The following is a 114,835-nucleotide window of genomic DNA, read 5'->3' on the forward strand; positions in this document are numbered from 1 at the left end:
CGCAGAAATACGCAGCTGTACAGGGGTGGAAGAGCGACGTTAAGTGTACGTTATATTGGAGGGGATGTGTTTGGTCTGCGGGGATACTTGACGACATTGCTGGAAGTCTTACCGGCTCTTTCTCTCTCTTTCTCTCTCACTTGCTCCTGTACCGCATCTCTGCCTTCTTCCTGGCTCACGCCCTCACCACGTGGGCTTTTCATCAGTACGCAGCGAAAAAAAAAATCAATTAGCCAGCGAAGAGCCCATTCTTGCCCTGTTAGCGAATATGCCTGGGATATAAAAGGGCACGGCGGCAGAGCAGACGGTGCTGTGGCAGCCGCACACATTCACAATCACACACACTACCCTTCATCCCACACACCTCTTCCCGGTCTTCCAGGATGAGTTATACGCTGGAAACGATAGGGAGCCCCTCTTATAGGAGGGTTATGGACACCAGGACTACCTACAGCCGCACCAGCGCCTCCCCATCCAGCGGCTACCGATCCCAGTCCTGGTCCAGGGCGAGCCCGGGCACCTCGCTTACCGCCTCCTACAAGCGGACCTCCAACCTGGCCGTTCCCAGGGCATACAGCTCCACGGTCCTCAGCTCTTCCGACAGCCTCGACTTCAGCCAGTCCTCCGTGCTCAATGGGGACTACAAGCGCTCCAACGAGAAGGAGCAGCTGCAGGGGCTCAACGACCGCTTCGCCGGCTACATCGACAAAGTGCACTTCTTGGAGCAGCAGAACAAGGAGATCGAGGCCGAGATCCAGGCGCTGCGGCAGAAACAGGTGACCCACTCCCAGCTCGGCGATGCCTACGACCAGGAACTGCGGGAGCTGCGCTCCACGCTGGAGCAGATCAACCACGAGAAGGCGCAGATCCAGCTAGACACGGACCACATCGAGGAAGACCTGCAGAGGATGAAGGAGAGGTACGACGAGGAAGCCCGCATCCGGGACGAGACGGAAGGCGCTATCCGGGCGTTGAAGAAGGACATCGAGGACTCTTCGCTGGTCAAGGTGGAGCTGGACAAAAAGGTCCAGTCGCTGCAGGACGAGGTGGCTTTCTTGCGCAATAACCACGAGGAAGAGGTGGGCGACCTTCTCGCTCAGGTGCAGGCGTCGCAGGTCACGGTGGAGAGGAAAGACTACCAGAAGACCGACATCACGGCCGCGCTCCGGGAGATCCGCCAGCAGCTGGAGGGCCACTCGTCCAAGAACCTGCAGCAGGCGGAGGACTGGTTCAAGTGCCGCTACGCGAAACTCACCGAGGCGGCGGAACAGAACAAAGATGCCATCAAGTCAGCCCGGGAGGAAATCGCCGAGTACAGGCGCCAGCTGCAGTCCAAGAGCATCGAGCTGGAGTCGGTGAGGGGCACCAAGGAGTCGCTGGAGAGGCAGCTCAACGACATCGAGGAGCGCCACAACAACGACCTGACCAGTTATCAGGTGGGTGAACCCGGTACTCCCGCAGTTCAGAGCGGCGCATAGCCCTGACAGCACCCCTTCCTGCTCGGGGCTGATGTAGAACTACGATGCGATGCTTTTTTGTGCTCTGGGGCAAAAATTCTCTCCCTGTCTATAGCTCGAAAACAAACTCCACTTGGTTCCGAAACTTTGTAGTATAGTAAGAACGCTTGCAAGTATAGTAACCTCGCTTGCAAGTAACTAAAAACCTGCAGAAATGGATTGGAAGCATCGTTTTGCTCTCGAGCAAAACGCTAAATCTCCCCCTGACCACCTCGACCGCCCGCTCGGCTTATTTCTTAGTAAAAGGGCTTTCTGATTTAGCCATGTCCCTTTGAACTCGCCAGAACTTTCTTTTTATTTTACGCACGTCATATGTATTTTGACATGTAAGCCTGAGACGCGAGTCTAGAGAGCAGAGAAACTTCGCAATGTAATTGAGTGACTAAATTTACAGGAAAGTAAACTGAGAGATTCGGTGAGGTTTCATTAGATTATATCGGATGGGACAGGATTCAGGTCTTCATTTTGGTGTCTTTATTATTATTATTATTATACCCACTTGTGAAATAAATGACCTTGCGTTAGTTACTATTTTCTCAAGACAAACCTCTTAAAACAAGAGTTGTACCTTTGAAAGACGGAAAAAGCGCTGCTTTGCATATTTTGCTGGACCTGAATCAAGCTGCATTCTGCTGAGTCAGCTCTCCGTTACCGCAGATCGATAGCACATTAACTTTCTTCTTGCGTATGCCCAGACAGGAAACAGTTACTACGGTTGGCGGCTCTCTCTCTGTTACACTAATAATTCCCCCATATTCAATCCGTAGACATGATTACTTTTTACATGTGCTTTTCCAACATAGCGGGGCAGAATAAGCACAGGTACAGGAGAAATCGTAAACCGCTGTCTTAACCATTAAATTGTGAGATCGTTGTTAAATCTAGGAAGAAGTCTGTAACGCAGACGTTTCTCGCTGGAACCTGTCTGGGTAACAGTGAAAGCAAAGTTCCGCATCACTGTCGGTGTGTGACTTTCGTTCAAGTGTAAAAGCAGTACTTTGTGTATTGGTGACAGTGTTTATTTCAAGCGATTATGTTAAAGGTTTAAAGAAAAGATCAAAGAGCCCCGCTAGCTGAAGCAGCGAAGCCGAAAACATTCTCCATCTCTCAGCGCTTCCTCCTCTCTTCCGTTTTTAGGAGACAATCCATCAGCTGGATAACGAGCTGAAGGGGACGAAGTGGGAGATGGCCCGTCACCTGAGGGAATACCAAGACCTCCTCAACGTCAAGATGGCCCTGGACATCGAGATTGCAGCATACAGGTATCCGTGACGCGCCGACTGCTGCCTTGAATATTAATACCACTGCAGAGGTAAACCCGAAGCCCTCAGCAAGCTGCGACAGCAGCAAAAACGCCACTGAAAGCGCGCTGCGCGCAGGCGCAGTGCTCCCCCACGTTAGGTAGGGTTCTGACTTTGGGATCTTCTGCAGTAATGCCCTTACTGCGGACGTTTTCAAAATAAGACTTAAATCCTGTAAAGTCGTATACTACGGTAGTAGCAATCTCAGTCCCAATTGTTATTTTGTTCCTGTTTTCGTTGGGGGAAAAAAACTGGATAGGAGAGGAACGTCATAGGTTTTCCAGAAAGTATCGAAACGAGTGGTGATGCCGTTTTTTTGTCCGGATTGAGACTTTTATTCGGCATCTAATGAGGAACAGCGTTATGGCGAACAGTTACAAATTGATTTATCAAGGTAAAGTTTTAAAACAAATCGCCAGTACCGGATATAACTATTAACATGTAAGCAACGTAAAATATCAGTGTAGTAGGATTTGGGGATATAGAGAGCTACAAAACAGAATTATATTTTTAAGGCTTGTTCTTAAAACTGGATGCTTCCTTTCATGACTCCTGGGTAATACTGGGAGATTTATACGGGACGCTTCTTAAGAAAGATTTTTAATAACTCCACTAGCGACCACGAGGATAGAGAGTCAGTTTGAATAATAATACCATTTCAAAAAAATCTGTCGGAATCAAGTCTCTGAGGGGTTGGGGTGGGGGGGTGGAAGTAACTAAAATGATTCACATTGCAAGATGTTCCGTTTGGGAATGACACTAGCAGAGAATGACGCATTGAAGGGATTAAATTAAAGCATATTGCGATATTTTTATGAATGGATTATCAAAACCATTCAGTGCCATTGTCTCACTCTTAGCTCATTATTAGTCAAGGTCTGACAGAAATATAGGTCCGAGAACTGCAGGTGTTAAGTGTCTGTCAGTACTGCGTGTGCAGGCTGAGGCTGAACTAAGTGGAAAAGTACTGCAGTGCGAATTCTCTCAGCTGAGGTGAATTTGCACGTCTGCAGTGCTATTCTGTCTGCCAGCTGCCCTGCACAGTGCTTCATCAGAGGCATCAGTGACGGTGGGGCACCTCCTGCACCAAGCCCTGCTACTGCTACGTCATAACAACAGCTTTCCATTTGAACAGAATTTAAAACGTTTTAGGGAAAGTGGAATAAAAACAAGCCCACTGCATTTTTATAAGTTATGGCATGGTTTGTAAATATACCGCATAGCAGAAAGTTAAAAAAAACACTCCTGCCTGTCGGTCCTGTAGAGATTGTTGACAACAAGCAAGGCAAAAAAGGCTAGGTCAAGTGGCTTGCTTAATGTCTGCTGATTTCATAAGCAATATTGTAATGTGTCAGCTGCATAATGGGTTCACCATTTCTTTTAGTGCAACAGGGAGACCTCAGTGTTGCAAACTTTGCATCATGTCAATGTCGGTTTTGGCTGATGTGTTTTTTTTTTTTTGGAGCAGGACACTGAATTAACAAATCTCCCATCTGTTCTTGGGCTCTCTCCTTCAGGTGGAAGCACTGTTCCAAGTGCTGCAGTCATTGTAGAGGTATAGGTCACACCCTTGCCTCTGTTTGCCTGTGGATAAGAGCATCTAGTGAATGGGCTAATTATTGCAGTAAACTAATGGTATATGGGCATAGCTGAGATAGTTTTTAATTAAAGCACCAACAAACAGATAACTGCTCCTAGAACCAACAAGAGTGGACAGGAACCCTGAGTTCCTTTCTACTGCTCACCCAAGGGTGGTGAAGTGTTTGACATTCCAATCCACTTCACTATGGCTGTTCAGTAAATGCAGCTTCTGGGTGGCTGAACGGAATTCCATATAAGCTAATCAAACAGTTTGGACTGGAATGTGGTGTGCTCTGCTCCACAGACTCATGCAGTGAGGCATGCATGTGCTGTAACTGCTCAGAGGGGGGAGAGTGGGCCCAGGGCCATAACACTGTATACTGGTCACCATTTAGCAGCACACATTAACAACCAAACATGAGAAGAGGGACATAACATGACTTTGTGCCTTGGATAAGTCTGTGGCTTAATGGAACCCAATAGGGTGACTTTCAAAGATTTTTAGTCCAGTTGACCACTTGTCCTACGAACTAAACTATGGTTCAGGATTACATGTGATGTTCTTTATCTTTCGATAGACACAGAAAGGAAAGATATAGACAGATATAGTCATGGAGAATTGAGAGACAGTTCTGCTCGAACCACAAGCTTTGAAAGCCACTTGATTTAATGTATCAGATTGGGATGTCATTCTCAGGCAACCAAAACTCTCTGGAGAGAACAGTAACTCCAACGCCCAAGAGATTCAGAGACTCCACCTCTGATGTGTGTTGCGGGTCAAATGTAACTTCAAGATGATGTTGATGCATATTGCAAGATGCAAGATGCTCTGCAAGATGCATATTGACTTTCAGAGGAAGAGGGTGATATATAGACGTTCTGTAAGATCAGCTTCATGCTTCTCTGCTTCTGTTTCTCTCTCTCATTCGACAGGAAGCTCCTGGAAGGGGAAGAGACACGGTTCAGCTCATTCTCAGGCAGCATCACTGGCCCCTCATTCCCATACCGCCAGCCTGTTGCCCCAGCCAAGGCCCCCAAGGCCAAAGCAGAGCCCCCCAAGCTGAAGGTGCAGCATAAGTTCGTGGAGGAAATCATTGAGGAGACCAAGGTGGAAGACGAGAAGGCTGAAATGGACGATGCCCTAGCCGCCGTGGCCGAAGAGCTGGCGGCTGACCTGGGGGAGGCAGAGGAAGCAGAGGAGGCAGCTGCTGAGGAGGAGGAAGAGGAGGAGGTGAAGGAGGAGGGAGAGGCGGAGGGTGAGGCCGCGGAGGAAGAGGTGGTGGCCGCCAGCAAGGCCGAAGTGAGTGCAGCCGCTCCTGAGGAGGAAGAGGCTGAGGAGGAAGGAGAGGAGAAGGAGGGAGAGGAGGCTGAGGAAGGGGAGGCTGAGGAGGGCAAAGAAGCTGAGGAGGAGGGAGAGGAGGCAGAGGCAAAGGAGGGAGAGGAAGAGGAGGGAGAAGCTGAGGCGGAGGAGGAGAAGGAGGCCGAGGCAGCAGAGGGAGAAGAGGCAGAACAGGCCGAGGAAGGAGCTGAGAGCCCCCAGGCTTCAAAACCAGAGCCCGAGAAAGAGGAAGAGGCAGAGGAAGAGAAAAAGGAAAGCGCAGGCAAGGAGGAGGAGGGAGAAGCAGACGAGGCCCAGAAGGAAGAAGAGAAAGAGGAAGCAGCAGCCAAGGATGAGAAAGTGTCTAAGGAGGAAGAGGAGGAGGCTGGCGACAAGGCAGAGGAAAAGCAGGAGGAAGGAGGAGAGGGGGAGGAAGAGGAGGAGAAAGAGGAGGCCCAAGCCGAAGAGGCAGTGTCCAAGACTGACGCCGCAAAGACAGGGGCCGAGAAAGAGGAAGAGAAGGAGGAGCCCGAGGGCGAAGGAGAAGAGGTGGGGACGGAGGATACTGCTGTGAACGGAGACGTGGAGCAGAAAGGAGACGAAAAGGAGGAAGAGGAGAAGGAGAGCAAGGAGGTGATCACCAACGGTGTGGAGGAGAGCCCCACCAAGGATGAGCCTAGCCAGAAGGTGGTGATCACCAAGACGGTGGAAACCATCACCACAGGGGAGGACGGCGCCAAGCACATCACCAAATCCGTCACGGTCACCCAGACAGTGGAGGAAGTGGAGGAGGTGCTGCAGGAGAAGCTCGTCTCCACCAAGAAGGTGGAGAAGGTCACCTCCCAGTCGGTGAAGGAGGTGACGGAAACCGAGTGAAGCCGACGACAAGACACCCACCTGATCTTTCAAACTGAAGGAGGCAAGTCCTGACGACTTGTTTTCACACAACTAAAAACCGATGAAACAATGGAGATTCACTGCAAAATAGAAATTATAATACTGTAAAAATAAAAAGCATAGAGAAAGCCATATGATACGACAGCTATTAAAACTGCATGTGAGTGAGCTTTAAATGAGCTTTTCGGCAGGTTCTCTTGTATGGGTGGGAGGGAGGGGGGAGGGAGGGCTGACCGGCTCTAATTCATTTTCGTGCAATCGACGGGAGGGGGTGGGCGACTGCATGCGTGCACACAGAAGTACGCCCTCTACAGAGCGGGGGAAGGAGCCACTTCACCTATTAATATACATACAGTAACCTACGGAGTGCATGAGGGAAACAGAATCGCGTCTGGAAAAGAAAAAAAAAACAGGGAATTATTATCGGGGGGGGCAGTGGAGGAGCGTTTAAAGAAGTATTATGCAAAGATTCAACTGAGCCAAAAAAATAATAATACACAGAAACTACAAAATGAAAATTACACTAATAACGATATAAAACAAAAACTTCTAGCCTTAAAATGCTATATGTCGATGTTTATTATGTTTACCTCGAGAGTGCAATTACAAACTATATAATTATACACGTGCATCAGATGGACTTTTGTTCAAGAACCAACATGTTTGGGGGTGCATTGACGTGCCTCCTGTCGCTGACTCATGTAAAACTTTTCAGCAGCAACTGCTCAATAAAGGTCATACTGAAATCTTTGTTCTTGTCAATGCTGGTCTCATTCCTGGGTCATTTCGTGGGTTGGGGAAACGGCCCGTGTCTGTCTCGTCTTTTTCCTTCCCCCTGGTTGCTATGGTTAACTGTGGTGTCAGCGGTTGAATGGAAATGGGAAAGCTAAATAATTACAAAAGAAAACTAAGTGCTTGTTGACATGGAGCCCTGCAGGGAGGGGGAGGGGGGGTCCACGGAAATTTTAATTAACAATCAAGTACAAACAAGCAGACGTATATACCAACTCAAATCCATAGCATTGCTTCGGCTGTCTGCTTACGTTAAAGTCCTTATTTAAATATAGATCCCTTTCCCTTCATCTTTATTTAAGGAAAGGAAAAATAACTTGGAATGACATCAGTTGTGACCGGTCCCGGTCCTGCAGGTTAGATGTGTGATCTGTGGCATTAAGAGCTGATCTGGAAAACAAACTTGCGCAGATACCAGGCCCTCCCTGCCATAGCGACTGTTTTCCCCGAGCGGCAAGAGTTTCAGCACCACAGCTCAGGACAGCTCCCCACGCCAGTGTCGATCAGGATACACCACAACAAAACACGGTATCATTGTCTTCGCCGTCAGACATTTTCCTTTTTTTTCTTCTTTTTAACGTGACCAAACCTCGCATGCTGTCCTGTTACGGGTTTCCTCGAGCTGCCCAGAATACAACTTTGTGTGTGCAAGAGCGACGTGGGTGGGGACTTTAAAACACAATTCCCAAGATAATGTAGCACTGTGTATGGTTCGATTACCGCAAACAATTAGTTTGTTTTTAAACGTACTGTAACGGCACGACTTGAAAAGCGGCGATGTGTGCTGCAGAACTTATTGAAACCTTCGGCTTCAAACCTCTTTACAGCTCCCAGCTCTGCAGAACCTGAAGTAATTGAAAGAAACCAACTCAAACAGTGATGTGTGTTTGAGGGGGGAGGAGGGGAGGGGAGAGGCGGCGGAGCCCTACTTTCAAGCTCCGAAACCGAAGGCAAACGTCCGCTTCTTCATTTGAACGCCCTGGCTCCCTGAAGTCGGAGGTCCTCATTCGGGGGTCGATGCTGTGTTATAGGAGAGGCGGTGGCGATCGATCACCACCATTTGCCTTTCTATCGAACGGCTGAGGACCCTGGCGCACCAATGCAAAGGTTTTCAAAGGGTCGAAGGGTCAGTGAAGCAAAGCGTCACTCTGCTCCCTGTGGTACCCCGTGCAAAAAAAAACAGTGCCACGTCTGACGGGTCACAAATCGGGAGTCTGGAGTGCATTTTAGCTAGGACGTATTAAAAAAGACGTAAGAGTAAACCACTCAATGCGCATTTTTACTGATTTGGGTCCTTCGGGGAGCACAATTACCACCCGTACAAAGCGATTCAGTTTTAAATTGTTAAAAGAAAGGTATATTCACACAAATCCGTGAACTGTTCTTGTCCTCTTGACAAAATTCAAATAACCGGTACGTTACTTTTTGGTGAAGAACTTCATCATTTTCAGATTCACGGTCAGAAATGGGCTTTGCGTTTATCAGACGAAGTTTAGAATAACAGAGAAAAATAAATGCATGTAATGGTGCCAGAAGGTTAGCCCAGCAATTATTATAGGCTTGTCGTTATTACGAATGGATCCTGGGTCACACAGCGACAAACTGGCCTGAACGGGGGATGAACTGGCGTTGCTGCGCAGAGGAAACGAGGCAGTTATCTCATCGATCTGTTCACCTTATCGATCACTCTCCGCCGCTCAGGACAAACGACACGAAGGCGAACAGCAATGTCGATATCCCTAGTACCAACACACAAGAGCTGGGCTGCTAAAATACTCTCGGGTTTTTTTTAAAGGTGAGCTTTGCTTGAAGGTCAATTATAATCATCATCATGATTACAATCATACTACTACTAATAATAAACCCTTCTCACATTTATACTGCGCTTTTGAATCCAAAGGATCACATAATGTTTTACCCACATGATTTACACCAGTTCACCACCCGACCTTGAGAGACTGCTCCTTCAATCCATTTCTTTTGTAACCTCGGGAAAGCCTGAATGTTCAAGCCCAGAGTGGAATTCTTCTGAACAGTGCCCCGGGGTCTTTAACGACCAAGGAGCCGGGAGCTCAATTTAACGTCTCAGCCACAAGTGGCGGCACCTCCTACAGTACAATGTCCCCGGTGACCATACTGGTCCTGATGGAAGAGCGCCCCCTACCGGTCCACTTACAGGAGCGACTTCCTTTTCTTTGGAAGTCTTCCGTCTCGGTAAAAAATATAAGTTTACATTTTAAGCCACATTTGGCCAAACGTTAACTATTCGCGTTAAATCAACTTTTGCTCTGTTTAAATTATTATAGCTAAAAACTTTGTGAACTAATTCAAGTTTGGTATGTTATACAGCATAGATGAATTCTTCTAAAAATTAAATCACACTGTGATCAAATGTATTTAATATCATTCAGTGAATAACGTTGCAAGCGGACAGATCGCAAAGTGCCGATTAATTATAGCTGACAGAACTAACTGTTCTTTGATTCTTTGTAAACATTCTGTATTATTTTTGTCATTATTCCCTGACAGACTTTCAAGTAATTCTCCCTGTCTCTGTGCACTAATTTGTGCTCGATCGATAATTTCACGCATGTAGGTTCGTTGCAGTGACGTATTTTACTTACAGCACGGCATTTTTTCTACGATATCGGTAGCGTTATTATTTAAAAACACAAGATTTAACAAAAGCATAAATTAACCGATTATATAATTTAGGGATTGTTTTCTCTCTCCTCTGCTCAAGTCATGAATTTTAATATTTTATTCCAGTTTGTAACTACAGCACCTACTGTAGCTACATTATCTGCGTTATTCGTCAATTTCAACACCAGCTGCGCCTGTACAATTATTGAACTACTAGCTCCACGTACTGATTGTCTCTTAATTTGATTTTGGGCTAAATTGAGCTAACTCGCTTTCAGAGCAGTAATCTTGCAAAGGTTTGTTGATGTAAATCGAGGCCAAAGAGGCAGCTGAAAACAATTTACGTTCACAATACAGTGTTCTAAACCAAAAAGTAGTGGGTGGAATTTGATATGAATTCTTCACTGCCGTGAAAAACAAAAGTTGTTTTTTTTTTAACAAAAGTGAACTCGGACTAAGAGACCAACTCATAAAACTCCTTCTGTTTGTGATGTGCGGGTGGACTCACAACCGCGGGTCGGCCGGGCTCGGGTTTTAAAAAGAAAGATTTTAGATCTGGTCAGGCGGGTGCGGGTTAATGTCTTACAACCGCGGGCGGGTGCGGGTAAAAAAAAAACCGACCCCCGCAACACTACTTTCCGTCATCAGAAATAACTCCGGAGCTTAAACACGAAAGGCTTGATGGCTTGATGGCCTTTAGGGCTCTAGTACAAAAATACAACACTTAAACGCTCCTGTGAGCCGATCTTAACAGGCGCCCCAAACTGAAGTCATACCCAGGACCCAAGAATCACACTGCTCTTGCTACGCCAACCATCACACGCCCTCGCGTCAGATTTTTATGAGTACATTTTGCTTTTCAATGGCCAGTGTGGCTTATACAATTTACCGGGTGTGCATATGTCATGACCACACGAAATGTCTCAACTCTTGTTGTCGCTTCCGTAGGCAGAATCGACAGTCCGGCCGATCTGCAGTAGCGCGGCAATTCAATTCTATCTGGAAAGTGAGATTGGAGGCAAAGGTCAGCCATAGAACGTCTACCACAGGGATCGAGGCCACATTAAGACGTCGGGGAAACATATCGAGTTCGTGTGAATTCACCGCCACACTAAAGCTCTCATTATTGACCCCCTCATCTCCTTAACCTTTGCTCTCGCGGCAGCAATCTCGTTAAAGAATGAATTTCAGAAGAAAATACCGTTATTTCTCTGACAGCTTAGTCCGAGCTTGAACGCAGAGCCTTTTTTAAAGGAATCGATTATCGTCTGCCTAATGGTCAGGCCGAAGTCAACTTAACCTAAATTCATTTTTCAATCTCACACGTCAGGAGATGGTGAAACGCAGATTTTATCATGAGAATCCATCAATATTTTGTTGTCAGTGTAGTGGTGTGGGCTAGCAGAAATAAATATGAATGACTTACAGTATTTATTTCGAGAACGGAGATACACCCAAGCCGCATTGCTTGAGTGCAGTATTCTGCACTATAAGAGTGAACTTGCCAACAAACATTTATCGTGCTTGCTTTGAGCCTTGTGTCGTGAAAAGCGTTTTAAAAAAACGTTTTGGTTGACACTGCAGTGGCCGTGGAACCAACGCTCTCCGTTGTTTTCCGCAAATTAAGATTAGCATTGTGTACAGTATACAGGTACAGGATTTACTGTACCTCCTCACAAGCATACTGTACAGTAACTAAATGGCAAGCAGTATGTGTAAAACAAATGTGTGTTAAATGGTTTGATTACAAAGCCCAGTAGGACTAGCCCAAAAACCCGACAGTAGAATAAAGATAATTCTCCTGAGCACAAAAAAATGGACAAGAACAAATTATTCACTGTTTTATTTACATATTTGAGCTTATTGCACTTTTTCAAGAGCAGCACGGTAGTACAATGGTTACCTTTGCTGCCTCCTAACACCGGCTTTTTGAATTCAATTCCGGCCCTGAGGTGCTATCTGTTGGGATTTTGTGTGTCTTCTGGTTTCCACCCACAGTAAAACCATACTAGTGCGTTGATTGGCTTTTGGACAAATCAGCCCTGGTGTGAGTATGTGTACGATGTGCGACGAACTGGCGTCCTGTCCAGGGGTACCCCGCTTTTCACCTGTTGCTTGCCGGAATAGTCTCCGGCGACACTGAACTGGAAGATGGGAAGATGGATGGATTTATTTTCCGAGAACAGAGATGCAAAACTCAAAGCCTTGTTCCAATTGTTTGCGGGGTTTCCAAAATCTTGGCTGTGTGAAGATGCCTGTATAACTCGCGGTCAAGTCTTTCTGACTACAGCCTGCCCAGCAGTTTACGTTTGGGCGTTCAATTAGGACTGTCTCTTCCCGACTGTGCCCTGCGGGATCAGGGAACGTCACGACCAAAGTGTGCACTGACCGGTTTTAAAGAGGGTTAAATTATTCAGCATCTAAAAAAGACGAATCAAGCGAGTGCGTCTACAACCTCCCCGAGCCCGAGAAAAAAAATGTGTTTGGAAAAGTTCGGGGTCTGAACAGACCCGTTTAAAACAAAGCTTGCAGCTTCCCAATAAGCTGCAAAAAAGAAATGTAAACGCGCTGTCGTAACCCAAATCCCATGGAATAAGTTCCCCAAGTGGCATAATTGCTATGTATTCTGCAGCGTAATGCAGAGGCTAGCTAATGGTTTAATAAAGAGGGGGCCGGTAGAAGCGTCATTAAGATTTAAAGAATGCAGTAATGCACCACGAGGAGACTGCAGTGCCTGTTTTTTTTTTTTTGCGCTATTGCCTCACTCTGGTGGATCAATAAAATTTACAATGCAGCATTCCAGTCTGAGCGCTCCGAGGAGCAAGTTGGAACACGACGCTGTCTTAAAGTGAAGCTCTTTATAGTTGCTGGTAACCGCAGTCTATGGCCAGGGTATACACGCTTAGCAGGGTCTGTAACAAGAGCTGCTGCCACCGAATCTAATCAGAGCCGGACAACTAAGCTCTGTTAAACACTAAATACTGCAGTGCAAGGTCGCTTTGGGTTACGGGTGCACTGCTTTGAACTGATGAGGCAGTGCTCAGCGGATTGAACACATGGCTCGCTTGTGCCTTAAGAATTTTTTTTTTCCAAAGCGCGCAGTCTTCGGAGAGACTTAACTCGGTTTGTAAATGCACAAGTAGCCAGCTGTAACTATTAAAAACGCCAACTTTTACCCCTAACCGTAGGAGTCCATATAGGAAATGGGATGTTTTGTGCTCAAAATTGTTTTTAGTCAGAGAGCTACCTACTGTAACCATTTTAATTAAAAAAGGCAGGAAAACGCTGTTCTTTCAATAAATACCACACAAAGCCAAACAACTGATATGAAAACGGTTTAAGAAACAGTGTAGAAGTTGAGGCAGATAGTAACCCAGCCGGCCCTCTGATATTGTAAGAGGAGCTACAATAGAGGAAGAAGGGAAACGGGTGGAGAAAGGAGGCGGATGAGGGATCTTAAACGGCCCCAGCTCTGACACGGCTCAGGGACAGACGCAGGCCTGCCTGCCAGAGAGGGGTACAGGACTCCAGAGACCAGGCAAAATTGAATCCGCCGCAATTACCATTATCGCCAAGGGCATGACTGGCAGACACCGTGCATTTTTAAAGATTCCAGACCCTTCGTCTGACCTTTTCTATGATATCTGTAATCACCGAAGGATGAGTGGTACAGTAAAAGGCAGCAGCTGCTGCTGTCTGCTGTAAAGGTAAATGCCCTTGCGATTGGTTCCACAAGATGCAATTTAGCACTAACTCAATTGTGCGCGTGTTACTGAGAGCTGGCTGCCTTCCTGCACTCAGGCTGCCCCAGAGCCGGGCAGCGCCTTCTCCCCCCTTCCCCAGGATGACAGCTCTGCAGTGGGGCAGATTTGCTGCTGACGCAGTGCTCCTGCTTTGAGACAGGGCTGTGCCCTTGCTGGCGCGTCTGTTGGCAATTTCCTGCTTTCGGCCGCGTTCCTGTTTCGGCGTGTTTGTGTGTTCCCCACGGTACGCGCGCAGGGTATTCCCCTCTCACCGTGTTTCCGTGGCTTGGCTGTGGTTGTACAGCATTTGCCGTGGGTGTCTGTACGTCTGTGGTTTCCCGAGTTCCGTATCAGGTTTCACCGTGTGTCAGTCTTCAGCACGATTTGTGTTCTCTCTTTTTTTCACGTTTGCTTTCCTTTTATACAAACGAGCGCCACAGTCAGTCTTATAATAATCGTGTCAGAGTGTGTATAGGATTGTTTCATTCACAAACACTGTTTTATAGTTCCCGGTTAGGTTCCACTCCTAACAACTGGGCCTAATGTGTTTTTTTCTTAGTTCCTCCAGGAGAAGTACTGAAGATCCCTCTGAAACCCGGCTTCGTTAGAACCGACCGTCATTTTATTTACGTCAAGCTATAAGGTGACTTCGAGCGCATTAATTATCAACTGGGAGAAACAAGCTTGTATTCTCCTGGGAAACTGTAACGGTCTCTGTTGTATAGGGCATGTCCAAACCCCGTGAAGCCCATTTAAAGCCAGTTGCGTCTGGGCAAGATAGATAATGACATATCCCCATTTCTTCTGGTCCTGGAGACGCCAGGGTCTTCTGGTTTCCAGTTCAACTGGAACTTGTTGAAACTCCCATTTTTACTTATGGAATTCGGCTCATGGAGGAGCATAAATGGCGAGAGGAGCTCCAGGAAGAGGGGAGACAGGTGTGGAAAGGAAGGGGCGGATGAGGAATCCTTAAGGCCTCCAGCTCTGATACTGCTCAGGGACAGACGCAGACATGCCTGACTTTATTATACTTTTTGCAATGTTTAATTATTACATTCCGCTCATTAAGCTTTTGAAATTGACTATTTGCTTGCACATTTAAAACATTTTCAGTCCTTAAAGAGTATAACAAGGGTAGAAATTAGCAAGAAACCTGTGCCAGATGCTGAGTTCCTAATATCCTCTTATGCAGGTTTCTTGTCTCATTGGCCTGGTTGAATCTAGACCAATAATCCCATATGGCACTAAAATCATTTATTATGAGAGTGTTTGACAGTGCCCACCTGTGCCTCCACACATGAGTTGGTAAACAATAAACAAGGCTTGGAAAGCTAAGGGGAAACAACAACTTTAACAGAGTTACTCACTAATTTTCATGGAAATGACGCACATAAAAGAGATTGTGAGATTAATCCCTGAGTGCAGAAGACTGTTAAAAAATCAATCAACATGTTCAATTAAGCATTCAATAAGCTTAACTGCTTAAGAGCTTAGCTGAAGTGAAAACCGAAAGACACAGGGGCACTCCCAGCTCAGGAGTCATATACAATTGAGTTAATTTAATAATCTGCAGAACATATTGCTGTAGGCCATGTCTGGACGGTAAGGATCTAGTGGCATTCTGGGTAAGCACCAGTGTGAGTGTAGTTACTCACGAGCCCTTCACTTTTTCACTCTGAAGTTCCAGCAAACCATTCCACCAAAAACAACTTTCCCATGATCGAGGTTGATGCTGAGGGAGAGCAGGGATCTCTTTAGCTTTGCAAAGAACTTGTTCCATTCAAAATGTTCAAAATGGATCATTCCTACAGTATGTGCACACAAAAAAAGATAATTTTTTCCAAGCTTATTGGCAGGGTAAAACCTCTTGAGGTGCATCATCTCATTTTCAAGAATAGAATACATACTGTACTGTATACAATACTTATACAAAAACAGATAAACAAATCTGAAGCAGCCACTAAACTCGTAACTGTTTGCCTCATATCCTATAATCTTATTTCCATAATACCCTGGCTAAATGTAAAATACAATGATCTTTAAAGCACATGCCCTTTCACTAAATAAGCTATTGAAAAGCATTTGCACCATTTAAGGCTTGCGTTTTTTATCAGCTAGGAGGTTTTAATTGTATTTCACAGTGTCTTGCATTGTGCCTACACTGCAGAATCACGAAGCTATTTTAGTACTTGCAGGTCATTTTCATTTATTTCATTCAAACTCATTTTTCAAACCCTGACTCCACCTAAAGAGCTTTTTTTGGCATGGGTCAGCCTTCTAATTGGCTAATTAAATTTATATCTCCTAAAAGGGGATGATCAATAATCACAATCTCGTTATCAATACCGTCCCTGAGGCCTGGCTAACTTTATTGTGTCCTCCAGGGCCCAGTATTATTGATAGAGGCAGACATGGACGCTTTGACCCCTGCAGTATTAATGGAGCCCATGATTTTGCCTTGATTGGTGATGTAGATTTTATGGATAAGTGTACTTCCAAGGTCTGGGGATTGGCATTTCTTTTCAAAGGGACAAAATAAGCACATTGTTCAAAATAAAGAGATAAAGGTATGAAAAAGGATCAGAAAAATGAAAGTGATAATTGTTTTTCGGCACCCAGGAGGGTATGACAGTGCAAACAAGTGTCATCTTTTTTTATTCTGCAGTCTTTTTTTATAATATGAAATAGAAGATGAAAGAGGCTGTCTCCTTGGATAGCTATAGATACAATCTTGCATCAGAAAATAAGGGCAGGGCTTTCCTTGATCGAGACTATCGCCACCACAACTCCGTCAGAAAGACTACAGAACATGATGCATAATAAACAGAGATCAAACTAAAATTTCCCATAACGATAGCAAGACCACTGTTGCTGAGCTGAGCTGAGATTATATAGAAGTGCTTGTGAGCTCTCTGGCAGGAGATGTCTCCTTTGATTTTCACCTGACATCTCTCCCTGGAGCTCTGATCTTGACTTTTGGATGACAAGATGTTTGTTGCAAATAATTGTGTACCTCTAATGTTACTTTCACAGATGGTTGTAAAGGATTGTGTTTGTTGTGATAGTGTAGTCTTCATGAAGAAGTTCTCATGGTGTTGATTAGCCTCATGAAGATAAAGCATGAATACATTTATAAAGGTTGTATTTTCCTCACATGCCAAGCTTCAGTAAAATTCAGCAATGTATCACCTCCCTGGTCCTGAGGTGTGTACCTTCTCAAAGCAATGTTGGGCTAAAACTAAAATAACGACACAACAAAAGTCTTACGAGCAGATCTTCAATCTTTATTCACATCAACTGCAGGAACCCACAGCGTAAATTGAGTAAGGATTTTAACATTTCAAGTGGTCATTTGTATTCTTGAAGACACTCTTGTGTTTAATTAGGCGCATTTCGGTGACACATACAGTACAGTAAAGTGTTTAATTGCATTGAGTTCTGCAGACTGACACATAACTTGTGTTCTGTTCCACACACTCGCACGCACACACATACAGAGGCAAACATGACCATGCTAATTCTACAATATTCGCTCGCTCTTTTTTGTATTTAGCAATTTAAGGATCTTTTGCAAGCAATCAAGGGTCTCTTTTTTCTTTCGATTGTACTGATCTATTATTTATTTTTTTGCATAGAGCACCATCTAGTGGCTAGCACGCGTGTGAAGTCAGTGTCCGTTGTGGTGGGGAGTTCGTTCGTTGGCTGGAGGTCGGTTTCTCAGTTCTGGGCTCAGTCCTTCTTCTCCTCTGGCTTTTTCTCCTTCTTTTCTTCTTCCTTCTCTTCCTTTCCCTCCTCTTCCTCTTCTTGGGCCTCCTCTGCATCTTCTCCTGCCTCGGCTGTGGCCTCCGCCTCTCCTTCTTCAGCCTCTTCACCTCCTTCTCCTTCTCCCTCTCCTTCTGCCTCTGCCTCTCCTTCTCCCTCTGCCTCAGCCTCTTCCTCTCCCTCTCCCTGTCCTTCACCCTCACCCTCATCCTTCTCTCCTGCCTCTTCCTCTCCCTCTTCCCCAGCTTCCTCTTTCTCTGCCTCCTCGGCCTCCTCTTCCTCACCGCCTTTGGGAACAACGACAAAAACAGGTCAATGTTAAGAATGATGGGAAATAGAGGCTCTGCACCGTCTGAAAGCCCTGAAGAGAAAGACTAGCGTCAGCTGTGTCTTAAATCAGTCTTCCATGTGCTTTCCTCATCACATCGAATCTGGGATACCCAGAAACCTGGATCCAGACTAAAAGACAGTGAGGGAACTCTCTCATATGTTCTATCCATGATCCATGACATGCTGGTTTTAATAGGAATTCAAATTGAATATCATTCTAACCCACACAATTCCTCATTTCCTTTTACGTATTTGTGCAGGCCTGAAAATATTTAATATGTTTTACTTTGAAGTGGGTCTTTTAAATTATCACCTTTAAATGGCTATGAAAAGGAATCATACGTGTCTTTGAGCTCATTAGGACCATTATGGTAATGTAGAAGCTTAAGGGGAGAGGAACAATAGAAACCTCTCATACTGTTTTTGTTTTTTGGGGGGGTGGAGAATGAAAAAAACAGAGTGCAGCCAATTACTTCTAGAATCCCCAAATCTAGAATAGTCCAATTCTACAGGTTTTTATGCAATCCTGGAAAGGATTGGGTTGGAAAGGAAAGGATTTTAATTTCCTTACCCTAAACCACTAAAAGTGCAGTTGACCGAAAAAGGCAAACTTGTTCATTACTGTGGGACAAACCTTCCTCGGCAGCCTCTTCCTCTCCCTCCTTCTGTTCCGCCTCCTCCTCCGCCTCTTCCTCCTCTGCAGGCGGGGCTGCTTCGGCCTGCTCTGATTGGCTGGCCTGGATGACTTCCTCCACCTCCTGGGCGTGGCTGGCAGAAAAGGCGGAGCTCAGCAGACGGCTGCTCAGCAGGTAGGGGGCGCTGATGCTGCTGGCCGAGCTGCTCTGGAGGGAGAAGAGCGAGCGGCTGAACATGGGGGCCGCGCTCTGGGTGAAAGTGCTCGCCATGCCTCCAACGCTGAACCGCGTCTCCTCCCCTTCCAGCAGTTTCCTGAGGGAGAGAGAATACGAGACCCCACGTGAGCTGAGCAGATAAGAACAGATACCCACAAGAGGAGACCCATCCAGCCCATTAGGCATCATTTCCCCCCAAAAACAGGGTACTGGCTTCAAAACAACATGGCTGGGTATGGGAATTCACCATACAGAAACTCCATATAGTCAGCAGTGTATTCCCCATACATCACTTCCTCTAGTTGCTCTAAAAGGCCTGCCCCCATTGATGAATAATTAACTATTTTTCGTTGTCCTTTGGAGCTCTATCAGTACAACAAGTGCACAATGTGCCCTTTTACATCAGCCTAGAGGATCAATATTGTCTGCTTGTCAAATGAATGCCAGTTTTTTACCCTGGGGAGAACCTACCCACTTTTTGCTGAAGGCTGCTCTTATATCCCATGATCTGCACTGGGCTCGGTTTAGAGGCAAACATTGGCCAGGTGATCTAACACCAAACAGCCCAAGAGCCGTGTGACCTTCCGAAATTCAGAAATGAAATTACTGTACCTGTAAGCTGCGATTTCAATATCCAGAGCCATCTTCACATTGAGCAAGTCCTGGTACTCCTTCAGGTAGCGCGCCATCTCGTTCTTAGTGCTCCTCAGCTCGTTCTCCAGCTGGCTGATGGTTTCCTGCAGAAGCAAGGAAGAAGAGTAATTCCAGGAGCTGCCAGGGGCCGACTGGTAGAGGCCGAGGAGTTTCCTGAAAAGTTGGAGCGTTAATGGAATCCTGCCTTTTAAGAGAGGCGTTTGTTATTGTGCTTGTTAACCAGCCTAAAAAATATTCTACTCTCATATTAATATTCTGTTTTCTCCCCTGCAACTGAAGTGCTGGCCAGGTTCTATGAAGAAAGAACTGATGTCATTTCAAAGCTGAAATCCACTGAGCAAAGCCTGACACAAGCCCTAGTCTGTAGATCAGTTGAATTCTGGGATCTTTTGTTTAGTGAAGGAGGAGAGGGCATTAGGAATTTCTGTGTAGCGCTAATATCACTAAAGAGTTAGTATGCAATGCCCGTTGAAAACGAATAAAATGCTACAACTGCCAGGACAGATCTCAAATTGGGGACTGCATCCATTTTCAGACTGACTGTTCAATCGCTGTGCTGGCATTTTCTCGGCTTTAAATCACATTTGTTGGCAGCATTCAAATGGACCATAATAATAACAGGAAAGAATACAGATCGCCATACTGCAGGCAAGCCATGAGGAGCTTTGGGATCCTGCCACCTCAAGGATTAGCAGAGCAGATCCCCCTAGGGAAAGAGACACTGATGGATGGTGTTCTGGGAAATGCCAGCAGCGCTCATGAAAAGTGCCAAGAGTGTGCATTTTGATTTTTTCCTGTGTCGCTTTCTCCCTGTACAGGATTTGCAGAATTGGCAGTAGGGGCCAGTGGTGGAGGTATAGGGCTGTATCAGAACCAGGAAGGTCATGGCTTAAGCTCCAAGCCTGCCAGAGTCCACCACTGGGGTGGTATGTAAAAGAGATTGCCTAGAGAGTGTCACTCAGCAGGTAGTTGATGTTTTTATCACATCCTATCCTGTGCAAGTTAATTGGAATTAGAGCATCTGCTCAGTAACTATCATTAGTTCTTTAGTGTCCTGTACATACAGCATTAAGGATGGACAGGCTTTGCTCTCAACTCCTCCACTTTTTCCTTTTCCTGTGTTTTGTCAATGGCTTTGTATTTCGACTGCAGAAGACCTGTCACTCTGCAGGCTTGCTCTCCAGTAACCAATTCATTTTAGTGTGCTGTGAGCCCCGGGCGTCCGCAACACCGCAGAGGAAGCTGTCCCTGCCTGCAGCATTCTCCTGGTGGAAGACATGCAAAGCTCACTCGACAATGTGCTAGGCACAATTGAAAGCACTCAAACCTGTCTCACGAAAAGAAGAAGCTCCGCTCCTGTTCAGCTACTGCAATCGTGTGCTGAATAAAAAAAATATTATTAAGATTATAAGGGAAGCTCCTCTCACAGCACCGCACATCTCCGGTAAGCAAAAAAGTCTCTGCTCTCTCTCTTTTTTCAGCTGTCATCAACAATAGCACCGTGTGCTGTGAGTGATCTTTTTATCAGAGGGCTGTACAATTGACTCTGGGCAGTATGAAGACAGCCTGCTACTGCTTCTGCAGAAGTGCAATGTGCAGTACAAACTTCTCAAAGAACTCTCTAGATGTTTGGAGATTTTCTAGTCCATCTATCGCAGATGAACCATAAACCGTCAGATGGATTTAATGTGAAACTAAATACAGAACTGAGTGTCTCAGCAAAAGTCTGTAGACATCTCTAGTACCTCTCTGGAACGGCTGAGAGATTTTTCTTTTCCTGGTCTCGCTAATGTGTCTCTGGCCCTGGTCCACTTTTCTTCTCAGTAACAAAGAACAAGAAACATAAAGTGTGGAGCAATCCCAATTAACCCTTTCTCTGCAGCTGTTCTGTTTCTCTGACATCTGCCATTTCAGTTTGGGATATAGTCGGTTTTAACTCTTATTGATCACGACAGTAGAGAGACGGATACTGCAGTTACTAACTCTCCATTGAGTAGATGCCATGAAGTTTCATTCCCCTGGCTGACCAGACAGAGAAACGGTCAAATACAATGCAATCTTCCTCTGTTTTTGTGCCTATCGTATTGGTTACAAAAACTTGCATTAAAGGCAGGCAAAGGCTAAGATAAAAAAATCTAGATAGAATTCTAGCCTGATCCCAAAGATCAGATTACTGATCTGTTTTAGAAATTGGAGAGATTATGTGGATATATAAAGTATATACAACTTAACCATGGAAGAAATGACAGTAAAAGTTGTATATGGAAGTTATACCCTCCACTTGCACTACAAACACTGACCTGAAGAGCGGCGATGTCAGCATTCTGCTTCTCCTCCAGATCCTGCAGCTGTTTCTCCAGGGCCTCGTTCATGCCCCGGCACGCCTCGATCTCCAGGCTGCGAGCCTTGAGCTGGCGCCGGTATTCGCCCACCTCGTCCTTGGCGTTGCGCACAGCGTCGGTGTTGCGGGCCGCCGTCTCGGTCAGCACGGTGAACTTGCTCTTGAACCAGTCCTCGGCGGCCTGCATGTTGCGTGCGGCCAGCTTCTCGTACTGGGAGCGGATGTCGCGGAGGGCAGCAGACAGGTCGGGCTTGGCCACCTCCATCTCCACGGAGATCTGGGCGTACTGCACCTGCGCCTGCAGCTCGGCGATCTCCTCCTCGTGCACCCGCTTCAGGAAGGCGATCTCGTCCAGCAGCGTCTCGGCCCGCTTCTCCAGCTCGGCTCGGCCGAGGGCAGCCTCGTCTGCCACCTTGCGGGTCTCCATCAGCCGTCCCTCCGCTTCCTCGCGGCTCAGCACTTCCTCCTCGTAGCGGCTCTGCAGGCCCCGCAGGGCATCCTCCAGGCCGTCGCGCTCGTTCTGCGCCGCCTGCTTCTCGCCCCGCGCCTCTTCCACGGCGGCCCGCAGCTCCCGGATCTCGTGCTCGTACAGCGCCTGGAGCCGGGAGGGCTCCACGTGCTTCTGCCGGAGCACCAGCAGCTCAGCCTCCAGCACCTTGTTCTGCTGCTCCAGCTCGTGCACGCGCTCGATGAAGCTGGCGAAGCGGTCGTTCAGCTCCTGCAGCTGGGCTTTCTCCTGGGTGCGGACGGTCTTGAACTCGCTCCCCACCTGCGTGGCCTGGCTCAGGTCGAAGTCCGCCGCCATGAGGAGAGAGGAGGCGGAGGAGGCGGAGAGGCCATAGGGGCGGTGGCGGGCTGTGCCCACCGAGGTGGACAGCGGAGCCGAGTGGCTGGAGTAGACCGAGCGGGCGCCCCCGTATCCTGCGCTGCGCACCCCGGAGATGTGCACCACCCTGGGGCTGCTCTCCACATATCGGCGCTTGTAGGAGGTGAAGTAGGGGTCGTAGCCAACGGAAGTCATGGCGGCGGGAGGGCAGGGGAGTTCGGTTGCCGTGTGCACTCAGTGCTGTTACCGCGGCGGTGCTGCCTTTATACCCCTGGCAGGGCTCTGACGCAAGCACTTTTCCACTGACAGCGGCGATCAATAGCTGAGCTCTCAGCCAAAGCTTAGCTTGCAGATGGAGAGAGAGAGAGAGAGGCAGGACTCTGTTTCTGCCTGGAGAGGAGGGAGGATTAGAAGGAGGGGGGAGAGCAAAGGAGAAAAGGAAGGGGCTTTTTTTCCTTCCTTCCTGCAAGGGAATTTGAATTCAAGTCTTCTCCTGTGATCCGACTTTTACTTTGGCTCTTTGGGAGTCTCACAAGCATGAGAGGATGAGTGTGAGGCTCGTGCGAAGCCACATTCATGCATTTCAGCTGTATTGCTTTCTTGAAATCATGTCACGACTGTGCAGTCATGTAAATTAGGGCCATGTCCCGAGCTGTCACTCTGGGATTGCAAGCGCTACGAAGTTGTCACTAAGCAAAGTGAAATGGCTCTGGAGGCGCGTGCCAGTTTTTAAGCCGCAGGAACAAAGACATTAAGACACTGAATGGAAATTTCTAAAACATGAACCTGTCTTTATCATAGCTCGGGATATTGTACTTATATAACAGCATTTACAGCCCAAGCCTGTTCTAGATAACACTCCATTTATAGATTGTAGAACAGTAAGGGCAGGTATCATTGTCCTGTAATAACAATAACAGTATTTAGGTATAGACTGCAGGAGCAGGAGACTCAGGTCAGTGTGTGAAATGTGAAATTGAGAATCTGGGGCCCATTCACTTCAGTGTCTCACTATTGTAATAGTAACTACGGCAGACGATGCAGTGTCTTGGCTACAGCCAAGTACTTAAACAGATGGCTTGTGCTGCACTCTGCAGAGTACAGCAGCAGGTAGCGGTGATGTGTAGACCGAGCAGTCTCAGGGCGGACGCAGGAGGCTAGATGCTCAAACCTGGGAGTCTACAGTCTGGGTGGGAACGTGTCGCAGTCAAATTGGGGGGTGGAGTGTAACTGAGTAGCCGCTGTAGCTGTGCAATTCGTTTTCAGGCACAGTCCTCTGCTCCCTGGAGTCTTAGATCATCTCAGCCACCCTTCAGATCAGCATTTGTAATTGACAGTGCCGACGATTGTGTAGCTATCAACAGAGGTTATTAAAAGAAGGCATTTATCACTGAGGTCCACTAATGATTAGCAAACTGCTCCTAATAGTTTGCAGACTACCTCTGGGGATAAATGCATAGCTCCTGGCTTATGTCATATTTATAGCTTGTGTGCAATTTTAAAGTGTCATTTCCAGCACCAGGAGATGGTAAACGTTACCTTTCCATCGTGGGTCTTTGGGATTTGAAGGAACTTTGTGCTTATCTTCCAGTTGTCTCTGTCAGTCCGGATCTTTTCAACCAGTCCGGTGATTGCAATGTTCTTAGTTAAATGTTTTAGCTGGCGCCTGCACGAACACAATATTTCAAGATCAATATATTGCAGAAAGTGCAGTTTTGAATTTCTCTTATTTCCTCATTCCTACCCAGAAATATTCTGTTTTTAAACTCCTTGGCAGGGAGGAAAATATCTCTCTTTGCACAGGCGCTTGAACCATTTCAGGTTTTACAAACTCAAAGCTCTTCTGTTTGAACCAGTAGCAAGTGCTGGATCACTTTGGCTTCTTGCCTTATTAGCAGGACATTTGCATAGGCATTTAGAATTATCTTAGATCAAAAATACATGCAAACATATGTGCACTTCACTGGAGTACTGTACATCTGGTAAAATCTATAAAGGATAAAACTGCTGTACATTGGAAACCGTCATTATATTTTAATATATAGTATATGTATAATTCCTCTATGATAAGCCCTGGTTGTTTGGTGGGTCTAACAGGCTTTCCAATAGGATTTTTGTACAGTACAGAAACACTGTTGTTCCTCTTGCCACCTCAGATGCAGAGGGAAGGAGCATTGTGTTATTCTACCAGATGAACACACTAGGAGCCTGTTTTTCCCTGTAGTCCACAAATGACCATGTGATTCATTTATTCTGGAGAGGGCCATTTGCCCACAGTTTAAGATCTCCTTTCTGACTATCAGACAATCTTAATCTCTAACATTGTATTTTACAAGTGTGCGTTAAAAGAAAAAAAATTATGGCCTTGTTATTTTCTGAGAGGGATATTACTGGCATGTGTGAAAAATGTGAAACATTAGGCTGTAGAATCAAATTTGATAACTGTTTGCAAAGCATGATGGGTCACAATGAGTAAAAACAGGGGACATTTAAATAGGGCCTATAGAGTTAAAGAAAACAGAAGCAGAAACATTTTAATTAATACGGTTTTATGTGATGCTACACTATCAATGAGAAAATGTTGCTTTTCAGCAAGGACAATATCTCTGAGAGTCATTCTGCTCAGTCAGGGTTTGATCAGCGATCTCATGACTGCAGGATTACATTAGTTAGGCTCAGTTAGCATCTTTAGAAATCAAGGACCAATTAGCAAGGCAGAGAAGCCGCTGTGGTGTTATCTGTCGATTAGCTCTTGCTGGTCTCTTGTAGGAAGCCTGTTTCAGTGATCTTCCACTGCCCCCACACAGTTCCCTCTCGGTATCTTTCTTTCAACTGATTTAATTCCATCTCTCATCTTCAAGCTCAGCGCTTTGACAGCTGCTCTGTGTGTACCTCTCTCTCCTATTTAGTAAAGCCTAGGGAAAATAATTGATTTAAGATCTGAGTGAATGTGTGTGAGCGAGTGGCCCCAGTTTACTTATAGACACTAAACTTAAATTTAAACTTTAAATGTTACTGTGAATTTAAAATTTGTAAATCATTCTTAGCCATGAAAGTGATAACATAACTCAATATGTTCTGGACTGGACTTTTAGAACCCATTAATCATCACTGAGTGAAAAAAACTTTCTGTGAATTGTCATCATTGCTTGTTGTAATCCAGTTGTTGGCGAGTATACAGTATCTTAAAATTTTAAACTAGGTATAGGAACTAGCAATACAGCAGGCTTCCCCTAGTCATTTCCTCTGGTGTAATTTATTTCCAAAGCTAAGTTTGCTGGAACTGTTACCCAGCCTGTCAGCATGGAAAAGTTGGTCTTTGTTGAGATAGAATCATGCAGTGCTCCTGTAGCAAGATAGTGTAATGAAAATCACAGAAAGTGTAGATCCCATGAGTGGTAGGTACTGTTCCCTTAAATCTGCTTTTTTTTTCTTGAGTGATTGTCCTCTGGCCATCAAAATCTGGAATCCAGCCAACCCCAGTCCCTCTCATCTTCTGCCTTGCAGATTGCTGCACAGTGGAGAGTGTGGGGACTGGTTTACTGCAGTGTGCTTGTGAGCTACGACATCGATCTTGTGCTAATGAGCTGGGAGGAGACAGCAGAATTACGCTGTGGGGCCAGTGGGCAGAGAGAGACAGATCACAGCAGGATCACAGAGGGGCTGTAAATCACAATGGCACAGATTTAATTTAATGACACAGTCTCTAAAGAGATGGGTGGTCTTGCAGATACAGTAGTTACTCACTGATGTGCGGTATTTTGTATCTGCCCCCTTTCTCCTTCTATAGGCACCTTCAGTCAGAAGGAATTAATTAAGACTGAACTTAATTGAACTAATTAAGCCAATAATTGGTTCAATCAAGAAATTGAGACCTGGAGTATAAGGAAAAGCAGAGTTTTGGAGTTCAGGACTAGGGCTGGAGACCCTTGAAACCGAAGATTCAATATGAAACATAGCTTTACATTACTCCCTGGCACCCAATTACCGGAATTTCTAATTGAATTTGTAGCAGGGCGGGTCTTTAGGTCGATCATCTGATTTATTAGATTACTGAAATCACATTTCTTATTGAACAGCTGTGCTGTCTTAAGAGCTGGCTGGGCCAACATGCCCAGAATGGAAAACAATGGATTGAAAAGGCTAGTAAATCAACTGCCTCTGTTCTGCTCCGTTCCAGTCCAGGTCTTTCAACAAGCGCCCCGTTAATTTAATTACAAATTAAATTAGTTCTAATGAAATACTGATGAAACGTGTTGGAAGCTTTCTCACTTTCGAAGCAGAGATCAGTTCAACTAAGGTGGCACGTCAGTCAAAAGGATCACATACTGTACGTTACAGCAGGTCAGTCCTTGGAGCACGTGACTTGGACGTGGCTACATTTGACTGGACACAGTTAGGTTCCCCTGTGCATGGAGGCATGGCAGGTAGCATTTTTGCCTTAGCTCCTGCTCTGTAACTCCTGTGTTCCATTCTGGCGTGGGGTGCATTGTGTGTGGTATTTGCATGGTCACTCTATAGTAACATTGAGGTTTCCTCCCACAATTTAAGGACGTGCTGCCTAGGTTAATTGCAAATGTGTTTGCACATCTTGGGATGGATTGCCAACCCATTGAGGCTGGGTCCTGCTGTCCACCCACAGACCTCTAGATGGGGGCTTCACCCTGTCTCGGACTCAGCTTGCAGATTTGGAAGCCTGGTTGTGCAGCCTGTCATGATCAATGAGCAGGGCGTTAGAAAGCTAAAGCTAACTCCTCCTAATTAAGCACTTTGGCTCACCAGGAACAAAACCTGAACCAGACTTCAGGACTAAGCGGTTAATGAAGGGTGGATGGTCATTCTCAAGCTAAAGATGTTGCGGCTCAAAGTAATTCATTAGAATGGAACCATTTTAACTTGAATGTGCCATAGCTGGTCAGACATCCAGTGCTTTTAGCTCAGTGCTGAAGCTTTATTGATACCACCCATGTAGAGAAAAGCAAAGCGCTGAATAACTCGCAGTCATGTATATACTGCCCACTAGTGGTGGGAATGCAGTATTACATTATGACAGACAAGTGCAATCTAATTATGAGCATGTACAAGTGCTTGACGACCAGAGACGCAGTCAGACATTTCCTTAGCCCCATCACATAGTGCAGTGGTTTTCAGTCCTGGTCCTGGGGGACCCCTGTGTCTGATGCTTTTAACATGAATGACTGCTGGTAGAAGCTTGTTATCAGTTTGTGGCCAACATCCCATTTCCTTAAGTAAAACTGGAGAAATACCTCCAGTACTGATGGTATATCTAAAGCACCTTTAGGATCTGTAACACCTCTGCCTCTTCTGCTAATATTATTTAATACGTTGTATGCATGTTCAGTCTATTTCTTCCTTGGTAATCACCAGACTGTCATTTAATAATAATAATAATCATTGCTTACACTTATATAGCACTTTTCTGGACTCCCCTCCACCACCACCAATGTGCAGCCCCACCTGGATGATGCAACGGCAGCCATGGTGCTCCAGAACGCTCACCACACATCAGCTATCAGTGGGGAGGAGAGCAGAGAGTAATGAAGCCAATTCATAGATGGGGATTATTAGGAGGCCATGATTGGTAAGGGTCAATGGGAAATTTGGCCAGGACACCGGGATTACACCCCTACTCTTTTCGAGAAACTCCCTAGGATTTTTAATGACCACAGAGAATCAGGACCTCGGTTTTACGTCTCATCCGATTTTTCATTTAATACATCAGTTCTTTCCTTTTCATTGTCTAAATGTTTACTAGGATTACAATGGGACATTCAAGCTTTAAACATAATTATTTGGTTAAAATGTAGGGTTAGATAAATTGTGAACTGTGCACATGGAACACTGAATTCTGCATTCAACTAACAGCATAACTAGCATATGAATCTGTTTTTAACGGTGTGTAAAAAGCTGTTCAACTACCTTACCAGTTTTTCTGCACAGATTTACACCAAGCATCAGACAATCAGTCTCAACCTATTTTTACATGCCCCTTTTAAGAAGAAATGAAGTATACAGATTTTAGATATTGATTATGTTTTGCTGTCATTTTTAATCATTGGACATTTATGACCGCCCATGATGCACTGGAGTGACTTGTGTCTTGCAGAATCACTCCGTTACCTCATTAGCAAGAAAGGTCGTATAACCTGGTGAGTGTCAAGGCTGGGTGAAAATCGAGAAAGAGAAACACAATAACGCACCAATAGGCCTCTCTTTTCAAGAGGCATCATGCCTTTGTGCCATCAGTATGTTAGGGCAGCAGGTCAGGTGGACTCGCCAGCAGTCTGGCCCGGTCCTCTTCAGAGACGACTCAAGGTGTCGGGCTGGACAACCAGATGGACAGCAGTGAGAGTGACATACAGACGTACAGAACAATGCTTCTCGTGTATGACAGATAAAAACAGTGGAGGGAATGAAGAGGAGCAAATGTGATTGTCCAGGAAGGAAGTGACAATCGGATGTCAGGGTCCTCGCATGCTGTCCTTCCTGAAGTGACAACGTTCCTGTTGGACAGCGCAGGCCCTCACTCTGCTCTTGGAACAGCTGCGCTCTTGCAAGATGAGAATTGAGCATGTGACAGGTGTGGATGCTCTACCCTCCAGGTATGGGCCCCAGACAACATGTGTGGGATGTTCTGGGACATCTGTGTGACACCTAGGGCTCAGAGTCCAGGGAACAGGCAAATACTTGTCCAGGAATGGGAGAGAGTAATGAGTCAGAATCCCACAAGACAACATCTACAACCTGCTGTAAAGCGCATGTCACAGATGTACAGCCACACATGCTCCTAGCCTGTGACTTTCACCACAGACCCGCATTGATCAACCTGACTGGTGACAAATGTTAATCGGCGTAATGAACTACAATGAACATAATTACTACGTGTCTTGTCCGCTCAATAAAATGTCAGTGTACCTGCTACAAATTGATTTTTTAATTTTCCTGGAAATACATTTGCAGATTTGTTGCAGGTGTAATTGATGTGTGTCTGTTGCTCAGAATAGTTATGTTGACACAGAAAAAGCTCTCAGCAAACCCCTCTGCCAATGGAATTATGTCCAAGACATCATGAACTAAAGCTTTAGATTTCCTCTCCTGGAGCCTGACTCAGATAGTGTTCCAGATGTGGCTGGAATATATTCACATTGTGTCTGTACCCACACATTATCCTTCCACTTGCCCTGTTGAATCTCACTGCACTGACACAGAGTGGTGCACAAAATTATTGGACAAAATTATCCCTGCCCCAGATGTCGACGAATTATTATACCCTGTTCATGAGGACGGAATTACTGATCACTCCTTGTTTGTCCATTTTCAAGTGGGGCTCATCTGCAGCTGAGGATGGGGGTCTCCTGTCCCTGATTGAGGTCATGATCAGCACTGGGAAACATCTGCCAGGGTTGGAGCTGATTCTTCTGGGTCATTATGGGAAATATCAATGAATGGATTTTTCAAGTGTGTCGGGTGTTTCAAATTGGAACAGGAAGGACTGATTCAAACAATTAACTACTGCATTTCTGGAAGAACACAACTCGAAAGACAGTTTGTCACTTCCTTCCTGGACAATCACATTTGAACCTCTTCATTCCCCCTCTCTTGAGTTTAACAGCAGTGCCTGCAGTGCTTCTCCAGGTCAATAAGTTACAAAACACCTTGTTACTTATGTGCAATGCATTCCTATATTTTATACTATATGTATACATCCATTATACGTAGGTTGTATTTTATACATCCCATTGATGGTACCCATGTATACAATACATGGATTTGTTGAAGCACTTAGGGTAAAGAACTGTACAACCAAGGACACAACAACACTGCCTCACATGGGATTTGAACCTGTGACCCTCCATGGTCTAGGAGCCTTGAATCCAAGCCATTTCACCACACTGCTGCTCCTCTTAGCATTTCCCTTACATTATATTCTTATTGAGACCGAGCCCTTTAATGAAAGCTAACATTAAGTTGGTGTGCGTCACTGTAAACTGCTCCCCATTGCATGTTCAACCAGAGAAATGGCAGGCCTCAGGAATGACAGGTGTCAAGTGGGCTCTCAGAGTTTGAATGAGTAAACAAAGCTGCAGGGAGAGGGGAAGGGGACTTTATTACAATGGTACGTCTCTCCCAGTGGGCTTCAGACTATTGCACCACAGTTATTATCTTTCCCCACCCAGTAGGATTAAAGTGGACCGTTTCTAAAGATGTAATCTTCTTCTTACTGTGGTGTTGGTGTTGGTGTTATTCTGTGATAATGATATTAATAAAATTGTAATGATATTTATTATTTTTAGTTTATAACCTCATCTCTTAAAGAGCTTTGAGATTGTTCTTACCTTGCTATTGGATGTTTAAAGGGCAAATGTAGATATAGTAGCAATAATGCAGGAATATTTTCATGAACTGTAATGACAGCCAAGCACTTGACACACACTGCTGCCTAATAAACAGGGGTACCGCACATGTCTGTGCTGCTGATGCTGGCAGAGGGAGCTGCAGCTTTCCTCATAAGTGTAGGGGGCAGTGTGCAGCAGGAGTGAGAGGTGTTGTCTGCCGCAGTCTGAGTCACTGCACTGCACACAGGCCAACGACTGCTCGGCTAGATCCTTCCCAGTTCTCTCTCCCCCTTTTATTTCTGCCCCGTTCCCTCTCTCCTTCCCTTCTCCCTGCATTTCCCTCCCTCTCTCCCTCTCATTGCTTTTAGTTTCTTCTTCCTATCCATCGTCTCCCTCCCTCTCTCTCTCTGCCACTGTCTCTCTCCACTCCCTCTCTGCTGCTGCATTGTGATGAACAGAGCTGGGCTAAAGCTTTTTTTTTTTTCCAAAAAGCCTTCTTGCCAACTGGCTTTTTGCCCAAAGTCCCATTTACCTGCCTCTCCTGCCCAGAGAGAGCGAGCCAGCAGGGTTCAAAGGCACAGAGCAGGCTTTTCGGTGCCATTTTTCTCACCCCTCTCTCTGTCTCCCTGCCACCCAGGGGCACCAGGCCTGCGACATGCGGACTGCGCAAAAACGCCGGCCAAGTTTGCTTTCAGCCCGGAGGGGTAGTTTCATTTAATCTCATACCTCGACGTTTCAGTTTTATGCCTTTTTTTATGTTCTCACGTTGCCTGCTGCGCTCTTTAAAGGGCAAGGCGGCTGTGGTGCAGTGAGGCAAAGGGAGAGAAAAACATCGCGAGGGAGACAGAATGCAGTCTGTCGTGCAGACTGTAGTCATGCTGAGGATGAGAACGGAGAGATGTGGTGTGTGTTTGTGTGTGTGTGTGTGTGTTTGCCTGTATGTGTGTGTGCGTGCGCTTGAGAGGTAAAGATGCTGTGAACAAATTGTGAACGAAGAGTTTAAAATAAAAATCCAAGCCTTGGAGGAACTCCTGTGACTCTGAACTTTCTTTCTGCCCCGTCAATCACATTGGCTGGCCCTCAGAATGCATGTAAATGAGTAAATATATAATGCCTCTCCAAAACGTCAGAGGTTTTCAATTAAAATAAGCCTTAACATCCATCAAATAGTTGGCGCCATGTCGGGTTGTGAAAATAGCCAGATCAGCAGAAATAATTGGGAAGGGCGGAAAAGAACCTGGTAGACTCGCAGACTCATGCTTTTTACTTCCAGATCGAATTGGATGATCGTGATCAGAATCCCATTGCACAGCAGCTGGGTCCATTTCAGGTTTTACCGGCAGCAGGCATGTTTTAAGCTTGGTACATTCCAAGTGGACGTGCTGTATATGCAGCTTTAAAACAGGGACAATTACACGGCCTCCCTCCTTCATCAGTGTAATTAGTTCTAGACAACAAAACTTGAAATGGATCAAACCGCCATACAGAGGAAGTCTAACTGATTTCCCTGTGAAAATCTACGTTAATTCAGCATTAGGAGTATGGAAGGAACTGCAGAGGCAGGGTTTTCTGCGTCTGTGACAGCTCTATCCCTGACATTACGAGGTTAATGGCTCTGTTGTAATATATCTGAGTGCTGTGCACAGCTTTATTGATTCCCATCTACTCTAGAGATGCATGTGGGCAATGTCTGTCTATGTTGGGGAGGGGATTAAAAAAAGGCAGCATAAGCTAGCGGGGTTAATAAATTTTCCTTAGAGGAATAGTGCTGATGAGGAGGAATATTGATGCTCAGAGAAAATCTCCCATTACACAAATAGGCTGAGATGGAGAGATACAGTCAGCTGTATCATCGCTTTACTTGGCTGGACAGGACTTTGCAAATGTCCTGATTTTTTATTTTAAATTGGTTAACCCATCTGCATTTCTTCATTAAACGCATTGGGCAGCGGTATCACGGTGCCACGCACTCCTTGTTCAAGCGCCGGTTGATCTTGGGCAGTCAGGTGGCCTCGAACGCACGAAGGTAACCTAGACAACATAAGTCTTCTTGCAACAGTGATACCTGTGGCTTTTGGGGGCACTTGTATTGCTCTGTCAGCCAGCGCTACCTCTGCCAGGGGCACACTGCTGCAGGGAATTATGGGGAAAATAGTGCTGATGAGAGCAACCTTCCACTGTCCATATCTCATGCTGGAAGGAGGGCAGCAGGAGTAAAAAGTAATTAGTCAGCCACCAAACTCCGCTCAGGCAAGGATGTAAAACTACAATACAGCTCTGTCAAGAAACAAATAAACAAAACCCTCAGACATGTCAACAACAGCACCCCAAAATTTGCTCACTTTTATAAGGGCAACTCAGCGTGTTCAGAGCTGACGCTTCAGGTGTCCCTTTGTGCAGAGGTGTTAATTGCCTGACTAATTTAATTGATTTCTTTGTGGAACAGACACTGTCACCTTCCACCCAGCAGAGGAAAGAAAAGAGCTAAGCATGAAATCTAACCACAGACTCTGTATAGAACGGGCTGCTTGACTGCTTGCGCTTGTCTAGTGCACCTAGGTGCTATTTTCCTGTGCATAAGCAACCAATGACAGGATGCAGCAGAGAGGTCATTCTGGCCATCTAGCTTGTTGGGTTGCTGATTGACCCAGAGGTCTCACCCAGCTTCCAGATCTCACAGACACGTTCCAAGTGTCACGCCCTCTGCAGCCAGAGGGCGCTCCTTCTCTGTCCTGTCTCTTGTTTCCAGTGCTTTGCTGTCCTTCCGGTGTCTCTCTGTCTGGAGCTATATATTTCTGGGTCTTTCATTTGCCTTCGCTCAGCATTGACATTCGGATGCCCTGAGACCCGCCTAGCACCAGGTCGCCCCACGTCCGCTACCTGAGGGAATAGGTTTCTATACGGCATTCCCTGAAAAGCTGAGCCCGGGTTAACCCCCGTCTCGCCGCTACGCATAGGGTCTTTTACGCTCTCCTGCCATTCCACGGTTCATCCTTTCCGACATCCATGACACCAAGAGCATTTGTCCAATTCTACACATCATCCCACACAAACCTAGGCCAGCTGACAGACTGCCCCTCCAGCTCAAACACAGCAGAGGCATGAACCATGTGCAGGAAGTACAGATCTCTGGGTCCTGCAGAATGACCTTTGATAGGATTTGGGGTTTTTATTTTGGAGTGGGTAAATAATCTATCTGCATCAAAGACATCAGTCTAAGCACTTACAGAGGACGGAGAGACAGAGCATTTACTGTTTCTTCATAGCTGGACAGCTTTATCACGTGGCTCCACCTCCATCTCCTGGTCACAAATTAGAACTGCAAAATCCACAACTTCTTTGTTTTTAGAGGGTTTTCAGTCCAATACTGAATCCAACACAAAGTAAGAGTTTTATGTTTTCTAATAAACGGTTCATTTTATAAATAAGAAACACATATGGGCATGCTAAAAATAACAGAGTTGTCAACATCACTATATGTATGAAAGGCATTTTCTGCTTGAGTGGCTTTGTCAGGCTCTGCATGACAGAACAAGGACAACGTGCTGGTACTGTTGTGTTAGTGTCTGCTCCGTTTTGTGGCTGGTGTTTTGCCACAGTTGCGTTCTCTTCGTGTCAAGGCTGCAAGTTGTAAGCTTATTTATGTGGAACATAAATATTACTCTTGTTTCAAGGGTTTAAACGCAAGGAAACTTTTTGTTTTAATTTTTTTGGGGGCAAGAAACAATGAACTATAACAATATAAAAAGGATAATCTACTTTTCTCCCATACTGTCTCCCCATGCTGCAATAAACAACAAGACACTAAACCAAAAAGAACTTATTCTGACACCACCTTCACCTCCTTTTCTTGTCTGCTTATCTGTAAAGCCTTCCCAATGTGCTGAACAACACCACTGATATAAAACATAGTTTGTTTCACACTTTAAATAATAAAATAATAAAATTCAAACCAAATGGGAATTTGCAATGAACATTTGGACAATTGCACTACAATGGATGAGTCTGAGAGCAGTGCCTTCCTGATAATAATGACATGACTAGTGTGTGTTTGTGTCCGTGTGTCCTAATGGATTAGGGTCCTGTCCAGGGTGTGACCTTGTAATGGATCTGGATAAAGCAGATAGAAAATGGATGGATGCATAGTACTGTAGCCTAAAGATGGGCTGGTGGCTTAATATAGTCTGCTACAGCCAAAACTATTAAAATAGGGATTTAGTGATTTAATCTGTGCTGAAAGAAGAGAAGACATGACCAACCACAGCTGATTTGCTGCCTCCCTGTTTGTACCTTAATTGCAAAACAGCACTTTGAGCACCAAAGTCAGCAGACATTTCATCATAATAAGAGAAATAAGAACTTTAAAAACAAACTGCTATGGATCACAAGGACTAATATACTGTACTTCAAACTTTGCACTTACTGGATTTTTGATGCCCATGATATTCTTGATTTTTTTAATAGATACCATCAAGTTTGTAAAGTATGAATTACAAGTGATCTGAGTGTATATTACTCACTAACTACTAAAAACACAGATTTAAATAAAGGTGTATTGGTCCCTCTTCAGTCTGCGTGAGCACAGGGCCTGATTCACAGTTCCTCACTCTAGTAAAACATTTTCCGTGCAGCCATCATGCTCTGATCTTTAGACTTTATTCCTGGGTCTCAGTTTTAAAAGTCAAGTTGCTATTTTCACCCTCACAGCGACCTCTGCCCTTTCCAACTGAGACAGAGCCCTCCCCCTTGCAGAGCTCCACACCTAGTAGGTCGATTTCAGCTGCCCGCTTTCTAGGCTGGGACCTCTGATTGGCCGGAAGATGAAAAAGAAGGCAGCTGACCAAGTTGGGTATTTGCTATGTGTTATATAAAGATTGAACCACTTGTTGCAGCAGCTCACTGGCAGTTTGGAGGTCAGTGCCTTCTGGGAGGTGGGACAGCTCTGCAGCACGTTCCAAGAAATTTGAAAAAACACAATTCAAAACGTCCCTTCTCTTTAGCAAAGCAAAATAACCAAGGAACATGGCGGCCGCCCACCGTTTGGTCATTGTTCGTCACGGAGAGAGCTCCTGGAACCAGGAGAACCGGTTCTGTGGCTGGTTTGACGCGGACCTGAGCGAGAAGGGGTTGGAGGAGGCCAAGAGGGGAGCCCAGGCCCTGAAGGACGCTGGGTACAAGTTCGACGTGTGCTTCACCTCCGTGCTGAAGAGGGCCATCCGCACCCTCTGGACCATCCTGGACGGCACTGACCAGATGTGGCTGCCAGTCATCCGCAGCTGGCGCCTCAACGAACGGCACTACGGGGGCCTGACAGGGCTGAACAAGGCGGAAACGGCCGCCAAGCACGGCGAGGAGCAGGTGAAAGTCTGGAGGAGGTCCTTCGACATCCCCCCTCCGCCCATGGACAAGGACCACCCCTACTACCAGATCATCAGCCAGGTGAGGCCCCCTTAAAGCTGATCCCCATTCCAGAGCAGTTTGATCCACTCCAGGTTTAACTTGCTGCTGGTCCTTGCATATAAGCTAACTTAGGATACCACATATTTCCAGGTTTCTATGTTAAGTTTATGCATTTAGATGCAACAAGACATGCAGCTGAAGTAATATTCAAATATATCATTGGTTGCTCTCTGTGTAGTGTGTACAAAATCCCCAAACATATAGATATTTTCATTTTTTAACCAACAGGCTTTTAGATATGTTTTTCTCATACGGACATATTTTAGAGAAAATACAAAGCATAAGACAGAGCTGACACAAACATCCACATTTCTTGGTCTTATGCATCTTGTAAACTGCAATGGTGGGCTTTTGCATTTATACCACTGCTGCTGAAGGTACTGAGTACTGAGAAGATCCCTTTCTTTCTAGGGTCAAGTTCGCTATGACATGGTGTGTGCCTGTACACTGGGCGTGTGGTGTGATGCTTATTACTTCATACAATTTATTCTGTGTTTCTGGTGGAAATATTTGGCTCAGGCAGAGGATCTGTGCATGTGTGAATGATTCAGTGATACACTGAAGACGTCACTGCAGGTTCTGAGATTTAACTTCTGTAGGGTTGGAAGTGATGCAGAAACTGCATGTGTGAATGCACTGCACACTGCTTATGGTGCATTATGGTGTCCGTTGCTCAGTCTCTGGCCTTGATTCAGCTGCAGTACAGTGGAGCCCCAAGCCAGTGAAGGTGTCTGACGGCAACTGTTCATCTGCAGGGCAGCATCATGGTGACACAGGTGCTGCCATCACTTAAGCCTGCAGCACCTTCATATTCAGACAAGACCAGCCTTCAGACAAGCTGGGGCCATTTGTTAGGATGGCACCAGTTTAGTGCTTATAACAACCTTGAACACAGTCTAATAAGCCGGTGATTCACAGTCAGTATACCAGCTTTCACATAAAAAGCTAATATATGATTATTTTAACTTCTGTGACTTCATTTTGCCCTTCAAGACAGTAACATCATGGGTGCAAACTAGCGGTTTTAACATGAGCAACCTTTAAGAAATGCTAAGAGATATGCTGAGCAAACTGCATCAACACACACCTGGCAGCCTCCTATTCCAAACTCCTCCAAGTGACACTTGAGGCATCTGAGCTGTATGTGTGGATCTATTGGATGAAATAAATGTCCGGGCTGCAGGAAAGACAAAAGACGTGTTTCTCGAAGGCAGGGGGGTCGTGCTGGGTGTCCATGATGTGAATTTTGAATTCTCACTCTGGGTGTGATGGTGTTCTCCCCCCCCTAGTCGAGGCGCTACGCTGGCCTGAAGGAGGGAGAGCTGCCCACCTGCGAGAGCCTGAAGGACACCATCGCCCGGGCCCTTCCCTTCTGGAACGATCACATCGTCCCCGAGATCAAAGCCGGAAAGAACGTCCTCATCGCCGCCCACGGCAACAGCCTCCGGGGCATTGTCAAGCACCTCGAGGGTGAGTGCTTCAGTGTAGGGGGGCAGATTTTATTGTCAAGTATCCCATCTTCTTGCCCAGAAGCAGATGGAGTGCAGGTTTAATCCTGACTAATTTCGTCAATATTTGGTCCATTTCCCTTCTTTCCTGCAACAGCGCTAGGCCAGGTTTCCAGCAGGATAATACCCACCTGTGAACATCACAAACATTAGCAGCAACAAGTGATCCAAGAAGAGTGTGATCCTGTTGTCCAGCAGTGTCCACTCCCCGGGGTGCAGCATGCCCCTGAGACATCCAGCCTGCACATAAAGTGGACAGTTCCCACAATATGCTCAAGGTGCCTGTTCAGATGTCTGGAATCTCATTGCAAACCAGCATTTAGATTTTTCATACAGATTTGCTGTTACAAGACACACTGAATTTCGTGTTTCGATTGCAGTCAAGTTTTTATGTTCTGACCATTAAGAAAATATCGTTCATGGTGTTTCCTACATCTTTTCTTTGACGGTAATAGGCAATAATCAGCTATCGTTATCTGTTCATCCAATGTGTAAAAAGCCCAAATAATGAGTGTGAGCGAACTCACACCACATTTGGTCAGTGGGTGAGGTCTTCCATGTCGTAAAAGCAAGACAAACCATCCCTGGCAGCTGCTGTCCTCTCCTCTGTAGCGTGACCCTGCTGCTATGCTTTTCAAAACTCATACCCTGGAAGACAATGTTACAAACCTGTGCGCTGCAGTCAGGAAGGGTGTTTAGGATTCCAGTTCAGAAATATCAGGCAGCTGAACCACATAAAGCAACTGTTTAGATGGTGTTTACTAGGAAGATAAAAATGGTTGTGCTCTAGCCCCACTAGGTAAGTATTTTCATCTCTAGAACTACCTGGAAATACTGTAGAAAGTTATCTGAAAAAGCAGAGAGATATAGAGGCTCTTGAGTTTGTGTGTGTGTCAGTGCGTGCACAATGCTCCACTGCTGCCTTACACATTCCAAGCTGACTGTGGGTCTATAAATACCCGCCCTTGCTCCAGCAGAAACTGTCTCGGGGCACTGAGGACTCTGGTTTCGCCAGTGGCCTTTCCCCGGAAAGGTCACAGATTCAGGGTGGGTCAGGCAGGGCAGCTCGCCTGGGTCTAAGAATGTCCCCTCAGGAGATAAAAAAACAAGCTGCACATGAACTGTTAAAATAGCCAAAACTAATCTGGCTGCTTATCAAACATGTTTGTCATAAAGTTATTTTTGAACTCCCTGCACATGCATTTTATACTGAAAAGAATATTAATAAAGATGTTAGCATGTTTATCTAAGAGTTCAAAATTGCAAATCCACATCAGTAAAAAAGGACACTGGAGGCTAATTTAAGCAACTGCAGTAACAGAATGCAAGCTGCGCAGTATCAGTAAGCACCATCAACCCTCAAATCAAATTATAAATAAGGTGAAACAAATGCAATTACAGTATATGATTGCACTGATGTAGTGTTGTTCTTCCCAAAGGTTCCAAAAGCTCTTTATATATAGGAGTGACTCACCGCAGTGCAACACCAGCCTGATTAACATAAAGGAGCCATTATGCGCAGACAGACTCAATGCACTGCAGATCTGCTAAAGAAATCCAGAGAGGTCAGATTAGGCAAATCCAGAGTGCGTTTTAACCAGAACACTGGGATTAACAAACTCAGTCTTTGTGTCATGTAATCCTTGATAATCGGGTAGTCAGAACCTCAGTTTAACGTTTGAATCCAAAAGAAAGCACCTCTTATAGCACAGTGCCCACTACTGGTCTGCCAGCACCACTTACAGCAGTAACCTGTGTATCCCTGGAGTCCTTCCAAGTCAGTACTGACTGGGCGTTTGATTCTGTTGGTGTTGACGTCTTGTGAATTGAGATATGGGTAAGGTATGCCTGACTGACTATTAAGTCATCTCTGATTGTAACCTTTAAGCCTTGTGCACATCATACGTATTACAAAATCAGAGAAAAAAAGGTTGAAGTCTCGTACATGTTTAAGAGCTGAAAACAGTGAACCAGTTTACATTAATCCAATTATTAAGTCAATTAAGGGTCCTGTTGCGTAACAGAAAGCTGGGCTGGACCATAAACCAGCAAGTTTCTGGGCATCCATGCTCCAGCCAGCTTCCATGTAAAGAACCATCTCCTATTTCCTGCCTTGATTGCTCCCAGTCTTCATTGCCTCCTGCAGCACCCACCTTCCCAGTATCACTGACATGTGTTCCCCGTTGTGCCCAGGCATGTCCGACGCTGCCATCATGGACCTGAACCTGCCCACCGGCATCCCCATCGTCTATGAGCTGGACAAGGACCTGAAACCCATCAAGCCCATGCAGTTCCTGGGAGACGAGGAGACAGTCCGCAAAGCCATGGAGGCAGTGGCCGCACAGGGGAAAGTCAAGAAATAATGGGAACCACAAGAGCTGGGAAAGCAGAGAGCGTGACTGGGGTCTCCCTCCCTGGTCCTGGAGAGGCCCAAGCCAGTTCTACTTATTGATTACCCTGAGTCACCTGTTACAGAGAGACTAGGAGCACTCGTCTAAGAGAATGATCAATTAACCCCTCTATGAGGGGATGAAGAATATTCTGACTTTAGTTCCAAATGATCTACAGTATGTTACTTACTAATTGAGCACCTGTTTAATTGATCACAGTTAAACCGTTCCTGGTCTTTAGAAATTGGTGACTTGAAGGCTGCCTATGACTGTTGCTGGACTGGGTTTCTCCAGGACTAGGGTCTGAGACCTCTGTTGTGTGAGAAAGGAAGAGACTTTTTTCCAGTGGGTAGTCAATGACTGCACTATCTAATCCATTCTGCCGAAGGATTCCCACCCAGCCTGGCTCTTTGGTAGTCTCATGGATGGGTTAAGAACATAAGAGCAATTGAAAATGAGAGGGGTCCACTCTTCTAGCCCAATAGGTAGTACATCGCCAATGGATGCAAGGATTCTGTCGCCTTCTGAAGGAAGCCAGGGCATCATCTTCAACAACATGGCTGGGTACCTTGTTCCAGGCTCCCACAACCCTTTGTGTAAAGAGGCACCTCTTGTTCTCAGTCTTAACTGCACTTGTCATTTCCACCTGTGTCCTCTGTTTGTAAGGACTAACGTGCATCAAAGACATACTCTAGAATGGATTGTAAAAATCAGTAATTGACTGCTGCTGGTTGCATATATTAAAAAGGGTAGGTAAACTTATACAGGAATTGTGGTCTCTCTCCCACCCTCCTTTGCCACAGGTTTACTGTTTAAGTTACTGTAGCCAAACCATCAAGCATAGAAAAATCACATTCTTTTTTTGGGGGGATTTAACAAAAAAGTGACTTTTCTGCTCCAATAAAACCTAAAGTCTAAATCTTGTAATGCAATAAAAAAGCATTAAGTCTGTACACCTGCCTTCTAACCCACACCAGGTTTGGATTGCTCTCTGCTCTTGTGTTCTGTGCTGGAGCCAGGTAAAGGTTCTGCCCAGGAAATTCTGCACTAACAGCTCTGAGGTTCTAAGGTTCACTAGTCATGATTTTTGGGGCCAAACCAAATCAAGTGAAAACAGGTGCATAGTGATGTGTTCTCTGATTTGTGTTCTGGGCTTGAGGGAATGCTCATTCTTTTTCATCGACTTTTTTTCCTGCTAGGACCACCCACACCAGTGCCCCATGCACACACCAATCAAAACACCCTGCTGTGCAAACCGATGCAGCTCTCACTCATAACAATGTTAGTCTCACTAACAGCTCTCCAGTTCCGGAATCTCAGGTCAGCACAGGCCTTGTAAAAGAGCCTGTGCCACCTTTGATCACACCTAAGCACTTTGCCAGCTAAGAGAGCTGGCCAGGCTCTCGCCAGTGATGTCTGCTGATCTCGACAGCAGTCGTGCAGCTGTAGATCCCTTAAGAAGCTCCTGAGTGACCCATTTGAGTCTCCCCATTTGAGGTTTTGATGCAAAAAGCCAAGAACAAATTAATGACATGCTTCATGCCTTTCTGTGCTGCCGTAGTTGACTGAACCTCTTCCATGTCCACGTCTGGCTACACATTGCAACGTTCAGGTTTTGACACAATACACGAAGAACTTACTTTTACAACCAAAAAAGAAATGATCTGATTGCTTTTCACTGCCCACCACAAACACACACAAATTATTCTGCATCACCCTTCAATGGATTTCCATTTCTGCAGTTCAGAAGCTCTAACTGGAATGCAAACCAGAGCAGAAGACACGGGTCACATTGAAACTTGGCAGCCGCACAAGAGGATATCTGTCTCTGCACAGTCTCAGGCTGCACTAAAAGAATTTGCGCTCCTGGGGTTTGAAGAGATGATGGGGCTGGTTCGTTTTAATTTAATAAGTGCAGATGAGCCATAGTTCTGAGAGCATGACCCACACTAAAGCCCACTCCACAATCAATGAAATAGACCTGCATTTTGCCCACAATCTGCTCAAATGGAAAATCAGGCCCATTGTCTCTTCTTACTATATTTCCCGATTCATTATTTTTACCAAGCCTATCGATTTTTTCTCAGACTCAAAGTGCGTCCGACATCATCCGATGCGGTTTCTGCTGACCTTATTTTCTTCCACACAAATTACGTGTGCGCAGTTCGCGACAAATAATTTTACTTAAAAGTGTTTTACTATTTTTTTTGCTCGTGGAATTTTTAAAACAAAAGAAAAAAAATACGATTAGATAGGGGACGCCAAGAGTTTTGTGTATGATTGAATATTTAAACACAACATCTTCTCTGACCTCATCTACTGTAAGTGTACTGGAGAGCGTACAGACCAAGGTGAGCACACCTTAATTGAGTTAGTGACTTGACCCGTATATTAATGAATAAAGTGTTTTGAAGAAATTAGACTTTATATTAAAAAGGTTTACCCGTCTTCAATGCTTTTAATAAAAAAAACCGTGGTGGTTCAGTAGCATCCGCTTCAGAAGTCTTTGTCTTCCTCGCCTGTATCTACAGTTTATAAATTAGTAGCAAAGTTTCACGAAACTGGAAACGTCACCAGGTTGTGTGAAAAACGAGTTCAGATGTCAGACGGTAACCTTACGTTACTACGTAGCCGGACACTGTCAGAACGTAGGGTTCGTGTGTTATTTTTCCTGGTGCGATCTCATACAGGACACCAATACCCCTGGAGGTCTCTTGTCTGCCTTTATCGCGGAATACCCATTTTAAAATAAATCGTTTTGCAGTGGTGTATCTTAAATCCTGTTCTCCTCGCAATTAATTGAATATTAGGATAACGAATGTCATCCATTTTCTACAAATGGACAAAATCTATTCATTATTCATGTTAATTCAGTATTTCACAGGTTAATAGAATACTTGTGGTATCTACAGCCACTGCATTCTCCAGTGCATATTTGTGCACTACTCTTTGCGCTCTACATAACGTCGTTTATTAATCTCTGCGCTAATTGGTGTCTCTGCAGTTCTTCTATTTTTTCCTGTTTGTCATTGGACAATACAAACCCTGCCCCCTTGAGGACGTTCTATTGGTCAGCGACGGGTCATTTTGTTCAAGATAAGGTATTTGATTGGTCTACAGCTGTCTCTCTTACTGATTGGTGGAGAGTAAGAGTTCCGCTTCACCTTGCAGGCCTGGGATTGGCTGAAAGTGGACATGTGACTGTTAAGTGTTTTGTGTTTGAGAAACATGGAGGTACAACTAGGTACAACAGGAGAAAGACAAAATACCCAATTTAAAATAATACAATTTATATAAATAATTAAGAGCGATAATAACATGAAGAAGAATATTCTTCTAGTGTGTCCGATTCTCCCATCTGCTGGGGTTCCATGGGATTTCTTTTTGATTTACAGATAAACAAGTACGTTTGTAGTTGTAAACAAAGTCATCTTAACTGCCTACCTGGATTTGTTTTCGCGGAAAGAGAGATTTTGGTTTGGGAAAATAAATCGCCAGTTGTTTTTTTTTCCACGGGACAGGTAAGGGTGGTGTCTGATTCGTTGTTATTTGATCTTTTGACTTTGTCGTCGGCGTAAAATGCTCCCTTAACGTACTGCAAACCACCTTCTTTTTACTTTGAAAGTCTTATAAAACACATAAAAATGATTTGTATATGTTAATTACCGTCTAAAATTAACGTTTATGTAGTGGTAAAGAAAGACCTGGTGCCCCTTACTTTGTCGTCTTGGGATATCTTTACGAAAAGGTTATGCACGGCCTCAATTTGTGTATCCTTCGGGGGTTTTAAAGTTATATCACAGTAGCAGCTAGAAAATGGTGAAGTGTAAGGATTTATACACAAATTAGTTAAGAAGATGGCAAACAACCACAAAAATCCGACACGTAGGCAACCCCAGTACTGTAAAGGCACAGTCCAGCACGGACATACAGTACTAACAACGTGTAGCTCTCAAGGACCAAGGAACCTCTCAAGGAATGACGTTAGTCATTCCGGACTGAAGTGAATTAATTTATTTACTTCTATTCACTAGAACTCGCACGTCCTACATGTCTTTACGAATCTAGAATTTGAGCGTGCACCCTTGCAGCAGGTCACCCAACACCTTATTTATGAAGCACCTTTCCCAACCCGAGGATGCTGCATGGAGTAATAAGTAATAACAGGAACATACAGGTTTATGCAGATAGAATGTAGGGCAGTTAGACAAAGCTGTAGTAAAAAGGTAAGTTTTGAGTTATATCATCCATAACAAAAGACCAGCGACGGCAGGCACAGTGAGCACAAGTCCTGGATTTAGTCCTGGGTACAGTGGAAGTGCCGGAAGGAGATCAGTAGTTTCTGACCATGTGTGTGACACGATCTTGCTGTTTCCAACTAAGCGTGTTGAACTTCCCTCATTTCTCTCCTGTCTTTGTTTTCTTCCTTCTTGACCCTGTTTTGGTGTCTAGTCCTTCTCCTTGCCTGTCCATGTCTTATCTTAACTCGGTTTACAGTGATGTCTTTCTGCACCAGGGCTTGCCTCCTGCTCATATGCAGCTTCTCCAAAAGCTGCCTTCTCCAAAACCAGCCTACACTCCTAAACAATGTTAGTTTGTTTTATCCAAAGGTAATGCAAGTCATTGCAGGTCTTAGGAGTATAACGGTGTATCACAATAGTAGTCTGGATTATAAATTCAGTCATTTAAGCACTAGATCACTGTTGAACTCCCGGGCATGAGTTTGGTTCATGGTCGTGGTCTTCCAGAGCAGCTTCTGAGAGCTCGGCTGTGCAGATTCTGTGCAGATTTCAGCAGCTGGAGCTTTATGACCTCACACAGTAGCCCTAAAAGAACAGTATCTGGGCAATACAGTGCAGACCTGAGCAGTTGGAGCTTGGTGACATCACAAAGCAGCCCTAAAAGAACAGTACTTGGGCAATTACATGCGGACCGGACCAGTTGGAGCTTGGTGACATCACACAGCAGCCGTAAAAGAACAGTATCTGGGCAATTCAGTGCAGACCTGAGCAGTTGGAGCTCTGTGACATCATACAACAGCCCTAAAAGAACAGTATCTGGGCAATTCAGTGCAGACCTGAGCAGTTGGAGCTTGGTGACATCACACAGCATCCCTAGAAGAACAGTATCTGGGCAATTCAGTGCAGACCTGAGCAGTTGGAGCTTTGTGACCCCACACAGCAGCCCTAAAAGAACAGTAGGCAATTCTGGGCAGAATTGTACTGAGATCATTTGCACTTCAAAGACACCAGCTTTGTCTTTTGTCTCCTTGTCCTTTCTTCCTGTCACTTTTGGCTGGCTGTGGTGCTCCTGGCCCTTTCCAGAGCGAAAAATGGGGGGTCTGAGCAGCAGGCTGGGGGCGTCAGCGGTTGGGAGGCCAGGGGGTGCCGTGGAGTCGAGGCACAGCTGCGAGTGCAGGAAGAGGAAGCGGAACATGGGGTGCCAGTGTGACAGCGATGGGGAAGAGGACCCGGACCGCCTGCTTAACACGCCACGCAGGTCAGGGATCCCCAGCATCTTGTCACTGTTTCAGCTGGATCAAGTGTTTGCAATGCACCCTTCCTATCTCCACTGCCAGACGTGGGGGCAGTCGGTGTTCTGTCTGGTTAAGCAAAGCTGAGCCTTAATTAGACAATTGACCCTGAAGCTTGAGATACTTAAGGTGTAGTGAGAGAAGTACTTTTCCAGAAATGAAACTATTAAGCATTGCCTGTTCATTAAATTTAGTTAAAAAAATAAATTATACCTGGATCTTGTGCACTTGTGACCCCACTTAAACTCCTTACCTCACACAGAATGTGGCACTCCACTAAATCGTGCCCTCCTCACTTTTTGAGGCAGAACTGTCACACATCCTGACGCATTCAAGCTCTTCTATCAGACACTGATGGATGAGGATGGAAATATGATTTAGAATATGTATCCTAGTCTCAGGTATCACTTTGCAGTTTTCAGCATATTTTATGGGGTGCAAGATCCTGCAATGCCCATATTCCATAGATGAAGAAGGCAAGTCCGTTTCATGTTGTCAATAAGTATTTTTTCAAAAATGCTAAAAACCCACAAAACATTTTATTGAAAATTTTAATACGTTTCACTTGAGGTTTAATGGCTGGATTGTTTGTTCTGTACTCCCATATCTATTATCGTTTTTAAATGCACTTTTCTCGTAGATTAAAATTGGCTTTGAAGAAGTCCATTGGGTTGACTCTCAATTCCTATCACGATTCTGAATACTTGAATCATTTAGTCCATTTTCAGACGTCTCTATTTAAGGCAAAAAAAAAAATATTTTACTCTGTCACTTTAGGACAGTACCTTAAGCCTGGGAACATATCTGGGTACCAGTGGTCTCTGAACTAATTGCAGAGAAGCAATTTTTTGTTACATGGGGACCATTTGTATATATAGTATTCTAAATCAGGTCTTTGCATTGTAGACTTTTAGCACAACATCTCTTGATATAAATTCTCTGCCTTTGATTATAATTTAATTATATGTCCTAACACTTTGTTTGTTTTGTCAAGAAAATGATTTTCCAACCTAAAACAATAAACCTTTTCATAGGTAGATATTTTCAAGTCACCTCTTTTCTCTCCATCTCATTTTGCCTCTTGCTGCAGGAAGAAGCTCAAAACTACATCGAAGTACATTTACCAGACCCTGTTCCTGAATGGAGAGAACAGTGACATCCGTATCTGTGCTCTGGGCCAGGAGTGGAATCTCCATAAGGTCTACCTCTGCCAGGTGAAGCTGGACAGCCCCTGAGCTCTTCAGTATTGAATAGAGCCGTTGTGCCAGAGAGCAGGGCTGCCCAGCCCTGACGTTTGGGATGTCTGTCTTCTGCTGTCTTTTTTTATCCCTTTATAGCTGCACTCTCAAATACTTGGATGTTATTTTTCATTGTTTATAGCCATTAAAAGTATAAAAGGTCTGAGATAAACCTTATAATTTACAGTAGTTCTGACATGGTAGGTGTTTTGTGGTGTTCTGCCCAGTGCATGATTTAAATGCAGCTGACTGATCGATATACTACTGCTAAAAAGATTATAGAAAACTGTACAGTTCCACTGTGTTTGGGGAATAGTATCAAAACTGTACCATTACCTACATTCTTCTTGTTGTCTCTTTTCACTCTCTCACTCCTCCCTCCCTGTGCTTTTCTGTCTTCTCTCACTGCAGTCGGGCTATTTCTCCAGTATGTTCAGTGGCTCCTGGAAGGAGTCCAGCATGACCGTCATCGAGCTGGAGATCCCAGACCAGAACATTGATACTGAGGGTGAGTACTTGCCCTGATCATCACTGCCCTGAGTCCCAGATCGCTGGGCACTAGTGTTTTTCTCCCATATTTTTGGAAATCCACAGCTTCAGGCCAGGCTACCATCCATTAATGGGCTTGTGTTGACCTCAGGAGGGCAGCACTGACATCACATGTATGCACGTGCTGTCAGAGAAGCAAGAGTCTTCAGGATGACATGTATTTTTTTCAGTGCACTCTCAACTTCGTCCCATTTGCGTTTTTTTTTTTATTATTTGTAAGCAGTTGCTCTTTTTGTACATCTCAAATTAAGTTTGCAATCTGGTAATTGACGTGGCTTAACATACTCTTGTCTTCCTCCAAAACTACATTGTCAGAGTCATCTGCCAGTTCTGCAAATCCCGCAGTGCCTACAGAAGATTTAACCTCAAGTTCAGGAACTCGGGCATTCCCAGCTGTTGTGCACCACTGTGGACATCCCAGCTGCTTAGTCAAGAGTCTAACTGGTGTTACCTGGATCAGATTGATTATAATTTAACACCTCCAGGCACGAAAAGAGTTTTGACAACTGCTGCTACACCTCAAGTTTAGATAAGATAAGATCACTTTATTAGCCATATTCAATTTCTTGCATTAGGAATTCGTCTTTTCTCATACCTCAGCTTGCTCTCTATGAGACACAGACAGGGAGAGAAGCTAGGGGTCAGAGCGCAGGGTCAGCCATTTATACGGCGCCCCTGGAGCAGTTGGGGTTCAGGCCTTGCTCAGGGACAAGGTAGGATTCCTCTGCCAGAGTAAGATTTGAACTGGCAACCTTCCAGCCACAGGCGCAGATCCTTAGCCACAGTGCCACTGCTTCGCAATTTTAGATAGGCTTTTAATTTTAAAAGACTATATCTCAAATATATTTCATATGTCCATTTGAGCTATCCAGTCAGTTCTGTTAAGGGTTTAAATTGGAATATGAAGAGGTTCCTGCAGTCCTCCAGGAGCTGAGGTTGGCTGTCTCGTTATAGGTAGTGGATTACTACCTCAGTGAGAAGTTGGAGTGGCTGTGTATGTAACATACAAGTGCATGTCGAGCCTGTCATTATTTTGATGTGCATGCATTTCTATGAATAACCACACAGAGGGTTGACTGATCACCTTGTGCAGCTCTGCAGGTGGCGTTTGGGTCTTTGTACCGAGATGATGTTCTAATCAAGCCCAGCAGAGTGGTCAGCATCCTGGCAGCAGCCTGCATGCTTCAGCTGGTCAGTGCCACAAAACGTGATCTTTTAACTTTGAGCAATTTTTTTTGCTTTGCATTACTAATAATGATGCATCTTATCCCATCTTTCTAAATATAAAGATCTACAGCTTTGAAAATCCCAAATGTTGCATTAGCTTTTGCTGAAAGTAAAACAAAAAAATTAAGCAGGATTGAAATGAAATGAATTCCTGTAGTATTGTAGTATGAGCTATTGAACATTTTTTAAGCTCTAGGCAATAATGTATAAACCAAAGCAGGCTTTTTTTTTGTTATAGACCTACCCACTTGCCAATTGTTCAGACATTTCTCTGTAATAACTACTCCCATCCCTCTTGAAAGACCGACAGCAGGATGAGAGAGAGAGAATGAGACCTGCTGCACACTCCACAGTGCCTGATGGGAGGGTTAGCACTAATTGGAGGAGCAGTGCATATCTGATGTCACTGCAAGCCTGCAAATGCTTGTCAAGTCACAGGGATGGCCATTTCCCAGAAGGGCAAGAGAGCCCTAACTTACTGATCCTACAGCTTGGTTTCGGTTTTGCTCTGCCTGTTGGGCATCGCCTCTTAAGGGGTCTCAATCATAGTTGGTTAGTGATTTGAGCCAGGATTAAGCATTGCTTTCACTAAATTTGCAACAGAAGTAAGCAATTCCTTATTCTGCTTCAGTACATTTCATCAATACATTTTGTACTAAAGTCTGCAGCTCATAATATCTGAAATACCATTGGTCCGCTTGTTTAATTAGTGCGATTTTAAAGAACATGATAGTTTTCTCTTGAACATAGATAGAAGTATCCACAGTTAGAGAAAGCTTCTTATCCTATTAAGGGCAGTGGTAAATGAAAAATACTCAATAATATGATTTATTGGTTGAAAACTTAATTAATGATTTTTAAGTCTCTTGAAAACAACCTAAACAAGACCATGTCAGTCCATTTTCTCAATATTTCTTTAGATCTGGTTAAAATAGAAATGTTAATTAGCCAAGAGTTCAGGCCTCGAGTTTTTAAAGTAGTGACCTTTGCAGATGAGATTCTAGCCTGCAGTTCAATTGTTATCCAACAGGTGTCCCTGTAGACACACTAATCTCTGCAATCATTAGGTAATCAGCACAGAAACATTGATTGATATTACAGTTGGGAACTAATTATGATGAGGTTATTGGTACAAATCAATAAAGACTGACATTAAACTGTAAAAAATGTATTGTACAACAAATGTAATTTTGTTTTGGAAAGCCTACTCTTTATCATTGAACTGCACTGAAAAGATAAGAATAGACTGGCATTTAAAATCACAAAAATACACAAAATAGAAGGCATTGTGAGCGGTACTCGTCTTTAAAAAAACTTGGAATGCAGACATGGTAATTTACTATTAAGTATAGGTTTTCTGTCTACGTTAATATTATCATGGAAAAAGTTGAACATCCCAAGATATGTGTTTCCAATAAACACAAATGATGGGACAGTTCCTACAGCAAATCAACTGAGAAAGGAGTTTTTACTGAAGATTGAATTACGCAAAAACAAAAAAGTGATCATAACATCTGACGCTACTGACAAGTCTACTTGTGTAAGCCATTACTATGTTTAGCACATTTTGTATTACAAGGACAATGAAGCACTATTGAACTGATGATTATTCTAGCAGGTTATCTGCAATCTGAGAATTACTCCTCAGTGCTACTGAATATCATGACATCTTCAAAATGCATTTGAAGTGCATTTCAAAAAGCGTGACCAGGCTTGTCCTGGATAAATTTAATTACACAATCAAGGCATACAGTGGCATTTTTCTAGGCCTATTGCCAAATTCAATATGTCTGACATGTGGTGTCCAGAGTAGCTATCCACAGTATAACATGGGCGAATAATGTCTACATTTGGGAAAATCTTCTTGGAACCATGAAAAAAGCTGGAAAATACATTTTAAAGAATACATGAGAGATATCGTGAAACAGAAAGGCTATATTCTACCAATAAGGCCATCTCCATAAACATGCAATAAAATGAAAGACTTAATAAATACTTACAAAGTACTGGCACAACACCAGCAGAATAATGAACAGACCTGACATCATGAGACTGACCTGCTGTAATGAATTGATCAGTGTATCAACCTCTTGTTGTTGGAGGACTGACAAGCATTGCTGCCTGTTAGTACTGGGGCCCTGCCTTCCAGACCTGGGGTGCTATCTGTGTGGAGTTTGTATGCTCTCCCCATGTTCGTGTGGGTTTCCTCACACAGTCCAGAAACATACTAGTAGGTTAGTTGGCTTCTGGGAAAACTGGCCCTGGTGTGCACGTTTGCGTGTCTGTGTCTGCCCGGTGAGGGGCTGCTGTCCTTTCCAGGGTGTACCCCACTTTGCTTTGTGGGGTAGACTTTGTCTCCCCCATGTCCCCAGATTGGTTGAAGCATTTAGAACATGGATAAATTGTTTTGTTCATCAGTGTTTTCTTAACTACCCTTTTTTTGGTGGTTTGACATTTTGAAGTTTTCAGGTTTGATGTTGTGTAAGCATGAAACACAAAGGTAGGAACTGATGTAGAAAGTCTTTTTTTGGGCTAAAGTGTCAGTGTGTTTCTGTGTAGGACGGGCTGATCCAGCAGTGTGGGGAGACGATGAAGGAGACCATCACTGTGAAGACTGTATGTGGATATTACACATCTGCTGGGACCTACGGCCTTGACTCGGTTAAGAAAGAGTCAGTATGTCTACCACACTGTCTGCCAGCCGTCGTTCTGAAAAGCCTCAGTGCTGCAGGTTCAATAGCGGCCTTTAGCCCACATGGGTGCAGTCAAGTACCAGGCCTTCAAGTCTTTACGAACACAGGGCATTGTCACAACTCACTGCACATTAAGTCACTTAAATAATTTTCCATTCATTGCAAATGTTCTGCCCTAGAATAGACTGGCAGGCATGCTGGACTAATGAAGTCTGAGCCAAATGTCAGAATGTGTTTATCTGTAGCATTGATCTCTAATCTTGATCCTGGAGAACTCCATTGATCCGAGTCTTACAGAAGTCTTTGTAGCTGAAGATCATGTAGGGTTTGTGTAATGAAATTGATTAATGGATTAATCAAGCATGACATGAGAGCCTTCTGTTCGGGTTTTATTTCTGACCATATGGGATCAATTGTGTTCCAGGTGTTTGGAGTGGCTCCTCAACAACCTGATGACACACCAGAGTGTGGAGCTGATGAAGGAGCTCAGGTAAGGGTGCTTATGGCTGAAGTCCATTCTGAATACTCCCTTGTAATACTGCTTTGCAATGCAGTGCAGTTTTCCATTAGAGGATCATGTGACAGGCTCAGCCAGTGCCTCTCATTTCCCTCTTGCATTTAGAAAGATTTTGTATTCGTAACTATGATTTCAGATGTTGTACCTATATTTAGCTTACAGAAGCATCTCTCTTCTTTTTAAATTGAATATTTATTAGGGCATTTTGTTTAACAGCTGGTGAAAATAATTGACCTATAACCATACAAATGTAGGTTAAACAGGTTCTGCAGTGCCACCTGTAAAATCCTTTGTGGGCTGAAGTTTTATTTAAAGAAAATGAGTTGTTAGTTTTGTTATACCCACGTGATTTAGAATTGCCAGTTGTATTTCTCGTATCTCAGCTTGCTGCTACAAGCCTATGATCTGCCCACCTTTTGAGCTCTTCGTCTCTTAATACTTCAAGCAGCACATCCCCATACTGGAGATTTGGCACAAATTGCACAAGTATGGTGCTCCTCACAATTGCACCTCATATCTGCAAGCACCCAGGAGGCCATAGTGGTCATTGTCTCACTGATTTATGAGAGCACCCTGGCCTTCTTATCCCAGATTAGGGGATTCCCGGTCACAGTCCACTGTCACAGTTACACACAGGTCACAGTCCACGGTCCAGGCGATGTGATCCAAGGTCGAACCCACAATCACAGTGCTCAGCTCGTGCTCAGGCAAGCACCTTTAGCGGTTGAGCCTCCAGGGAAGGTCCCGAGCTGCTGATTATTTGGGAAACTGAAATAAAGTTTATTTTTTCTCTTCTAACTCTGGTCCTGAAGAGTCCCACTCCAGTAAGGCTTTTAACAGGCTTACATGTTTTTAAACACTGGCAACACCAATCATCAGCTGGCGAATCATGCAAGTAGTCTGTTCAGTTAAGAGAACCCTGGAGCACAGAAGAGTACTTAGATTCTAGTCCCAAATCATCCTGAAATTAATGTAACAAGCCTCTTGTTTGTTTAATCACAGTGGAAATGTTCCATATATGTATGTGCTGTGGCTGACTTGGTGTCTTTTTCTTTTTCAGCACAGGGATGATGGAGCAGCTGGTTAAGTCACCTGATCTTTTTGTCATGCAGGTGGAGATGGATGTTTACACTGCTCTGAAGAAAGTGAGCAACAAGCTTTTCTTGTGTTGTCGAATACCGTTCCCACTATGTTCAAGTGCTGAACTCGGGTGCTTTGCAAACAGCGGTCCATGTCACGTTGGCTAGGTTACTCTGGCAGAGTGTAATCACAGTGCAGCGGCTCCTACTGGCTGTCTGATTCTTTCACAGTCGTCTGAACTAATTTTTAGATTCGGACACTTTTCTGTAGTCTTTAGAAATGCCACCCAGTTTAATGTCTCCAATTGCGTCTTCACATCAGGACTCGGAGAGACATCCGCTGTCTGAGAATGAGGAAGCACAGTCAGGCCCCTCTGAGAGTGATGGGTAATATAGGGGTGATTAATAAGAGTCATTGGATTGGGGCTTGGGGTTGCAGGACCAGGGCTAAAGACCCCTACACCCCTACATATTAGGAAGGTCTAATCTGATTGCGTCTGTCCTGTCTCTTGTGTCATACGGTTCATACAGGTAAAACAGAATTGCTTTGTCCACATTAAGCTATAAGTGAGGAAGTGGTGGTAAGTAAGCACACTGCATTAATGCTTTAAGCATTGCTTCCGAAACAGTTGATGGGAATAAGAAAGTGAAGCCAACGGGATAAAATCTACTATTCCAAAATGGCAGTGTCCTCCAAAGACATGTACAGCTAACTCTACACTCAAAAGATCTAAGGCAGAATTCACTCTTATTTACCATTTCTGGAATGCATATAATGAAAAAGAAAAGCTTTATTTTACATATGCTATACTTTGAGTTGTTAAGGTTTATCAACTCTAGGTAAAATCAAGTCTAAGATCCAGTTTGCATCTGAGTTCAAACTACTTTTTTCCTTTGTAATGAATTGGTGCATGCATGGAAATTTAAAATGAGAATTTAAGTAGGGACTCAGTTTTTCATTGCTTTTTGGCGTCTTCTCTGCACTTCTTAATTTATTTGAATGCTGATTAAACTCCTTAATACTTTAATATTGAAGTATTCTCCTTCTTAAGTATTTCTTAAGCAATTTAAACAGTTATATGAGGGTGGAAATGCATAAATTGATGTAGTATGAATAGAGGCTTAAATTCTCATTGCTAGTGCCTCTCTCTCTCTCAGTGGACATTCCTGCAGCTGCACCCCTCCTGGAACGGGCCTGTTAAACAGCTGCTAGCTGACGCAGATGTCTGGATTGCTATGGAGAAGAAAGGTCTGTGTGCTTTGTGTTCTTTAGATGTAGCGTGCTGTAATGGACATGCATTGTCAGTGTTTTTACTATAGAGCCTTCAGAGAGCACCTGAAGAGAGCAGTGGGGTAAAATGACAAAATTATTAACAGAATGGAATAAAGCTGAGTTTGTGACTTCTACATCTTAAGTTTAGAGGTCCCTAAAACAATGAAATTCCTCATTCCAATGAATGGAATTCAATTTTTGTACTGTACTTCTGCACACCAGTATAAAATCCATTCTGGCTCATGGACACTGGCACTGACCTGATGCACAACTCCAACTCCAGCAACTTCAGTGTGCTTGGTGCTGTAGCAAACCTGTGACATTAGTCACGTTTTCTTATATTGGCAATGTATTCTACTCTGTGGCCCACAAACAGGAGCATGAACTCAGGAAAATGTAGTGTGGAAATTTCTTTGGCTCCCGAGGCATGAATGTCTCAGTTTTCTTACCGACATCAAAGAAATTCTTACACATTTCTTCTGCGTGTCCGTACAGCTCGTGTGCCGCTGGCTGCTGAGAGCCGTGGTAGAGCATGAGTAGTTTTATATGTGTATCCATTCATCACCCCTGAGTGTGCCTGTTCTAGAGCTGGCGGAAGGGATGTCGTTCCTGGACACTCCGGAGGGCATCCCCTTCTTGCCCGTCTTCCGACACGTCCGCCTGCAGTACGTGATCAACGACCTGGCATCGGCGCGCATTGTGGAGCGGGACGCCATCCTGCCTTCCGGTGAGCCAGCGCAGTCCGGGACAAGGCGCTCCGTCTTCCCAAATCCACCTCCATCCCAAGTGCTTTTCCGCGTCACTGCATTGAATAGGAAACAAAGCAGAGGAAACCTATCAGTTGGGTAACTGTTAAGATACTTAGATCCAAGAATTACCGCAGCAGAAGTAACAGAATCTGGAGTTTTAGCATTATTGACTAGTGCATATAGAGTTCTGCAATGGCCCCATCTCAGATACTGTAACAGAGTGGTATAACAATGAATGCATCAAGATAAGTGTGGTGGAACACAATGGCAGACATTTAGGAGCCCTGTTTCTTAGACAATTCACTAAACTAAACATATCGCCCTGCCATATCCGAAATGCCACTTGCTAGTTGTAAAGTGTTAACATTGGCAAGTAATTGATATCTTAAACAATGTTGCAGTTAAATAAAAGCTACTCTATGGTTACAATAAATCCAGATCTCTCAGGACTATACTGAACTGATGAGGTCTGAGATACAGGATGCACCCTTTTCTCACGGGCTTGGTGCTTCATTTTCCTACCCTTGGGCAGGAGGTGGAGAGGGTGGAGTACTGGTGTCACAACGCACAAAAGCAGGTCCCTTCTGCACTAACAGCAGTGTGCTGAGCTGAAAGGATGTGAGTCTCTCTCTGTTGTGTTCCAGAGTGGCTGTCTGCGGTCTATAAGCACCAGTGGTTTGCCATGCTGAGGACAGAACATGACAGTGACACCGGGTATGTAGCTGGAGAGGTGGGGTGGGTCCCGTATTTGTCAATTGTTCAGAAATTGTCTTACTGAATTTCGTTCAGGGCTCGTAAACAGTGCAGGACCTGGTGACGTATTCTTTTTGTACGTGTTGTGTTGTTCATTATTAGCTAATCTTGAGGGAAGGGAACGGATGCTTGGGGGAGGAAAGCATCTAATTTGTATTTTTTCATGTGACTAGCACAGTATTCCAAGGTGACTCATTTAATAACTCTGTGATCCCACACACCAGCCATTTAAAACAGCTTTTGATTACTCTATTTAAATATTGATAGTTTCTCCTCTGGGCATGTCAGTGCAGCTTGTTTCACGATAAAGAGTCTTTTTGTTCTGCAACACTGTGCAATAGCGCGTGCCTGTTACCCAGGCTGTTCTAAAAGAAGGCGAGGGCTCCTGGTTTACTAAGCACTTTTCGGCATGGGGTGTAATTGCAGCGTGATCCTCTAACAACGCCAGAGAGCTCTGGCCTTCTCATTAGAACTCCCCTATTAAGCTTTCATTACAGCTCCAGCTGTCCAGGGCAGTTTCTTAATGAGGCTGGCTGACTCGGATGAGACTGGCAGTGGCTGGATCTCTCTTCTCCTTAGTCTGGTGCTTGACTCTGCTCATAATTGTCCCACTAAATTTATGCGCATACTTATAAGAGTGACTCAGATCTTCCATGGCAAGTTCAGAAGTGAATACTGATATGGAGTCTATGTTTTAAAGCTGAAGAATTAATTGCACTCCTTTTGGATGCTGTTTACAGCACATTCACATCAGGTTTCTGTTCTTCATCTGCATTCATGCACTTCTACCTTTCGATTGACATGTGCACCACCTTGCCTCTACCTCTGTATGCCTTAAAAAATGAAAGCTGTAGTCTGCAGTGTTTCATTAAACTTGGAGATCAGTGTATTAATGTTTTTTAAATGACACGCAGGCAAGCTTTTTTACCTTGACCACTGGAACACCTGGTCTACCACTAATTTCTTAAGGGGGGCAGTTCACATCGAATGTACTCAGACATTTTTTTCCATGCCCCTAGTGTTAGTAACATGACTATCAGCTGCTTGACTTCTCAGAATGTCCTGTACAGGAAGGCTCCGCTTCCAGCAGTCTGAGCTTTTTCTTACGTGCTGCCTATATCTTCCTCTGTACTTGAAATTGATTTCTCTCTCTCAGCCCCCAGGAAGCCAATAAGGAGGAGTTTGAATTGAACAGTATGCGATGTGGAAGAAAGCTGGCCAAGGACGGAGATGTGAGTCAAGCTTATTTTTTTGAGCTGTCCATTCTGAGTAGACATACTGGTTTAGACCCATGACACCTGCTCTTGCTCTTTTAGCACAAGATGTCCAAGGCAAAGATGATTTGCTCTTGAGCTTTCTCTCTCTTGAATATTAACTGATCTACCAAATCTTTTGAATTTAGATGACTTGCTCAGTCATGTTCATCTACATTCAGTAGATTCCTTCTTCATTCTGTTCATATCTTATTGAAGATGCTAAGTGTACAGTCAGGACAGTCTGGAATAAATATTTACATACACCCACTGTATGGTGACCAGGGGCACTGTACTACAGGGGGGTGCAATATTCCAGATGAGATAAACAGGATTCTGACTGGTGAGTCGTTAAAGATCCCATGATGCCCTTAGCATAGAAGTGTCACCCTGATGTACTGGCTAAATTCTATCCTGGTCTTGTGCAATCTGGCTTTTCTAAAGTCCCCCCTGAATTTGACAGGTGAACCACATTTTCACCTATACTGTCTACTGTGATTGCTGGTGCACAGATACAGCCACTCGTCACCCAGTAGTGGATGAAGTGGCTTGCCTCATATATGTAGAAGATCTTGAGATTCTTGTAGATAAAAAACGTTGTAGAAATGCAAAGAATTCTCATCGCGTTCTTGGCGTGCACATCTCCTTCTGTAGTACTGCTGGAGGTGGACTGGGTTCAACTTCGGCTTTGACCTGCTGGTCACCTACACCAACCGCTTCATCGTCTTCAAGAGGAACACGCTGAGCCAGCCGTGTGGCGGCTCGGTCAGCCTGCAGCCTCGCCGCCACATCGCGTACAGGTGAGCTGGAGAGCTCGGAGCTCGGGGGTTCTTTGCCCCAGGTTGCCCATGGAGCCACCTGCTCTGTTTTGCGAGCTCTAACCCTTTTGCTCTTTGCGCAGGCTGCGGCTGGCGTCTTTTGATGGTAGCGGGAAGCTGGTGTTCAGCCGTTCCACTGGGTATCAGCTGCTGGCTTTGGAGAAGGACCAGGTGAGGAGGGAAGGAGGGGCAGGGCTGTGCCTGGAGCTCAGATGGGGTCAGATACCAGTACTGCTTGATATGCTTTAAAGACACATCGTGTGAAAATCCCCTCTGTGTGTTTATTTTTTTTTCCCCCCATAGGAGTACGTGGTCATGAATCTGGACAGTCGTCTCCTGGTGTTCCCCTTGTTTATCTGCTGCAACTTCCTGTACACCTCCCCTCCCAACCGGAGGGTGGACAGTCCCGAGCCAGAGAGCAGCAGCCGCAGCCTGTCCTGAGCCTTGTCCGTCCACCTGCAGGGGAGTCTCGCTCCGCCACCCCGAGGGGCCGGAGTCCTCTCTCTGCCTGCTGCCCAGTGCCGACCGCCGCATTGGAACACCTTAGAAAACGTACTTTCTTTTCAGAAAGTATCAGTGGAAATAAAGGCCAGCAGGACTGTGCACTGGCCACACCGGGGTCCACGAGTCTCAAAGGACTAAAGATTTTTTCCATTTAGTTTTTTTGAATACGAAACATTTGTATTTTTTTACGTAACATTTGTGTAGTTGTCATCATCATAACAGTAATTTGTCTGGATATACCTCAAGCTCAGTTCTCCGGAGTGCTGGCAGCGGAGTTAGTGCAGATAAACCTGTAATGTCTTGAACTGAGAGTTAATGTCCTGGCTTTCACAGAGCACTGCAGGAGTGCTGTAGCTGAAACAGCATTATGGGGCCACTCGGCCACCCAAGAGCCAAACGACCTGTAAGAGAGTGATGCTTTTTAACATTCGATCCTCCAATCCTGTTTAACTTTCTTAACCATCCTGTTAACTGTTATGTCGGTGCTTTACAACTCAAATCTTTGGGGGGCGGGGGCTTTTTACACCCCATTTTTTTTATAAAACTTCTCAGATATTTTTGAGAAGATTTTTTAAACTGGTGATTTACAATGATTTTCTTTTTTGAGGATGCAAGATTGGTGATGCACGCGCATTTTTACAGGCAGTGACATTTCAAGACTTCGGCTACGATCTTTCCTTTCACTGACTTAAATGCCTGAAACCCCTGAGCAGAAGGGTTTAATTTCAGGACAAGAGGGCCTCAGAGTCTTTCAGGTTTTCTTCACTGAGCATTTTAATACCCGATGCAGCTCACTGGACCAATTTATCCCCTTTTCTCCAGACTGAAGCAGGCGGTGATTATATCAGGAAACCTCTAGGAGGTACTGGACTGTGACAATAAGTGAACAGATATAAAGATCACTGCCCTGGGTCCTGCACACCCAATTTTGTTGTTTTTTTTATGACTGATACAAAAATGATACGCTGAAATATTTTCCTATTCAGCAGCTCAGGATTTTTGAAACAAATGTGAAATATCATTAAGTCTTTGTGCATGTGCCCTCAAAGGCTGATAGGTTGGGAAAAATTAATTCCACACCAAAGCAACAATAACCAAGGGACTTTTTTTTTTTTTACAATAACTAAAATGTAGCCCTGTTAATGGTGCTTGCGTTATATTTTTATATTTTTGAAAAAGCTTTGGTCGGGGCTAGGTTAAGGAAAGGAGGTGGTAGGGAAACTTGAATTTCTGTTAAACTGGGGCATGAAAAAATATCCACTTGTTTATGTATATCTAAAATAAATTTTCATGCTTCCCATTTGTGGTGCATGTTTTCAGAGGAAACGTAATACCCTCCATTACATTAGCCTATCATTGTTTGGGTGGAAAACAGGCTCAGAATACTGGACTTCAGCAAGTCCTTATCTCAGGTTCACAGCTCCTTAAGCATTGTCAATTCAGTTCCAAAGCAGAGAGTGAGAATAGATAGCAAATGCCAAATCTTAATGTGGCAAACAAGCATATATTTGTGAAGGCTTGAAGTTCAGTCTCTCTAATGGAGATGAAATGCACAAATGAAGAATCGTTTTTTGATGAGCCAGAAGCAGATGAGTAAAATCATGTTAATAGTTTTATTGATACCAGATCAATAGATTAAACAGAAAGCCTTGCCTGGTAGCGACAGCTCACAGTTAAGGCTTTCTGAAATGCATCCAGTGGGAAATTAAAAGGAAGGACTTAAAACCCAGCGTTGCTTTGAGTTGAGACTTAATTAAAATAGTGCTTCAGGTATAGAGCCCGGTGTGTGAATCAGAACACAAGCAACAAATGAACATCTCAACATTAATGGGCTTGTGTTAAGTTTTTTGTTTATTGAGAGCTGGGATAAAAAGACATTTTAAAGTAACCTTCTTGTTGGACCACCATTTCAAATTATGTCCAATAAGTCAGTCATATAAAACACTCAGATTTCGTTTCCTCTGTGTCAGATGCCTCACAGTTACTGTATTTGCACAGTGGTGAACTATGTAGAAGAATAATTGTAGAAGCTGTTATGTATAGAATAATGGCTCAGTGTTAATATAGAAACAGTTGTTCTCTCTGAATGAGTAGGCCTGTATTGACCTATCTTAGAGTTTGGAAATAAGAGACTATCTTGGTTGCTTTGTTGTTCAGGTATGTTGATCTCTCAGCTTCATCCAGCCATTTTGTGACAGATCCTAGGTCTTCACTTTCAGCTGCTTGGCCTGGAAGTTGGTTCCAAATGTCCACTTTTTTCTGTGCAAAGGAGTATCTGTGACGGTCCGATCTATGTACGCCAGCTCTTAGTTTTCATTTATTTCATTTTCAACAGGACCTTCAACTGCCTGGGGTCTTGTTTTAGTGTTGAGGATAAAGCCATATTTAAATCAGGCTGACTTTCTTTCTAATGTTAGTATCTTACATGCGATGCAAAGCAATATACATTTTGTCTTGCTTGTAGGTCTGGAAGCACTAAGCTACTCATCATGCACTTTAGATTGCAGAATTCTGCTCCACTCACTTTCTTACGTGTGTGGCTGATAATTCGTCAAATGCCTTTGACATTACAAGTCAGGTGTCTGCAATGCAGAGGAGGGTGAGGAGCCCTGCGGTTTCCAGATGCTAGCTGACCGAGCCCGGTGTTCTGCCTCAGTCCTCTGCAGACGGGGGGGGTGGCTCTCTCAGTGGCTGGTCGGGTGGGTGCGGTGGGGGCGAGGCAGCAGGGAGGCGAAGCTCTGGCGGAAGTCACGGCTCATGAAGGCGTACAGGACCGGGTTGTTGAAGGAGTGCGAGAAGGCCACGGCCTGCACCACAGCCAGCCACATCTTCTCCGTCACCTCGTCGCACCAGTCCGCCAGCACATCTGCAAGCAGACGAGCAGGCCCTCAGGTACAGGACACAGCCTTTATATTCACTCTTTCACCTGACTGGACATGGCAGCTCTCCCTTCCTGTATGAGTCTGCATCCATGTGTCTCTCCACTTGTTGATCCATCTCCCCAGTCTGTACATGGGTCTCTATCCCACTTGCCTAGAACCATTGCGAATTGTGAAAATGAGTTTCTATCCCCTGAGGAGGATGCTGAGCCTGAAGAGATATGCTTGGTTTATCATGCGTTCTGCTGTCGGAGGTGACACTCTTCTGTCTCTCCAGCGATGGACAAATCTGTAACAGTGTGAGCTCCCTCTGCTTCATGGGAAAAACCCGGTGTACTTGCAAAGCTTACGAGGTGCTCTGCAAACCCCTGACAAGTACTTTACGCAAGCAGAGTATGCAAGCCAAACTCATGTTTAATTAATAACCAGTTTCTGACCTCGTCTCCTACAGCCATGATAGCCAAGCCCTCAAAATGCTCTTTTTTAAATTAGTTTGAGTTTCTCTTATTCTACTGCTGTTGATGCTGCTTGTGTAAGTGAGCTGGTAGTTAATATGTGACAAAACCTCATGTCTTAATTTTTCCTAGACTCTGTTCCGGTGCCTCTTCCTAAATCCCATTGCCCATGTGTTGCTAACCTCATCAATGAGTCCCTGAAATCTGGCCCTAATGTTAGCAAAAACTTTGCCAGGATCTTCAAGTATTTAACAACTACTGTTCAGTCTTCCAATTTGCCTTTTCTCTAAACAAGTCTGGAATAAGTGGTTATAGTTCAATTACAATCTTGCAGCTAATTAGTTAGCTAACTCTTTCATGCAGTGTTGAGGCACAGTAGTCACAGGGCTGTTTATGATTGGTTTCTGATGGCTTCTGTCTCTGGACCACATTATTTTTTTCCTTCTGGACTGAAGCGTTGCTCTCGATTCCGTATATCGTGGCACCCTACCTGATCAAATGGAAAAGTACATGGGGATTACTGGTACATCTTTTCATTGGTCGGTCTCCTGTGTGGCTAATTCATCATTCACAGCTGATGTTACCCCACTAACTCACTGTTCCTTAAGGGATTTTACTGCAACTTGTCTTTTTAGTATTTACACAATGCTTCTTGGTCAGATCACCACCACTGATTTGAATTTTGCTTACTTTACCGGTGTCCATCTTAATATCAGGCATGGATGCAACAAAACTGTGACCAGACAGAGGTTATGTAAATAGGCTCCCAATATTAGCGTTGCAAAGTGGGTGACCAGTGCTGTACCTGATCGTACTTGATGGAACCCTGATGTTCCACTGGGCCTGGTGGGATCACTTGAAGAGCATGTCAGAAGCATTACAACATCTTACAAATGTGTAACATTGCTAAGACGCTTGCTCTGCCTGTCTGCTGCTTCAGGTTTGATCCACACCAACAAAATTTACTTTAATTCCTTAGTTACCAGCATATCTTCTACTGTGTAGAAGGTACTGTGCAGCCTGGCTTCCAGTGAAATTTGGACTGAATTAGACTGTACTTTTAGGTTCTCCGGCTCACATATGATGCACTGAATGGGTAAACTCCAGGTTGTCTCAAGCACTTATCGCATGAATATAGTCCAGCTCTTAACCAGAGATCTGCTGAGTCAGGCTTTCTTACCAGGCTCCATACAATGAGCAACAGAACATTCTCATGGGCAGCACAACATCAGAGGAGCAAATTGCTCAGGTCGTTTAGAGACTCTGTGACTGTAATTAAATTCCCTTATAGACCTGTCTTTTCACTAAAACTTTTAAAGTACAGTTTAGTTTTACTCTCAGTTTCACAAAGTCAATTTGCTGTGCTGTTTTTCCCCCCCACTTTCTCTTTGTTCATGTTGCAGACCATAAAGTTATAGTGCTATGGGTTTGTTGAAAAGCAAATAAAAAAGCATTGGAATCAGCTTTTAAGATGCTTGGATTGGAAGAGGGTGGATTGGGAAAGGAGAAATGGCTCTGGATAAGGAAAGACAATTACAAAAACGAAATCCATCTCTCGGGGAAAACTCCTCCGCAGAGTGATGCTTTGTTTTCCTGACAGCTCTGACAGTCAGGTTGAGCTTTGAGAGAGGACTCGCTTCAGAGATGGCGGGGGGAAAAAAACCGAGGCCTCCGGGCATCTGAATCTTCTCCCGAGCAGCCATTGTCAGCGTTGCCAGAATGATAAATGTTGGCAGATTTTTTTTTTGTTGTTTGTGGTATTTTTCACATGAAAAGTGATCACAGGGCAAGATTGGCATCAAAACCTCCACATACCTGCCAGTGACAAGTTATGAATTACACTGCACTCGATGGCAGACCTCTGCCCCTTGCTCGGTGGAAATCTGCCATCTTCTGCTGATTTCATTTTCAGTAATGGGTAGGCAGGCCGAGGTTTTGATTAATCCTGACCACAGTCTCCTGGGATAGCTTACCCCGGGTCTTAGCAACAAAGTGCAAATGACCTCTCATTTTCTATAAGACCACAGAACAGCAGCACAACAAACCAAGTAAACTTAAGAAAATATTTTTAGCAAGCATTGCCCTGTTGAATTTGCTTCCAATTGCATCTGTCCTTTCGCTTCATCTGAAAGCACTCAACTGTATAGGAACACATTTTTTCTTCAGCTCTTTGCAATATAAATCAAGATGTACTATATGTACTTGGTGAGATCTCTGGATTTTGTCCAGTCTCTGTACCTCTCATCAAATGAGTGAGGAAAAAATATTTTTAATACGGGGAGCTCGACACTTTGACTTGCCCAGAGCACATTTGATTTTTAATTACAGGAAGGTAGGCAGATGGTGAAATTTGCATTTTTTCGTGTCTAGAACCCCAAGGGAGGATAAACTCTTGAGTCGCTCATGGGACTGGGTGTCCCAGTACAGCTGGTTTTCTTTAAGGAGAATCAGTGCAACTCCCAGGCAAACAGCTAACAAGTCCCTGAGTTCCTGTGTCTCCCTCTGGCTAAATGAACTGCTAATAGACTAATTGGTTAGTCTGAAGGCTCCGGTTTTGTGGGAACATCTTTGCATTGTATTTCAAACCCCATTATTAGCCATCAACTGAACCAATTGCTGTTCCTGGCTGTCAGGACATTTCATTGCCAAGACTTATTCGTGTAAAACCCTACTTTTATCAAATATTTAAAGAACACCTCAGGTCGATAAGGAAGCCTGGGGCAACATAAGATAAAACAGAATGGTGCATTTGGAAAATATTGACTCCAGACCTTTTAAAAAAAACTTGTTATAAAGAAGCTGGATACTTAAATTTGTGTGGTATCCTTTCCTACTTAAACAACAACCCTTTTCATTACTGATAGTCCACGGCTTTATCTGCAGGATTTGTAATATCTGATTTCCCTGTTGTTGGCAAAGCTGGTACATGGCCTGTCTAATTCACTTTGTAAAAGTACAAGTGGAAACTGTCTGCTACACGGCAGTTTCAGATCCTGAGGACGACAGGCTTGCTCAGACTTAAAAGAGGAGAGCACATGCATGTGTGTTCCCAGTGTACCACAGTGATCTGGAAATCAAGTAACATCCCCAGAATCTGGGAGCTGATTTTATCTATGTGTTTTCTGGGGAAAATGGATCACATGCAGTAACCAGTAAACCTACTTTGCTAATAAACCCTTTTAGGACAGTTTTTGTGAAATGTTTTAACCATTGCTGCAGACAAATCGGGATGATAAGATGGGACTGTAACACTGAATACTGAAAGCCAGGAAGGAAGCAACTGAGATTTCCTCAACATCTGAAAAGCAGGACACCACAGTCCCACAAGCACCCTAGTGTCACATCTGCATATTATGGAGCAGAGAACCTGAACAAGGAACCAGGGGACATGATTCAAGATCCCATCGCACTGCTCATCAGAGTAGGGGTGTCTGGCAAAATTACGCCTCAGCTTGAATAAACCACCTTTCCTGAAGCTCTCCCCCGAATTCAATCCGCGATGTCATTTTTCATTGCTTCAGTGCTCTTCCTGATCTGCTGTAGGGGTAAGGTCATTAGCGCATGGTGGCTATGATATGTCAGCCATTGGGTGTTGCTCCTTAATAGCAAATGAAGTGAGTCTCCCCCCACCCACAGTATATGCCAAAGTACTCTGGGATCCTTTGGCCTGAAAAGCAGTAAATAATTATTACTGTTGTTATCTAGCAATGCAGCTATTCCCCAGATCCATGGAGATGTTTATACAGTAAGCCTCTCTAACAGGTAAAGCATCACCAAGGCCAATTGTACACCACCAGTGCAACTCCAGCCAGAACTGGCCAATGCAGATGACATTGAAATGGACATCTAATGGGTAAATTGATTCTTAAATATATATGACAATGATGTAACTGCTGTGCTGCGTGCACGTTGTCAGAAGACAGGGCATACTGTCTAGATGACCAAATTAGCCGAGTGCAATTGCTAAACTTTGCACAATATGTATTGGTGCTTCTTCTTTCGTTTCTATGTTGTCATCTTTTTTGTACTAAGGAAAGGGGAAGTATTAGAAAAGGGACTAAGTGCTGTATTTTTCCACTGCATACAACATTTATAAAAAACCTGTACTGCCTGTAGCAAGTTGAGTCTCTGACGCACTCTGCAGAGTGACAGCACGGCTCCCAATATTGCAATATTAAAATAGACCTTACTCAGGTGAGAACTCTCTCTTATATAGGTATATTTCCGTGACACCATGCAGTGCAAGCTCAGTGCACACAGACGTTCAGTGACAGCTCACCATACTCAAAGAGCATGTGCACAATGTGGAAGGGTGCCCAGCAGGCAGCGAAGAGCAGCACCACCATCACCATCATCAACACGGCACGCTTCTTCCTCCTGCCAGAACAACAGACACGGGGAAAAAGAAAAACTTAAACCTTGACATGGCAACTTAGAGATGGGTGATTTTCTTCTAATCGGTCCCAATTTTCTCCCCATCTTTTGTTTCCGACTCCATCTGATGGAGGTGAAGCCCTGCAAACTGTCCACAGTTAAAGAAGCTGAGCGGCCATTCTGACGTTTCTAAAATGATTTGATTAACGATCAAAGGGAGTCATGTGAACTGGGGCTATCCTGTGTCCCAAGCAAAAAGCAGATCGTAATGGTTCAGCATTCATAATGCATTACTTTAAGCCAAATTGCTGGGATCACCAGTACACCAAATGACAAAAAACAAGCTCCAGTTTTCATAAAACCACCAAGCTATGTTTTTGGAGAATTTGGAAACGAATTTTGTCAAATACATAACTGAGAGATACTAAAATAAACATACCTTCATAAATGTTTTTTTTTTTCATTTTCAAAAGAATTGTGGCAGATTAAAGACAACCTTAGGTTTTGAGGAATGTGACCATGGGACATGAGAAAAAAAAAAGTTTTGCAATGGAATCTACAGACTACATCCTTGTTTCAAGAGCCTGCAGTCCCTTCCTTTCTCTCTCCCCCCCCTTAGATCTGAGCCAAAGGACCCAGACTATTTTCAAGATGGCCATTGTACAGATCACACTTTCTCACTGGCTACTTTTTTTTGCAGGTCTGGAAAGTTGAGTGGCTGCCCCCACAAGCCCTGCGCTCTCCAGTGGGTACCTGCAGCTCTTGCCGTTGTCGTGGCGGTGGAAGGAATTGAGAGATGAGGAGTCACCCACACGTCTGCGGACCCACAGTTCAAACCCGATCCGGGAGTACAGGAGCAGCATGGAGCCCAAAGGTAGCAGGAACAGCGCCACCAGCAGGAACAGGGCATAACTGCGCCTCAGAGAGAGGTCAGGCCAGCTCTCCAGACAGGAGACGTGGTGACGGTCAAACAGGAAATCATACTCTGCCTACACAGAGAGAGAGCAAGGGCAGGTCAGCTGCTTCTGGTCTGGTTTGGTTGTTTTTTTTCTTTTCCAGCTCTTTACCCCTAACATCCCAGCACCAGCAAAAGAGATTCACACAGAAAGACCTGAAGTGAATGGCTCAGAGAAAGCAATCAGAGAGTGGCCTCATAAGAATATAAGATTGCTTACAAATGAAAGGAGACCGTTCTGCTCATCTAGATTGTTTGGTTGTTAGTTAATTGATCCAAGGATCTCATCCAGTTATTTCTCCGAACAAGCCAGGGTATCAGCTGCAACAACATGGCTGGGTAGCTTGTTCCATGCTCCCACCACTCTTTGTGAATGGAACTGCCTTCAGTTCTTAATTTTGAATGCACTTTCAGTGTTCATTCTGAAGAAGTCTGCTGGCTTTGTCAGTGTGTTTGAGGATTTTGAATGCTTGACTAGCATTCAATCGACTAGCTCCAACACTGTCTTTTTACTGCTTGAACTACACAGGTGCACCTCCTATCTACCTTTTTGCATTTTGGCTCATTTTTTAATCTTACCTTCAGAGTCTGCACATACAGCATTGGCGACCCAACAATGGCTGAAACAGTCCACACCACTCCTGCACAAAGGAAGAGAGACAGAGACGAGCTGAACGAAAGTAGCCGCAATGTTTGACTCAAATGCTTCAAAACTGCTTGTTTTTTTATTTGCAGTTCATCATCCACTTTTTTTCCCCTCTTTCTTCTTGGAATTAAATATTGGCATTCTGCTTCAGTCATCATGAGGAAGATTTACATTTTTAAAAGCAAAAATGCTGTGGCCTCACTCCAGAAGAAAATCTAACATCAAACAGAAGTTCCAGTTGTGTAAAGTCTTCAAAGTTTGTGGCATTGAACTGGGATGTCATGTGATCTGGAGGACCTAAGCCCAGACAAACTGGTTAGGCAATGTCAGCAGTCAACAGCGGTCAGAAGAAATCAGAAAAGTCCTTTGGAGAGAAAGTTCACTTCTGGTGTTCTGGGGACAACAGGAAAGGTTAAACAGCCAACGCCAGCTGTTTAATGTTACCCACAAGTTAACATTGCCTCCTTAGTTGTTAAACACCCAAAACAGCCACCAATGAATCAATCAATTGCTTCATATAAGAAATTCCGAGTGCACAGAGGAGACCCAGAAAATCCTGTGACTCTTGAAGACCAGTCCATCATTAACCTCACTGATCAGGCAGGATAGTGGTGGACCATAAGATTTGTTTGATCGATCAAGTTTTTCTTCAACACAGTGAGGAAAAACTGCTGGACTGTGAATCTCATTGGCCATTGCTTTAGTTGTGTCATATAAACAGAAAATGCTCCCAAAAAGATGGAAATAGAGTTTTTTTTTTATTAGACCCTGCTCCTTACCCAGCATTCTGCAGGCCCGGCGGCTGGTGTACTGCCCTTTTTTCCTCAGCGGGTGGACGATGCCCTGGTACCTCTCCATGGCGATGCAGGTGAGCGTGAGAGTGCTGGATACCACGGCAACCAGTTGCACACATGGCAACACCTTGCAGCCCAGCTGGCCTGTGGGGAACAGTGTTCACACTTCATGGGACCACAGCCTGAAGAATTAAACTACTGTCTTTCAGCACATATTTCAGAGGCCTGCTATATGGCTTAAAATTGGGTGGTAGGAAAGATCACAAGAGGAGGCATTTGCTCCCTCTTGCTTACTTGCTTGTTAATTATTGGTCTCAGAATTTCATCCTGCCCTTTTTTGAAGGTTTCACTCATTTTCTGTGGTCCTCAGTTCATTTGTGAGCATGATGTCATCCAACAGACTGTACCTTACAGGATTCTGAATACTTTACTCAAATCTCTGGATAATCTCCTCTGCTCAAGAACAAAAGAGATCAATCAGCACCCTCTAACCTAAATGTGTGATATGCAACCCCCGTAGCCTTGCAGGCTTGCCATAATGCAAAGTAGTGATAATTGACACGGCTCTCCTCCAATCACAGCTGATCCTCCAGTACTGGGTGGTGCTACCTGTGATGTGATAAAAGAGGATTGGCTCAAAGGTGGCCAGGTGGGAGGTGTTAGGAAAGGCTATGAGTTGCATGAGCTTCTTTTCATCTATTGTATATACAGTACCTGTACTTATCATCAACTTGAAGGTCTGGTAGCATGGTGTACTTACAGATCCTAAACCCTGTCTGTTTGCATGTTCTTGCTGTTTTGGCAAAAACTAATTTTCTCTCAGCAAATTACAACTGAGCTCATAATTTACACATTCATGCTGGCTAGTCTAGCTTGTCTGGTAGATAACTGATCCAAGAATCTCATTCAGTCGTTGCTTGAAAGAAGCAATGGTATTGGCTTTGACTATGCAGCTAGGTTGTCAGGACTAAATATCAATTCATAAACTTAAAAATGACAAAGAAGAGTCACTTCTCTCAACTGGACAAATCATTGGCTAGATTCCTGCTATACAGTATGGGCTCACAGCAACCCAGGGGTAGGGAAACCATGCAAACTCCACACAGAAGGTATCCCAGGCCAGAACTGAGCACAGGATTTATAGGATTTACAGACTGTGAGGCACATAGAGCTAACCACCACACCATCCCACCGTAACCATGAGCAAAAAAAAACCCATAAAACTGAGCCACGATCGTTTTCAAAAACCTGTGCTTGATGAAAGTCTCATCACCATCTCATTGCTTTTGCTGGGTTAGAGTGCATAGACAGATAGGTCGATCAGGCAGTCAAAAGGATGGAGAGGTGGCCTCAGAGATCTCCGGGGGTAGATCAAGAGATAGAGAGAAGAGATGCATGTGTTTGAAAGTGACATCTTACCATCCAGAGGAATGATTCATTGCTTCCTGAGGGATGCTTCCCCTGCTCCCTGTACTGCCTTTCCCTCTCAGCTTGCGCTCGGTCCCTTGGGTCAAGCCTGTCCACGCGGGCCTGTCTGGCGTATCTCCCTGTAGCAGGGCTGCTGGGAATCTCTCTCACCCCAGGCCCCCAGCCTTGCCAAATAACAGCAAGACTAGCACCTCGTCACCTCTCAGGCCCTGCCTGATAAATGAGCTTTCCCCATTTAAGGATGAATGAAAGGTGTGCAGAGAGAATGGATTGCAGTGTGCACACAAGAAATCCAAGAAATCAGGCAGCGGGTGCAGGAAAATAAAAGTGTGCAGAGAAGAATTTCCTCCTGCCGCAGACTGCACAATTCTCTGTTTCAAATTTCCTTCCACCAGTCTACAACACCACCCAGGTCTAAATCTGCCCTGGCCCTTAGTTCCTCCTTTTCTGCATTTCTTGAAAAAGGAGAAGATCCATCCATTTTCTCATCTCTTATCCAGTACAGTGCCGTGGGGGAGACGGAACCTAACCTGGCAAGCAACAGGTGCAAGACAGGACAGGACGCCCACAGATCCACCAGGCTGATTTTCCCCAAAGCCAATGGACTGTGGGAGGAAACTGGAGCACCCAGAGGAAACGCACATGAACACAGAGAGAACATGCAAACTCCATGTAGACAGCACCCCATGTCTGGAATTGAACCCAAGGCTCCAGAGCTGTGAGGCAGCAATGCTAACCACTGCGCTACTGTGTCACCTCAAGGGGGGAAGCTGAGATCACATAGAAAATGATTTTATCTGGACCCTTAGGGTCTAATTTAAGTACCTCCTGAACTGACACACCTCGTATACCCTGATCCTAGAGTGGCCCAGGAGGAGCAGAATTGCCACCTTGGTGATCCATAAACTGTGGCAAACATACAGTGGAGTGAAAAGGAAAAACACAATAATGTGGCAGCATTAACATAACAGAGGACAAACGTGGCTTTTTTTCTGCATTTCTGCTCATCCAGAAAGCCAACCACTGCCTGTCACGTTCGAACGTGATGTTTCCTTTTTCTTCCCTACCCTTTCATTGGCTTCTGATCATTCCTAGAAAAAAGTTCGGGGAACACGACCAAATCTGGGCTCTATAGCCTTACACTGCAAAGAACAGCCCTGTGTATCTTCTGCCTTGCTCTTAAGACCCTTGACCTCTGCCTGCTGTTGTTTTTCTAAGTCGCTGTATTCATTTAGAGATGCTGGGAACTGGTACACTTTTTATTGCCTCAGACAGAGAACGGTTCTCTGACCAGTACCTTACTAGTCCGTACACAGTACTGCTAAGAGTGACTTTGTCAGACGTTTTTTTGTCTCTGTTTTTTTCTGTGCGAAGAGGAGTTCCAGCGACTAGCCTTGGACAGGAGCTCACTTACCGCCCAACCACTCGGAGGACACGTGTTGCAGAAGGGTGAAGGGGATGCAGAAGAAGGTCACCAGCAGGTCGCTGCAGGCCAGCGAGCAGAGGAAGAGGTTGGTGGCCGTTCTCATGCACTTTCTGCGCACGATGACGAAGACCACCAAGGTGTTTCCGGCCAGCGCGAGAGCGAAGATGACGGCGTACAGAGCCACGAACAGCAGCTTGGCCACGCGTGGGAGCTCGGGCACGTAAACAAGCGGCTGGAGGCCGTAGAGGTTGATAAACTCCCGGCGGGACAAGTTGTAAAGCGACAGGAGTCTGTTCAAAGTTTCCCGGGTAACGTTAAATTTCTCAGCCATGTCCAGACAATCAAATCGAGAATTTAGCTTTTAGCTTTCAATTTCGTTTAAATGAAGTTCAATGTTTCATTAAAAAAACATTAGGAAATATTTTGCCACAGTAGAAACAGCAGATATTTTAAATATTTTATGTCCGCGTTTCCTTTTTCAACGCGTCATATTATTTATTAATTGAAATAAATGGGGAGCAATAAGATGAGCAAAACACTCAAAACGTTATTGAAACAAATGATCAGGAAATGACTGCAGAGAAGGAAACGGTTTAATCACAGCAGCCAAATAAAAGGATATAAGAACCGTAAATGTATAGTCAGACGTGTCTGTATAAAACGGGAGTCGTTTTAGCTTTATAAACCCAAATCCATCCACGGTCATTTGAAAGGTAGTTTTTTGAATGGTTATTTAAAAAATCAGACGTAAAATGCGTTCCTATCTGAGAATCCCTGTTTATAAAGCGGTGCAATTAAAAAATAAGGTATTTTCTGTTTATATGACAACAAAATCTGACTTAACTATAGTTTCAGGCTTTTGTTGCAACTCCGGTCTTGTTAAAAGAACTACTTATCTTTTTCGTATGATGCACCTGGATCCATATACGGATTTCATGGGATTACAGACAACATATCGAACTCTTACCCTGCCGGAAAGGATTTCGGATGTAATGTGTCTTCGAATCGAAATACCTTTTAATTGAATTAATTCTCTTTTTTAAAAAAAAAAAGTAAAATACTTTTGCTTTCCGTAAACGATCGCTGGCTGCCGGCGGAGTAGTCTGGGTAATTCGCACCCTGGCCGTTTCGGCGCCGTGTTCGGGAGCCGCGCTCGGCGCTGTCCTCATTCGGCGGTGCTGAAATGCCTGCTCGCCCTCCGCTCGTGCTTCTGCCCACACAAGCTGCTCCACTGGGGCTAGTGGGTTAAAATACGGACCTGAACTCTTCGATTTCGTCGACGTCCACCAATCAGGTCCTGGACTTCCAGTTAACAGCGAGTGAAAGCCGCAGCTGTCAATCAAGTCTGCGCCAAGCAAACCTGTCGGGCAGAATTTAGCGTTGAGGTGAGAGACGTGGATTAGCTAACTTGTGTTGCTTTTAAAATTTCTACACACATGACCGCTCTTAATATGTGCATTAGTTCACGTACGCACCTGCATGTATAGCTAGAAAAATAACGGTTTCTGACTTGATTTACAAAAACCAGGTGGAGACAATAGTCCTTTATATTTGAAATTCTAACCTGGACATCAGTGTTATGTAAATATTCTTGCTATGATCTTGAAACACGCAGTCGCTTTAAGTCATGCATTCCTAGTGATCGCGCTGCAAAAACGTCTTTGTTTTGCGTTCTGGTGTTAATAAAATAGTTTTTTCTCTTTTTTTCTCCTGCATCGCTGTCTCTAGGTGTGACTGCAGCTTCATGTATTATTTCAGGTAAAATGAAATATTGAAATGTTAAGAGTACTGTGAAACCAGGACATACAGTATGCATGGGAAGCCAGAGAACAGGACTGTGTTGTAAACCATGATGCAGGAAACAGAGGGACACTGGACTTGATTTTAGGATATTTTATGTGTTCCTTGGCCTTTTAGAAAAGCCCCTGGTTTGTATTTGTGCTGTGGCATTCCTGTCCTTATGTCTGACAGTTCTACAATGGTTTTATTTTCAAAAATAACTAGTTGACTTCATGGGATAAAGGCGAGAGAGATGGGAAAGTCTCGTTGTACACATTGTACACTACATTGTACAGATCGGAGAGGCAGCTACTGTTTCATACAGCTGCTGCAAGCTGCTCCCTCAGAATCAAGGAAGTTCTTCAGAGAGGGCCACTCCAGAGAGCCAACTACCAGTACAGGGTGACTGCGCCTTACAAATACTGGGGACAATATGTGGTACAGGAAAAAATGTGTGGTGGCTCTGTAGCTAAGGATCTGTGCCTGTGGCTGGAAGGTTGCTGGTTCATATCCCGTGGCGGCAGAGGAATCCTACTCTGTTGGGCCCCTGAGGAAGGCTCTTAACCCCAGTTGCTCCAGGGGGGCTGTATAAATGGCTGACCCTGTGCTCTGACCCCAAGCTTCTCTCCCTGTCTGTGTGTCTCATGGAGAGCAAGCTGGGGTATGTGAAAAGAAATTCCTTATGCGAGAAATTTAATAGGGCCAATAAAGTGATCTGATCTGAAATGTAGTTTTGAGACACTGCCAGACATGCTCTGAGAATGACCGCTTGAGAAAAAGAAGATCACTTTATTGCCCATATACAATTTCTTGTATATGTTCCTGTCTAGATGTGACTAGATACCTCAGTAGCTCCAGATTGGACAAGTGAATACTATATGGTCAATTACTGTATGGTCATTTTGGTCAATATTTGTTTCTTCAGCCACCCTGGTATGGCTGATAAATTATATTGAAGTACTGAATTATTGTATATGTATTGAAGTCTGTATTTTCCCATTACCACACAGTCATTTTTCTTTGCTTTTTGCATAGGCAATGAATAAATAGGCAGAATAAATCTTTTGACACTCTGGGGATGCAAAAGTAGCAGCAGGACTACAATACAGCCTGATCTTATCCTGATGCACACCCTAAGTGATGGCAGGCTTCTTCAGTAGGAGACCTCTAATGAAAATCAGATTGCTTTCTAACACTAGGTGGCGCTCTTCCCTCTACACCAGAATTTCTAAACCAGTATAGTGACAGGGTACACTGGGTAAGAGGTACCATCCTTCAAATGAGACATTCGATTCAGGACTTAATGGCACTTTGGTCAATAAAGAGCACATGCAGAATCCATAAAAATCCTAAAACCAGCTAGATGCTAACAACCAGGCTGGGCTTATTAGCCTCTTCTCACCAGCCCTCTTTCTGATGTATTAAGGTTCTTCCCATGAATACTCAAAATTCCCTTCTTCAAAAAGATATTTTATATTCGCAATGAAACATTGTAAGAAGGAGAAGCCATAGCCTGTTTTTGTCAGATCTCAAAGGATTTGCGAGGCTCTGGGCCTTACTGGTCAGCACTGGGGAGAACGACCTCCAGGGAAAAGCAGGTTGCAGCAGTAAGTTGTGTTGATCGCCCAGTAGGTGGCGCTCTCCAAACCAATGCCCCAGTATGGTGATCAGGGACACGGTGCTGTCCACCTTGGACGTGTGCAATCTCAGTTACCTAAAATGTCTAAAGCAATTCCTAACTTCTCTATTTGCTGTGTTGTGTTCTGGAGCTCCTGGCTCATAATGGTTGCCTTGTGTTACCCAAGAGGGTTATTCTCTTCAGGGGAGGGGGAAATGTATGTACAGAATTTGGAGAACATTTGGGATGAAAACGAATATGTAAATACAAAGAAACAGTTCCCATAAAATGCTTCTTCTCATGTGTCAGACTGAATAAGCTCATTCATACACGATGAAAATACCAAGAAAGAGGAGTTGCGTTACTGCTGACGTTGTGTCGCCACAGTCTCCAATTAAACATGAATTTTCTCGTTGGAAACTCACTAATCGTCTGGATGAAGTCCGGGCAGTTGGTGAGGTGTCGTGTGTGGTGAAAAAGAAATTTGTGTGCTTCCTTCACTGTATGACCGGTCGTTATTCTCGCATCTAGTCTGCTCCTTAATCGATGAGAACAACATCGGCCTGCACAATCTTCTACTCCCCTGAAAAAAATGCCCATTCAGTTTTCTTTCCTTTTCATTTCCCAAGAGCGGCTCAGTGACGGCTGAAACCTTTTAGAGACACGGAAGGATCATTTCTTGATCAGCGTCAGTATCAGTCAGACCCGACGCGTTCATATCCTGTGTCTATACAACACTGTTAAAAGGTGCTTCTTTCATCACGAATAACTCTTTCATACGTGCACGATTAATTATGCACGGCCTCTTTTGCTCCGGGGGTGAAAGCGCTCAGCTTGTGCCCACAAGAAGAAAACACGTGTTGGGTGATTAAATATTGATGTCAATCGCTAGAAAAAAAGAAGACATCTATCATGTTCTCCTAAGATCCCAGCTTGTCCTGCGGGTAATGTTACCTTTAATTGATAGATAGGTCCTCCTTAGTAAACCTCCTTGGTTTACAAAAGCATAGCAGGCAAGTGCACACATGCATTTGGCCCGTGATTAATTGCTTTGGCCATTAGCTTCGAGCACAGGTTTATAATGAATGCATTATTGCCCTCAGGCCTAACAGCACATGAGACGTGATCAGATTCTCATGCACGAGGGAGCGGCGAGCTTTGATAAAGCATTACATGTAAAATACCTCCGTGTAGAAAGTCTTTTTATGCACTTAGACTGCGGAGAACCCTGATCCAGTGACATTGATGTAATAGCAGTAAATGCAATTAGTCGTCTAGTAAAAGCTTTTATCCAAAGCAGCATTACAAAGAGTATTGGGAGCATATGCACTCAAAACTACTACTCTCTGAGCAAAACGGTACACAGGAAGGGTCGGTACCCCCTTGCTCGATGTAGCATGGGTGGAGTCTATAAGGGACTTTCCTGGAAACAAGCCCTCTTAAACCCGCTTATTTTTAATGAAGTCGCTGATATTTGGAGACAGTCTATGAATTACATCTTGCCAACAAGCACTACGTCCCGTCCCTGCCTAATTGAAGTAATGATTGATACGTTATGATATCAGCGGAGCTGAGCGTTTGTGATCTGTTGAAGCAGCAACAGAATGTTTACGCGTGGCCAGAAGGGGGCGCCATGTACAAACTTTACAAACGGGTTTAATTGAACAACGAAAACATCACAGGTATGTATTCTCCTGAAGTGCCCCCATAGTAATTAAACGGAAAAACGTGATCTTCTTGGGTTTTTTTTAATAAATCAAGTTTTGTGCCTCTGAATACTGTGGGACATTTGAATACACACACTCCCTGACAATTTGATTCGCGTCAATTAGGTGCCTATCAATCCCACCTTTTAACTATTAATTCCTTGCATTCATATAGTACTTTGCATCCCAAAGAATCGTAAAGCGTTTCTTCCGCAGCTGAAGTCGCAGAGAAGCCCCTCTGCGCGGCAGTCCAAACGAGGAAAGTGAGAGATCGCTTCGCCGATTGAACTCAGAGAAAACGTCTAAGGAGATTTACACTGTTAAAGTTTACAGTTAATTTTTTTAGCCAAAACACAGGGTTGACCCCCCAAACCGTTTGGAAAAATGCCTTTAATGGCCAAAGAGTAAAGACCTCGGTTTTCCATCTCACATGAAAAGCAGAACCTCCTACAATCACTATACTGGGGCATCGGTTTGGAAATTCGGGTTCAGTGGTAAGAGCGCCACCTACTGGTACACCGACACCACGTACACCAGCCTGGTGTTCCCTGGAGGTCTCCCGTTCCAGTACCGACCAGGCCCAGACGTGCTTATCTTCTGAGATCTGACCAGATCAAGCTAAAAAAAAAGTGTAATAAACTGTATCGAGTCTTAAACTGTAATTGTTATATTTCTTACTCTTTATAATCATGTGTTAAAATATAATCGATGTGAAGCTTGCTACTTGTGTATACCTTGTAAATATTGAGGTGACTATGAAAATAATGCATCTATAATATTTGTGGAAAAATTCGGAGAGTGCTTATTTCTTTAATTTCCTGAAATTAGGTTCATACTGTACGTGCAAAAACAGTCAAGACTTTTCAAATGTCGAGTTTGACTCTATAACTTCTCTTATCGAAAGCACCTTCACGTCGTCTCGGACAGGCGTTACCCCAGAGCGAGCCAACTCCGTACTTGGGCTGAACTGCCGTCGGGGAAATATGGCGGTGTAATCGAGCTGACATTAAGAACGGAATGGGAATAACAGGTGGAAGAAGGAGGAGGACGCACCCATTCCGACAGCTCGTTTTGGGGAATTTCATTCACAGCCAACATCCGCTACGAGATGCCCTAACAGGCCCGATAGGGGCGGACACACCTGTCTCCGGCGTGTGTGCGGCTCCTGACGGAAGAGTTAACAGGGAGCTGAGACAGAGAGAGAGAAAGCTGGAGAGCAGTACGGACTGACTGCAGGAGTGGATCTGTGCGCGTACCTGTTAAACATGCCATGGCAGCGAAGATTTGAAATTGACTTTGAATTCAAAATCAGCAACACTAAGAGTAGGAGAGAGTTGGAATGGTAGCGTGAGCGGGATGTCAGTACTACACCCTCACGGTAATTTCGGCTCGTAAGGACACAACGGCAGGGGCATCCTTCGTTTTGTCACTCACGGTGGACAAGTTGACCTGGCTTTTCCGCCCGCCGGCGTTAGCCCGCCGCCTCGGTTGGTTTTTTTAATTATTTTACCTCGAAATTGAAGGTGGACAGTCGCCAGGACAGTCACTCGAAGAGCGTTTTTTGTTTGCCGAAAGCTGCAGAAGACGAGAATCTATATTCTACACAGCTACGAAAGCCTGTGACTGAACGGCAAGAGAAAACTGGACAATTGTAACAGATTTAAATGCTTTCATTTTAAATTTGTTAGGCTGCGTGCTAGCAAACGGACTGTTAGTCTACGCTTTGAGTGCGAGGCCGGATTGTTTGGACGTGAACCTGAGAGGACTCTTCTCTTGAACTCCGTTTATCCTTCAACAAATACCGGTGGACACGCTCGAAACGAGGAAAGGGTACAGCCCTTGTACAGCCTCATCTGACTAAGGTGTCCGACAGCCACAAACCCGCCTAAGAGAGGTCGGCACTTGCTGTTGTTTCAATAATGTTCTTCGAGGGACAATCGAAGTTTTAGATCAAGAAAAGCTGCACTTATTTCAGTCAAAACGGGACTGTTACCCCACCACACGCCTTTCACAGCAACCAATCCGGAGGTCCGGGGAAGAGACAGACGTCCAGGACCCGAATACCCGGTTCGGTTCCCCACCGAGCCGCCTAGGTCTCAGTGTCCAGGAGCCGGGTTCCGTTCGGTTCCGTTGCAGCCTGCGCCGCCCGGAAAGCCCCAGGATGAGTCGACCACTTTGGGACGCCGTCTTTCTCCTGATGGGTGAGCGTTCAGTTACTGTTCTTTCAGCTTGAGCTGCACTGTCTGAAAGCCGCTGTCAGCGCAGTCTCTGAAAGAGTGAAGCTGAAAAAGACAGCATCTGTCGACTATAACTGAGATAGATGTCGCCAGGGTTATAGGAGCCCGACGAACAAGAGCGTACGTGACAATGATGTTTTAACAATATATCAACAACAGATGGGAGTTGTTTGGTGTTTTGGTAAAATAAAAAGCCCAGAAGAGTGAAATCCAGGCGTTTTTAAAGTTCGTAGAAGGTGTTAGTGGGGTTGTTTTTTTTATATTTATATCTGTTGAATATGATTAATTCGTTTATTTGTAGTTCTCTAAGGTTCGACAGACCGGTCTTGTTTTTTATTTGTCGACGTAGGTATATTGCTCTCTCTTATATTCTCACTTCTCGCTTACCCTCACTGTTCACTCGACTTTCCAAAGCTCTTTTGCCTGTCAGTGCCGTGCGGGGGTGCAGTACCAGCTTAGTGTTAAGAATGCGGTTTTCTAAAGCTCTTCGGTACAAAATGTATTTTATTTTCAATCGCGAACAAAGTCCAGTTAACTGCTCACTGTCTCACGTGCAAGTGAAATGTGTTTTCATTCCCAGTTACACAATATTCAAGAATTAACCTTGCATATTTTGCAAAGGAATAGTATTTATATTAAAAAAACGGGTCTAAGTGTTTATCTGCTGACCTTTACCATGTTACTCACGTGACGGTTATAAATTCTGAACACCGTACAATTTCGAAATGCTGTAAAACACTTTTACGGCGTAAGCTACAGTACCTGCTCTTTCTCTCACTTAAGCTCGCACGTTTTCATATTCAGATTTGGTCAAAATACATGCCCCAATATTGCATTTTTATCGGCTAGCTGAGGAGAACCCAGGACCTGCAGGTTTATCGATTATTTACATTATCAGTTTCTGAAGGCCCGTCGGTGATCAAATAATCAAGTTGTGTGTTCAGTTCAGTCAGAGATCATTTGTAACAGAAGTCATAGTATCTTTCAAGGGCCAGTGTTCCCTGCATTGAAACAGTAATTGATCAGTTGTTTAAACAAGTGTCCCTAATCTTTAAAGAACAGGTGATTCAGGGTGATCTACCATATAAGAGTAAGTGGATTGAATATCAGGGTTAGAGACCTCTCTTCTAGAATAACTGCCTTCTCTGATTGAATGAACAAGTCACACTTGCACCCACAGTCCAGATAGGTGCTCCATGTCCCAGCTGCTTATTCTCTGTCAGGGCTCTCTAATGGTACATTTCTAAGCAGGTATTTTAGGTTTGTTTTTATTTATTCATTGTAAAATACGACAGGTGTGATATCTAGCAAGAGCACATTGTCCTCGTTTTTGGAAAAGACTAAATTCTTCTCTGTAAAACCATGAGTTTAAAAACAAGAAGCAGATCTTGCGATCTTGACTTTCAGCACCTTGTTATATGGATATATTTCTGTGCAAAAGGTTTTTGTGCACGTGAAGTCTGTTATCAAAGAACTAAACACGCACTCTGATGGAAATCATGTCGAATTGTTTGTCGTACGTAAGCCCAGTTTTTGAAGTTTATTTGCGGATTTGTAAATTGGTACAGGTTTTGAACTAGTTCATGCTTTTGCTGTTCTATATAAGCACAATTTGTTTTTCTGAATGCTTTTTGTGCTCAGCTTGGCAGTTTTGATGTGATTTAATCTGAATTAAATGACTAGAGACCACGTTTCCCTACTCACTGCCAGAACTTTGCTTATTTCCAGATGTTTTATTTATAGAATAGAGGCATAGTGTTGTCAATGATTTATGAGTAAGTCTTTCTACAGTGTGCACCATCTCAAAGCACTTCCAGACAAGACAGGTGTATTTTTATATAGCGCCTTTCATATCAGGGAATCCTAAAGCACCTTACCAAATTAAAATCTTGCACAGAAACATCTAGTCACCAGTAACTTGAAGTCAGATTGAAAAGTTTTTTTTTTATGTCAAACCTACTAATATTACAGTTCTGATATGGATTGTGAGAGTTCCTGGAATGGGGAAATTTAAGAGATCAGTGTGTCCAGCTGCAAGGTGTAAATTGCAAAATATTTATCGAGCTATCTGTGACCTCTAGAAAGTGTTGAAACTTTTTTTTTCCTGAAAGAAGGACATAAGCCTACTTTATCTTTCCTTGTCAAACAGCTGCAAATAACTTTTTTTGACATGAGTCATTATTATAAAAAATAAAGTCCTTTTTGTGCATGCCATGCATGAAACAAAAATATTTTTCCACCTTTTTATGAGGGCATAGTTATATAAGGCTATTATGTAACACAGGTGTCACATGAGTAGAACACGCAGTTTATAGCAATGCAGTCTTGACCAAACCTCCAGACTGTTTGTGTTGGTCTCGGAACATGAACAGGTGTCCTGCTTACTGCATGCAGACATCCAGTCACTCGCAAAGGTTAAAGCTCTTCATAGCATTGATGAGCTCTGTTATCATCATGCATTTGAGGTCACCGTGCATCTTTGGGTTACAGGTACCTGGTGACTAAGGGAGAAACCAAGCTCACTTTAAGAGCTGACTTTCCTTCTTAGAAATATAGTTTTAACCATGCACAGTAATGTGGGTCAAAATCACACCTGGAGACAGTTACAAGCCTGGTTTTCAGCTCATGTGGAAACAGTATGACATTCAGATGTACCAGTTAGAGAATTTCAATAGGCCATTTATATAGGGCCTTGGAAAAGGTGGGCCTTGATTTAGAGCCTAGGCCAAAAGCCTAGAAAAAGTATTCATCCCCTTCCAATGTTGTTCAGTTTTATTGAATTACAAAATGAAAAGACTGTATTATCTCGGTGTGTGAAGCAGAGACTTATCTAGTCTAATATTCAAGGATGGGTAGTGAATACTTATGCAATTAAAGTTTTAGTTTCCAATTTTCCTCTGTGATTTTTGTAGACATTTATTTTTTTTAACTTTTCAGTTTTAACTGAATCTATTCACTTAAACATTGCAGTCAAATAAATGAGATACACTGTATACTTTAGCAAGGCTCAGTACATAGTATCAGTGGTGGCTCCACTAGACCTAATTTCTCTGTTCAGCTAAGAAATCACACGGCTTTCATGTTACAGATCCCTTTAAATCAGAGCCTCTCCAGAGACCTGGAGAGAGGGGATTAATATGCCCCAGATAAGCAGATAAGAAAGAAAATTATTCTCAAGATTGTATAGTTGGGAATACATTTTGTAAATGGTGAATGTATAATTTGATTTGGCTATTTTTTCACATTCTAAGGCTGGAGTACTCTGTGGGTTGATAATAATACTTGCTGATCATTCCAAAGGTGATATAAAGGGGTTAAACTGACAAATACTAGGAATTGTTTTAAATATCTGCAATAGCAGGTTACACAGCAGAAAACACTGGATAGTTTCAATCAGAACAAAAACATTTTTCATGATGCAGGATGGAGCATAAATTATGAGCAATCACTTACTAAAATAAAAAATTGAATATTGATTAGGTAGTGCGTTTAAATTGGAACTGCTCTTAAAGCTGAGAACAGGAGGGATTTCTTTACCCAAAGTGTTGGGGGATTCAGGAACAAGCTACCCAGCCATGTTGTTGAAGCCAATACCCTGACTCAAGATGCAGCTGGATGATATCATAGGATCAATTAACTACTAATTAATGGGCCTGATGGGCTGAATGGTCCCCACTCCTTTGTACCTGTTCTTGTGTTCTAAATTAGCCCACAATATCGTACCCAGTTCCTTATCCCCCTCTGGCCTGTCAGAATATCCCTGGCCCCCTCTGTCTGCAGCCACTTTCTGGAGTTGGAGGGAGTAGGACAGAGAGCTCGAGTAATGTTTTGCATTAAAGCAGGTGGACAAGAAAATCAATCAGATTCGTTTAGGGGTGGAAGGAAGTCAAGGGTGTGCGTGCTTGTGCGAGAGGGTGCGTGTGCTCGTGCGAGAGGTGGTGAATAAGAGAGGGTGTGCGTGCTCGTGCGAGAGGCGGGGAATGAGAGAGGGTGCGCGTGCAGAGCAGGCAGCAAGTGGTAGGGCTGAACATCTGCTGGGAGTGTTGAAGAGGTGAAGAACGATTGCGATTCTGCACATCACGGAGTCCTGACCAGTTTTCCCAAATGAGCGCTTACCTCAGCTCTTATCAATGTAGCCTTTGCATGCAACTTCCGCATTTCATGGCTAAATTAAGCCCTTGAAAACAATCTACAGCCGTAGATGCAATTCTCCCCTCCCACACAGTCGGAAGCACAGAAACATGATTTAAATGAATTATAGTATCAGCGGGATTATTGTGTGATGGGGAACAAGTGGTACGGGCGGATATCAAAAGGATTTGGGTCAAAAAAACATTAATTGAACCCCCCCTCCCTACTTCCCCACCCACACACAAACTCCCAGCACCACTCCTGGGATATGATGGGGGAGAGACCAGCTCGTGGAGATGTGGGTAGCATTGTTTGAAGCGCTGAATCAAAGTAGAGAGGCATTTGCACAGAGACTCTCAACATGGCACAAATGCTCACCTACCAGAGGTACTGCAAGAATGGCCAGCCCTGGTTCTGGGCCAGACTTCAGCAGGTCATCCAGAGTTGTTCAATGTAGTACGTTTATTGGTCCAGTGAAGTCAGGAATGAGCGTATGTGAGCCTTAAAAGTAACAGGGTGCTTCTATTTTCTTTTGAAAAGGTCTGTAAACTATAATTGAGCTAGACAGCTGCTGAAGCTGTCAAGTCTAAATTGCTCGGAGTGTGTAGAAATTGATGGTTTAAGGGTGAGCCATAAAACCCTTTTCTTAAAAGCAACCAGGATATCGGCTTCAACAACATGGACAGGTAGCTTGTTCCACACTCCCACAACTCTTTGAGCAAAAAAAATATATATATTCCTGTTTCCAGTTTTAAGCACACTTATCCATAGCTTCTAACTGTGCCCTCTGATGCATCTGTCTCATCTGAATAAGTCTGCTTGGTTGACTTTGTGACAATTTTAAGTACTTGTATCAGATCTTCCTTGTAGTCTTCTCTCAAAAAGGTTCTGCATCTTGAGCCTGTCAGTGCAGATTGCTTTCCATGCAAACCTGCTCCTCATGGTCCTTTTAGTATGGCCAGTAAAATTCACCTCCAACACACATCTTTGGTTTCTAGATTTCGCTTTGGGAAAAACCACAGAGGAGTGAAATCATTTAAAGCAGCCAGCAGCCATATCACTCTGCAACTCACAACTGGCAGCCCACTGAAGTTAAGCAAGTGTGATCCTGGTCAGTAACTTGGTGGGAGAACTCCTGGGAAAAACTACTGGAAGAGGTGTTAGTGGGGCCAGTAGGGGGTGCTCACCCTGCGGTCCATGTGGGTCCTAATAACCCAGTATAGTGATGGGGACACTATACTGTAAACAGGCGCCATCCTTTGGATGAGATGTAAAACCAAGGTCCTGACTCTCTGTGGTCATTAAAAATCCCAGGGCACTTCTCGAAAAGAGTAGGGGTGTAACCCCGGCATCCTGGCCAAAATTCCTATTGGTCTTTACCGATCATGTCATCCTAATAATCCCCATCTCTGAACTGGCCTCATTACTCTGCTCTGATAGCTGATGTGTGGTGAGCATTCTGGCGCACTATGGCCGCTGTCGCATCATCCAGGTGAGGCTGCACATTGGTGGTGGTGGAGGGGAGTCCCCATTACCTGTAAAGCGCTTTGAGTAATAGCGCTATATAAGTGTAAGCAATTATTATTATAATTAAACGGATGGAAAAAAAATCACTGTCATTTTGGATATGCATGAATAAACATTTTTTTTCCTCAGTTACCAAAAATGATGTCCTTTTATGAGTTCATCATCTAGCATGGTGTGAAGTGTATAATCTTAGAAACACTGAACTGCTGCAAAACCTCAAAGATTTTTTTTTTGTCCAGACTTATGCTCGATAAGGTCAAGATAAAGTACCTAGAAATGCTATATAGCATTATCAGCAACACTGCAAATCAATGTAGTTCCTTCTTGTTTGTGCTGTGTAAGGAATGAAAAGGTTAACTACCCAGCCTTTTAATAAGTAATGACTGTAAACCGATTAATTTGTCATTAGCTGCGGAATTACTCCCCAGGAAAGATGCTGCTTGTTAGCAATCGCAGATTAACTGTTGTATGGAAATGGAAAACTGAGAACAGACAGTCATGCCTCTTAATGTATAGGTTGGGCCTTATATTTTTAGATGTAATCTTAAGATTTGCTTTAAGATGGGTAATAATGAATATTTAATTCCCAGGACTGTTTCCTATAACCCCCCAGGAGCCTGTATCTCTTTCTGCACATTGAAGTCTGTATAATCATCATGTTTTATAGCAGTCTTGGTGCACATTCTACGAAAAATAATACCAAACACCTTAAAGTCAAATCTAATGAATCAAGGAAGAGGAGGCCATCAAAGATAATTCACTGGGCAACATCCCTGGGCAGTGTTTTCCTGTTAATGTGGGTCATCATGCATGTCAGTATCAGGGCTCCAAGACACAGCTCACCAGAGATCTGACGGGCATGTGAATAAATTAAAGGCCTTTAAGACCTCTCTCTCTAACAAAAGCATGTAATTAAGTTACATCTTGGGGGAAATGAAACTGTTAGCATGATAGAGCAATTAATTTGGTTTCATTTGCATTTTATCAGTGGGAAACAAAAGCTGTATAGTGCTGCGCAGCTGCTGTCTACCCTGTCTTGGCCTCATAACGCCTCAGGGTCGAGCTCTTCCTGAAGCGCAGGGGCTCTCTGTTCCCGAAGGCAGCAGGCGGAGTACTGGGCTGTCTAATCCAAGTTCAACTCCTCCAACACCACAACCGTTTATTTTTCTCATTCAGATTTTACCGTTCAAAGGTGTGTTGATGTGTACCCCCCAAAGTTCCCGGAGTAAAAAGTACAGCTCTGAACTGATCTCTGTCTCTTTGGCTGCCTGCTTTTCCAGCCTGTCCTCTCTCTGGACAACCTGGTCCAGCTGGCTCAATAGCCCGGCTGTGGTCCCTGTCTGTCCCTGCCCTTCCCACCATTCCCCTCAGGAAAGAACAACGGCAAATGTGACACCCACACATGGTTTCACTGGCAAAACTTTTTTTTTCTTTTCACTGTTTAGTCATACGTTGACGCCGCTCCTCGCTCTAATTTCTCCCCCTCTCGGTTTCTCGTAGTTTCCTTTCCCCTTCGGAGTTTAAGTCTATATGGTAAAGTCACTGTGGTGGAGATGTTGGAGGGTCAGTTTTCTCCTCGGAGACCAGAACCCAGGCTTCTCTGCCTCAGCCCCTTGGAAAATATCCGCTTTCAAATATCGGCATTTGAAATGAAGGAGGAGATGCGAACAGATCTGTTTTTAACACGCTTCCATAACCAAACACAAGCCTACACCCCTCATCATCCCCGACACGCATTCTCACACGTACACACACGCGCCGTCTCCCGAAATTCCACGGAAGTTCAGTCCGTCTTTAAGTTTAGCACGGCTTAGTCTGTATACAGGCTATTTACTCGGCACATTCTTTCGTGAGTTTCTCTCCCTCTTTGGCTCCGGTTCTACCTGCTAGTTCTTATTAAAAGAATCAGTTTGTGTGGTGTATAATTAGTGTTCTGCATTTTCGGCATACTTGCCTTTTAAAAAACAATTATCAGCCATCGTCTGTCCACTAACTCACAGTTTAGCAAGACGTATTTATTGCCCTGTGGGTATAGGATGGGATTTTCATAACTATCTTAAAATCATGATTTTTGTTAATTATATTTCTATTGTGTTGGGAGTACAATATTGACCTAACCATATCGCGTATAAAGTACAGTACGCGACAGAATAGCGAGTTTCTCTGGAATTATGTAATTATGTAAAGTGGAAAAACAACTCAGACCCTTTTCATTCATGATCAGAAGTTCTGTGTTTTAACAGGATTGATTAATCGCCCAAACCGTGGAACGTTTTGTATATAGCATGTCGGCAATAAATGTCGTCTTTCCCCTATAAATTCCACATGCTTTAGTTTTTTATAGCATCAAAACTTTGACATCGTATAACGTGGAGTTTCGTGTGTTTTATACTTTTTTTTGTTAACAAATCACAAGTTTTACGTCAAGTTTTTCAAATGATGATCTGGAACCCCCACTAACGCCTATTAAATATCCATTTTTTAGCGTGTGTATCATCTTTTTAAAAACGCTTCGTAAATTAAAGGATTCCTCAATAATATAAATGGCTTTTTGAATGTATCATTGCGTGTATTTTTTTTTGTAAAGAGTCTGTCACGCGGACCGCCTCTGGCTACCTAATGGGCTGATGTACTGATACGCAATGAGTTTCCTTTGCTCTCTGGATTAAGTCATGTTTTTACAATGAAGGACCGTACAGTATTAGCCTCCTCCTATGTGAGGTGGAAGACGGAGCACATCTGCCCGGCTGGGAGACGCAGCTGTTGAAGGGGAGGCGGGCTCACTGGGGACCACGTGATTCCACCTTAACAGTGTCATCATGCCCTGTGAATGGGGTGCAAGTCTCCAAGCTGGGAGTTTGGGGGTTCAAATCCCAGGAAAGACAAGTGTACCCCTGGGCAAGGTGCTTCATCGACATTGTTATAGTCCAATGCCCAGCTGTGTAAATGAGTACAAATGTATTCGCTGACATAAATGTGTCAGCCAAATATCTAAATGTGTATATAATTATAAAATGTGTTATTAGGTGATGCTTTTGCATCTAAATCATCTCTCCCATGCGTTTTGGGAAGGCAGGGAGTCTAATAATTTCAAATGTGCTTGTGCTTCCTAAATTTACAGCAGTTGGGGTTCAGCAGGCAGCTGAATTTTTTTATATATCTGTCAGTGAAATATTGTTACTGCACTGTAGAGTGCTGAAATAAATTCAGCATGTTACAGAATCAATATGGTGCCATTTTTGTAATTGTCTTGCTGCACAGTGATTATTGCAAAACCTCAATGAAATGCTGGATTTGTTTAATTTTTATTGCTGATTATATTTCATGAGGGGGCAGGTTTACAGGACCTCTTCAAAAAGGGGGATTGAATTCTTGCATAAATGTCACCAATCAATGGCTTTGAATTTCCTGGGAAGAAGGCGTATTGATTTTGCTCTGTGATGAGGTCATGGGTGGTGGTGGGGGGGGTGAGCTTGAAAGTAGTTCCAGCTTGTTAAGCTAATATAAAAAGGCCGAGGAGATTCTCTGAGCCAATTAGAACTCAAGGGATTAACCTACTTATTACAAACGATATAATAATGTGAAATAGCGTCTGATTATTAGATCTATTTCAGGCATATTCCACTGTGACAGTCATAGCCCTGGTTGACTGTAATGTACAGACAAAATCTACCAAATGAGTAACCTTGTGAGGAAAAGGCGTTCTACTACTCCAAGCAAATCTTGACAATTGTGGAAAATTAGATGTGGAAAAATTCATCTTTTGTGTCTTAATTAGCGTTCATCTGCAAGAACTCAAGAAAACATTAGAGATCCATCTTGTTCAGCCTTGGATATCTCGGTAGTCTATAGCGCAATGAAACATTCATACCTAGTACAATAAATGTTTTATATAAAGCACTTAAAAAAAAACATCTTAAAATGCTTTGGAATACACAAAGCATATTTCACAATACTGTTAAAGAACTGCAAAACTGAAAACAAGGCAGGTGCAGAAAATAACATTTCCGAAAGTACAGTATTTGGAAAAGATTGAAAACTGCTCAGTGTGTGTCAATGGCCCTAATTTCTTCTGGATGATGTTCCAGAGCTTTGGGGCATAGCAACACAAGACCCGCAAGGGCACACCGTACAAAAACACAGTAGTCCAGAGTTTTGTGGAATAGAACAGATGCATTATGGATGCTAAGTAGTCTTTCCACATAGAACTTTGAACATTAAACTGTTTCAAACTTGGAACCTGACAGGGAGCCAATACAGAGACAAGACGGTTGTGATGTGACTTGTGTAACTTAAGTGTTTAAGATAGTTTAGCTGCTGATTTACTTTTTTTTTTTGCTGACACTTTTAACTGAAGCATTTATATTTGCACTTTTACCTGTACCTGTACCTCTTTCAATGACTCGGCAGCCAGGTCCAACCTCACAACCTTGCAGTTGCAGTCCAGTCCAGATCCCTAACCACTGCTCCACACTGCTGCACCCTGCAAGCAGGGTGTTTACAATAATCAATCCTTCAGAAAGAAAACGCAGTAACTGTTATTCCACTACAGACACGGATGACAATGATCAGAGGACCCTCCTCTTCCCTGGTTCTGGCCCCTGTTTTGAGACTGAATACAAGGTTTGGTATTACTTGGACAGTTCTCTGTAGGATAAGCACAGGCGGTTTTCCAAATCAATTGCTTGGCTTGGAAATGTGTTCAGGAAGCGATCTGAATCTCTCTCTTACACCCTTACACTCTCCTTCACCCTCTGTTTCCCTCGTTCTCTAGGGTCCATGTTCAGCTGTGTCTATGGCCAGGAGAACTCCACCTTGCTGTCCTCGAATCGTAAGTGTTGTCGCCTCTCTGGAGCAGCTCAGGCCCTCAGACCCGGGGGAAGTGAAATTCTGTATTCTGGGGGTGTTTTTTATACTCATCAGGCGGTGGCTTCCTGCACAACATGCATCTGCAATCCCGGTGGGGGTCATCTTCCCAATCGGAAAGGTGCAGCTCTATGACTTGCTCTGCCTTTTGCGTTATAGATGTGTAAGCACTGCATGTGTATTTCTAGCTATAGTCCTCTCTCCAATGTACAGTCAAGCCCCAGATGGGCCCTGCAGTTGACAAGGAAGCAAAGGAGGCATTTTAATGTGGCAGCACAAGTGATGCCTGTGTACACAGAGCCCTTCTGTTCTAGAATGAGCTCCCTAGTCAAAGGGACAGTTTGGATTTTGCCTCTGTGTGCCGCAATCCTACCTGTGTTTGTGTTTTGCTGTGTGTGGGGGGGGGACGTGTGGTGAAGATGATGCAGCGTTTGTAAGCTCTCCAAACCAGGTGATTCCTGTAAACACCGGTTTGTATGTATTTTTGGTCAGCGTGTGTATCCGAGTCAGCGTGCCAGGAGTTACAAGAGATCCAGTGTGCTCGCTCGCAGCGGTTTCCTAACCTGCAGGGGTTAAGTCGCATTCTACAGGTGTTACTAATTCTTTCAAAATTAGTATGGCTTTGCCGCAGGCAGATCACCAGCCCACAAGCAACTCCCTTATCACAGGGGATCAGAGGAACAGAAGTCTCTTTTGATGCCTCCTCCTTCCCTAATGGAGTGTTATGATCATACCTGGTAGTTCAGTGAGGAAGATCCCCCCCCTCTTGTGAAGAGCAGGACTTTGGCAATGAGGAGAAACTCTTCCAGTCTGGGGGCTCCGGAGATGCATAAGTTCAGAGGGCAGGTTGGGCCCTATAGGCCAGGGTGGGCTAGTTCTCAGGTGGGCTGACATTAGCCAGGCATGACTGGGGTAACAGTGACCTGAGCTCTGCTGGGCTGTCTGTTGCTTGAGGATGACGAAAGGAGGGCTAGCTGTGCAATCAGAAACCGGTGGGCTCACAGTGTTTTCTGTGGAATCCCTCCCCCTCTGTCTGATACCTTAGCTTTGGGGGTTGTGGGATAATGGTGCTGAATGTACCCCTCTGACCTGATGATCTGTACCTCATATGTCATCGTCATCTGCCCTGAGCTGGCGCGTCTCGGCTTCGGGCCTGGGGCTTAATCCACTGCTGTTACCTGCACGAGTACAAAAGTTCGAGCAGTGCACCGTGCTTATTTAGTCACCCCAAGATGGTCACGAGTACAAAAAGAAGCATTGGACTGGTACAAGCTAGAAAAAAAAACTACCCAGGAAATTGCCTCTAAAAAAAGTTACCTTAGGTACTCACCTGTAAGTAAGGGAGAGGTAGGGATAATGTGTCCCCATGTCTGATGCAAACAGACTCCTATTGCACAGCGGTTTGATCCCTTTCAAGTTTTACCAGCTGCCGGTTTCTTTGTACGACATATCCAGCCCCTGGGTTTGGTTTATGTTTCAGGGAGTATACTGTCCACCCTGAATTGGTGTGTCGCCCTAGAGAGCGGCATCTCCTTAGCAAATATTAGAAGAATTATAAAATAAATGACATAGATGGGCATATTATGTTAAGGTGTTAGTAAAGTTCTGTATTGTTTGGGACAAATCCTGGTGTTCTGCTCACTTGGAGTCCAGTCAGCTACCCTGGTAGCTGTGCGTGCGATCTGTTAGTGTACACGTCTGTGTTTGACAGAGCCTGAGGAATGTGAGCAGGTCTGAGCATGCTGAGCCATAGAGTGTCATCACCATTACACTCTCCAACATGACTCCCTGCCCAAGTTAACCCAGAGCACCACATAGCCAAAACATCCCGTCTCTGGCACCCTCCCTGATCTCCAAGCTGATGTGTGATTCCAGTTTTGGCAAGTCGGTTCCAACTGCCCTGCTGTGCTGCTGCCTCCTCCTTCAGAGCGCAACCCTACAAAATAGCAATGATGTCACTTCCTCCCCCCTGTTCCAGGTGATTCACTCTCTGATTGGCCGCAGGTTGGGGGGGGGGCAGTGACATCACTGGGTTTGTGGTGGCCAACACCCTTCCAGAATCTCATACCTGAACTTCATTCCATTCTGGCCTTTCGTCACTGATAGCAAAGGATATCCTGCCCTGTGCATACAGTATGTGGATTTGTGGCTGTTGTGTGAGTCTTTCTTTCTTCACCGCATCTGTCTACTGTACATTACCAGCAGCCATATCTCCCTGCAGCTTACAGCTGGCAGCCCCACTGGAGCTCAGCAGGTGTAAGCCTGGACAGTACCTGGATGGGAGACCTCCTGGGAAAGCTAAGGTTGCTGCTGGAAGAGATGTTAGTGGGGCCAGTAGGGGGGCGCTCACCCTGCGGTCTGTGTGGTCCTTATGCCCCAGTATAGTGACGGGGACACTATACTGTAAAAAGGCGCTATCATTTGGATAAGATGTAAAACCAAAGTCCTAACTCTCATTAGAAAGAGTAGGGGTGTAACCCTGGTGTCCTGGCCAAATTTCCCCCTGGCCCTTACCAATCATGGCCTCCTAATAATCCCCATCTCTGAACTGGCTTCATCACTGTTCTCCTCCCCACTGAGAGCTGGTGTGTGTGAGTGTACTGGAGCATCAGGCGTGTGCTGCACATTGCTGGTGGTGGAGGGGAGTTCCCAATCCCCTATTAAAAGTGCCTTATAAGTATAAGGAATTATTATTATATCCATGTTCTACATTTAATCCCTTACTTTCCATTCTAGTTTGGGTTGACTCCTGCTTAAAAACCCTTCACATGCTGGCTGCTGGCTGGCCTAGCCAAATATTGTTGAGTATTATTAGTTAGTGGCAGGAGTGTGGCATCACCGCTCCACTGATGATTTCTGTCGAGAAATGTCATTTCTGTGGAGCAGTATTATTTAAGAAGGAAGTGTGGTAGACCACTGTAAAAGGATCTTTCACCTCAACCAGGAGATCTATCCAGTGGCCAGTTTTCATGAGAATCTGTGATTTTGAGGTTCATTTTTGCCGTTTTAAAAAAAACAACAAATATTTAACATCAACTCCTCAAGAAGGCAGGAGAGGGCTTGCTTAATTTATTCCCATTGCGTTATTCCTTCGTGTGAAAGCTGCGTTTGAAAGCAGCTTCACAGAAGTGGGTGGCAGCTAGCGGTAAGACCCGCTCTGTGATTCCAGACATTAACGTTCTCCTGCCAGCGCAAGAATGGGAGATAAAGATAGAAATGTTGAAAGGGAAGATACGAAAAGAGATTTTTGTGACCTGAGGGAGCTGGCAGGTGTCCAGGCTATTTGCTGAGGGCCTAATGGCTGTGAGTGCCGAGTTCCCGCTTTCTGTGGCCTCTCTCTCCCTGTGCGACTGCTCTGAAAGGACATTTGAGATGCTTGGCTGCTCCAGAATTGAGGGCTGTTTGTGTGTTGCAGCCACCCCACTGGAAGCAGAGCTGCTCACTTTGGAAAGCAAATCAATGAAAATCTGCACCCCAGGAGGGCTGAGGAATGAGGAGGGGGCGCCCCCTTGGACCCGTGCTCTGAATCGCTGATCGCCAGCAGAATATACTGTAGCAGTGTTTTGGATATGGGGGATTAACCCCCTAACGTTCAAGCCCCCACCAGGCCGAGGAGTAGGAGCAAGAGTGGCGGATCAGGGCATCTCTGTTCTGCATGTCCCGGCTTGTTCAGTCGATGCCCTGTTCCTCCGCAGGCTGCCTCCGAGCGATCCCAGAAAATCAGTTTCCTGGTTCTTTTACGCATTGTATCTCTCATCATTGGCAGGTTTAAGGTTTAACAGTGCGAGCAATCTGTTGTGTAGCGACACTGCCGAAGGAGATAAGTTTCCAGCGAAACCGCCCAGGACTGAAGCATCTTTACTCGGGAGACAGCTGCTGAGAGGGGCAGACGGGTCTTCGAGGGGGCTGTAACAGATAGCTGCCCTTTTGTGCTCTGCAGACAAGGTGAGGCAGCACACAGCTGGGGTGTCTTTGGGGAAAGCTGCTCATCCTGTTCTGGGATGCTGCAGAGGGATATGATTATGGGAAGGGGGCCTGGATAATGCCCACCCCCCCACCCCCCCGCCACCTGTCCCAGCTGAGTCACACCTGAGAAGACAGGTGTGTCTGCGCCTGCCTTTGAAATTGAGACTTCTCCATCAGAGAGGAGAGACATCAAAGATCCGAAACCCAAAACCCGATGTTGTATTGTCCAGACAGTCTGTCTGAATGACTGTCTGTGGGAGGAGGGGGGAACAGTCAGTCAGCTGGTCTGCTGCATCAAAGGCTTTTATGTGACACATGCCCCTTTCATCTCTCGTATCTTTAACCGTCTTGCGTTTCTGAAATGCAACGGGCTTCTAAAACATCGGGATCTTGCAGAAGGAGAGGAGAACAGACCAGAGCAAGGACATAATATTGTTGTCGTGCTCCTAATAATAAGACCGCAGCGTCAGCAGGTGCAGATGTGACACAAACACAGCTGTGTTTAGCTTAGCTTTGATCATCATGCAGGCCTGATGCAGATGGTCCACTAAGGACCCTATACTTACGCCTCGGGGGGTGAAGGAGGGGTGGGGGAAAGGAATCGGAGAGTAATCCATACTGACTAAATCTCGGAGGATCCCTGTATAACAGCTTCAACCTGAACATGTGGTAAACCTTTCAATGTTTTAAAATAAGAATTTCTTCCATCGTGTGGCTGTCAGTGGTGCAGTGGTTCACGTTGCTGCCTTACAGCTCTGGGGCCCTCCTGGGTTCAGTTCCTGGGGTCCTATCTGTGTAGAGTTGGTATGTTCCCTCTGTTTGGTTTGGTCTATGGAAGGAAACTGGAGCACCCAGAGGAAACCCACGCAAAGATATACTGGTAGATCCATTGGCAGGTTCGTTGGCTTCTGCGAAAAGTGACCCTGCGTTTCTGAGTGTGCTCTGCTATGCACTGGCATCTGGTCCAGAGTGGCTCCTACTTTGTGCCCGCTGCTTGCTGGGATAGGCTCCAGCTCCCCCACAACCCTGGTTTGGAAAAAGAGACAAGAAAATGGATGGTTGGCAATTCTTCCATTATTCCTCATGTGGCATATGGAATTGACACTCACTTTCCAGCTGCATTCCTCACTCCTGGCTGGTGTGACGGACGAGCAGAAATTGACACAACCTTGGCTTCTGGAACAGTATCATGTCCTGTCTGCCTGGAATGGAGAATGCAGGTTTGTGGTGGTTTTGGTAAGAATGGGATTGATCCTCTGTCCAAACCTGAGCTCTGCTGTTCATGAGCTAAACATAGAGCAGGCGGCTTAATGGCACATATGTGGTCTTCACCTCGTCCACAGGTGTGCTGTGAGGAGTTGTCGTAATTATATGTGCCAGAATGGTAGGTTAACGAAGGAACATAAATGTTGCAAATGCAAGGAAGTTATCCAAATCTACATGTCATGGATATCAGAAGCTAATGTGTTGGTCAGTCACTTGTAGAAGGAACCCAGGGAATGGACTTCAGCTTAACATAGTTAGAGCGCCATGTTCCAGGCACCCACCATCCTTTGCGTAAAGCCTTCTGTTTTTCAGTTTTAAACTCACGTCCTCCAGATTTCACTTTGCGTCCCTGAGTCCTCGTATCGTTGTCGATCCTGAAAAGGCTAGAACTGTCGTTTGTAATTGTGGAAAATGACTGTGCTGAAAAGCGGAACCCCGCAGGGTTGGGAAAAGAGGGGATGGACAGTTCCGAGACAGATGCCCGCCGTACCGCGGTGTCGAAGGGGGGAGAGGGAGGGATGGAGATTTGGGTTTTGACAAAGTCGCAGCGGGTTTCCATTAATTCAGTGTCAGTCTGAATGGTCCTGCTGCTCCTCTGGTCTCAGTCATCAAGACAGTGAGGTTTGCAAACCCCAGTGCCCACATTACCCAAGTCACCATGGAGTTGTCTGCAGAATCCAGCCATTTATCTGTTTTTAATTTCGTGCCTTTTCACTTTTGTTATTTATTCCTAGCCAGTCACCCGGTTGAAGAACCAGCTATTCTGGAAGGGAAAAAGCAAAGAAGTTCTGAAAAGAATTCTTTACACTGATTGTTTTTACGTTTTTTTGTTGTCTTCTGCTTTTGACTGAAGCCTTAACTGCTTAGTCTGAAGTCACCAGTGAGAGCTGCTGTAAGGACAATTTAGTAGATATGACCACAGGACAGTACTGTAACACAGACGTATTATGTCTAACTGTAGTGTGCTTGTAATAAACCACGTGAACATATAAGAAATGGCCAGTAACTGGTATGATACTATTTAAAATGTGCAGTGTGCAAGTAGAGCAGTTTTGCTGGTAATATATGCACATGTACCGTTAAATTAAAATGCAGGGGGTCACTGTGGGATCTGAAGGTGTGATCTAGACAGGACTGAGAGAGGCAGAGAGACAGTGCAGTACTGCAGGGGCAGGGGCACTGTGTGGTCTGTACAGGACTGAGAGAGGCAGAGACAGTGCAGTACTGCAGGGACAGGGGCACTGTGTGGTCTGGACAGAACTGAGAGAGGCAGAGACAGTGCAGTACTGCAGGGGCAGGGGCACTGTGTGGTCTGGACAGAACTGAGAGAGGCAGAGACAGTGCAGTACTGCAGGGGCAGGGGCACTGTGTGGTCTGGACAGAACTGAGAGAGGCAGAGACAGTGCAGTACTGCAGGGGCAGGGGCACTGTGTGGTCTGGACAGAACTGAGAGAGGCAGAGACAGTGCAGTACTGCAGGGGCAGGGGCACTGTGTGATCTGGACAGAACTGAGAGAGGCAGAGAAACAGTGAAGTACTGCAGGGGTCACTGTGTGGTCTGGACAGGACTGAGAGAGGCAGAGAAACAGTGCGGTACTGCAGGGGCAGAGAGACACTGTGAGATCTGCAGGTATGATCTGGACTGGGAGAGAAGGTGTAGTCCTGACATTGGAAAGGAAACAGATCAGACTCGCATTGAAAAGCAGTGTGATCCACATCCATCTTAATTTTCATAAGACTCTTTGTTGAAAGCAAGTTAACAACCATAAAACATCAAGTAACTGAGTAAGTAGTTAAGTAGTTAGTTAGCCTAGGGCTTGTATTAGAATCTTATATTTCCCAAATTGTAATTAGAAATGATGTATTTCTAACTTTCATAGGTGGTTTCAGAAGCATTTGAGTCACAGAAGACTTCTCATTTTGTCTCTCTCCAAACAAAGGTTTAATAAAGACACTCTCTCTCTCCATCCTCTATCACTCCTAACTTTTTTTCTTTCTCTCACCCCTCCTTCCTGTTTCTCCTGCCCCCTGCCTTGTCTTGCCCTTCCTAGATGTCCCCCTGGCCGAGCCAGTGCGCTCTCACTTTGGCGACTGCCCCGATACACACAGTCATTTTTGTTTCCATGGCACCTGCCGCTTCCTGGTCCAGGAGGATACGCCCGCCTGCGTGTAAGTCTCCCCGCCCCTCTTCCCATGACCGCTTCCTGTAGAGGCAGACACGCGCGCACTCTATACACACACACACATCGTTTCCTCTGGGGGGGGGTTTCACCCTGTTGTTGTTTTTTTATCTTGCTCTCCGTAAGGCTCAGTTGGAAAGCTTTAAGGACCAGCTGCTTCCAGCAATCTGAGCTCAGCATTAAAGACAAACCTGGACGCTGTCCATTTAAAAAAAAATGGTTAAAATACATAGAAATTCTCTTTTTGGTTCTGAGATTTTTTTGTTGCACCCTGACCTTCACTAAATTGGCTGTGATGCTAGACTTGTGATATTTCTGTTGGCTCCCTTAACGAAGCGTATCTTAGACTCCAGTAAACAACTCCAGTGACACGGGGTATTAATCTGACCAGTGCCGTGCTGCAGCGCACAGGGGATTAGGCACGGCTAACGCTTGTTTCTCTCTCTCCCGGTTCGGGCTGCCTCCCCCTCAGATGTCACCCGGGGTTCGTGGGGATGCGCTGTGAGCACGCCGACCTCCTGGCAGTGGTGGCGACCAACCAGCAGCAGCAGACGATCGCCACCCTGCTGGTGCTGTCGGTGGTGGGCTGCGTGCTCCTGATCCTGACCTGCACGCTCATCCAGTGAGTGGCCACGTGAATCCTTGTGCGCCGTACACGCTTGTGACACGGTGGTGGGGGGGGGGACACGGACAGCCTTGTGGTCTCCCGGCAGGCCCACCGCTGCCTGGGAGGCAGCAGCTCAGGGGGAAACGGTATCCATTTGTCGTAGCGATCCCTTTACAAAAAATGTGCATTACAATCTGTAATCTTATTACAGCTCTTGTCAGTGTAATAACCAGCAGGATTTTTTTTATTTCCTGAATGATTCCCACCTAAAAAAACCAACATAACCACCACCAGGCCTCACTTTAAACCACTGAGTACATCCGCACTCCTTCTCAGACTCCACAAGTTCAAAGGCTATGGGAGTGTGGCCATATGAATGCTGGTACAGCCTTGTCAGCAACCAGGAAAGGGGCTTGTGGCTGGGGAGAGGGAGGTGAGATTAATTAGGCAAGTCTTTTGTACCTTATTGATGTTCTCCTCCCTTTCTGCCTCTGGAGTGCTAATTAGAAACCATACTTGCTCTGTTAAGTGCGGGGGCTTGGAGCAGTGGAGTGGGTTGGAAGGGCTGTATATCGAGCAGTTTTCCGACCTGGCTGGTGCAGCAGCAGTGTAGCCTGTGAACCACTGATGTCCGTACCTTTTTAAGGGTGTTTTTTTGCGAAGCACTTCAATGAACTTCTTCAGGCTCAAGTTAAACAAGAGCCCAGAGGTACAAGCAGAAGTTAAGAACAGATGCATGTAGGGATGAAAACAGGCGGCAATTCTTTATACACACAACTGTGGGGTGTCCAAGACAACACTGCCAGAGCTGGCTCTTTGGGATCATTCTTCTGGGAATGAGCAGGATGAGCCAAGCATACCTTTCTATAGACTGTTACTCGTACTAGCACAAAGAATACAATCTGTAATACACACTTCTACATACACCTGCCATGACCGTACATCAGACTTAGTCTTTCCTCCATTTCTTCCTGTCCTCTTCCTCTCTCCTTCAGTTGCTGTAGAAAGCGGGGTGCCTGTGGGTGGAGCCACAGCCTGCCTTGTCGTCACGAGAAACCAGAAGGTCTTCTGAAAGGCGGGACTTCCTGCTGTCACTCGGAAACAGGTATCATGGCAACAGTTATCTTAGCGCTTCCCTTCCAAACTTGACTTGGCACCATTAGCAACCACCGGATGAAGTCTGGAGGAATGGGATTAATTAGAGCTCATGTGTTCGCCGTCCTTTCAACAGACTTAAACAGACTAATTATAAATAGCAGGCAAAGATCTCTTAAGAGACTGCAGATATTAGAAACTTTCAGCAGAATTAAAAAGAACTCCACTTAAGTGTCTTAAAGGAATGAGTGAGATCCTTGTCTTTCAGTAATCTAGAAAAGACAGCAGCTTGTTTTCACTTTATACTTAATGCCGTGTTGAAGGATTTGTGTTTCTTGCCCAGAGTTTGAGTGCCAAGCTGTGCGGTATTGCTGTGCCGCCAACAGTTCCTTGATTTTGACAAAGTGGTCACAGCTAGAAGGTCTGTCTAGCATTCCTGCCATATTTAACCACCCTGGACCCCTGCAGTGTTCTGCACACTGCGCAGTAAAGGTCAGCTCCTGGCACAGAAGTAAATACTTATTACTGTGACAAACCAGATGCAGCTACGCCTGCGGTTGAGCTCATGTTCACTCTGGATCCAGGCTGCCCATTTTAATCCGACAGGACTCCGTGGGTGCCTGGGATCTAAATGTTTCTCCCTCTTCCATTAATGGATTGTTGTAATAGCGTGCCATGATCCCGGAGAGCGAATCAGGTGCTGCGTCTGATGGCTTAACGAGCAATTCTTTTCTTTTGGGCAGATGTACCGCTAGACTGTAAACAAGCGTTCTCTCTTTCTGTCTCTCCTCTGCTCGCCCCGTTGCAGACTTCCCTCCCTATGCCCAAGGTACCGGAGTGTTGCTCTGCAGTGTAGACTGTGTGTTGTGCTGTGCTGTGTGCTGTGCGCTGTGCAGTGCAGGTTGTAGACCTGTTCACATAGGAACTTCTGCAGAGCGTTCAGAGCGGTGTTCATGCATCCTGGAGTCTCCCATGGCCTTCTGGCCAGTTTTAAAACAAAGGTCTACAGGGCACATTTTCGAGAGAATTTAAAGTCTCATTTCTGAGGCAGGACTCAGCCTCAAAGTCAGTGGCAGTGGTACGGGTGGCTTAGGAAACATCTCCAGCAGCGATGGTCATGGAGCAAATTAGTCCCAAGTTGATTGGAGGGGAAGCTAGACCTATCACCTGTAAGTAGAAGAAGCCACACCATTCCAACAAGCTGAATGGAAAGTGCTGTAATGTAGCCAGACTATACATTGTGTAGCTTCAAGAAGTCACAGTGCCCAGAATTACCAGCTGTGATGCTCTGAAAATGTTTTTAAGGCGGCATGCTGTATGAAGATGGCCTACAACAGATCTGGAACATCAAGCGTTGGATGAAGTGTGACAAAATGGCAGCTGGTGCCTCGACCTTTCAGCTGAGCCTCTTCCCTGTGTAAACTGAGGATCATTTGTTCATGTACTGAGTCTTTCATTTTAGACTGGATCCTCCCTGTTTTCAATCCACCTTGCTACTTATCAAGCCCAGATCAATTAGCCCAATTGAATTTCTTCAGCTTTTAAGAAGTTGGATGGGAGATTAATCCTCATAATTAACACCGGCCCTGAATCACTGTTGGGGTTTCACAGCTCACTCACACAGCTGTGGGAAATCGAAGTGGCTGGGCTTCCGCAGAAGATGCAGTCTTGGTAGGAGAGTTTGACGGGGTCACTCCCATTGTCTCTCTCTGGTTGTTCTTGAGTAGCAGTCATTTAGGCAGAAATAAGGCAGCAGCCACTTTTGAACATGTGGAAGGAAATCTTCAACCTTTGCTTAATTTCTCCATCTGCTTAATTTCCTTGCAACAACACATTTTAAAATGTCAGAGAGCAGGAGCATCTTACAAGACCCAGTCAAGGTAGAGACCATGAATGAGGGAAACTCCAGCATCGCAGTGAGTCCTTGGGAGGTGATGGCACTGATACCATCTCATCCTAACAGTGAGACCCATTTCACTGGCACCCCAGTTCCCCGGGCAGATTGAAGTTTCTGCATTGTGGCAGTTGGTGATTATACATTAACGTTATCAGGAGAGCAAATCAACACAATTCGCAGCCTGAACCCAATGATGACGCGTCTCATTGACTAATATTGCCACGTCCCCTGTCAGGAGTCACAGGGGGAAGGAGCTGAGGCCAGAATAATTTCACTATTGTGCAGCAAGCCATTCGGCTGCACTCCTGAAAAGAGGTGGGCTGTCACCTATATAAATCATCCAACTGGTTCTATAAAACATGAATGAATCAATGGAGGCATCTGCTATCATAGAATATGATGAGTTAAAGTTGCTTGGAAATGTGTCTGTAAGCCCTAGAACTGCCATCAAAAACTGCTTGAGAGCTAAAAACTGAAATCGTTCGATTTTGGCAATAGAAGATCTTTTTATGAGGCCGGATTATAATCTGGGAATTGGTAAAATCGGTAAAAGATTAAATTGAGTGCTGCTGATCCATGGCTATTCCTGCAGTGTATTGTAATAGGCAAACGGAAAAGCATTGCACTGAACCGTGAACCGTTTTCTTAACACTATGGCCCTTCTTTTTACCACCCCTAGGTATGCAGAAAGAGACTCCTGATGCTCTCAAAAGCTTTGGATTATGCCAGGGATAAGGCTGGGCAAGGCAGGAGAATAAGCTTTGTTATGAAACAGTTCAGCTCAGTGCAGAAAAACTGAAGAGAGGATAAAGACAGGATCAGTTCCATCCTGCTAACGCACACCAAGCATGTTATAGTAGAGATATTTTAGATGTCAAATAGCATTTTGATCATTTCCAGAAAGGGAGATGCATAGATTAACATGAAGCGAGCATATTAGAGTCCTGCTTCACCAGGGCCTGCAGCGTGTAAAGCCCAAAATGGATTAAACTGCTGTGCAGTAGGAGATTAATCCATTTCTTTGTATTACTTGAATAAACCCATAATAGCATTTCTGGATCGCTTTGAATCTGTTCTTCAAGAAAAAGGGTCATCTTCAGGAATGAGGATTCTTCTGGATCTGATAGTTCTGTGACAGATTTCAGAGGCCACTGCTTTTGTGTGGTGGGACCCACTGATGTAATTACATTGTGAGTGACCTTTTCTCTCAAAACCAGCCTCTCAAGGGTTAATTTGTTCATCTGAAGTTTCATGTTTGTGGATGTTTCCTGGCAGATATCTGAATGTATGGTGAGAAAAGGTCCGGGTACAGATCCTTCTGAATGGTCCTTGGAGCTTGTCCGTAAGAATCACTTAACGTCAAACATTCGCCTGGAAGAGCATGGTTTTGGGAGAGCTGGTGACTTGCTATTGAAGGGGGGCAAGCCTATGCAGTCAATCGGGCCCTCCCACACGGTTTTACATAACCTGATCAACAGTGCTTGTATTAACCAGCCAGCCACCTGCTTTCTTCTTTTCATGATGTGGGGCACCAGCGCCTGAAATTCCCTTCCTAAAGCAATTGGCAGTGCCAATCTCAGGCCCGGCATGAGCTCTCACTGCTGTTGGGGCCATTATGTTATTTGGTGTTGTGGGGAAAGGGGAAAGAGAGGACACTGAGGCAATTTCTGTGATTATGTTTGGGTGTGGACCTTTTGCAGCTTTCTAGGATGTGTGCAGTTGCATTAGGGCGTACACCTGCAGGCACTGGTGCATCTTGATTTTTTTGCTGCATTTTCCAGTCACTAACTGGCTGTTTTTTTTTCTTTTCTCCTCTCTTGCCAGTTGTTTGAGAGGAAGATGGGGCCCCCTTCACCCTCCCCCCACACCAGCCGTCTGGTTTGGATCTGCTTCCAAATCCTTTCCTGCACCTTTGCGACCCCTCACCCCTGCCTGCCATTTCCCATCCTGCACCAAGACTGGATTTTCTCTGAGGACAGCGCGGGAGTCGTCGTCCTCTGCCCACCGATGGCCATGCGCAGGCTGCTCTCTCTTCCCGAGAGACGAGACCAGAGACGACGCTGCTCCTGCTGACCGGGATGGAGGCTCCAGACCTGTGTGCTGCCACTCTGTCCCGGGTTCCCCAGAGAGCTGTCAGCCTCACAGGGTGCGCTGGGAGCTTGTGCTCCCATTGAGCACCAGACCTGAGGTCATGACTTTCGTTGTGTGCTGGGGGTGGGCTGTGATATTGCACCCGTTATTTAAAAACAAAAAAAGCAAAAACCACAAAAGAAGAAAGCGGCTGATATGCAGGACAGCAGCGAGAAAAGGGCCTTTCAACAATTGTTTCAGAGGACTGAAGAGTTTGCCGCCAGGCCGGAAGCCTACCCTTTCCTGGCTTCCTCTGAGGAAAAAGGAACGACAACCATGCGGCTGGGAACAGGAGGGGTGTCCGCCAGCCGATCGCGTGAATGCGTGTGCCCGGACGAAGGTCGGCTATCACTTAGCAAATAACGTGAGGCACGAGCAAAACTGGAGGGCGGCGCGATTCCTGGAAGAGCAAGGGATGGGAATCCCGGGCCCTAACCCGTGCAGCTGTGCATCTCGCGAATGGCCACGTCGTGCCTGAGAGAAGACACTCGTTAGAAAGCACAGAGAGAGCTTGAGGAAGAAAGGCTCTGAAGAGTGAAATCCGGCACCTGCCTCCCTCGGAGTCTTTATTTTCCTTGAAGGACAGCGTGCACAAAACGACCCGCAGAAGTGCTTTATTAGTTTGTCTTGGGAGGGGGGATGTTTTTATTTTACACGTAAGCTGTGAAGGAGGGAGAATGCAGGAGGACCCGGGGGAGACTTGTTGGAAGTGCAGAGACTTGAGGATCAAATGGCTCCAGGACCGAGCAGCGCTACTGCGATTTGGGGACAGGTCCGCACGGCGCACTGTAGGAGGGAAGTTTATCGCACCCCCGTGAGGAAAAGGAGAAAAAAATATTTAAACACGAAGTGCAGTCCTCCTCTGTGGTCATGAGTATAAAAACAGTCTTAAGTGTGATGTCTTACCTGCCGTTCCATGAGGGTGATTTGAAAAAGGCAAATTGTAGTGCTTCCAGAGCTCTGCCAATTTAAGGTCTTACCATCTTGGTAACCAATATCCTTTCTTTTACTATTATTTTATTACTGCTTTGTTATTGCTATTACTGTAATTTTAAAGCTGTGTGAATATGTATTTTTGAATATTCCTAGATGTTAAGGAGCAGTCTGATGACCTCCCATGCAACAAGCAGAGTGACCGGGCAGAACTTAAGCACACGTGATCTCATTGTGCAGACAGGGTGGAGGAGCCATGCCTCTATGCACAATGTGGATATAATTTTATATAGAGGTATCTGTGCGCGCACACGGCTCAGGTGTCTTCTACGTGCACTATGCGTGTTGTGGGAACATGGGTGCTAATGCACGAGCACAGTCTGGCCCAGCTGCACGGGCCTGGCATCTGTGCTTTTCAGCGCACACGCGTGCACGGACTCCAAAAGAGAGTTTTACCCTGAGGCCTCCTGGATTGGAGCAGCACTGCAGCACTTGTGCTCAAAGAGCTTTGCTACCTTCATTGCAATCAATTTGGAATCCTGGTAGGGCATCAATCACCAAACATTGACTAGTAGTGAGCAATGATGAGCTCTTGCTAAAGAAGGTGGGAAAGTAATGCACCTTGAAAACAGTATATGGACTAGGGGTAACTCCCTTATAAATTAGTTTCTCTAATTAAGATAGACATAGAGAACACGGGTTCTTACAGCACTACCAATACTTAAATCCCACATTGCTTTAATGCTAGAGAAAGTGATTAGACTGCATTTAACATATTGCCTGAAAAGATAACGTAATGTAGGAGCAATCCAATGACAACAGACTGGTTTGGGCCTTATTTGCACATGCAGTCCAGGTAATCCAGGTTGAATGGTCTGGTCTAGACAACAGTTTTTAGCTTTGAACACCTGCAGAGAAGGGGCTGTGCACATTGCAGCCGGCTTATTCTAAATAAGGGTGTGGAGAAGTATCATTTGAATGTGTCGATGAAAGACATCAAAACTGGCCACCCTGCCGTGTTTCTCTTGCTTTTGAAGGAAGCTGTAGTCTTACGTGTCTGTAGGATGTCTGTTTGAGGAACTCGAATCTGTCCTTCCCTGCAGTGCATCTCCTGCCTTGTGCTGACTTGGTTTCCCACATGCAGAGCTCAGACATCACTGCAACATGGATACCAGCTGTAGCCTTTGTCCAACTTCATTTTCTCCTTCCTTTACCATCCATGTGAATCTATTGAAACACATTTGCACGAGGGTCCAGGCTGAGATCATCCAATGGAGTCGTGATGTGGCTCTGAAGCAAAAGCTCAAAATCACACGTTAATTGAGATGCACTTTAACACAGCTGCACTTCCTAGAATACATAGGCACTACCACTCTCTCAGACCTTGACAAATTCAGAGCACGCTCAGGCGCACAAGAAGGCACGTGCACATTGACGAACGACGCACATCCACAGGGATGCATGCAACTAGAAACCCTACGTGCAAGGCACCACCGACACGGCGATCACAGCTCTCCAGAACACAAGCTTTTCACTGACTCACTCACAGCCACAGTGCACACGGGTCTCGTTCATACACATGCAGACAACGGTCTGCTGCTCTGTCACACGTGTGGGTTTAACCGTTTTCTCAGTCCCTGACACATCTGTGATGACCCTTAAGATGCGTTCCTCGATCTCACTTTAACCTAGAACAACAGCCTTTATCTGGGAGACGGTGAGCATTGGGCCTACTCGCCCTCCAAAAGAAAGTACACATACAAGGCTCATCAGACTAAATTTACTATAACATTCCTCCAGCTTTTGGATAAGGAATGAACAGGTTAGAATCCATTTGTTTTAAAGCACTTAATGGAAAAAGTTTGAATAATTTTTGGCTCCCTTAAGACTATGTATGTTTGTGACCTCCCAGATTCTTTTCAAGGTTCTTTCTCACTTCATTACAGATTGAGCAGTTGGCCCACAATTTATGGGAAAGACGCGGATCTATATCTGAGAAAGTAATGGATATTTTGAAAGGTTGGTCATGACCTTTTTTAAAAAAAAAATCTCTGTTACAGACCATAAGATTAATCTTTTTTTTTTTTTTTATTTGATGAAGAATTAACCTTGAGGAATATTGATCCGTCTGGCGAAGAGGATGCAGTAACAGCATCGTCTCAGTTTTGTTATCATGAGTGTACAGTATTGTTTTTTTTTGTGGTGTCCTAAGTGCACCTCCAGGTAAATCAGGAGATTGCTTACGGAGAATTCCACTTCGGCAGATTTGTGGCAGGGTATCCAAGGGCTTTGGTTAATCCCTTTGTTATGTAAGGAAAGAATTAAAGAGATAAAAATACCTGGGGAAGAGGGGAAACAGGAGACTGGAGATTTTGTTTCCTTCGCGGGCGAGTTCAGCACAGATCAGACGGTCGCTCTGTGAAAGACCGCACTACGTCATGTGCAGTGGGGGAAATAGTGACATCAGTAACATGATTGGCTATCAGAGGTCACCGGGGCAAAGTTCAGAGTTCAGACCTGGGCCGTCATATCCCTGCATCCCACTAAGATCTAGTTAGAAAGAACTAGAAAGTTCCGACTAGAAATAGAAGCTCTCTGTAACTCTGCAAAGCAGTAACCTGGGTTCAGGGTAGGGATTTCTATAACAGGAGACGGCAGTCAGCCTACTATCGCAATACAATGTTAATTCTTTCAGGCTGAATCTGCCAGGCTCAGATCATACTGAAATCTGCATGTTTACTACGGCCCAGGAAACGAGCATAAATATATGCAGCACCTGGTGTTAATTCAGGGGCTTCCAGTTCTGGTCCTGCGAACCCACACACCTGCTGGAGATGGATATGAAACCTTGTAACAGCTTTAAATTCAAGTCTAAATATTCCCAAACACGTAGAGGAGCCTTTGAGTTTTAGTTGTTAGTTTCTTAACTTTAAAATCTCCAACCTTCGAGTTGACTAAAAAGAAACTTGCAAAGGTTCTGGGCCGCTTTCTTGTTCACTTAAGAATTCATTGATGTACAGAGCTCAGCTGCAGTGAAAACCAGGTGTGTGGGGGGCTGCAGGAGCAGGAACTGGAGCCCTTGGGCTAGCGTACTAGAGCCTGTGAGAAAACCTGGAGTGGATCGGATCCTTCTGCTGCGCTCCGGGGAATCTCACTGCTAGTCCCAGTTTTGGAATCTGGCTTTGGGTCTGCAGACAGTGTTACGACGCAGTTCGTGACCGATAGGAAATACTTGCGTCACACAGCTATGCGTGGTTATGGATTGCTTCAGCTGTAGGCAATGCAAGAGCAGTTCAAGCTCTGAGTGAGTCACTTTCCCAGCCCTGGAATTAATGTTTGGAATTCAGGATTGCTTAACCAGACCGCGAGGCCTCAGTGTTGCAGACTCTTTCCCTGGCAGGCCGTCACTTCTGATTTTAACAGAAAAATAAGTGTTCATTTATTACACAGTACTCTGTCCCTAACCTCATTTTGTTTCACGGCACAAAAGGGAGTCACAGCAGTATCAGATTTGGTCATTCATTCCCCGACACTGTCCCTGCTATGAAATTCACCTTCCAGTGGTCCAATTAAATCCCCGTTTCTTTCCTGTCATTACCATTATTAAACTTCTTCAGGGATCTTCTCTTGACAGTGGAGGTTCGGTCCGATTTTCGTTGTTTTGCAATGTAGTTTCTGTATGATTTGCCTCACGGCTGTGTTCAGCTGATCGTATGCCCCGTTTCATCTCCGTCGTGCACCTCTGACAGCGGGCTGCTGGAATTTCCCTAATTTCACGAAAAACTGGAGCCCAGAATCATACTATGTAGGATAAAACGGTAAATTGAGGAGAAGAGGGGAGATCTATTGATCCGATGCATGTACAATGTTGCATGTGCAACGATGGTGACGTGTTTGAGGAGTGAAGAAGAAAAAACTGGGTTGTCACTATAGCCGTCCGAAGCTCTTCTTCCTTGCTGCTTTTGCTGAACCTGAAACGTGACATAACTTATATTGCTATTTAACAATGATGTAATTTATTTAACTTTATAATGGGATTAATTTATTTGTCCACTGATTGATTAATTCTGTAATGCCATTGTTTATTTGGGTTTTCTTTCATTTGTTGTTCTTTGGCTAGGGTTTTCAATAAGACTGGAATTTGTTAAGGCACCAGTGTCTGATTGGTCATTTCTGGTTCGGGGTACCGTGGGTGTGGCTGGGCGGGGTCAGGGAGATCAGAGGGGCGGGACTCTTTCACATGTACCAGCCAATGGGATTTAATCTTCTCAAGCCTCTTGCTGGTAGGAGACACCGGATCTCAGAGCACTTTTGGAGTCCTGTTGCCTGAGGAGTCATGTTACAATGTCTGATGCCATGCCACCTTCTCAACCTTCCTCCAGCCCTCTCCCCATTTCTTTTTCTCTTCCTTATTGCCCGCTCTGTGCCTCTTTCTGCCTTTCTCTATCCTTCCAGACCTCTTTCTTTCTGCCTCCAAGCCTCTCTCTTTCTGCCCCTCTCAATACTTTCTCTCCTGTCTTCACCCTTCTGCCCCTCTCTCTGTCCTGTGTTTGAGTCCAAGCAGTTACCACCTCAAGAAAAAAAATCAAATGCCGAAGCAACTATGAAGCAGAAGCCTGAAGGGAGCGTTTGATCAAATGTGCACCCCCAGGAAGGAGCACAGTTTGGCAGAACTATTGGCCCATCTTGTAAAGAATGAATACAGTAGCGCAGCAGGGAGGAGCTGGTGCCCGCTGCCACTACAGGCTGGCAGTCCTGTCTCGAGGTGTGCTGCATTTCACTCTAAATGAAGACCAGCCAATAGAGCTCAGCGATGAACCTCTGACCACTGTCAGATCTGGAAAGATGGGGAACAATTTCATTTTGACAGGTCAAGCAACTAATGAGGTCAAGTTGTTTTGATAATGTTTGGAATGAAAAACTGAACAGCCTGCCACGTTTTAGGACCCCTCCCCCCGAGATTCCTGCCAAGCAAATTATCTGATGGCTCTTTAACTTTAATGACTATACCCTCCACAGGTATTAGTTATTTAGCCTGTCTTTTTAAACTGATGATTATTGATGATTGTTAAACTTGCTTTACTGTTGCTGTCCAGGACCAGGGTTTCATTTTTTTTTCTGGCACTGGCCACTAACCAGTGATTTCACTGTGATCACCTGCACACATCAAGTGATGTGCTCAATTATGTCATTTGCAGAGATCATTTAGCAGCAAAATCGAAGTACTCTTCTGCCCTTAACGATCAGAGTTCCCTCATACAATCAGTTTTCCAGTTGCAAGATTCATCAGTAGCTGACAGGTGCAGCAGTGTTTGAAAACGGGTGACCTATAAGAATAATGGGACTGGGGCTCTAGACCCCTGCTCTAGTGCAACCAGCAGATCAATGATTTGTGGCTCACAGATTGAGCAAAGCCTGCAGCCCTGTGCATCTCTGAAAGGGTCTGGGCACACCATCCAACAGTGTGTTTAAGGAGGGCGAATGGTGATATGGAGAGCTCATCAACACTACCCAGACACTCTCCCACTCTCACCTGCCAGCCTCTGCTAGTCTCCTCCCCTTGTCTTTCTGCTCCACCCCCACTTTTTCCCCCTCTCTGTCTCTTGTGTTGTCTTTTCTTTCACACTGCTCCTCATCTCCCTTTCAGCCTGCCAGTGTCCGTCAATCCCATTAGCCCGCAATTGGATTGGGGCTCGAGCTGTTTAGACTCCTCTGGCTCATCTACTCAAACCTCTTTTGAGTTAAGGAGCTCTGCAGGTTCAGGGACTGGCTGCTGGGATCGAGTGACGGGGGTTAGTGGAGGCAGCAGGCAGGAGGTTAGACAGATGAATGGATGCAGACTGCAAGCTCTCCATGCACAGGGCTGCCCTGCTGGAGAAGCAGGTGATCCGTTTCGGACAAGGCTCAGCTACCGTGTGCCAAACAAAAGACTTGTAAAGGGGAGAGGTTTCTTGTGTTGAAATGAGATTTAAATAATCAAAAACCCAGCAAAAGCTGATTTTGTCCAAAACGCCCTGAAACACGATTTCTGGTTTTATACTGCGCCGCGCACGTGTTCAAAAATGTTTTTTTTTAAAGGTGGCAGGGTTGAAGTGGTGTAGTTTTCTATCTATATAACTGAAACAGTCCTGAAGCAAATCGTTTTAGAACCATTTCAACCTTGTGTACGACACAGATCTTTCAGTGGGGCCAGAAAACAGCTAACTGTGGCCCTTGAGAGTGACAGGGTGAGAATATTTTCATTTCAAATTTCATTCCATTTAGGATTTTACTAACTCCTTGACCGAACAAATAGATCCCCTGCTTTAGTGGTCAGAATTGTTCTAAGGTTTTAAAAAATGGACAATTTCAGAGTGACCCTTGCATTCTGCTGGATTGCAGCTCTCCAGGACCAGGACAGAAAACTGTTAAAAAAAACTGTTTTACTGGTTAAAACACTCCATCCTTCCATCTCCTAACTGCTTCTCCCAGTAGATGTCACAGAGGAGTCGGAGCCTATTCCAGCAAGCAATGGGCCCAGGAGAGGATCCACCCTGGACAGGACACCAGTCCATCACAGGAGTGACACAAACACACTCACACCAGGGCCAATTTTCCCAGACGCCAACTACTCTACCAGTATGGCTGTGGACTGTGGGAGGAAACCCATACAAACACATGGACATCATGAAAACTCCACACAGATAGCACCCCAGGAACTGAACCTCAGGCCCTGGTGCTGCAAGGCAGCAATGCTAACCACTGTGACACCTGGTTGAAACACTCATTTGTTGTATTTTTAATGTGTCTCATTATACGTAGACGCATAGATAGCTTCCAGGGGCAGTGGTGAAACTAATTAACAGATAAAGTAATGATCTATCCAGGGGCAGAATTAAATAAACCCTCTTCTGCCTGCCTCCCCGATCTCGCCCTCCCTCCCCCTGTAAGCAGATGGTGTATAAGAGGATCCCGCAGTGTGGGGCCCGCAGTGTATCGGGTAAGGACGAGGTGATCATCTTAAAGCCTCCAGCCTCTTTGCCTCCACTGGCATACGGCCCAGTTCACACCATGAGACAGATCGGCAGTCAATCAGTAGGAGTGGTCTGCCTCCCCATAACCCAGTTCAGATTCTCAGATCTGCTCCCTCACTGGGAATATCCCATATGCAGTCCAGGGAGGTCACATGGGGTGTGTGCTTGGTGCGTCAGCACCGCTTAGCCCATCAAGCAGGTCGCATGGCTTCTCAAAGGGTGATTCTTCAGGTGTGTCCAGATCTTCCCATTTTGTGTCTGGGGTTTTCTCATTGTTTTCAGGAAGCGTGTGCCAGGAAGGAGCAGGTCGCAGAGCTCTATATATCTATGCAAACTGGAGATAACCCTTATCCTGAGTGCCCCAGCTTAGCAGGGTTTATGGGTGACCCCTAAAATGCCCCAACGTCTAACACAGCTTTGATTCTGACCAATAAAATAGTAAATGGGGTCAATCCTCTGAATTAAATGGAGTAATGGCAAGCAGCATTAATCAATTAAAATGTCTTATGTGTTCAGGCACGTATGATTGGATATGATTGCTGCACACGCAGTGTGACGTCCGTCATGCTCAGCTGCGGTCTGGGGGTATTGATGGTCGCTGCCCTGCCCTGTGACATGTGGTCGTGGGCCTGGCTCCGGCAGAATTCAAGGCAGTGGCTTACACAACCGCCCACAGTCCACAAAGCACACTAAGCCTCCCGTTTTACACTAAACCAATTGGTATTTTTATAAATACCTGCTGCTGAGGGATTAACCAGCCGGCGAAGATGCCGAGGTCTTCACGTCGGCAGCCTGTGGGGTTGTTAACTGGCCCTGAACGCGCTTGCTAGAAAGAGACGCGAACTTCCTCAGGCACCCCGACGAAGACCCAAGCGCAAGACGAAAACATCATGAGGGGACGGAGCCTCAGGGGTAGGGCTCAGCTCAGCTCCGCTCAGTTTATCTGTCACATGCACAAGTGAAATGAAATGCTTGTTTGCATGTGTGCTCTGGTACAAATACATTAAAGGCAACTCCGAACGCGTAAACGCAGAACGGCAGCAGCAACAAGAAGACGTTAAATAACATACAACTTAAAAACAAGCCAGACAAGCAGTGTGAGAAGAGATCAATCAGTGTGAGTCAGGGGTAGGGGTAGAGTTCAGTGATCTGACAGCTTGTGGGAAGAAACTGTCTCTGAATCTGGAGGCTTGTGCCTTTATGCTCCTATAACGCTTAGCAGAGAGAAGGGGGGGAGTGAGAAACCAGAATGACCGGTGTCCTTAGCGATACGTCCAGAATTCCGAGTCGTAAAAATGTCCACAACAAAGGGAAGCTCTCAGCAGGCGGTCAGCTCTCTGCAGCTTGGACACAGCCGGGCAGACGGGGCGGCCAGCGCGCTCGGCGGTCGTTCCTGCGTGACTCTCGGCTGCCAGAGGAGCGCCTGTGTGCTCTCCACGCCGCTCTCCCAGTTTGCGTGTGTGGTCTGGATCAAAGGACAGGTGATGGCCTGGGGGTGAATGGAGAGGTGGGCAGAAAGAGCGAGGGAGGGGGAGGGGGAGATAGGAAACGAAAGGAAAGAACAAGCGTGGAGCGAGATGGGAGCCAGAGGAGGGAAAGAAATGGAGAGACTGGAAGACGGGGGGGAGAGAGGTACAGCGAACGTGAAAGAGGGAGACGCAGAGAGAAGGCACAAGTGAGAGAGCAGGGGCTCCCTGAGTCACGGCTGGTTATGGTGTTGTGGGGCTGTTAAGGTTCGTTCCTCACTAATCCTCTTTGATCTGAGGAGACGTCCGCAGCGGCTTTACAGGGACAAGCCCAGCTGACTCACAGGCACTCGAGCAGGAGCCCGCTCGCTCGCTCGCTGGTCTGTGAAGAACAGAACAACATCCAGCGCTGCCTTGGAGAGTCATCGACACTCATCAGTTCACAAAGTCCACTGCAGGACGCTACAAGCGCAGCCCATCGGGAAGCAGGGGATTCTGGGATGAATCAAACCCCTAGTTTCTGTTGTTTCCAGGCAGAGCCAACAGCAAGCAGCCTGTTGTAAGGGGAGAGAAGGAGAAGCTCAAGATTCCTCCTCTGTCTCTGTCCCTCTGCCTTCTCTCTCTGTCTGTCTCTCTCCCATTCCCACATTCCCATCGTCCTTTTCCACTGCCTCTCAAGAATGGACGTTCAGTCCTTCTAGTCTTTCTTGTAGGTTAGTGACTGATTGATCCAAAGATCTCACCCAGTCATTTCTTGAAAGAAGGTTAAAAAACTTGGTGGGGAAGGTTGTTCCACACTCCCACAACCCTTTGAGTAACGATGTGCTTTCTGTTTTTGGGTTTAAAAGTACTTCCACTTAGTTTCCACTTGTGCCCCCTGATTGGTGTTCCTCTGCATATACTGAAGACATCCACGGGGCAGACTTTGTCAGGACCTTTGATTATTTCCAACATTTGTAATAGGTCTCCACACAAGAGAAAGATGTTCAGTTCCTTCAGCCTGTCAGTGTAGGACAGTTTCTTAAGCCCCTCAACGTATCTGATTGCTCTTCTCTGAACTGTCTCAAGTGCAGCAGTCTCTTTTCTATAATGTGGTGATCAAAATAGTCTAAATACCAACCCAAAGAGGGCTCCACATCCTAAACATTGTTTTTCTAATCTTCTCTTTTCAGCATAGAATAAACCTTTACTTGTTCCTTTATAGTATAAATATGCCATACTAGTGCATTATAAAGTTTCAACATGAGATCCATCCATCCATTTTCTAACTGATTCTTCCAGTTTAGGAAGGCAGAGGGAGCAAAGCCTATCCCAGGAAGCACCAGGCGCAAGGCAGGGTATACCTTGGATGGGACGCCAGTCCATGAAAAACACACACACACACACACACACACACACACCAGGGCCAATTCTCGCAGAAACCAATGAAGCCACCAGTATGTCCTTGGACTGAGCGAGAAAACCATAGCACCCAGACGAAACCCACAAAAACTCAGGGAGAACATGCAAACTCCACACAGACTGCCGCGATTGAAACCAGGGTTAAATTCTACACTTTGAACTATACATGCTAATATTTTCCCTTTTGTGTTTGTCCGTCCTGCAACAAGGACTGTGGCAAGCAGTAAAAATGACAAAGAGAAAGTGCCTCCTTCCTTTCCTAAAAATACACGGATGAATAAGCCTGCCCCGGTCATCATGGATTCTCCAGTAACCTCCCAGCAACTGCAAACCAGACCCCCCTCTTCCAGTGTGAGACCACGGCTCTTCTCCCTGGCTCACCGGATGACTGCGGTGGTGGCCTGATCTCTCCCCTCTCTCGGTGGGTGTGCTGACATCTCCTCCCGAGTTCTGGTAGCAATGTCTGTGGACGTTGGCCCACCTTAAAACAATCTGAGGACCACAGACTGGAGTAGAGTCAGTCCTGGGTTCTGTGATGGAGCTCCAGGGAGGCAGAACTGTAACTGTAACTCCCTTTAGGAATCCAGATTATATTGTTTCATTGATAGTTTGTTGGATTACACACATAGGGCAGCACTGTGCCCCGCGTTTAATCCTGAACCTAGGATGCTGTCTGTGTGGAGTGTGTATGATCTCCTTGGTATTACATGGGTTTCATGCAAGTGCTCTGGTTTCCTCCCATATATCCAAAGATGCACTGTTTGCACTTTGTTTTGTTTTTTACACTTGTTTTACAATCGAGAGACTTTCTGTAAGTAAGAATTCCATTGTACCAGTACCGGTTACATATGGCAATAAAATTCAAGTTCAAGACATGCTGATGGGTGGTTAATTGGCTTCTGGGAAAACTGGCCCTGGCGTGAGTTGTGGGTTTGTGTCTGTGTGTGCCCTTTGATGGACTGGCGTCCTTTCCAGGGTGTACCCTGGCTCCCCAATGACCCTGAACTGGATAAAGCAGTGAGAAGGTGAGTGGATGAATGGATTCCTTTGGGAAAAAAACCCTGGCAATTTCAGCAGCAGAAACTAAAATGTATAATAATCACTTTTTTACCCATTCTGTCAAAATGCTTGTATAGATGAGACTGAGGCACGCAGAGGGGAGAGACCCCTTAGGGACCTGTGATCACAGTTTGGTCTACTATGTTTCAAATATTTGCTGAGTCCAAAGCAAATGTTAAGAATGCTGAAAAGCAGACTTTGGAGACATGGGAGTGTAAAGGAATTGAGGCAGGATAGGATAGAAGTGAAATCTGTGGAAATGGATGGCAACCGTTTTAACAGATTCACATTGAAGAACAGAACAAATTCACCCCAAAGCTTAGTAATTCAGAAGCTAAAAAACTGGTTAAAAAATCAATTAGAGAAAAATATATGGTAAAAGAGAGTGCTTTGAAAAATGATTAAAAAACAGCTGGTAAAAAGGTATATTAGGTCGAGGGAGAAATTGAAAAGTATTTCGCGTTGAAGGCTGACATTTCAAACTGTTCTTTCAGTACTACAACAGCAAAAGTAGTATCAATAGCTAGGTAAAACTGTTACCTATA

General features: G+C 45.0%; 6 protein-coding genes and 1 pseudogene across 8 annotated transcripts; 4 read left to right on the forward strand and 3 right to left on the reverse strand.

Moving 5' to 3' along the window:
- Nucleotides 1-233: 233 nt before the first annotated feature.
- Nucleotides 234-7,364, forward strand: LOC102683360 (neurofilament medium). The gene is made up of 3 exons (XM_006625600.3): nt 234-1,436; nt 2,655-2,779; nt 5,333-7,364. Exons 1-3 carry the CDS (start codon nt 384-386, stop codon nt 6,591-6,593), a joined length of 2,439 nt encoding a protein of 812 aa, XP_006625663.2. The 5' UTR covers nt 234-383; the 3' UTR covers nt 6,594-7,364.
- Nucleotides 7,365-17,055: 9,691 nt separating this feature from the next.
- Nucleotides 17,056-22,852, reverse strand: neflb (neurofilament light chain b). The gene is made up of 4 exons (XM_015341741.2): nt 21,690-22,852; nt 19,348-19,472; nt 18,519-18,832; nt 17,056-17,841 (listed from the first exon to the last, which is right to left on the reverse strand). The coding sequence occupies exons 1-4, from the start codon at nt 22,749-22,751 to the stop codon at nt 17,522-17,524; spliced, it is 1,821 nt and encodes a 606-aa protein (XP_015197227.1). The 5' UTR covers nt 22,752-22,852; the 3' UTR covers nt 17,056-17,521.
- Nucleotides 22,853-35,793: 12,941 nt separating this feature from the next.
- pgam2 (phosphoglycerate mutase 2 (muscle)) lies at nt 35,794-41,224 on the forward strand. Its single transcript, XM_006625598.3, has 3 exons — nt 35,794-36,352; nt 37,663-37,843; nt 40,075-41,224. The coding sequence occupies exons 1-3, from the start codon at nt 35,936-35,938 to the stop codon at nt 40,242-40,244; spliced, it is 768 nt and encodes a 255-aa protein (XP_006625661.1). The 5' UTR covers nt 35,794-35,935; the 3' UTR covers nt 40,245-41,224.
- A 2,249-nt stretch (nt 41,225-43,473) lies between these two features.
- gmcl1 (germ cell-less, spermatogenesis associated) lies at nt 43,474-59,757 on the forward strand. The gene is made up of 15 exons (XM_006625649.3): nt 43,474-43,792; nt 45,596-45,770; nt 46,895-47,018; nt 47,454-47,550; nt 48,685-48,782; nt 51,378-51,490; nt 51,936-52,001; nt 53,089-53,173; nt 54,266-54,356; nt 54,967-55,107; nt 55,774-55,843; nt 57,039-57,114; nt 57,790-57,935; nt 58,037-58,124; nt 58,257-59,757. Exons 2-15 carry the CDS (start codon nt 45,604-45,606, stop codon nt 58,392-58,394), a joined length of 1,500 nt encoding a protein of 499 aa, XP_006625712.2. The 5' UTR covers nt 43,474-43,792; nt 45,596-45,603; the 3' UTR covers nt 58,395-59,757.
- Nucleotides 59,758-60,262: 505 nt separating this feature from the next.
- Nucleotides 60,263-68,735, reverse strand: LOC102693266 (pyroglutamylated RF-amide peptide receptor-like). Its single transcript, XM_006625648.3, has 5 exons — nt 68,546-68,735; nt 67,700-67,761; nt 66,919-67,154; nt 66,071-66,168; nt 60,263-61,323 (listed from the first exon to the last, which is right to left on the reverse strand). The coding sequence occupies exons 1-5, from the start codon at nt 68,622-68,624 to the stop codon at nt 61,142-61,144; spliced, it is 657 nt and encodes a 218-aa protein (XP_006625711.2). The 5' UTR covers nt 68,625-68,735; the 3' UTR covers nt 60,263-61,141.
- Nucleotides 68,736-71,393: 2,658 nt separating this feature from the next.
- Nucleotides 71,394-72,401, reverse strand: LOC138224210 (pyroglutamylated RF-amide peptide receptor pseudogene; annotated as a pseudogene).
- A 5,058-nt stretch (nt 72,402-77,459) lies between these two features.
- Nucleotides 77,460-107,503, forward strand: tgfa (transforming growth factor, alpha). 3 transcript variants are annotated; one of them, XM_015343321.2, is made up of 7 exons: nt 77,460-78,718; nt 89,187-89,243; nt 96,561-96,678; nt 97,162-97,311; nt 98,292-98,401; nt 99,200-99,220; nt 102,113-107,503. In XM_015343321.2, exons 1-7 carry the CDS (start codon nt 78,679-78,681, stop codon nt 102,118-102,120), a joined length of 504 nt encoding a protein of 167 aa, XP_015198807.2. In that variant the 5' UTR covers nt 77,460-78,678; the 3' UTR covers nt 102,121-107,503. The 3 variants fall into 3 exon arrangements, with proteins under 3 accessions (XP_015198807.2, XP_015198815.1, XP_069036821.1); XM_069180720.1 differs by lacking the exon at nt 77,460-78,718 and adding an exon at nt 78,776-78,874; XM_015343329.2 differs by lacking the exon at nt 99,200-99,220 and having other exon boundaries at nt 77,463-78,718.
- The last annotated feature ends 7,332 nt before the right edge of the window (nt 107,504-114,835 follow it).

Source organism: Lepisosteus oculatus, chromosome 2, assembly GCF_040954835.1.
Source record: "Lepisosteus oculatus isolate fLepOcu1 chromosome 2, fLepOcu1.hap2, whole genome shotgun sequence".
In the NCBI taxonomy this organism is placed as follows: Eukaryota; Metazoa; Chordata; class Actinopteri; order Semionotiformes; family Lepisosteidae; genus Lepisosteus; species Lepisosteus oculatus.

Bases quoted from the DNA above. Each gene is read 5' to 3' on its own strand.
- LOC102693266 (XM_006625648.3), bottom strand. From the start codon at position 68,624: ATGGAGAGGTACCAGGGCATCGTCCACCCGCTGAGGAAAAAAGGGCAG. The intron at 67,762-68,545 runs GTAAGGAGCAGG...TCCTTTGTGCAG, and splicing joins CCGGGCCTGCAGAATGCTGG to GAGTGGTGTGGACTGTTTCA. The intron at 66,169-66,918 runs GTACCCACTGGA...TTGTTCTGGCAG, and splicing joins GACAACGGCAAGAGCTGCAG to GAGGAAGAAGCGTGCCGTGT.
- pgam2 (XM_006625598.3), top strand. From the start codon at position 35,936: ATGGCGGCCGCCCACCGTTTGGTCATTGTTCGTCACGGAGAGAGCTCC. The intron at 36,353-37,662 runs GTGAGGCCCCCT...TCCCCCCCCTAG, and splicing joins ACTACCAGATCATCAGCCAG to TCGAGGCGCTACGCTGGCCT. The intron at 37,844-40,074 runs GTGAGTGCTTCA...CGTTGTGCCCAG, and splicing joins CATTGTCAAGCACCTCGAGG to GCATGTCCGACGCTGCCATC.
- LOC102683360 (XM_006625600.3), top strand. From the start codon at position 384: ATGAGTTATACGCTGGAAACGATAGGGAGCCCCTCTTATAGGAGGGTT. The intron at 1,437-2,654 runs GTGGGTGAACCC...TTCCGTTTTTAG, and splicing joins ACGACCTGACCAGTTATCAG to GAGACAATCCATCAGCTGGA. The intron at 2,780-5,332 runs GTATCCGTGACG...CTCATTCGACAG, and splicing joins ATCGAGATTGCAGCATACAG to GAAGCTCCTGGAAGGGGAAG.
- gmcl1 (XM_006625649.3), top strand. From the start codon at position 45,604: ATGGGGGGTCTGAGCAGCAGGCTGGGGGCGTCAGCGGTTGGGAGGCCA. The intron at 51,491-51,935 runs GTCAGTATGTCT...ATTGTGTTCCAG, and splicing joins CTTGACTCGGTTAAGAAAGA to GTGTTTGGAGTGGCTCCTCA. The intron at 57,115-57,789 runs GTGAGTCAAGCT...CTCCTTCTGTAG, and splicing joins AGCTGGCCAAGGACGGAGAT to TACTGCTGGAGGTGGACTGG.
- neflb (XM_015341741.2), bottom strand. From the start codon at position 22,751: ATGACTTCCGTTGGCTACGACCCCTACTTCACCTCCTACAAGCGCCGA. The intron at 19,473-21,689 runs GTCAGTGTTTGT...TTGCTTCTGCAG, and splicing joins CTGACATCGCCGCTCTTCAG to GAAACCATCAGCCAGCTGGA. The intron at 18,833-19,347 runs GTACAGTAATTT...TCTCTCCCTCAG, and splicing joins ATTGAAATCGCAGCTTACAG to GAAACTGCTGGAAGGGGAGG.
- tgfa (XM_015343321.2), top strand. From the start codon at position 78,679: ATGAGTCGACCACTTTGGGACGCCGTCTTTCTCCTGATGG. The intron at 89,244-96,560 runs GTAAGTGTTGTC...TGCCCTTCCTAG, and splicing joins CACCTTGCTGTCCTCGAATC to ATGTCCCCCTGGCCGAGCCA. The intron at 98,402-99,199 runs GTATCATGGCAA...GCCCCGTTGCAG, and splicing joins CTGCTGTCACTCGGAAACAG to ACTTCCCTCCCTATGCCCAA.